The sequence below is a fragment of the Curcuma longa genome, unplaced genomic scaffold (assembly GCF_044706935.1).
Source record: "Curcuma longa cultivar G26 ecotype Majalengka, Jawa Barat unplaced genomic scaffold, ITB_CL_G26_1.1 contig_24661, whole genome shotgun sequence".
In the NCBI taxonomy this organism is placed as follows: domain Eukaryota; kingdom Viridiplantae; phylum Streptophyta; class Magnoliopsida; order Zingiberales; family Zingiberaceae; genus Curcuma; species Curcuma longa.
Window position 1 is genome coordinate 1 of NW_027432496.1, and position 107,839 is coordinate 107,839.

Here is a 107,839-nt window from a genome sequence, read left to right on the forward strand (position 1 = left end):
CCGATGAGACATTCCTTAATGATGACGTGACAGGTATACACGTTCATCTCTCCTTATAACGACCACTCCCTCCTCAACAGGTAACTTCTTCTCCTTTTTGAACGCTCAAGCTCGTTACTATTCTTCTTCCTCTCGTCGTTATTGACTTGAGCGTCGGAGTGGTCGTGTCAGGGCACCCCCTGGCCTTCCTACTCACGCTTGTTGTGTTTTCAGGTGCCTGGAGCTAGCAGCACGCTAGACCCCCTTCCTATGCCACGCCGTTTTCCTCGGAGGTCCGGTGACTTGTCCAGGAGCCCGTCTCAACCGGAACATATTTTGGCGCCGTCTGTGGGAACATCAACGTCCGGACTTGAGATGCCGACGGATGATTCTCATCGACCTCACCTACTCACCATGACGCAGGAAGAATTTGATAGGGTGGTGGCCGCCGCCGTCCTAGCGATCTCCAGACAGCAACCCCAAGCTTTGACTGCTCCCTCACGACCTCCCTCCCTTTCCGCTAAAGCTCCACCGGCGTCGGTCCGCAGACTCTTTGAACCTACGGAGGCCCGTCAGGCCCAAGTCCACCAAGCCCACTAGGCCCAGGGCCAAGCCTGGCCCTACGGCGACGAGGATTACTGCGGAATGCCCGCGGAATCCGCGTTAGCACCGACTCCACCCCGCCATCCAGCTCGTGGCAAAGCGCCGTGCTCCGGCGAGGGCAGCAGTTCCCAGCAATCTCCCTTCGCCCCTTGGATTCTAGACGAGGAGCTCCCCCGCCGCTTTAGAGCTCCCCAGCTCTCTGACTATACTGGAACCACGGATCCGGAGGATCATCTGAGTCGCTTCGAGAATGCAGCCCTGCTGCACCAATACACTGACGCCATCAAGTGTCGGGTCTTCCTCACTACTTTGGCCAGCTCTGCGCTCCGTTGGGTCAACAGGCTCCCTCCGGAGTCCATCTGCTCCTTCAACGACTTCAGAAGCGCCTTTCTAAGGCACTTCGCCACCAGTCGGACGTATCAGAAGACCCCCATGGACCTCTTCTCCACCAAGAGAAGTCCAAAGAATCGCTTAAGGAGTATGTGTGCCGATTCAATCAGGTGGCACGAGAGGTCCCAACCGCTACATCAGAGGTCCTTGTCAGCGCCTTCTCTCAAGGACTAATCGAGGACGACTTCTTCCGATCCCTCATCAAGAAGCCTCCAGAAAACTTCGATATGCTGCTCACTCGAGCGGTTAAGTATATACACGTGGAGGAAGCTCAAGCGGCTCGGCGCATAAATTCTGACTCCCAGTCTCACGGAGGCCCAAGTCGGCAACCTGCTCTAGCCAGTCGAAGTGACAACCACCCTTTACCTCAACTGCTCCGGAGGCCGGAGCCGGAGCATCTGACGGTACCAAAAGCCGGCCCTCATGCCATACAGGCAGTGAACTCCCTACCCACTCATCCTTCGGGGCCTTCACGGTGGGTGCCCCGGTTCTGTGCCTATCACCGGATTCGGAGTCACGACACTCGGGACTGCCATCAGTATGCCCGAGTCCTCCGAGAAGCAGAGGAACAACGCACCAGAAAAGCTGCCCCTGCCCCCCCCCCCAACCTCGAATGAAGATCACCAACCAGGCAGCTCCATCATCTCCTCCGCCTTCTCCTCAAGCCGCCTACAAACGCCACCGCTTTCCGAGGGAACTGACTCCCCCGCTTGGAGTGAAGGGGACCACAGTCATGGGGTCGGCCCTTGCGACCCCCGAGCTGGCAATCAAGACAACGCCCCTCGCGGCAGCATCAAGTAAGCGCTTGCCGCCTGCCTTCTCTGCAATCAAGATGTCTTCGCCTGGACTCCGACTGACCTCACAGGAATCTCTCCTGCTGTTGCTGACCACCGCCTTAATACCCTTCCGGGAGCTCGCCCCATCAAGCAGAAGTGACGCACTTAGCGTCCCGGAGCACCAATGTCACGGTACGTCCTGTGTATTTCTTATACTTGAATAACAATGACACTGTCGCAGGGCCTCCTCCGGGTGTCAAGGCTTCTCAGCCATCCTCCAACACTCTCCTAACTCGGACATAGTCGCGGATTGAGCCAACTTAGGTCTCGGACCTACGCCATCAATAATATTTAGGTCTCGGACCTACGTCATCGACAATATTTAGGTCTTGGACCTACGCCATCGACAATATTTAGGTCTCGGACCTACACCATCGACAATACTCTCCCGATTCGGATATAGTCGAGATCGAGCTCAAATTCAGATCTCGGACCTGCTCCATCAGCAATTGCCCTTTTCAGGGTTCAACCGCCCTTGTGCTCCTACAACCGGGGTCGAGCTCCCTTCGGCAACCGAGCCTTACTACAGGTATGGACTCAACTCCCATCTCCAGCTATTGCCCTTTTTAGGTTTCAACCTTCCCCGCGCTCCCACAGCCGAGGTTGAGCTCCCTTCAACGACTTTGCCTTATGACAGGCCAGGAACACCGAGCCCTGAGCTCGCGACTTCGCCTTACGACATGCCAGGAGCACCGAGCTCTAAGCTCGCGACTTCGCCTTATGACAAGCCAACAACACTCTCACTGACTCACTCTACTCAGTCAGCAAGCTCTCGATTATAATTAATTTTATTATTTAAATTTAAATTTTTAATTTTTAAATTTCATTTAGTATTTTTAAGATTAAAAGGTTTATTGTATGATTTTTTTTCATTTAATTTTAAATTTTTAGTGATTAAAATATTAAATTTAAAATTTATCTGGCTGAATTTTAATTTATCTCATTTGAGTTAATTAAATTATTTTAAGATTATCTTGATTATTTAATTTTAAATTATTTAAATTGATTAAATTTAAATTATTGAATTTATCTTGAAAATTACTTACATTAATTTTATCTTGATTGGTTGAATTAATAATGAATTTTGAATTAATTAAATTAATTAAATTTTTAATTTTTAATTTATAGTTATCTTGGTTGAATAAATTAAAGATTTGATCTAAATTTTTATTAATTTAATTTATATCTAGATTAATTTTATTATCAGAATTTATTAAATTTAAATAATTAGTAATTGAAATTTTTAAGTTTGAATAGTTGAATTGTTTTTTAATTTATATTTATTATTTAAATAATTCCTACTAGATTTATTTTTATTATTGATGGGATGTCGATTTAAATTATTCAAATTAATATTAATTAATTTGTTTTTTAATTCTAAATTATTTAAATTAGATTTTATCAAATTTATATTATTGTTAATTAAATTATTTTAAATTTTAAATTTCTTAAATTATCCAAGTTATCAAAAGAAATCAATCTATCATACAAAATTCTAGGAGAATTTCATATTAAGAAATTTATCGGAAGCACAACTCCTAATTCTATTGTTGACTGGTTCTTTGTCTTATTCTCCGAACATTGGTTCTTATAATATTTGGATCTTTGGCACTTGAAGCATATAATGCACTCTTTATTTCTCCAGACTACTCACATCAGTTGCTCCTTAACCACCAATGGTGTCGTTCAAATCTTATGAATAGGACACTGATTTTTATAGTGTCCTCTCTACCTACAATTGAAACAAATAATATGTAATTTAAAATAAACTTTTAAATTGTTACCTTGCTCCCACTCGATCTTTGTCTTCTTGCTCCCATAGCGGCTAGTCTTATCGAGAGTGGGTCAACTCTGATACCAACTGTAGGATTGTCGCATGCAAGAGAGGAGGGTGAATCTCGATCATACTTTTTGTGCTTGTTTCATCGTGTTCGTTCTTTCTATCAAAGTATTTGTAGCAGGGAAATAATAAATAAAAATTAAACAAGATGACATGTTATACCTTCTTAATGTTGAGAAATCTCAACACAAGTCTATTCAATCCTTAAGAAATATGAATAAAGTTTCAAAAGTGTACCGGAATCCATCGCTAGCAGCCGATGTTGAGATTGATCTTCTAAAAGTGCAGAGTTCCTTACGGTTTCCTTAGTTTCTCTGACGATGGGGATTCAGCGAATGATTTCTCTCCTCTGTCTTTTGGGGACCATAACCCCTTTTAAAGATTGACATATTTCTAATTTGGCCCCTCATCAAATTAGAAATACGGAATAGTATCCACAATTATTATTCATGACGATTATGCCCTTAAGTCAAATCCCGAATAAAATTTAGATAACATAATATTGACTTAATATATTTGATGACTATATATATTCATTTAATTATACAGATGTCCTATTAGATGCTAACAATCTCCCACTGGACATATATATAATTAAATGAATGATATATCCTTAGTGTGCACAATATTGTCATTAAATCCGAGGACATTCCTAACAATCTCGTCCATTAGTCATATTAACATAGGATCAAAGCAGTATTCGTTGTATCAATCACAACTAAACCTATCAATGGTCACATACATCAACATAACTAAATGACATAGATCAATCATGAATTAGTGGCATGAAAATTACATGCAAGGTGATCTGTTCATGTCAATTTTCAACTGGTCCAACTTTAACTTTAGTGAGATCAAACTTTAACTTAATTTTACAAAGTGTAATGAACTGAATGATGCTTTATTACTGATCAGAATAACAAAAAAAATATCTATAAAACAAACTGAAAGACAATCAAAATTACAAACTCTCACTCAACTTGGAGATCATCCATCTCTAAAACTCCCATACGAGCAGTATGCTCAAGAAAGACATTAGGTGGCAAACCCTTTGTCAGGGGGTCATCTACCATGGAGCTTGTACCCAAGTGTTCTATAGAAATCTGACCACTTTGTACCCTTTCCTTCACAACTAGGAACTTGATGTCGATATGCTTCGACTTCGTTGAGCTCCTATTGTTGTTAGAATATAATACAGCTGATTTGTTATCACAAAATAATCTAAGGGGTGGTCTTTCAATCCCTTCCAGAATGCGCAGCTCCGTGACAAAACTCTTCAGTCATATTGCATGATTTGATGCCTCATAACACGCTACAAATTCTGCTTCCATGGTGGAGGAAGTTGTGAGTCCCTGTTTGAACTCCTCCAAGAAATGGCTCCACCAGCCAACAAGAATACATAGTCCGAAGTGGATCTCAAACTATCTTGGCATCCTCCAAAATCAGAGTCAGAATACCCAATAATCTCAAGACTATCTGACCTCTAATACGTGAACATGTAACCTTTAGTTCTCTTCAGATATCTCATAACCCTTTTAGCTGCCTTCCAGTGATCCAAACGTGGGTTGCTTAAATATCTGCCAAATACGCCAACTATGTACGCAATATCCAAACGCGTACAAACCTGAGCATACATAAGACTTCCAACTGCCAAAGCATATGGAATCTTTTGCATCTCCTGAATTTCAAGATTTCCTTTAGGCTATTGTTTGAGACTAAATTTGTCTCCCTTAGCGACCGGGATGTTTCCTGATTTACAATCTTGCATGTCATATCTTTTAAGTACTTTATCGATATAGCTCATTTGTGACAATCTAAGAATACCTCGAGAACGATCCCGATGTATCTGAATTTCTAATACAAATGAGGCCTTACCAAGATCTTTCATCTCGAAATTTCTTGACAAAAAATTCTTGGTTTGGTGCAATAAGTCTATATCATTTGTGGTAAGCAAAATGTCATCCACATATAAAACCAAATATATGTGTTTACTCCCACTGAATTTGTGATACACACAATCATCAATTAAATTCACTCCAAAACCAAATGAGAGAATTACCTCATGAAATTATGGTACCACTGACGAGACGCTTACTTAAGCCCATAGATGGATTTCTTTAATTTGCAAACCATATTCTTTGGATCTCCTGGCACAAAATTTTCTGGTTGCAACATATAGATTGTTTCATCAATGTCTCCATTGAGAAACGCTGTCTTTACATCCATCTGATGTACCTCCATATCAAAATGTGCAACAAGTGTCATGATTGTCCTAAAAGAGTCCTTAGTTGAATCCGGAGAAAAAGTCTCTTTATAGTCAATCCCATATTTTTGAATAAAGTTTTTTGCCACAAGACGAGCTTTATACTTTTCCACATTACCTTTTGAATCCTTTTTGATTTTAAAAATCCATTTACAACCTACAGGTTTCATACCTTCTAGTAATGGGACAAGTTCCCAAATTTTATTGTCTTGCATAGACTTATACTCTTCATTCATAGCATCAATCCACTTTGCTGAAATGGAACTATCTATGGCTTGACGAAAGTTGATGGGATCATCTTCCATCATACCAAGATCATCCTCATGTTCCTAAAAAAATACATAGTCATCCGACATAGTGCTTCTCCTTTCTCTTGTAGATCGCCGCAATGACACTTGTTCCTCAATAGCTTATTCTTGAGGTTGTTGAGTTTGTACCTCTGGAAGATTAACATTGTCTTGATTTTATGGAATTATTTCGATATTTTCAATGACCAGATAAGAATCCTGATCATTGTCCAAAGAAACTGGAATAGGAATCAACTCCTCGTTAACCGAAGTAGAAGTTGATTCTTCCTCAAAGACAAACCCTTTATTTTATTCTTCCTCCCAAACTCAATATCCTCAAAAAATACAGCTGTACCCGTCTTGAAAATCGACTTTAAGTTGGTATCATAAAATTTATAGCCCCTTGATCGCTCAGAGTAGCCAATAAAATAGCTGCTAACTGTTTTGGGGTCCAATTTATCCGTATGAGGCTTATAAGACCTTGCTTCAGCTGGACATCCCCAAACATGGAAATGTTTTAGGCTAGGTTTTCCCCCAACCAAAGCTCATAAGGTGTTTTGGCAGCTGCTTTTGTTGGTACTCTATTCAGAATATATGCTGCAGTTTTTAATGTCTCACCCCAGAGTGACTTTTGTAAGGAAGAATGACTAACCATACTCCTCACCATATCCTGTAGAGTGCGATTTTGTCTTTCCGCTACACCATTCATGCTTAGAGAGCTCGGCATGGTGTATTGTGGGACGATACCACACTCCTCTAGGTATTTGGCAAAAGACCCTGGACGTTGTTCACCTGAACCGTCGTACCGATCGTAGTATTCACCACCACGATCGGACTTTACTTTCTTTATCTTTCTGTCGAGTTGATTTTCAACTTCAGCCTTAAATGACTTGAACACGTCCAATGTTTGAGTCTTTTCCTGAATAAGAAAAAAATGTATGCATATCTAGAGAAATCGCCTATGAATGATACGAAATAGCGTTGACCATTCCAAGAAGGAATTGGAAATGTACATCCGTATGTATCAATTCAAGGACTTCCGTAGCTCTATATGCATTCAATTTTTTGCCTTTGGTTTGTTTTCCTTTAATGCATTCAACACAGACATTAAAGTCCGTAAAATCAATGGAATTTAGGATCTCATCTGATACAAGACGTTCAACTCTATTTCTAGAGATGTGACCTAAACGTTTGTGCCATAATGCACCCGAAATATTATCATTTAGTTTTCGTTTAGTACCTCTTGATTCAATGTTTAGGGTTTCATTATATGAAGCATTTGTATCAAGTAAATATATATTTTCATATTGCATTAATGAACCGGTTCCAACAACTGAAGTACCAATAGATAACTGAAACTGATTGTTTCCAAATAAACAAGAGTAACCAGATTTGTCCAAATAACAAACAGAAATTAAATTCCGTCTAAAAGATGGTACAATAAAAGTATCTATTAAGTCCAAATAGTAACCAGTACTAAGCAACAATCTAAAGTGCCCTATTGCTTCAACTTCTACCGATTTTTCATCGCCCACAAAAATGTGTCTCTCAGCATCACTTGGCTTTCGGTAGTTAAGGCAACCCTGCATTGAAATATTGATGTTAGTAGTAGCACCGGAGTCTAACCACCAAGTATTTCTAGGTACTGAAGCTAAATTTACTTCAGAACAAACCAAATTAAGAAACATACCATTTTTCTCGCGCCATGCACGATATTTGGCACATTCCTTCTTCATGTGTCCAGCCTTATTGCAAAAGAAACAATCTCCTGTGTTCTGTTTCTTTGCATTTGGACCTGCAGCATCCGCATTCTTCCTTTTCTTGTCCTTATCCTTAGAGGTGCTTGCTAGATGAGCACTTTCAGTCCTTTCTTGCTTCAATCTCTTCCTCTTGAACACAATGAGAAATCAGTTCATTCAAATTCCACGTTTCCTTCTGACAGTTATAACTGATCTTAAAGTGGTTGAATTGAACTGGAAGAGAAATCAGAATGAGATGCACAAGTAACTCCTCATGCAAATCAAGCTTTAATGCCTTAAGTTTGGAAGCAAGATTAGACATCTCCATGATGTACTCCCTTATGTTACCATTGCCCTTATACTTCATTGAAATCAAGCTCTTAAGAATAGTGCTTGTTTCAGCCTTATCGCTTTTGGCAAAGCGCTTTTCAAGTTCTGCAAGGTAATCTTTAACATTGGTGGTGTCCTTAGACACTGCACTCCTGAACACCTCCGGAATTACACGTTTAATGATCAGTAGACTCATGCGATTAGAGCGTTCCCATTTCTCAAATTTAGCTTTCTCTTCAAGAGAGCTAGCTGCCGTAGGAATAGGGGGTTGCTCCGTCCGTATCGCAAGGTCCATGTCCATGCATCCGAGAACTATCTGAATGTTCTCCTTCCAATCCTTAAAGTTGGAATCATTAAGGACCGGTATTGAACTTAAGTTGGCAGAGATATTTGCAACATTAGCTGAAAAGAAAACAGAAAATAAACTGTAAATAACATGCACACTACTTTAATTTTCAATCTAGTTCAAAATAATTAGCAAACTCATCCAAAATATCTAGTGCACCATTAATTTCAAGTCTTTGGACAGTAAAATTAACTGCTAGTAATACTTTTGTTGTAATAATCAAACACTGACAATAATGCACGACAAATAACAAATCCCTTTTTGGATTGATTTGCTAATCTCATGTGAAATCCTTATAATCGTTACGTGTTTACTATCACATGTAATTTATGTACTCCGGTCAACCATTGACCTTCCTTTGGGCCGATCAAATGATCACATGGAAATACACAATTACATACATTCAAAAATTCAAAATTAAATAAACCAAATTAGAGAGGTCACTTTGGCAACATCATAATTCAACTTATTTAATTTGAATAAAGAACTAAATGCTAGTTAAATAACCAAATCAAACTCAGTCGATTGATTTTGGTCGTAGTCGACTGTCCGTCACTCCAGTCGACTGATTGGAAGCTCCAGTTGAGTCGCTAAACCTTCTGTTCACCATCAACTAATGTTCATCACTCCAGTCGACTGATGTAAAGCTCCAGTCGAGTCGCTAGACCTTCTGTTCACCATCAGTCGACTGATGTTCATCACTCCAATCGACTGATGTGAAGCTCCAGTCGAGTCGCTAGACCTTCTGTTCACAATCCGTCGACTGATTTTCATCACTCCAGTCAACTAATTTAAAAAAAACTGCATGAAGCGTTCGGTTGCCAAAAAAAACCGATGTCTCTGCCCTAATCCAGCGAGCGTTCTCTTGCCGCCCGCCGCCTGCACCGGCCTTGCCGGCGTAAACTAATTAATGTCAAGGAAATGAGGCCGCCCGTTTCTTGCCAACTCGCCGGCATCACGGGGATATCTCGATGGATGCGGATAGCACCTGTGCGCTGCCGTGTTCGTCGTCGGCCAAAAAACAGATTCGGGCAGAGAAATCACGGAAGAAACAGAACAACATAGTAGGAATTTCTTAAGAACTGAAATAACCTGGCTCTGATACCAATTGTTATACCTTCTTAATGTTGAGAAATCTCAACACAAGTCTATTCAATCCTTAAGAAATATGAATAAAGTTTTGAAAGTGTACCGGAATTCATCGCTAGCAGCCGATGTTGAGATTGATCTTCTAAAAGTGCAGAGTTCCTTAGAGTTTCCTTAGTTTCTCTGACGATGAGGATTCAGCGAATGATTTCTCTCCTCTGCCTTTTGGGGACCATAACCCCTTTTAAAGATTGACATATTTCTAATTTGGCCCCTCATCAAATTAGAAATACAAAATGGTATCCACAATTATTATTCATGATGATTATGCCCTTAAGTCAAATTCTGAATAAAATTTAGATCACATAATATTGACTTAATATATTTGATGACTATATATATTCATTTAATTATACAAATGTCCTATTAGATGCTAACATGTCATACATATTTACTTGGTTTTCAACCCCCATGGTCAGTACATCCAAGATCAAAGTACGGAAGGCGTCCATTCACTAGTGGTCTCATTTTCAAAAAAAAATTGGAGATAGAGAAACTTATCTTACAGTCTAGGAACAAGGACAAATATGAAGAGTATTGAATAAAGAAAATTGAAACGCAAACACTCGTAGCCAAGCTGATCTGGAAGTCCTGAGCACAATGCACCCCTCTTGGAACTTCTCCGATCCGATTGCACTCATGAGCATGGCAGAATATTAGAGTAGTGAATTGATTATTCTTTCATGTTGTTTGTTGAATACTTATAAAGACCCTTCTGAGCGTTCAAATCCCTTTCCGGGCATCCTAGACCGATTCAATCCAATCCGACTCCGTCGGTCTTTATCTAGTCGAATCTCATCCTGGTCTAGGCGCCTAGAATATGATCCGGGCGCCTGAATTTGTTTCTACCAAGTTTGACCCGAGTTTACTATGGGCATAGTTTGGCTGTGTCTATTTGCTTCTATCATGTTTCTTTAGTTTTGCTTCCAGCTCCTAGTTTTTATAAGATATGTATACAAACAAGCAACTTAAACCTTAAGGGTGCGTTTGGTTCAAGTTATGATATATAACCTTGGTTATGTAATTACCTGGTAATCACATAACCAAGGTTATGAGACATAAAATATAACCTAATGTTGTTTGGTTTACTTTATTTATTTGGAGGGAATAAAACATAACCAATTTTATATTTACTATATTACCCTTCATTCAATTATATTTAAATATAATTAATTAAATTAATAAGTATAAATTTGTTAATTTTTTTAATAAAATAATTTATTAAAAATAATTATTTTAATAAAAAAATCATTAAAATAATAAATATAATTTGTTAATTTTATTTTTTAAATTTTAAAATAAATTTATATATATATTAATAAAATAATTTATTAAAATAATTATTTTAATAAAATAATTCATTAAATTAATAAATATAGTTCCTTAATTTTATATTTTTAAATTTAAAATAAATTTATATTTCTTTCAATAAAATAATTTATTAAAATAATTATTTTAATAAAATAATTTATTAAATTAATAAAGATAATATGATAATTTTATTTTAATAAAATAATTTATTAAATTAATAAATATAATTTGTTAATTTTATTTTTTTAAATTTAAAAAATATATTTTTAATAAAATAATTTATTAAAATAATTATTTTAATAAAATAATTCATTAAATTAATAAATATAATTCATTAATTTTATTTTTTAATTTTAAAATAAATTATTTTTTAATTTATAAATATTTAAATTAAAATTTATTGAATTAAATAATTTAATTTTAATTAGATTTCATAGTACCTTTTAATTGACTTAGTTTTAAAATTAGAGGGTAATCATGGAAAAAATTTCGTTAACCTCAGGAATCGTAGAAAACCTTAGGCTACCAAGGTAATCACATTACCGGGTTATAACCCATTTGCTGATGTGGCGGTGATGTTGTATTACTTGGGAATCAATCATAACCTGAACCAAACAAGGTTATCAATGATAACCTTGGACAAATAACCAAGGTTATCAATGATAACCCCCAACCAAACACCCCCTAATTGTAATCTGTCTAACCTACTAGGCTTACCTAAGCCTTACCTTGTAGGTCTAACCTCTAAGTTTACTTAAGAGTTACTTTCCCAGGAATTCCTTTTGCCAAATATTCAGTCACGCTTGACCTGCTTGGACTTACCCTTGCTTAACCTGCAGTTAGAACCAATCACTCGGTAGACTTCCCACCTGCCAAACATTCGATCTTCTAGACCTGCTTGGACTTTTCCTTATCTAACCTCTAGTTAGGACTAGTCATTCGGTACACTTCTCACTGCTAAACATCCAGTCACCCTTGATTTGTTTGGACTTCCTACTAAGCATCCGATCCTCTAACCCCAGGACTTTCCTTTCGATGTTCGATCCTCGCTGACTCATCGACTTGCTAGACGTCAGATCCATTGACCCGCTTAGACTCTCCTAAACTCTCCGTCTGGTGCCCTCAATTTGTCAAGTCTTCCTTGCTCAGTCGCACTCACCAAGACTTCCTGACCTAACCTCCAACTAGAACTTTCCTTGTTAGTCATCTGGTCAAGTTTGACCTGACTAGACTTCACCCACCTTCAACTATTAGGTCTTGTTTGAATTAACTCTTGATCAAACTGACCAAACCTAGGTACATTATCAAACATTGAAACTCTAGAGGCAGACTACACCAACAAATTGTTCAGTATACTTGCTGTCGTATGAACCATTTTTTCTTAAATATGAATTGGATATTCTATTGGTCTTTATAGCTATATGATCTTTGTGGTTATATAGTTTTTGTGACTTTGCTTGGACGAGTGGGAGAAGTTGGTAATGGGGGCGTGGATAGTTACCAAAACTATCCACTTCTCTCATTTACCTAATATATCATGATCCCTTATATCTATGTAGGTCCAAGTCAAAGAAAGTGTTGAGCTGAGATTTTTTTTTTCTTGCAACGTGAGAACATACAAAGTACGAAGAAATTTAGTTCGTGGAATCTGGAGAGTTGTTCGACTTTGTAATGTCCTTCAGACGATAAGCACGAGGATCATCTGCTAGATAAGAACACGTTTGTAAGGCATCAATCAAAGTGTTTAATTGCTTTTATAATATAGTATACAAATATTTGTTCATGTATATCGATCTATCAATAATTACATGTTTATTTACTTAAAATTTCTATTAAATTGTGGGTAAAAAATCAAATGGCGTCGATCATTTGTAAAATTATTAAATGGGCATCTCATTTTCAATTAAAGTCAAATGAGATCTATCAATTATTTTCAATTAAATGTTCATCAATTATTTTATCTTGAAAATACCTCTTGATCCAATGTTGTAATATCTATTAGTAATTGTTATACTGTGTAGAAACTATCAAATAGGTGCTATCATATGTAGAAGCTACCCAATAGCTACTATGACATATAGAAGCTATCCAATAGCTACTATGATATGTTTATGGTAAGTTAAGAATATAGAATCAAGGGTTATAATATGTAAAAGTTATCGAGTAGTTGTTATAATATGTAAAAACTTTCCAATAACTATTACAATGTGTTTAGAGTGAATTTAAAATTTAAAATTTACACAATCTAAAAGTTACTCAATAGTTATTATAACATATTTAGAGTGAATTTAAAATTTATAATTTAATATTTAGAGTCTTTAAACAATATTATATCAAAATATCTTTTACTAATTAGTTAAAATTATTTAAACTTTATTAAAAATCACTTTAAAATAAATGTAGAAACTAGGATATAAATGCTACAATCCTAAACTCTAAACTTGTTATAAATATGTTTAGTAACTACTAAGTAGTTTTTATACATTTTAAATCATAAATACTAAATCTTAAACTCAACCTGAATATGTTATAACAGTTACTGAAAACTTCTACAATAATAGATTGGATCAAGGGATATTCTCAAGAAAAAATTACTAATGAGGCAGCCATATGATTTTTTTTTTTTTTTTTTTTTTTTTTTTTTTTTTGTTGAAAGGATGCCCTTTTGATTTTTACTCTTAATTTATTTTTTTTATTTTTTACATATTATTATGAATACTTAAAAAGAACATTAAAAAATTTAAATAATATATTATTTTTAGTAATTAAATTTATTGATAAATTATTCTCAAATATCGTTCATAAATATTATTCACTAACAACATTAACTATTCAAACTTATTTAATTATATATCATTTTATGATTAAATAAATACAAACAAATTTTATCAAATAGAATCCTTTGTTCATGAATATTTGATTCGATGAAATAATTAGTTGAGTTTAAAGTGACATTTAATTTAAATCTATTTTAATTTTTCTCATCCCAAATGGCAGTTTTCATAGACTCAATATTATTTTGTGAATTTCTTCTTCATAGAAAGATGAATAAAAGCAAATTAACCGACTATTAAATGATCATAAACAAGAAACTTATTGAGAAAATGATTTGATTAAATGTAACCTATTGAACATGAACACTCACTGATTATTAACGAACTCATTGTCATCCTCAGATTTAGGATGAAAAGGGGCTCCAAATTGGGACGACGACAACTCCACGAGCAGGGAGATCTCTCTTGTATCTAAAATATGTCAGTCGATCAGTGGCAAGTTTACCACCTTTGAAATACAATGATGAAGTTTCCATGTTCGAAGGGGAAAATAATAATGAAATAACAATAAACAACGAGATTTGCTAATTTGGAAGCATACAGATTGCACGTAAGAAACCAACTTGGCTGATTAGCCTTGAAATACTTAAAAGAGTAACTCAATTGGTCCTGCGATACAAAAGATACAATAAGGATGTCACTCAATCATTAACCACATACCGACACAATTTAACGTAGCAATTTGAGAACAAGGTGGGTCTCATGTTCATCCACAAAGTGTGTATCAAACTAATAAATAGTCGAAGAAACTTTAAACAATAAAATAAACTCAAACTGAAAACTTAATATTATTTAAACAAATCAAGCTCATAAAAAAGAAACCAAGTCAAATTTGAACAAATATTTCACAAGATTCAGCTTGACTAATTACATTGTCAAACAAGTTTGAACAGGACAAAACTTAGCTCGGTTGGCTCATTTACAATCCATGTACACACCAATTGTTAATATTCTTCAAATTTCAAATGCAGACTAGCATCTAATTTTTGTGGATATACAACATGTAATGTTTTTCTACAAATGAACTAAAATCATCTATAGTAATTAAGTTTACAGTAGGAGTGAGTGAAGACTACATCTTATAAGAGGCGTATCGATAAATAACTAAAAATCAACAAAGAGAACTGATAGCTTGCAGCATTAGTTAAAGAACTAAGTCAGATGAACTTTTTAGCATGTTTAATGTATGCCGTAGGCAATGGGGTGGGTCCCAGCTGATACATACCAATGGCAAACCATTAAACAAATACATAAATAAATAAATAGCAGCTACATTGATTTTAGCAATTACATTTACGGATGCAACTGGTGGATGTCATATTATACGTAACAAAAATCAAAAGAGTGTCCCACGTTTAATGAATAATTAAATAGACACTCCTGGTAAAAAAATCATTAAATGGGCATCCCACCATATATTTTATCCCAAGAATATCATTATTTTCAGTATTGGTGTAGCTGCTATGATTAGCAGTGCAGTTACTTAGTAGTTGCTACAATGCTATAATAGCAAATACAACACTGTTACAGTGTTAGCGACTATTTAGACAACTGTTATAACCGTGTAGCAACTACCTAAGTAACTACTACAACTGTTGTAACAATTAATACAACGTTATAACAATTATTAAGTAGCTACTACAAAAAAATAATTTTGATGGAGTTTAAACATTTTTGACCAAGTTGATAAAAATTATTTTAATATAATAATATTCTATGTATAATAATTTTGATTAAAGTGAAACGTTATATTTTATCACGTTGTAGTAGCTATGAGGCAATTGCTACACATTGTAACAACTATCCCATTGTAAGAGTTAATCGTAGCTACTACAATAATGCTAAAAGTAAGGATATTCTAAGGATAAAATATATGGGGGGCATCCTACATAAGGGACATTCATTTGACGATTCATTAAATATGGGGTGCCCTTTTAATTTTTACACTACATACAAACATATTACCTCACATAGACCGACAAGATTTATCAAAGATTTTATCTATCAACATGCATGAGTTGGATGCTACATTGACCATAGTTATCAGAATTAATCATGTGATTCACAATTTGTATCTTATAATATAATTCACACATAGAACCGTTCACAAAAAACGATTCAGCTCTTACATATGAATCGGAAATGAACGAAACTGTGATGATTTGTTTCAATTCAAATATGGTTCAATACAAACCTTAGTTTAGACAATTCTAAAATAAGGACAAAGACTCATTAAAAGTTAAATTAACAAACTAAAACTCAATCTAAGCCATAAAACTAATGCATGATACATAATAAAATCTCGAAAAAAAATGTACACACTCAACATAGTACACTAATTACCCTAAGCAATTTATTACATTAAGTATCAACATATAGACATACATATTTACCAATCTTAAGCAATTGATATAAATGAAACTTACTGCATTGGACCAAGCAATTCATAGAATAATTTATCTTTGGTTTATATAGATTTACTTTAATCAGAGCAGTATTGAGTTGGATTTTAAGAAACTAGGGAATAATTTGAACTGCTTAATCTTTATGCCATCAAAAAACGAATGCAGTGTGGTCTTCCACTATAAATGCCTATGCAACCTAACAAGCAGCGAGGCCACATCTTAACGCAACGAAAGTAGATATAAGAATATTACCTTAAGCGCATTGGGTAAGCTGTTGCAAGCGCAGTTTGCATTTATCTGTGAGCATGCATTTGTTGTATGTCATATTGACTAAGAGGAGCAGCTGTAGGTCCAAACTGGGAGTTGCCATCAGCAGTTGGCTAAGCAACAAATGACACATGTTAGTCTTACATTATGATAAATGACAACTGAAAAATAAACTTGTTAAAGCTATCATATGATATTAAAATTAGATTACAGTTTCACAGGATTAAAATACAAACTTTTGATGACAAAAGATATTATAGATCATAAGGTTAAACATAAATATTACGATATACATCTACATGACACAAGTTAAACAACCTAAAAGATAAACCTGATGGAAAGAATAAGCTGCTGCATATGAAGTTGTTTGGTACGCAATCTGAGGAGTTTCATAAGCTCCAGCGTATCCAAGACCTGAAAAACATCACATGAATACCAGCTAAAGTCCCTACAATTTGACTTACTAATATAAACTGAAGACCAATTTCAAGCATAAAAAATTAGAAGCAAGAGCCAGAAGAGTAGAAGAAATGGAAGAAGGATATTGATGGATGAAAAGAATACGAAATTTAAGCAAAATGTCCACTGCAACAGGTTAACCAGGTAAAAAATACCTGAGTTAGCTGCAGCTGCATCCGCCCGTGCTCTCTTCTCTATGTTTGCAAGTTCAGCGCGTAATTTTTCAACTTCACGAGTCATTAAAAGCATATTGTTCTCCATTATCTGACTCTGTTCAAGGTTATCAGCATGTGCCTTCTTCTCAAACTCTACTGCAGCCCTATGCAGAATCAAAAGCTAGATAAGAGAATCAGCAAATCTAAATTTAAAATGATACTGATACAAAAATGACATATTGGCTATTGTTAAATATTGTCTTGAAGTCTGGTTGGGTTAGCCTCCCATGCATCCACATAAGCCTATGCAGTAGGGATTGCATTGTGGGCAAGACCAATCACTAGTTTGTTAAAGTTCTTGTAATGTCCAAGTTATATTGATTTAAACAAGCCATATTTAGCTATATAAACAAATAAGAAGCGTATATTGTAAGTTGCTGCTTGGGCCAATCTGATATTATACATTACTGTTACTATAGTTGATGTTATTTTGGAAAAAAAATATTGTATATACACTCATATTTGCACCCCATATGAACATTTGCATTATGGATATTCAGATGCATACCTGTTGCGTATGCTTTTCAACATGTCACAAAAAAATGTTATAAGGGGTAAAAAAAACAAAGGAAAATAGCAAATTGGGACAAGTGCACAATCCTAGCCCTACTATAAACTAAAATGGTAGAAAGGAGGAAAAAGTGAAAAATTAAGATAGTAAATTTGGATGAGTAGGCAATCCTAGCCCAAGAAATGTAGTAGCACAATAAGCTATACTATGGCATCACAAAAGGATCTTGGTCTCAGTCTCCAAGATATATTTTGACTAATTATAATGATTTTCTCCATGCATTATACAGGCCACATGTTGCTTCTTGCCATCTGTCTGTTCTGATGGTTAATATTACCGCTCAATCTATGATAGACGATGTTGTTACTAAATCATAAAAAATAAAGTATGTACCATTTCAAATTTTGATGCATATCAAGCAAACAACACTACCTGAAAACGTCATCTCATTTAACAGGAATTAAACAGTTTATCTTCTGGCAATGACCACATCATATTGTCTTTGTAGGAATTTGAGACAGAATCTGAGACATCAGTCTTCCAAATAGTAAAATCTAGCAGAGACCAAAGTCAAATGCTAGTATTCTTTTCTGAAAAAATATATTTTACAATCATGGTTTTAATTTTAAAAGCCTCGTTTTGGACTGTATGCAGCCACCTAAATGAATTTTGAAGGGTACTGTATATGGCATAAGTGATAAGTATACAGTTTTTTTTTTAAAAAAAGGGCAAAAATCAAAAGGGCACCCTTTTTTTCCAAATCGTCAAAAGGGTGCCCTTTTTTGTTATTATCTATAATAAATAATAATTAAATCAGCAATTATATAATTAATGATATTATTTTGAATTCATATTATTTATAAGTATTTATGATATCATTATTTAAAATATTCTAATTTATTAATTATTACTATTAATCAATTTTATGTTATTATCTATATCATCAAATTTATTAATAATTAATGTTAAATTTCTTGTGCATTAGTAATCTAGTTAAAAATAATCTACTACATATTAATTAATTAATAAAATGTATGATATACCTAATATAATTAATATAAAAGTAACTAGCCTTACTAATGTTATCATCTTATCAATTGTTGTCTAATACCTTACATAATTATCCGTGCATATCGATTAACCTAATCTTATGACAGCAATATGGTATTTACCAATTAACCATTAATGATTACTACTTTACTTGCTAACGACATGCAGTGTCTATCATTATGAGTGATTCCTTCCCTTCCAAAAGAAACCTCTGTTCTCCCTTTTCACTTCCTCTTCTCCAAAAGCAAATCTCATTTTCTTGCTCTCCAACAAAAGAAGTGAAGTCAGCAGCATCTCTCAAGCAGCCTATCAGCTTGCTGACCATAGCCAGGAGTATAATAGAGGCCATCTATCACGGAATTGCTATTTACAGTTTATTTTCCAAGTTCTCTTCCCAAGACCTCACAAATTTAGATATAGGCTAGGTTTTAAGAGAAATTGACCGACTCGAAGAAGAAAATTCTCAGATTCTTCCTGATCCTCAATTTGTTTTATGTATGCTATACATTATTATCAATCTAAATATATTTAGAAAGCCAGCCACATGGGCCTCTATATACTTCATAGTCAACCACATACATCCTGCATATCCTTTTTAAAAGCTTCTTTATAACATAGACAAACAACTTTATCTCTATGAATAGTGTAACAGATGAACAAATTGTTAATATAGATTGTAATCAATGTCAAATTTTGCATTGTGTTTGGCCTAAAAAATAGTAGGAATTTATATTGATACCTGGTATTTTTGATAGAGAAGTTCATAGGCCAAGAAGAAAAATGTTCCTATTAAGTATGTCATATTTTTACAAGGTTTCGAAAAGCATATGCAGGCAGTATGTGGTCAATTTACTACATTTTGTATATGTGGTAGCGACCAGCGGGGACATATGTGAAGGCACATGAGATTACTAATATTTCTATCAATGCGTAAAATATTTAGCACTTGCAAAACAACCACTTAAGTTAACACTTACAAGTTACAATCCAGTAAATGGGGCAGCTTAGAGTTTTAAATCAATTTGTTTAAGTTTAAATTAGTTTAAAACAATAAAATAATTTACATGTAACAGAATTGAGTTAGCTGCAGTAATATCTTAGAGAAAACAAATGAAGCTGTCAGAATTAACGGACCTTCCCTTCTGGATTTCCTTGCGCATGACCTGGACCTCAGCTTCGATGGTCGCAGCTTCTTTATGGTCCGATTGAGCCTTAGCCAGCTCTCCCTTGAGCGATTGCAGCTTCTGGGCGAGCTCTTCCTTCTCTGCACTGAATGTTAGGACATCGGACTCAACCTGAGCCATATCGGCGCGCATCCTCTCGATCAACCGCACCTCCGACTCCGCCTTGCACGAGCGCTCGAATATTTCACGGGCCTCGGCATCCGCCTTGCCCTTGGACTCCGCAGCAGAAGCCGCGGCGACGCGGAGCTCGTGTTGGGACACGTCGAGGTCCCGTTTCAGCGCGACGTGGGAGGCCGCGAGCTCCTCGTTGTCATTAAGGAGAATATGGATCTCCCGGAGCTGCGCCACGAGCCGCTCCTCGAGGGCGATCACGGCGTGGCGACGGGCGACGAGGGCGTCTTCGGCGGCTCGAAAGAGCGGAGCAGGCGGCGGGACGCGTGCCAGAAGAGGCGGAGGAGGGTCATGGAGCGGCAGGATGTGGGCGGGGCGGCCCCTTCCGGCCATTGCACGACGGAGTGAGAAGGATCCCGCTAGGGTTCCGCGGGAGGTACGGGAAGAGGTTGAGGCGATGGCGGTCGAAGGCGACGCGAGATTAAATTAACATTTAATAATATAAAAAATATAGCATTTAATTATTTAAAAAATTTATGGTGATTAATTTAAAAAATTTATTAAATTATATTAAATGACTGGTTTAAAAGCTAAAAATAAAGCAAAAAATCCTAAAATTTCACCTCTAAATCAAACAAAAATAATCAAAAAATTATAGGTATCAAATTAAATTCTTTTAGTTAATTATTATTTTAACATTATCAAAAATAATAAGCGATTTTATAATAGGATAATTGTCAATGATGGTCTAAAAATACTTTCCTGTTAAAGATATTTTGATAATCTTTAATATTAAATGATGCTTATATTATAAAACTACTTCAATATTATTTGATTAGTTTTAATCAAATCGTTTTAATTAAATTGAACTGTTTTAATAATATTTGAGTAATTTTAATTAATATTAAATCATTATAACACTAGTTACTCAGTAATTTTGAATAATGGAGTAGCTAGTTTTAACTTAAAATGTGTTAAAACAAACTGTTTAATAGTTAAAAATATTGTACACAGAATATTTTAAAAAAATTTATCAACTTGTCAAAATTAAATTATATAAAAGTTTACATATAATATTATTTTGGTAAATAAAAGATAAATGTTACTCAAATTTTGATTAAAAAAATATTAACAATAAAAGATTTAGGCTCTATAGAATAAAAATAAAATATATAAAATTTAAATTTAGTAATATTAGACATAGTAACATATTGCTAATATAGGAGATGAAGAGTTACTTATAATTAAATATTTTAAGCTTTATGGAATGAAAGTAAATCATAGTACGCCTCCTAAGTGGGAGGAACTAATTTTCCAAAGGCATGCATCTATGGGGATTCAAACTTTGCTCCATTGTTGTAAATTGACCACCCAAGTACCAACTTGACTACACTTATGGAGGTAGAAAAATATGGATACGACTCAAATAAAGAAGAAAGTCGTAGAAATGAAGATGTTAAGATGGATGTGCGAGATAATGGATAAGATAAAAAATAAAAATATTAGAAATAAAATTGAAGTTGTACCTACTAAGGGAAAACTTTAAAAGTGAGTTTTAAATTATATGAATATATACTTAGATAATTAATAAATACTCTATTTAGATAATATAAAATTAATTATAACAAATACACATTAATTGAAGAAGAGAAAGATAAAAAAAAATAATAATAATAAAATAGAATAAATTTTATTTAAATATAAATAATAATATAATAGAGGATATAACTCAATGTCTAAGATGATTCATATAACTGACTCATTTAATAAGATAAAATGATTGTTGTTGTTATATGTTGCAATGAAATTTTAAATTTTCATTGTAAAAATTAGTGACTACTTTATAATAACGAGAAAGATTCATCGCAAATATGCAAGTTTAAAAAAAAATTATAATGTAATTATTTTTTTAATTCGTCATAAAATTCATCTTAAAGCATTTTTTATTTTTGTAATGGTAGTTGTTATATGTTGTTTAAAATAAAAATATATATATAATAGGGGGTTATTTTTTTCCTAACGAAAGTATAGGATAAAAATCAAAATGACATCCTTAATTACAAGAATCATAAAAAAGGACGCCTTTTATTTTTTTTAAAAAAAGTCAAAATAATATTCCATTGATTTTTCATATGATAATACTCTTATTCCAATACTTTAGCAGTTATGACATAACTACAATGTATAAAAATAAACTGATTCAATTTAATCAAAAATTGATACATATAACACTTAAATTTTTATTAATTTAATTAAAATTATTTAAATTTAATCAAAATCATTTACCTATACAAATGATATTATAATAATTAATTAATAATTGCTACAACATTATAGAAAATCATTTAATTAACTGCTAAGCTATTATAAGCAATGTTTATGATAATTTTAATCATATTAAAGTGATTTTAATTTAATTAAAATAATTTTAGTTAAGTCGATATAAAATAATATAAAATTTTTTAAATATAAATGTTGATCAAATTACATTAATTTATTTTTATATATTGTAGCCACTATACAATATAAGAGTATTTTCAATTAAAAAAGCCGCACTGTTAACTTTTTTTTTAATACTCTTTTAACCATTTTAATAATTAAAGATGATCATATGTTTAGTATTCGATTTAATAAGAATTTATTTATATTTATTTATTATTTATAAAATTAATTAAATAAATAAATTTAAATAATTTATTAAATTAAATAAAAATTTTTAATATATATATATTCAATTTGTTAATATTCATAAATAAAAATTTTATGAATAATAAATAAAATTTATAAATTATTTCATCGATAATATTTTCATAATATGATAATAAATAAAAAAAATTTTAAAATAAATAAATAAACTTTTTTATCAATCTAATAATCAATCAAATAAATTTAAAACTATAAAAAAATTACACAATCAAATAGATTTGCATTAAAAGCTTATTAGCATGATAGCATCTAAATGAATCAAGTTCCTATTTATAAAAAAATTAAATTAAACTTAAATAATTATTTTAATAATTTAATTTATTTTAAATTTGATTTAATTTAATTTCGATAAATTTAAACATTATAAAATTTAACTCTTTTGCAAAATTATCTTTATCACAATCCCACGAATCTATGAGGAGGTAAATCGAGAAACTCAGTTATCACGACGAAAGAAAATATTGCTCAATCAAAATTCGAACCCTTGCCTTCTTTTACAAATTTGCTACTAACCAACTTAACTATACACGCATATCTTCCAAATATAGAGTCCATATTCGATACAACCGTTACATCTCTCTGATTATGTTGGAGGAAGCCATGCCCTTCCACCCTTGTTCGGTGCACCAACTGATTTGGTCCACCAACAATAATTTTTTTAAACAAAAAAAAAACAATTTTTTTTTCTTCTTACAACATATAAATTAAATTAATAGAAGCATGCAATTTTTTAATATGAATTAATTCCCCACTGCCTCGCAATCTCCCATCCCCCTCTTCTTCCTATTTATCGTGTACAAAATCTGGGACAAAGATCCGAATCTCGATCGAATCCAACGTAGATTCCATGGGCATCCGCAGATTCAGTCTCTCTGATTGGCTCAACAAGCTCAAACACATCGTCCACGGCGCGAGGAAGAAGACGGCCTCCTCGCCGGAGGCTTCATTGAGCCGCAACGCCGGCGAGAAGCTCCCGAGGAAGGCCGAGAGGGCGGTCGTCGCCTCCCCCGTCGACGTCGGGTGCAGCCGAAGGGTTCGCCGGAGGTGCAAGCCCGCTCCGGTGCGGCTGAGCAAGAAGGCGGCGCAGTGGCAGGGGAAGGGAGTGCTGGCGGGGAGCTCGGCGGTGGTGAAGGCGTCGGCGGACCCGCAGAGGGACTTCCGGGAGTCCATGGTCGAGATGATCGTGGAGAACGGCATAACCGGCTCCGGTGACTTGGCGGAGCTCCTCGCCCTCTACTTGTCGCTCAACTCCGGCGAGTTCCACGGCCTCATCGTCAAGGTGTTCCAGCAAATTCTGTTCGATCTCAAATTTATTTTTTCCCAAAAACAAAAATTAGAAATTTGAGAAAAAAATTTCAATTTACTCCGCAACACTTTACCTTCCTTTACGAGAGGCCCCTCGTAATTTTGTTATTATCATTTTACTCCCACTTATTTTTTTCGCAAAGTGTTGTCGTAGAACTTGTGAAAGTGCGAGGATAAAACAATGCGAATTTAGTAATTGATATTAAATGATAAGTTTACTTTAAATTTGAAGTTTGAAATTGAGAACATAATGTCAATAAAAGGTAGAATCCGTCACCCCGTAGTTCCACATAATCGGTCTCAAATTCTATCTTGAGAAGGTTTGAAAGCTTGGTCGAGTCCCACGATATCTATCTAAAGGAGATAAATCGAGAAGCTATCCACAACTATCTATATGAGGTAAATCAAGAAGTTGTTCACAACCATTTGTGAGGAGGTAAATCAGAAAATAGCGAAATTGATGACTCACTTCAACAAGCCTATCCCATTAACTAATTCGGCTATATCCCGGGAAAAAATTTCGAGCATAGCATTCCCTAAGAAAGTGGTATATGTTTAACTCAAATAAAACGATATTATGTTTTTCACATTATTATTCCTTTAGGCTTTTGGTATAGGTGGCAATTGGATTGGATCGCCCGTGACCCAGACTTATTCGACCTAGTTTGGGTCAAGCTAAAAAAACAATCCAATGAGAATAGGATTGTGTCGAGTCAAAGTTAGTATGGTTTGCGAGTCAAGCTAAGCAAGGGTGATTAGACCTATGAGCCAAGTAGGGTGGGCTTGATCTCGTGCAATCCTAAGATCAACATGGACCAAGCATGACTAAGGATGACAATGGATTGGATTTAGATCCGATTTCATATTCTCCTGTCTCCTTCCCTATTTATTATATTCAAATTACACACCCTCAAATCATTTAAAACAGTGTCAATAATTGAAAGTAAAATAACTGTATTTTTTAAACTAAAAAAAAAAACTTTAAGACTTTCAATGCCACAGTGCCAAGCAATCAATCAAAGAAAACAACATTATTTATGTAATTATGATCCACTGTTCAAATTTACAATCCAAGAATACATCGTGAAGCAGTGTCAATCCAAATTTATAAATGAACAAAACAATAAACAAGTTCTGGAGAAGGAACCATCCTCCAGATTACCATTTCCCATATGGCAAAAACAAGGGGGTAAAATTAAAAAAAAAAAGGAAAAAAAAAAAACACTTGATCCAACATTCCCTTAAATTCTTCTCCAGGATCACATAAACATGTAAATTATGGCCTGCGGCACACTTGAAGGCCATTCAAACCCACAATAAATCATGATCAACCAATCCGAGGTTGCGAAAACAAGAGAGCTGTAGAGGCTCAAACATGCATACCTTTCCTGCTTGTTGATATGAACACAACTGCAGGCCATCTCTGAGCATCATAAGAGGAAGAAGCATCAGCTTTCTTCTTCAGAACAGTCTGCAAGAACGATGCGGTCTAGGAGGAAAAACAGAAACAGAGATTGTATAACAAAACAAGGAAAAGGACCGCCAGCCACTGATCGGTTAAAGAGATTGTTTTTGTTTCATGATCAGGTCCATGAGACAAAACTAGAGGAGAGCACATGTATTCGAGTGAGAATGAGGTAAATGAATCATCTACTGGCTGGTAAAGTGCTTCGGCTGAGACACTCTTTAGCTTGCCATTGCACCATTCCTGCCTCACACCAGAAAGCCAAATTCAATAAGCAGTTCATGGTTCACTAATGAGAAATTATATTGCTTATCAAAGAATTACCTGGAGAGTTTTACCGATTGTAACTAGAATGTCCCCCGCTCGCAGCATGGTAATCATAGAGCCTTCTGGATGACGAATGCAGAATTCATGATGATCCCCACAAATGTGGAGACTCAAAGCATCAGGGTACAGTGATCTGGCATCAATGGAATCCATTGTGATATTTCTGCTGTAAGGGGAATCTTGCTTCCTCAGATGAAGGGTTGACTGAGCCTTGCCGAGTCTTTTGGAGGGTGTTTGATTTGTCACATATTTAGAAAGAATTTTGGCAATGCACTCTGCAACAGTATCCAGCCTTGAAGCAACAGACTCCATTTTGTCCCTGAAAAGAAAAATATAACTACAATGTAAAAAATAAAATAAAATTTTGGATTCACTTCAAGGAGGAATGAGATTGTTGGTATTTCTTTTCTCAGTGATATTTACTTTCATTATGTGTTCCGAGTTTTTTTTTCTTTGCAAAATGAATTGGTTCCCAGGGGACAAGCAAAGAAAGCAGGACCAAGTTCTACAATACTTCCAAAGAAATGTTAGGACAAATGTGCTATTGGAAACTGAGAGCACTGAATCATATTCATTGAAGCTTGAACCATTATAGCTTTGTTTATTCGATAGTTATGTTGCCATGGGTATGTGAAATGATTCAAATCAATTCAACTCATGAATGGGAATGTGCGGACATAAAATTTACATGTTAATGCTAAATAGAAAAAAGGGTAGGGCAGAGACATGATTCAAGTAATAATTTATCATTAGTTGGCTTACAAATTATGTTCGGGCAAGTTCTTGGGACAATATGGAAATCTCCATCTCATACATGTTAGCATTTTCTTGCTAAACATAAATCTCAGTAAGTGAGGCCGGGAGTGAACACAATGCAAAATGCCATATGGTTGTTTAAAAGATGAGGCAAAGAACAGGACTTCACTCACAAACTTAGTGAGGAATGAGGACAATGCAAAATTGCTACAACAAAGAGCCTGGTTTAAAACCATTGCAAATGCAATGAAATATCATACTTAGCAAGAAACAACAACCAAGAAAGATTGATACTAAATACTGCAGGATAGAAGCCACAAACACTAAATCTGTTCAAATATCCAATTTAAAGAGCTACCTGGCATGACCGGATATGCCTACAATGCTGATGACTAGAATTGGACAACAGAAGTTATTCGAGTATCTGATTCTCCAGGAACAACTTGTCATTTGAAGAGTATTAATAGAGCTATCGTTTGTAATTAAAGATGATGTATATATAGGACATGAACATGATCTCAATTGTTTGATGCATCATCAAATAGTCATTGTATTATTCTACGATGATGCTTCTAGTACTGAATACTAGTTTCAAACCACTCACATCATACGACACAAACTTACCCCAATCCTTCAGTTATTCAACTCCAATTTAGCACTGACCAATAGGAATTTTGGAAATCAAATTTGCAGCCACAAACAAACAATGATGAGTTGATTTCAAAAGTGACAACATTTTTTATGATAAAAGGGCACATAACACAACATAGAATACAGGATAGCATGAAGAAGTAATCGCTAAAAGAAAATTTGTGAAATTCGTGTTGAAACTCGTATTAAAGAAGGCCTTTGGGTTCGTTATTAGTCAATCGAACGACAAGGCAAACATTTCTATGTTGATAATCGCAAAAAGGAAGAAAAAGGTAAGCATTTTGAGATAAGGGGGAGGTAAAAGTTTCTTTGATCGGAACGTACCTAAGGGCAGGATACGATTCAGGCCAGGTCCGCTGGAGAAGCCGCTCTGTCTCCGGGCTCCGCAATCGATACCAAACGAACTCCTGAACGATTCCATCCCTCCGTGCGAACCACCGTTTCTCAATGTCTGCATTTGGCCTCTCCCCCTCCGGCTTCAAGATCCGCTTGCCCACATCAATCGCGGCCCTGAATTCCTCCGCCAATGCCTTGCCTCCGCCGACCACGCGCATCGCCCCGACCTCCGCGGCCGCGTAAAGCACACAACGCGCCGCGGACTCATCGCCAGATACCATCGAACACAGATCGACCTCCGGGAGAACCTTGATCGTCGACTTCACGGAGAAGAAGGACTGCGGGAGCGAAAGATCGGGGACGCGGAGCGAGCCGTCGAGGTACTCGGAGAGCACGCGATCGTCGATGGCAGCCGATCGTCGGCCCTTTCCGGTCGCGATCGGGGAGGGAGGCGGCGCGCGGAATCGCTGGCTTCGCACGCGCGCAATCGCCGAGGTCGTCGCCGTCGCCATCGCCATCGCCATCGGCGAGCTCCAGAGAGGGAGCGAGAGGCGACCAAATTCGAAACGGTCCATTATAACGCATCAAATCGCAGCATTCTGATTTTGTGATGGACGGCGGAGATGGATTTGACCTAAAGGCTTCAAAATATTACACAAAATTATTGCTAATAATAAATGCAAATGAAAGGCAATTAGAATAATTAATACTTTTAATTTAAGGACAAATTATGCAATTATCAAACTATTAAAATTGCAAAAAAATGTTTATACGTAACTATTAATATAAACATCTACTAAATGAAAATCTTAGTGGTGCATTAATTGACACTAATAAAAAAAAAATTTTTTTAAAAAAAAACTTTAAAATATTTTTAAAAATTGCTATAGACAAAATGCCAAAGGCAATATTGATAAGAATTGAACTCCGAGGCTTATTGTGGGACCAATCTTATGGAACTATTAGGATGACATATTCTATCTTTTAAATAGAAGAATTCTAAAGCTTCATTTAGTTTTAGAAATAATCTCAAACCGACAAGATAATTTCTAAATAGCATAATAAGACATTCATAAAGAGTTTAATGTTATGTAAAAGTATAGTTTAATGTTATGTAAAAGTATCGTAACAATCGTAAGTGGTTTTAGATTTTTTTTAAAGGCATTTTGATAAAATAGGTGAGTTTTGGGGGTTAAATTGAAATTGTCTGCATTAATAAATAAAGCAATAACTGCAAGCAGCGAAGCTTCTCCCATCTCACCACCTCCGCTCCACTCGACTAATTCTCACATCACATCAACATTCCTTTTCCTTTTCACTTCCCTCCATTGGAGACCATGGCTCGCTTCTCCCTCCTCCACCATGACGGCTTCGCTCCGTCGCCCACCTCCCGCTCCATCTGCCACGAAGAAGAGGACAACGAGGAAGTAGAGGCGGAGTCCCCGAGCTCTTCGCCCCTAATCTTGTCGGGATCAGATCGGGAGAAGGGGGAAACCGGCACCAACATCATCACCATTCATCGGCTACGTCCGCGCTGGTGGCAGCGTTGAGGAAGTCCTTGGTGATCTGTAGCGTCGGCGTCGACGAGGGCTACGGTGTCGTAACGGGGACGTCAGTGTAAACGCCGTTAGACAGCGTAGCTCCGAATCACTACCAATCAAACTGAACGAAAAATCAAATCTAAAAAACTCCGAATCACCAATTCACTAGTTGAATCGATAGGTCAATTGGTCAAATTGCATATAAATAAATATCTAATTTTAAAAATTAAAAGAATAGATAGTACAAAAAGTAAAATTTTCAAAACTAATTTATGATAAATCATTAAATAGAAATTTTAAAATTTTAAAATAAATTAATTTACTTATAATCAAAATTAATAGGGATCCATTTTGATTAAAGCCTGAGTATCTAATTTTTCATTTTAAACATTATAGAGCAATTTTACTACAATTAAAAAATGCTTAAAACAGCTTTAATAAAATTTAAAATAATTTCAACAATTTCTCAAAAGACGCATATAAAATTTTAAAATTCTAAAAAGACAAATCAAGATTTTAAATTTTTTAAAAGACATATCTAATTTTAATTTTACCCTTGTTGATTATTTAATCTCTTCTCTTTCATTTATATATATGTATAATATTTTTTTTCTCTTTTCTCTTTCCTCTTAAATTAAATTAAACTAATTAAACACCATATAAATTTTAATAAATAATCCTCTAAATTTATTTATTTTTAATTCTAAAATTTTAAAACAAAAAGTTAATAAAAATTACAAATATTTTCCTATTTTTTAATATCTAATTATAAAAAATAAAATTAATAACAAAAATTAATTTTATTAATAAAAATAATAAAATAATAAATGACTTTGGTATTGATCTTCAGAAATCAACACCTCAGTGTTGATTCTTATCACCACTAGACTGTGGTTCAGTCTTCAAAAATCAAACATTATAATATTTTAAAAGTTTCAAATCATTTTAAGCATTGTTGTAAGAGCCTTAAAATAGTAAACGAGAGTTTATTTGGACTAAGTTCACCTAATATACCCATAGAATTTGGAATAGATTCAATTGGAGCTCTCTAGGTTTATTAATAGATTTTGATCAAAACTCATTGATGAACCTAGATGACTTGAATTTTTAAAATTTTATAATGAAATAGAAGTGTGAAGTGTGTAGAAAGTAAATATAGTGAGAAATTCTAATATTGAGTCTCCTATATGAAATTATAGGCATGTGTCAATTGGCATAAAGTCTAAAACTTTTCTAAATCGTTTGAACAATATTAGAAATCCTTAACGATGATAACGAAGACACCCTTGGACTTCCGGACACTGCAGAAACCTACATGAGTTGAAATGAGCCCGATCAAAGCTTTTAAGTTCATCAATAAATTTTGATTGAAATCCATTAATGGACCTAGGAGACTTAGATTTATGAAAACTTGCAATGAGATGAGTAGCAACCCTAGATCTGCTATGCAATGTCACGAGTAGGGTTGCAAATTAGAATTTATAATTTCGAAAACCCACGATAAGTACAAACAAGCAAGTATAGGGGCCTCGAGTCATGTTTTTCCAAGGTTAGTAGAAAATCGATTATCTTGAGCTTTCGAGTCGTATTTTTGGGGTTTTCTATAAAAATGGGAGTTTTGATATTTTTTGAAATGAAATGCAAATTAAAATCGGTAAATAAATGGCTTAACGAAATTAGAATGCTATTGGAATGAATTTAACTCCTAATCTAGCAATGCAATTCAATTCAAAGTATCAAACATATGAATCTAACCATTAAACATGCCATATCTAATTGTGAAGTGTAAATTGGATTTTTTTCAAATGGCTATCCAAATTTGCTTAAGAAACAGCTAAAACCTAGCTTAGACCTATCAAACACAAAATCTGATAATTGGGATTCACTTTGGCACGAAGCTGAAAAATGGCACGAACAGTAGCCAAGTTATCAGAAACCGATTTCAAGCAAGGAATTTAAGCTAAGAAAACTCGATTACCCAAACTGATGAATCAATCTAACTATTTGAATTCAAACATAGCTAACCACAAATCACAAGGTTGCTAAGAGTTCAATTCTAATTGAAACATTCAGAAATCGGAAAGAACAGGAACTATCGGAAGCTGCAAAATCAGAAACTAAACATCCAAACCATCCCTTTTCCTTTGTTTCCTCAATTTGGCGTCAACAAACCGTCGAATCTAGCAATATATGTAGCTTCAACAATCCCTTTGGAGACTTCAATTTAGCCGCTGGTGTTGTTTCCTCGCGTGCCCGAACCCAGTAAAACCGAAGAAACCCTCTCCTGTTATAAACAGAGTTCGGCAGAGGCTATTTTCAGCTGGCAAAACCAGAGTTCTCTCCTCCTCCTTGTGCCGGCGAACGTACTGAAGCCTTGGATGTGTTCCGCACCCTTCAGAGAACCCCTCTTCAAGTTGCGGCTTCGGATTTCTCAACAGCTCGCCGGATTTGGACGAAACAGAGTTCGACGCCGCCGGAAGAATCCCCGCCGTCGCGCGCCGTCCGGTCGCCGATTTATACCCAATCAACCGGATTGAAGCTTCTCAGGGATGGAGGATTGCAACGGAAATGGAGGAATTGGACGGGAGCTCGCCGTTTGGTACGCTTCTCAACAGAGCAGTTCCGAGGGAGAGACGATGAACAGTGACGGCGAGTCACTGTTCATCGATTAATCACTTGACTTATATACGGCTGATTAATCAAGCAATCTAGGCCGTCCATTTTTAATCCTGTGATGGAGCTTTGATCTGGGCTTTAGGGCAGCTTAGGGTTTGTGAAAATTTCAGGGATTTTGATCAGGCTCGATCTAGATCATGTCCTCCATGTTGGCTTGATCAATTTGGCAAATTTGACTTGATTTGACCGCGGTTGAGCTCGAGTCGGGTTCGATTTAGCCCTAAAATCAATTAAAATCCAATTAATGCCAAAAATTCACCATTAAATCACAAAAATTATATCAAGCCTTAAATCATGCAATATAGGACAATTAAAGTCAAATCGATTCAATAAATAATTATTTTCATGCAAAAATCCAAAATTTGAATCGATTAAAAAGTAATAAAACTCTAACTCATCAATGAGAGAAGTCAATATGTAGAATGTATATATGATGTCAAATCCTAGTTCTAAAATACATAAGCAAAATTATAATCGTGTGCCAACTAGCACAAATTGTACGTGTTGTTGATTTTTGAAGATCAACACCATAGTATTGGATCTTTTCATACACTGTAACATTGATTTTCAAAGATAAACATCACTGTGGTGTTGGTTTCTGATTTCTGAAGACCAATACTACAATGGTGTTAGTCTTCTGAAACCAGCATCATAGTGTTGGTTCTTCTCACACACTGTGGCATTATTTTCGAAGATCAATACCATTGTGGTGCTGGCCTTCAGAAACCAACATCATATTATTCTAAAAGTTTCAAATCGTTTTGAACACTGCTGGGAGGGCCTTAAAATAGTAAATGATGACTTATTTATGTTAGGTTCAGCCCTATGCATTGCGCGTGTTTACACATTTCACAAACATGCGCAGTGGAAGAAAAGATAATAATTAAAATTAATTATTACAATACTCGCAACACATGCATGCAGGATATAACATGTACATGACATAACTGAAAATTAAAATTTTTTAGAATAATAATTTATTCTAGGTACGTATATCAGACGGATGTCGTGGAATAGAGATTGACATCAATCGAGCGGCTCTATCAAAACTCCGCATCTACTGGTGATTCACACCAAGCTCTCATCTAGACAGCTTCCCAAGCCATGAATTACGTCACCGTCTTCGGTACTAGCCGACGATCAGCTACGATCAATATGAGAGAAAACCCTAATATCGAAAACACGCAATAACATTTGTCGCAATCATTTTTCGAGGTCTTTCTAACTATCAGCAAGTGGCAATCATATTTCTACATAGATTTCAGTGGTCAACTCTTGACCGCCAATGAAGGACAAACAACTAAAATTTTTTTAACAAAGATGAAATAACCTCCGACAACTTCACAAGCTTCCGATAACGAACCCGACCACAACACAGGATAGCATCTACAGCAGCAAGCTCCATTACTACGGCAACATGTCCGGCGTTCCAGTAGCTTCACAAGCTGCCGGCGATGAACAGTGAACACTAATGGTGGCTGGACTGCTCCTCATCGGTGGCCAGCGGCTACTCTTCACAAGAGCTCCGCACGTAATTGGCAACACTCGAGAGAGGAGGAGATAGTTAAACAAGCTCTTCGCCAAGAGCTTCGGTCGGCGATTGGAATTTCCATCAGCTGGGGCGATCGGAGAAGAGGCAGCAACCGGACAAGCTCTTCACTAAGAGCTCCGATAGGCGGCCAGGATCTCCATCAGCTAGGGTGATTGGAGAAGAGGAGGCATCTGTGATCTTTCCTCTCCTGCGGCGGTCAGCGATCATCGCTCGAGGTAGCCACCAAATTGCGATTTTCTAGTTAGGAAAAACGCAAACAGAGAAGAAGGAAAAAAGGGTGGCGCTCAAGGGAAGACGCGATCAACAATGAAAATTGCGATTTCCTTTGCTCTTCTTCTCACATGGCACTCAATCAGGAGAGATCGCGATCTGTGAAGGCTGCTGTCCACGCGATCGGGAAGCAAGGTCGGTGGCGCTTGCATGATCATGAAGCAAGGTCCGCGACCGGGAGAAGAACAGCCGCGACGCCTGATTAGGGATTCCGATCTCCTCCTCTGTTGCAAGCAACGAGCTCCTTAAGAAAGAAGCTCGCGATTTTCACTCGAGCAAAACCCAAAAGAGCCAGCCGATTTAGGGTTAGGTTTTAATTATTGTAGCGAACCAAATCGGGTAACTGTAGCAAATCGGATTGGATTGAATGTAGGGTTTGAATGGTTGTAATTAATCCTAACCATTAAGATTTAATCCAACTGTTCATTCCTCTTTTAATGTTATATCTTATACAATTTCTTATTGAGTTTGGATCTAATCCAAAACCTCATCCATTAGCTCAATACCTAAAACTCATATTCCGATTAACTTAAGTTTAGTTCAAAACCAAACCATTTGATTCTATAATCAAAACATCTTCGATTTGAACCAAACCAATTTAGTTTATTTCGTCTTCACAAGACGAAAACCCATCATCGCTTCCGATCTACCAAAATCTCTTCCATTAGAACCAAATTAATTTGGTTCATTTCATCTTCATAAGACGAAGTCCATTATCTTTACCCTTCGTGTAGTCAAACCAGACTTTATTTCTCTCGATTTGAGAATCTAATTTTCAAACTCGTTTTAAGTTATTTAGAGAAACTTATAGTGCGTATGATCCAATAGGTTCCCGACTATGTTGGATCATCAGTAATTAACTATTAATTACGGAACGATCATGAGTGACACCTAGTAGTACATCATGACCTCCAATTGATTGAAAAATCAACGATTAATTCCAGAACTATTTTCTAAACCTTCAGCAGCTACAATGAAACGTGTCTCGTTCCTTTCACCGTCTTATACTCACTTAGTTTAGGAAGATCTATGGTCAGTCCCCACTAGGCTGACTATCTAGCCCAAGTTTTCTTATCTTATGGATTCAAGTTACTTATATATGTGTCTAAGAGTATCATACTCTTGACATGCAATGCTTTGGCCAAAGACTTCAAGTAACAATCCTGACAAACGGTCGCAAGGTATACATCTCCTTTTTCAAGTGAGCTATGAATCCTCTGTAAGCTATCCAAACACTTTTGGGCACTTCGACTTACACTCAATCATCCCGGGTCCACACCTCCTTAGAGATGTTTGCTTAAGATGTCAAAGTATAAGTCTCCATGACCAAGATGACTTGAATACCACAAGTCAAAAGAAACTCACACTTAAACTGCATTGAGATCTTTATTGACATATCTCTATATGCATAAAATCATATGAAGTCTCATGACAGGTCATTCCAATGAACTAGTTACCTTTAACTAGCATCCACGTTTAATTCTCAACATTCAATATCTTCCAGCTAGTAAGAACAACTATTTAGTAAACCAAGGAGTTTAAAACATGCTAGTCTCAACAGAATCGATAACGTTCATACTCATCAATTTATCGACTAGGGATAATTTCAATACATTCATAATTGCACATGTAGAGATGTTCACTAGTTGTGATCCAATTATAAATTCTCTTATATTATGAATCGTATTGTGGGCATTCAATAAATGAATTTAAGATCCAATCAAATACATAAGGATGTACACTCAAATAGTGAATTACTATTTATCCAATAATTTTGAGTCTTCTACACAAAGTTATAAGTCTATGTCAATTGATATAGTCTAAAATTTTCTAAACCTTTTGAGCAATATTGAGAATCCTTTATAATGACAACAGAGAGCACCCTTGGACTCTCGAGCACTGCAAAAACCTGCATGAGTTGGAATGAGTCCAATCAGAACTTTGTAAGTGCATAAATGGATTTTGATTGAAACCTATTGATAAACCTAGGAGACTTAAATTTTTGAAAACTTACAATGAGATGGGAGAAGTTAATGTGTAGAATGTATATATGATGTCCATGTGACATTCTATGATAAATTATGTTTATGTGCAAATGTCTATTTTTGGAGGTCATAACTTTTAATTCAGATATCAAAATGAAATATTCTACATGTCAAATCAAAGCTCGTTTAAAAATCTACATTTATCACTGGATGAAACCCACAACAACCCATGCTTCGAGCCAAAACATATCATTTAAAGCCTTTTTGAAAGTTTCAAATATTTTTATTATTATTTTAACATTTAACACATACACATAATTTATCATAGGATTGTCAAAATCAACCATGGATATCATAAATACTTTAACTGTACTACCTTCTTACAATATATGCCTACTTTTCAAAAATTCAAATCTCATAAATCTATCAAAAAAGGTCTCGATTAAATTTAATTGATTGACCTAGAAAATTCCAATTGAACTCATTCTAATTCATGTAGATTTTACCGTGCTTCAAATATACCTTTCTTTATTATTTTTAAAATTTTAATAAAAAATTTTGATCAAACTCATTCTAACTCATGTGAATTTCTATATTACTTTAAAGTCTAAATATACCATGCTTTACTTTTTTTTAAAATCTCAACAATACTATTGTTTAAAAAGATGTAAACATTAACAATAATGTTAATGCTGATGTTTAAGCTAGGTGTTGATATTTAAAAGTCACTTATTTTTCACACATCAACATTACTATTGTCTTAATTTTTAAATACCAACGCTGTTGATATTTAAATTATGATATTGATTTTTAAAATTCAACATCAAAATATTTTTTATTAATAAAATCAACTCTCATTATTAATTTTATTTTTTATTCTTTTATAATTAAATATTTAAAAATAAAAAATTAATTTTTATTAAAATTTTAAAATAAAAAATAAAAATAATAAATTTAAAAAATCATTTATTACAATTTAAATAATATTTAATTTAATTTAATTTAAGAGGAATGAAAAAAATATTGCATGCACGCATGCAAAGGAGATTTTTAAAAAAAAGAACAAAAAATCAATCGGTACAAAATTGAAATTCAATGTATCTTTTGAGAATTTTAAAATTTGATACGTCTTTTAAAAATTCTAAAACTTTACATGCCCCTTTTGAAAAAATTACCAAAATAATTTAAAATATATATAAAATACCCTTTTTAATATTTTTTTAAAAAAATAGAAGCCAAAAGCACTATTTCAATTTTTACCCTGAAAATAATAATTATATCATACACACTAAATGAAATGATAATTTACTAAAATTAAATCTGTAATAGAAAATCTAACCTTGTCAAGATCCACCATTGGTTCCATTGTTCAAATGGAAAATATTATTGAAGATTTCTTGAAAAGTCACTAGTTCCGGCAGCTGGGGGAAAAAATGTCCTACAATGGCAGACACTGACCTAACAATGAAACAGGACCAAAGAAACGCAGCCTGCCAGTGAGATCAGTAGTCCATTCCGGCCATGCCACCGGCGCCGGCCATGGCAGAAACATCCTTCTCATCCTTGGGGAGCTCCACAACAACAGCCTCAGTGGTTGTCATCAAGGAGGAAACACTGCCATAAGCAAAAACAATTTTGGGGTTTCGATTAGTTACTATGTGATTCTATGTCCCAGACCACAAATAATGACATTTCGAGTAGCAAATCGATTGAATTCATCCCTAAGAGCAAAGAAAATGATTCAGGGAAGTATCATAGCGGGCAGAAGCACAAGAAAATGAACAAAAATGAAAATTAAGAGCAATTGTTACCTCGAAGATAAAGATGAATGAACCCTTAGCAAAGCTGCTAGGCGCCTTTTTAATTTTCTACCAATTGACTTTTGATGATAAACAAGAGTTAAATATAATTTATATCTGATTTTGGGTTGATATTTGAATTTATTAATTTAAATAGTCATCTTCCCTCTTTCTTTATCAAAGAAATAGAGAAAGAGGAGTCAGCTCTCAATCCATCTTTCAACTTAGTATCCATGTCAAAGATAAGTTGAAGGATGGATTAGAAATGGAATAAAAAATGAAAAATAATAAAACAAAAACATCTAATATATTCTCTTATTTCCAACCCCTATAAGTAAACACTAAACTAATGAAAAATGAACCAACTGGACTTTTCTTTGACATTGCAAAAAAATTCCTGAGTAAAAAAGGTTATTTTCTTACCTTGCAGCATCTACCAAGGCAGTTCTGATGACCTTCAGCGGGTCGATGATACCTGATTTTACCATGTCTATATATTCACCTTAACAACACAAGAAAAGATCAATTTTAGAAACGGTTGTTAAACAAATTCAGAAAATAAACAGTTAAGAAACTCTTGAATGGAATGTGAACAGGCCTTTGGCTGCATCGTAGCCAAGGTCGGGGTTATCTTGTTCCAAGAGTTTGCCAACAACGACAGCACCCTCCACCCCTGCATTGGAAGCAATTGTATGCGCTGGAGCCTGGAAATTTCACAACAGAAAGGATTGAAACCGAACGTCCAATTAGAGAACACTTGAATCATGGCTTTTAGCTTCTAGGAGATGGTCAGCAAACCTTTAAAGCGTTCTGAATTATTTGGACACCGATCTTTTGATCGAAATTCGCAGTCTGCAACTTTGCCAACTCTCTAGATGCATAGAGAAGTGCAACTCCACCGCCTGAAAGAGCAGACTATTACTTCCACAAGTATTGTGAAGACTTAGTATATGCCCAAGAGACAGGAACCATCAGAAATGAAATGTTTTACGTGATGGCACCCTTCGTAATAGATTTGTCCTGAAAGATGGACGAATGAGTTACCTGGTACGATGCCCTCTTCAACGGCAGCCTTAGTCGCATTCAAAGCATCTGTAACTCTGTCCTTTTTCTCTCCAACTTCAATTTCACTGGCTCCTCCAATCTGTACAGATAAGTTCAATAGATTGCCAACTTAGATATGCAACCGTTGATAGTTCCCCTGTTACAAATGTTTTTTATACAGAGAAAACTCAATTGGCGATGTTTCTATGCAAAACTTACCATTCTGGAACCCAACTGATGATGAAACCTAATTCATTTTATTTTCCAGAGGCTAAAATGAGAGAAAATATATAAAGACTTTCGACAAGTTCCAACAGGATGAACTTCTATGTTAGAGAAGTTGAATCAATTAGAATATGTGATAGCTTGAGCAAGTTTGAGAAAATATTCTACTTAACCTAATCAAAGAAATTTGAGAGTGTCAGACTGTTATTAATGTTACTAGTGATGGAACCTTCATAAAGTTGACTTAGAATTCAATGGCCCCTAAGTTGATACTGAATAATTTGTCTGCTCACTCTGAAGGAAAGTACTAACAGTACAACATGAAGAAAAGTCAATGAAGAAATATACCTTAAGTACAGCTACTCCACCGGAGAGTTTTGCCAATCGCTCTTGCAATTTTTCTTTGTCATAGTCTGATGTGCTCAATTCAATGCCAGAACGTATCTGTCACAAAATAAATAAATAAATAAAATAAGGCTTCATAAAATTCTCATTGGAAAAGGCAGAAAGAACCAACCTGCTCGCATCTCTCTTCTATAGCTTTTTTGTCACCAGATCCATCAAGAATCACTGTGTCATCTTTTGAGATTGTCACCTGACAATACCATTTATTTGTTTTAACATTTTGTTCAAAATTAAGTTAATAATAATCACTCGGATCAAGTACATCTATATAAACAAATAAAAAGGTTGATTTTGATGTGGTTAATAGCAGCTGGCTAATGTGACATTAAAATATGCAACGAATGTTTGCTAGAAAAAACAATGCGTAAACAAACCAATAGGGATGGGAAGTACATGAATCCCAGATGCTCTGGAATTAAATTTATCTACCAATCACGATTCACGTGGTCTATTATTAGTTCTGGAAAAAGGTTAAGTGACAGACACTTTTAGAAAAAAATAATAAAATAAAAAGGTCACTCACCTTTTTGCATGTACCAAGCATGTCAAGTTCTACTTTCTCAAGGTTCATCCCAAGTTCTTCTGTTATGACCTAAAATATACAAGTAATGACTTAAATCAAACATAAATCATTTAAAAAAACATATTAACAAGCAGAGGCCTATGCAAAGAGTGATACTCACAGAACCTCCAGTGAGAGTGGCAAGATCTTGCAGACTAGCTTTCCTGTTCTCACCAAAACCAGGGGCCTTAACAGCACACACCTGCATAATCACAACCTGGTCAGTGCTAGGACAATAACAAGATAGGCTGACCTGGTTCCCAATAATCAGGATAAAACATGGATTTAAAATGCTAAATTGACCTTGATTCCAACTCGAAGCTTATTAAGAATCAATGTTGCTAGTGCGTCACTTTCCACATCCTCAGCAACAATTAGTAAAGGTCTCTGTCTCTGAGCACATTGAGAAAAGCATGTGAATAGATATAGTATAAACTGTAAATGCAATTTGAATCAAGATACTTTACCTTCAACGCCAACTCTAACACCTTGACAACTGCATTTATGCTTGAAATTTTCTTCTCATGTATCAAAATAAGAGGATCTTCAAGCTCCTGCAAACTAGAAAAATGAGACTCACAGAACAATAAAGGATATGTTATCTAGATGAAAGGTAATTGATCAGGATAGGCTTCCTACACATTTTTGATTCTTCTGGTCAGTGATGAAGTATGGTGATATGTAGCCTCGGTCAAGTTTCATTCCTTCGACAACTTCCAGTTCGTTGTACAGAGTTTTCCCATCCTAACAGAGCACAATGAGATATCAGATGATTTCAAATTATAGCTGGCGCATAGGTTAAACTAGAAGAGCAAAAAAAAACACAACTTGTTAAAAAAAGATAAAGTTTAACAAGATTTGTTAAGCAGACAGATATCTAAGTATATGCACGAGATAATAATTTAATTTCCTTGTGAACAAAAATTATAACACTTCCATGCCTTAAGGTTAGACATTTTTCTTCATCAAGTCAACTATTCGTGTGCAAAAATAGTAAGACAATAGGCGTATATGCATAACTGTTATTCATCTTCAACATCCAATGCTATATTGATCAAAGAATTTAGTGTTATTGATCAGTAACTTAATTTTATTTTGAACCATAAGTTAAACACATCACACATGTTTATACTTTTCCAATGCCGTCAATAAGAATCTGCCAAAAATCATACCAGAGAATAATTCTTAGGCTATGTCGGATACACTCACAAATTATTTGATCTCATCATCACATCATCAAGATCTGTCTCTCCTGACTATTTGAGGTCCATTATACAGATCTTATCCTTCTATTGAGTTCTATATGAGGCTATATGGTTTTCAATTTTTAAAATAATGAAATTATTCCTTCTTAAGTAGTGTTTTAGCTGTTACAATTTCCACTCTAATTGATTCATCTCATCTAACTATCGAGTCTATTGACCATCTATAAAACATGCTTGCACAATCACAATTTATTCTCTCATATTATTGTCTATTAAAGCTACACCTTTATCATGCCAATATGATTGTACCAAGACAATATCTTCATTGTATATGCAACTATCCACATTCTACATTTGACATTGCATCTGTAAGCACATCCACCATATTCATGTCCTGCGTCCTTACATTCATACTTCAAAACAAGTATCCAGAAATGGATTGGCAACAGCTATAGAATTAATCAAACATAGTTTGAATAGAATGTGAGTATTACCCAATATCACATCACCGTTCGATGCTATAAATCCAAAGATGCATTGGCAGTTGTAGGTGATAGGACATTTGAAAGGAAAAAAAAAAGACAACTGACACTTACTCAAAAAGTGAATATAAACTGTAAATGTATGTTGATAAATAGCAAGTCATCACACAAGAAAACATTAAACCATGTTGAATGTTGAGACTATATATTTTATTGTAGACCGGTAAATTCAAGAGGCTAGTCCAGGTAGGACTCAGTTTGACAATCATTTTTTGCAACAAGAAATGAGTTAATTGCAAAATGGATGATGATGCATCTATCAAAACCAAGGTGGAAAATAATTACTATAAATATTTGATCAGGCTGCAGCCCCAGTGACTAAAATCAACAAGTCGATAAGATGATAGCCACGTAAGCATCTATTTTATGCATCTTATGTGGATATAGAGCAATTCAGACAAATGTATTTATTTCATAAGTACTAAATATGACACTCATATTGATGCTATTACTTATTAATTGTTTACTGAAATCGTATTATTTAAGTGTAGCCTTATGTAGAGCTCAATAGCAGTATGAAATTCACACAGCCAAATCCATATAGTTAAGACAGCTTATCATTGTTTGCATATTACCACCATGAGCTGTATGCATCTCTCTCTCACACACACGCTCAAAAGGTAAGTGTCTCAATATAAAGAGTTTTTTCGTATTATTTACTTAGATGAAGAGAAAATGAGAAGAAACACACAGAACAAAGAGGTTCAGAGGGAGATGATTGTGACAAAGGTGCAGAGACACATAAATAATGATCTGAGGAGGAAATGTTCATTAGGCCATAGCATAAGGGTTATTAGTGAGCATGAGACGATTCTAAGCTCAATTTGAGAACAATTTCTTTCCCTCTCAACTTGCAGAATTTTTTATTCCCCTCTTTGCTTTCCAGTTTTATCTCTACCTACTCTTTCTCTTCTTGGAAACACAACTAAAAGCAAAAATTGTAAATGAAGACAAGGGGGTTATTGAGAGAAGAGGGAGACAAAAAATATATATAATTGTCATCTAAGTAGGAGTTTATTGAGAGAAGAGGGAGATAAAAATATAGCTAAGCGTATGTAAAAGGTATATTTCCATTTAGGAAATTGGTAATATTCTAAATCATAGCGGGAATGATGGTTAAGTATTTCTGTAATGCAAAAATTATACCCTAGCAGCTTCTACATTAACCCAAGGAGCTGATGCAAAAATAACATAAAATATAATCACCAAGATATCTGACTTACTGAGACTGTGATGACTCCCTCCTTACCAACTTTCTCCATTGCTTTTGCGATTAGTTCACCAATCTCTCTTTCTCCGTTGGCTGATATTGTACCAACCTTTGAAAGGGAAGAAAACTCAAATCTTTATATTGTTAAGGAAAAAAAAGCAAAGAAACAAGAACAGAATGATCTCTGAAGCAACAATTTTCCAAAGTAATGAGGTTGTATCTCTTTAGTGGCTCTTCAATAATATGATATTCAAGATGCCACAGAACCAAATACCTGAGCTATCTCCTCTGAGGTACTGATCATTCTTGCTCTGCTCTTCAAGTTGGTCACAACAGTATCAACTGCCAATGTGATGCCACGTCTCAAATCCATTGCATTCATTCCAGCTGCTACTGACTTGCATCCTTCAGCAAATATTGCTCTAGTAAGGATGGTAGCACAAGTTGTCCCTGCAAACATTCAAATAGAAGGCATATTATAACAAATAAATGCAGCCAAATCTCATAAAGCACAAGACTGTGTTCAATGAATATGTGACAGTTAACTCACACTGTAAAGAGTTGCTCTTAGGCAAAGACATTAACAGAAATATGTATTAACTATACTTCAGAAACAATGACAAGACTAAGCTACTAGTAGGCTGTAACCCAACGAACAAAATCATAACTAGGAAAGTCATGTTGATATCCATAACAGTACAAAACCAGACACAAAACTCCACTTCACCATGGAGGAATGACTTACCATCACCAGCAACGTCATTGGTAGCATTGGCTACCTGTTTCACAAGGCTAGCACCCACATTCTTTATTTTATCCTTGAACTCAATACTCTTAGCGACAGTGACGCCGTCCTTTGTCACTTTGGGCACACCGTAGCTTTGCTCGATAACAACATTACGACCCTTCAAGCCAAGATGCAGAGGCACACGCCAAATATTAGATCACCGAATCTCAAAACAACAAAGTGTGATCTTTCTCAACAGCAGCCAAGAAAATATATATATACATACCTTTGGGCCCATAGTCACCTTCACTGCATCCGCAAGATCTTCCACACCCTTGAGCATCAAAGCGCGAGCCTCAACTCCGAACCTAATATCCTTCGCAGCATAGTTCCTGCTCCAACCAAGCCTACTTCCAATCTACAGCCACGAACATAACCTCATTACATTCAAAAATCAAAACTTTATCGAATCTAAAAAAAAAACCTCAGTCTCCAAGCACAGCAGAAATCATGACTGCGGAAAATCTACACTCCCCTACCTGTCTGCTGCTGCTGCTGCTGCCTCTGGCAACCCTATTGAATCAAAAGGCCCAGTAAGTAGGAGATCACCTTAGAAGAGAGAACTTTCTGGTCGATGAAACTTACCGAGCTTTGGAGGCGAGGGAAGACAAGGCGCGATACATGGTGCGATGGGGGAGTGATCGGGAGGGAGGAGCTGTGCGGGCTTTAGCAAAAGGGTAGGCGAAGGGAATGGCGGTGGGCGAGGCAGCGAGTCTTGGTGAGTCCCTAGAACTCTTTGGAAGCTTCTTTCTCTAGGGTTTAAGGAGTCCGCACCTATTGATCGAAGCCGTTAAACTAAAATCAATTCAAATTCAACAAATCTTTTTTTTTTATTGATTTATCAAATTGATTCAAAAGAAGTATTCATATTATCAAAATTATACCTCTCTTTAAAAAATTATTCAAATAATATTAATTCTATAATTTAATATTAAAAAAATCCTATTTTATGTTTTATTTTGAAATAGCTTTGATGCAAATTGTTTTAAGATAATACAACTTTGGTAAAAAAAAAAATACTCTAAAATTATATTGTCTTTATCAAAATTGTTACTTCTAGGTAATGCTTAAAATATGAAAGAGTAGTCAATCATTTGTCCAAGCATTCAGAGTTGAAATTCTAACTACAAGCAGGATATTTTCTTCTAGTAGGATAAAAAAATTAAGACGTTGACTGTTGGTCGTTTTTAGATGAGCTTCCGGAACAACGATACATTACATGAAAAATGTAGCATGAAATTTAATATGACATACTTCATACATTGGGGTCCACATCTATGCAGTTGAGTGTGTTATGTTGAGTTTCATGCTATATTTTTCATATAGCATATCATTTTTCTTTTCAGATTTACTTTGTGATCGATAAACAATTTTTTATGGGATCGAATCACATTCCTTTTGAGTCTTGAATTAGTCCTATTATAAAAATTAGATATCTAGATTATAAAAAAATATTATGGTTATTAAATTATGGAGTGATGTTATTTTAATAATGTTTAAAAGAAGATGTTTCTTTAATGATAATTAATTAGGAGTGTGTTATTATCTATTGAGTTTTTTTTAAAAAAAAACGCAAATGAAAATTTAAATGACATTTTTTTATTATCTTCAAATAGAAATAGAGTTATATGTTAAAAATATTAATTAAAATAATATTTTATTTTATAAAAAAATTTATACTAACATTTTTACATTTTAATAGTAATTTTTACTAAAACGAAGTATATTGTAATTTTATTAATAAAGTTAGAGTAAAATTGATCGATTTAAAATAATTTTAATTAAGTTTAAGTAATATTAATCTTAAATAAATTTGGTAAATTCTCAAACGGCGCATTTCAAGCTTGATTTTGTCTAAAAGGTACACTCAAGTTTAAGAATTTAAACTCTCATCAAGCTGTGGTGTTAGTTTTCAAAAATCTACACCATATTGGTGCTAATTTTCGAAGACCAGCACCATATGGTGCTAGTTTTCGGAAACCAACACCAATTTGATATTGGTATTCAAAAATCAACATCATAGTCTGTGTCATTTGGCACATGATTATAACTTCACCTACATATATCAGGATTCCATGTATACCTTCTACATACTAACATGCATCTCTCTTCTATTTTTTTTTTCAGGGATGATTATATTTATGATGAACTTTGAATCATGCATAGGTTCCATTAATTCATATTTAGCGAAGAGACAATAAGCTACTCAACAGTCCATATATGTAGCCCCAAGTAATATTCCATCTTATGAAAATAATAATATGCTGAATAGTAATAGAAATATAAATAATTTGACACTTTATCTAAATCAAGAAGCAAATTTGACCTTTGGAGATGATCAAGATCAAGAGGTTGATGGACCTTCTAGCGCCACGCCACTGTGAAACAGGAGTACAGTTTACAATATGAGAGGAGGGAGATGAGCAACATTAGCATCAACAAATAAGATGATAAGGCAAAACTAAATGCTAAATTTGAATGGGAGAGGGAAAGTTTATCAGTATGTGAGCTTCGATGAAAACCCTAACTCACTTGCGCGAGTTAAGAGTTTATAGGGTTTCGGCTTCTACAGTTTCAAGCAATAAGAGAGATGGATTGTTTTGACCGAGTAGAGAGACAAGATATTGTTTTCCCCGCACAGAGAGATGTGAAGGTTATGTGAATCCGAACTAATGAACGAATTTTTAATTAAAATATAACTCAAATATATTGGGAAACCATGAATGAAGTAAGCGGTTAGGGGAGGGATAAAATCGAAATCAAGTGCACTTCCTACTTATTCTTGAGGCTAATAACATAATGCTCGAGAAAGATATTAAGGATACAGAGAAGTTTGAGAAGAGAGTACCTTTCACTTCTTTCCGGATATTATGGATTTCAAAAAATATATTCTTCCTTATATTTAACACGGCGGATTGGTGTACCAATTTTGCCTGTGGAATGAAAACATCACCAGTTAAATGATCAGCGATGTCCAAAAATCTCCAGGAGGAAAAACTAAGTTTAGCAGAGGGCAGGTTAAAATATATGTACCTCTTAATTGTCTAAACGTTTTTAATATCACTACACTATCAGTCTTAACGAGATCTTCATTGACGACATGGGTCATGTTCATCTCTCTCATTGCACTCTTCCACCATACCACATCTAGGAATAATCCTAAGAACAACTGTTGCTCAATGGCTTAATTACTGGTTTTTTTCCTCCAAATGGGGATCGCAATCAACTGCGTGCGCTTCCCGATTTACCCTGATGGCCGATGGGAAACTTCCATGGGACCGGACCGGTCACCCTGCAGATGCACGCTCACAGAAGCAATGGTAGTGCTTCTGATGAACTTTGAGTAGATAGTGATTTTTCAGATAATGATAGTGCTTCAGTTTGACTAACAGCATCTGCTGGAGAAATATTGCACGTCTCAGCAGAGATCTTGGGTATGTTCCAATGGATCAAGGACTGAGGCAATTGAGCATTTTGATTCTTTGCAGTAGAAGCAGAATCTCCTTCCTCGGTCGAATTAAAAGAGGATCTCTCCATCAGTGCCTGTGAATTTGTAGGATTTAGCCCATCCTGTGAGTAACATGTTGTCAGCAATCAAAGGAATGGAACTCTTTCTCTGCTAAAACAGGCACATGGCTTAGAAGAAAACAGGCGCAAGTCTTGATATTCTCACTAGATGATTTATAAAAACAAATAAAATAAAAAATATATATGATAAATAGACATAAAGCTCAAGATATACTTTTACCACTAAGACTTCATGTTGTTTACTTAGCTCGGCTTCAGTGCTTGATGGATTGTACTCTTGTGTGATTGCTTTCAAAAGCTTAATCTTCAGCTCTGCAGGTGGAGTTTTCACTGAAAGCTTCTTGATTATCTGCAGAAGTTACAGAGGAAAGTTAACTATAAGATTCAAAAGAAGCAAATAGCATATGGACTATGTTTCTTACAGTGCGATTGGCATTGCTTTCTGGCCGTAATTCAGACAGTTGCAACAAACTCCTTTCCATATTTTGAACTCTGGCAAATCAGAAAGCCTTGGTGAAGCAAAGATGATACTGGCCACAACCTCCAGCAATTCTATTGGGCAACCCCTGTTACATGTCATGCAAAATATCAAGCAATGTTATTGATTAAGCATAGAACAATGCAATAACCATTAGGTTAATAAATGAGTTTGGACAAGTTCAAATTGGTGTTCATCGAAGATTCAGTTGCCTTGTGCCTCTCGTCATTTTCAACCTGCTCTTCTTACAATTTAGGTTTGGAATATAGAAATGGTTTCCCTATATCTCCTTATGCAAGTGGATGAAGTTATAAAACAGTAAGTCATGCTGTGATGTTATGCAATAAGAAAGTGAGGATAATTTCTATAAAAGAAACAGAGAAACCTAACATGCAAGATTTGTGTCTCAATTCTTTCTAAATAGTCGTTACATTTCTTTAGCTCGATGCAAATTGCAACCTAAGCTGTGAGCTGAAACAATAGAAATCTACCAAAGGTCCAATTATGCTAGTAATTTAGTTTCTCTTAAATAGGATCCAGGCTTCAGTAAGGTTCTACATAAAATTGAGTAAGAAAAAGATCCTTATCAGCAGTAAGGCCACCAAGTTCACCATCAGTCAAAAAGTTCTCATCAGTCAGTCTTAATGTGCTAGCACCAACTCACTAGGTTGATAGCCTTTGCCGGAAAATCCATTACACATACGTGCAAAAAGGTTTCATTTGTACCATAAGCTATGTGTCTTTTTGGCTTCCATAATAATAACATGGGTTGCACATTGTACACAACCATTAGAACATACTTTGAAATAATGAAATACAATTTAGCAAGTGAACTATTTTATGCCATTCCTGGATATTATTATGTAACAGGAAGTTTGGACAATAGTAAATTTATATTTTAGATTGAAAATGATGATTTCTCAAGATATGTATAATCACAATATGAGGACTCATATCTGATAGCTATGCCTACTGAAATGAACAGCACTAGAATCATAGAAAGAAGAGAGAGTAAAGTGTAAAAAGTGGTTGGTCTCAATTTAAACACAACAGAACTACACACCTTTGTGCATCGAGAATTGGAACACGTGCAAGGATGAATTCACAAAATAGTTCTATGATCTCATAAGAAGCCAGTATATTCTGTGCCCTGATAAGATACTCCACCTAAGAATATCTATTAATCAACAGATGAAGAAAGACAGATTTTCCAACAAAATGGGGGAAAAAAATCAACAAAGTGATTTAGCTTGTGTCAAATTATGCACGTACTCTAATTCGAGCTATGGCTTCCTGAGCTGTCTGAATATATTGCGAGATTTCTTTATGCATTTGTTTGAGCTGCAACTCTCTCTTAATACGGAGAAGTGATATAGCCAGATTCGAGCAAGTCTTGCTGCACCCAAGTTGCACACACCAATGTTAAAGAGGAATGCCTAATAATGTTAATTGTTAAAGAACATGGTGGCGCATTTATTAGCAAAGAAAATTCCACAAAACATACAATCTTGTTGACACTACTGCCTGTTGATCCATAAGTTAACACAATTTATTCTAAACTCTAAACTCTAAGGTCCTACATGGTGTAGTCGTGTAGATGGCCATGGCCATGGTAATATGGATTTCTTTGAAGTCTTCTAAGCTACTATGGGCCAGTACTGAGTATGATATGAGATCCAAAGTGACATGTTTGATTAGGTTTGACATTTTACTTGAGCTGGAGGATTACAGTACATTATTCGCATTTCAGTCTCTCTAATTCAACTTGCCCAATCAATGAAGCCCCAAAAATCTCAGCAAAATTGGATTTTCGAAACAATTTTTCTTAAAGGATTCATAATGGTAGCCAACTACTCGTAACTAGATAAATCTTCCCAACTAATTCATAAATATGGACCAGAAAATTCATCACAATAAAACAAGATCAACACTCGGACATTTTCCGAAGTGATGCAAAATAGAAACAAAATACTCGATTTTCCGGAGACAACAGCGCAATCAGAACATAGAATCCGTGTTTTCCCGGTCCTAAACACATAGAAACACCAATAAAGCAGAACATAAGATTCAGATAACACGAACCATCTCGTGCCGAAGGAGGCTCTACTGAAGAGCGAACTCAGGCTCGACATCAAAACGAGGAAGGTCTTCAAATCTCTGAACCCTAGCAATCGCTCGGATCGAGCGTACATAAAGGAAGAAGTCGAAGTCGCAGTCGCCTTCCAATTCCCCCTCGCAGGGAACAGGCGTTACTTGTTCGTCGGTACCGGTTTGCGACTCGGGCGGTGTTACGAGATAATAAAACCGTTATATGTATATACGACTATATATAATATAATTCCTTTCAAATGATAAATAAATTATTAACTTTATATAAAGTAAAATTATTATATTAAAATATTTTTTACAAAATTATTTAATCTTAATAAAATTATTTTAATATAATAATTATAGTCACATCCATTATAATATTTTAACAGTTATAAACATATATAATTATTACAGTATATAACAAATATAATTGTAACAATGGTTATTTAATTTTAATTAAATTAGAATGATTTTAATCAAATTTAATTTTTTTAATCAAATTAATATATAATATTTTAATATTATAATACTCTACATAATTAAAGATTATCTTTCATATATTTTATCTCAAAAATATTTTAATTCCAATTTTATTATCATAGCTACAACTAATTACTATAATATTATAACTTATTTTTAATATTATTGTAGTAGTTAATTATAGTTGTTATACTCATATTGTTACAATATTAGTAGTTATTTAGCTACTACTAATTACTACAAGGTTGTAATTTACTTTCAATATTATTATAAAAAATGATGATAAATCTCAGTCAATCTTATGGACTCAATCCCTGGGGTGGTCGGCTCGGTCTCACGGAAGTTTCCCACCCACCAGGGTAAATTAGGAAACGCATACGGCGGCCAATCCAGATGTCCAACATCCTTTGATTGCGTTCCCCATTTGAAAGAAAATTTTTACAAATACGTCGTAACTAGGGATCGAACTGCGGGTTCCTGGGTTACAATCCGGATGTCCTACCGTTGCACCATTGCCCAGGGACACTTTTAATATTATTATAGTAGCTAGTTAGAGTAGTTACTTTGTAATTAATTTAACATGTAACAACTAATATAATATTATAATAATTATATAGCAATTATTTACTGTAAATGTTTTTAAAATGATTTTAAATAATTTATAATAATTTTGATAAAGAGTATTTTAATATAATAAAATTTAATATTTAGAATTTAAAATTTGAGGATTTAAGGTTAAATTCTAATTGTGTGCAGGTGTAGTTGTTATAATTATTTTAAAATGATTTTAGAAACTTTAAGTATTTTTAATTAAATTGATAAAGAATATTTTATATATAATAATATTTTATATATAATAATTTTAATTAAAATAAAATAATTAATTTTCAGTTACTCCAAATTAAATAGCTACTATAATAATATTAAGAAGGAGATATTTCTCTTTTATTATTATTATTTTTTTTATTTTTATCCTGAAACAAACAATAATAATAAAATTATTATTATGGATAAGCACGAGGCACGCAAATCCTTCACCGGAGTTTGACCGCCGCCTCAGCGCTCACAGAATTACGCCACGTGTAGTCGCCCGCCAACAAAGACCTCCAGAAAACCAGGAACGCCATTTCCTTTGTTTTCTTTCCGATTTTTCCAATAATCACAGGAATAAGTAATAAATTATTAAAATTAAATTAAATATATCACCTCTAATCCCTGGTATATATAACTTTTCCTCCAAAACAGACTTTAAAATTAAGTTTAATTTTCATTCTAAAAATAAATTTATTTTATTGTCATATCTTTCATATACTCATAGTCAATATAATAACATTAAAGTAATTTTAATTAAATGTAAATTAATAAAGAATATTTTAATATAATAATATTTGATTTTTTTTTATTTTAGACGTTTTTGGAAAATGCTTCTCTCTTTTTTTTTACCAGCTACGTGGCGACAACAGAATAGACCGCCGCAATACTATTCCCGATTCCTAATTCATTTCACGTGGACGCCACGCGCAGTGCTGCCTCTCCGCAATCTATCGACCACAATCTATCAATCATGGAGACTCTTGGAGGTTTCCTTTCGTCCCGGGGCAATGATGCAACGGTAAGACATTCGGATTGTGATTTAGGGATTCATGGTTCGATCCCTAACTATGATGTATTTATAGGAATTTTCCTCTAAATGGGGTACACAATCAAAGGATGCTAGACATCTGGATTGGCCACCGTATGCGTTTCCCGATTTATCTTGGTGGTCGGTGAGAAATTTTCGTGGGATCAGACAAAATCAGTAAAACAATCAAACACTCCCAAGGATTGAGTCCATCAGACTGAGGTTTACTTTCCGATGGACGCGGAGAGAGACAAAAGAGGAAACGACTAGATTCTTTATGTAGTTAGATTGTCGTAGTAGCGCCGAGTCAAACAACAGAGGCGGCTCCTCTCGGAAACCACGGCGAATCTTCTCCATCATTCCATTTCCTTGTTTCCATTCACATTCTCCAGTCTCCTCCCCTAGTCCCCTTCCGCCCGCCTATATACGCCCCCCACTTCCTCCTCCTCTGCTCGCATCCCCTGCTTCTTCCTCTGCTTAATTTGGTAGATTTGCTGACGGCGGCGGCGGCCACTGCCCATGAGGATGAGCTGCAATGGCTGCCGAGTGCTGCGCAAAGGATGCAGCGAGGACTGCTCCATCCGCCCCTGCTTGCAGTGGATCAAGAGCCCCGAGTCGCAGGCCAATGCCACCGTCTTCCTCGCCAAGTTCTACGGCCGCTCCGGCCTCGTGAAGCTCGTCGACGCCGGCCCCGCCCACCTCCGCCCTGGTCTAGCTACTCTGTTCTTTCTCTGCACGGTTAATGGTGTATTGAGGTTTGGAGAATTGAAATGGGTTCTTGATTGGTCGCAGCGATCTTCCGGTCTCTGCTGTACGAGGCCTGCGGGCGAATCGTGGACCCGATCTACGGCTCCGTGGGGTTGCTCTGGTCGGGCGGCTGGCCGCTGTGCCAGGCGGCGGTGGAGGCGGTGCTCGACGGCGCGCCGGTGGTGCCGATTTCCTCCGATGCAGCGGCCTCCACCCCGCCGCCGCCGCTCCTCAAGGCCTATGACATCCGCCACGTCTTCAAGGACGCGGCGGCCGCCGAGCTCCACAGGGTTATCAAGCCTCGCCACTGGTTCAAGCGTTGCGGCGCCAAGCACCCGACTCATCCAGAAGCACCGCCGCCCCCCACAGCAGCGGACAACGAGAGCACGTCGTCGGCGGACACCTTGGAGGCGGCGTCGCACGTGAGCCTGGCCGGCAAACCTGGCCGCGACAAGGCCAAGGAGGACAGCGACGAGGTCGGCCTCGAGCAGCTTCGGGCCGAGCTCAACCCTCAGCTTCACTCTGGCGCTGCCGGCGGTCGCCGTTTAATCCACAATCCCCACTACATCACACCAAAAGAAGCCGGCCGGCGGGATGATCGATCAAGAGTATTTTTTTCTCTCTCTCTCTCAGTAATTCACTTAGCCGCCTCTCGATCCTCTCCTTCAACCGATCATCTGTAGATTACACTAGTTTTTTCATGTTTGTAATATCTTCTTCGATATGGCTTGTTCATATATTCTGTAATCTATCTGTAGGATTTAACTAATAATGTAAATTAAATTTAAACGAGTTCAAAGTTTCTTCTTCTTTTCTGTTCATGCTTCATAACTTTTTAGCAAAACAAAAAGGCCAGACATGATCAGAGAGAGAGAGAGAGAGAGAGACAGAAGGTTCCTATGGAAATGGTGGGCCCTTCTTGGCTTCAGTGGTCATGATTAGGCATGCAGCAGCTGCTGTCCGTATGTCCTCATCAAGTGACAGATTCAAAAAGTAGAGGATAAAAATTATCGACTCCTGTCCATTATAACCATCATATCATCGAAGTACTATTTTGATTCCATCGTTAGAGATAAATATAATTGAGCCCGTTGTAACAATTATAGTAATCGCAACAACTATCGTTAACTGTCATACGTATTATAATAGACACATTTAATATTTAAAAATAGTTATATTATAATAGTTAAGATTTCAGAGCATCCATAATAGTTGCTCTAACAGAGTGTTATAACATCCAATTGGTATTAAACATCATCGTGGAAGGGTATTATAACACCCCTCTAGTTGAACGCGTTCAAATAATTGAGCGCGTTTAATTAAAAGTGAGGTGGGTTAACCTCCCCACATGTATTTTTTTATTTTTAATATTTAAAATTTTTTATATTAAATACATTTAAAAATTTTTTAATATTATTTTTTAAAAATAGTAAAATTATTATTTTAAAAATAAAATTAATAATAATAATTTTAATTTTAATATTTAAAATAAATTTATTTAATATGATATAATTTTAAAATTATTGAGTGGACAGTGGGATCCATAAACAATGAATGTTAATATTAAAAAAAATATGAGTGAAAGAGATATGTTGTTATAATGAGTATGTGGCAATGGACTCTATGCTTTTTAATGAGGTGGACGGTGTTATAATAGGAGTAGATTGTGGATGCTCTCATAACTAGTACAACGTGAATATTAGATGAACATGTTAAATTCGTATTATAATAATTATGAAATCATAACAGTTACAATGTAAATATTTTTTAATATTAAGTATGTCGAATGCGTTGTAACGATTACGAAATCGTAATTGTTATAACACTTTCAATCGATTCAGAAATTAAGATTTAAAGAAGATGACAGTATTAAATAGCATAAAATGATATTTAAATAAATATACATAGCGAGCAGTAAGATAAGGTACTTGTGATAATTTAGACATAAAGGAGGCTCTTTTCAATTTTGCCCTTAATTATATGTTTATTAAATTTAATTTTAAAATAAAAATTCCTAATTATTATTATTATTATTATTTCAGCAAAATTATACCTTTTACTTAAAAAAAGTTAAAACATCTTAATATATTTTTCATCTTGAAACTATCTTTTATTTTAATATTATTCTCATAGCTTATGCTAGTTCAATTTGTTGAAAGATATTATATATAAAACATTTTTATATAAAAATTCATTTAAAATTTCTTAAACTTAATCAAAATCTTTTTTAAAGTGATTCTGACTAAGTTGAACTCATTTTGATAATTTTAAATAATATGGACTAAATTGATATAAACAATTAGAAAAGTATTATTACTATTGAATTTTTAATCCCTTTACGATTCGTGCGGGAATCTCCTCCAACGGCTCAGATTCTCCTCGGATGGACTTCACCCGACGAGCCTCTCCGTCGGATTCTTCGAATCGATTTCATCGCGATGCTCATCAGCAGCAGAACCCTCGCTCTCCATCGTCGTCGGCGGCAGCAGCCATGGTGGAGATGGTCGCCGCAGAGGTGTCTCGTGAAGGTTCGCCTCAAGTGGGTGAAGAATCGCGGCCTCGACCACATCATCGATCGCGACACCAACGTCAAGGCCGCTTGCCTCCTCAAGGACGCCATCGCCGCCGCCCCCTCCGGCCTCCTCTCCGCTCGCTCCCTCGCACCCTTACAGAAAAACCTCGGCCTCACCGTCCCCTTACTCCGCTTCCTCCGCCGCTACCCCACCCTCTTCCACGAGCAGCCCCACCCCCGCTTTCCCTCCCTCCCCGCATTCTCCCTCGCCCCCGCTTCCCTCCTCCTCCACCGCCGCGAGCAGGACGCCTTCGTCTCCACTCTCCCCGACGACTCTGCCCACCGCCTCGCCCGCCTCCTGATGATGGCCCGCTCCCGCGCCCTCCCCGTCGCATCCATCTCTCCCCTCCGCTACGACCTCGGCCTTCCCTCGAACTTCTCCTCCGCCCTCCCTGCCGCTCGCCCCGACCTCTTCACGCTCTCTCGCCGACGCTCCGACGGTGCCCCGGTACTCTCCCTCACAGCCTGGCCAGAACACCTCGCCGTCTCTGCTCTCCAGATCCGTCACCGCGACGCCCTCGCCCAGCCTTCCACCGCGCCGCTCGTCTTTCCCATGAAATTTCCCCGAGACTACGGCTCCATGAACAAGGTCAAGGCCTGGATGGAGGACTTCCATCGCCTTCCGTACGTGTCCCCCTACGAGGACACTTCTGGAATCGATCCCCAGAGCGATCTCATGGAGAAGCATGTGGTCGGCGTCCTCCATGAGTTCCTCAGCCTCACCATCCACAAGAAGACCAAACGTACCTACCTGCGCAGCCTCCGGGAGGAGCTCGGCCTGCCTCACAAGTTCACTAGGATCTTCAACCGCTACTCGGGCATCTTCTACCTGTCCCTCAAGTGCAAGACCATCACCGTGGTCCTCCGGGAAGGCTATGAGAGGGGCAAGCTGGTGGAGCAGCACCCTCTTGCACTTCTCAGGGACAAATTCTACTATGTCATGAGAACAGGGATTCTGTATCGAGGGAAGGGTTGTTCCAAGCTCGCATTCGAGGAGGATGATTTATTTGGCGAACAGGTGGGTGTTGATAATGAGCAGCAGCACAATGATTTCGATGAAGCCGACGACAGCAGTGATGAAGAAGAATACTATGAATTGGATGATTCAGATGCTGAGGGATGAACTTTTTAGGCCAAATTTGGTTTCTTGCTCCTTGAGACATCTGCAACCTGGACAAGTTAAGGTGAGTTCTGATTTGATTCAAAAGAGCAACTAAATAACGACCAAATTGTGTTGCATTGGAACTGTGATCTAGCAATTAATTTATGGCAAGTTTTTGAAGGTTCAACTTTGTGGTTTGAGCTCATTTTGCTGGTTTTGTACTTGTTGTCGAGGCCACCTGGTGCTTGTTTAGGTTGAGATTTCTCGGAGTCCCATTGAACTGCAACAATACAAGGTTCAGTGCATACGAAAATTATGAAATTAGATAAAACATTCCAAGTAATCAACGATTCTTGCAAGTTTCAGATTAAAACAAATGCCAATACCAATAATCAACTGCGAGTTTCTTGCTTTCAGTTATCGAATTCATATTACATCAATCGATAGGTTGCAGCAATGGGAGAGCATTAGCTGATCTAGGGTTCCTAAAACTCAAGGAATCTGTGCGGGTACCTGAGCTAAAGCAACTCAAGACAAGATATTGTGCTACGCTGCTTAAGCTAGCCCCTGCTATGGTGTGGTCTCTCCTTATTCCCGTGGCACAGATCCCTAACGTTCCAACTTCAGATCGAGAGCAATCTGAGCTCTCGATTCCAGTTTCGGCGACAGTAAACAAGATCACTTGAGATAAAAACTCATAATAATAATAAACTTTTCATTTTAGGGATCAGAGGAAGAGAAGGAACCTTCAAAGGATGAAGACCGTCTTTGATCCCCTGGTATGGTCTGTCCTTATTCCCGTGGCACAGATCCCTAACGTTCCAACTTCAGATCGATAGCAATCTGAGCTCTCGATTCCAGTTTCGGCGACAGTGAACAAGATCGCTTGAGATAAAAACTCATAATAATAATAAACTTTTCATTTTAGGGATAAGAGGAAGAGAAGGAACCTTCAACGGATGAAGACCGTCTTGGATCTCGCGAGAATAGCGTTCCTGTTCAACCGCATTACCCTCGGTCTCCGCTTCCTCTGTCGGCTCCATTGTGCCTGTCTCGATAACACCTTCCTCTCAGCAGTAGATATGGCTGCCGGAAGGCGGAAGCGAAGCGAAGTTCGACGGAAAAGAAGGTTCTCTGGGAGTGCAGCGGCCGGCGACAAGGGATATTTATAGCAATGGGCTAATTTCACAATGGCCCCTGCACTTACATCAGTTCCCCTAATTGGCCCTGATGCTGTTAAATATATATCAGGGTAAAAATCGACCACTCAATTTTTAAAAATATTAAAATACTCCATCCCATTATTCATTTGCAATTTTGCAAAGTTAAAGGACTCATTTGATAAACGACACAGCCCCAAATCAATCCGAGTGCTCCGTCGGTTTAGATCCGTCGTTCCTCGACGCTACTTCGTGACCTCGGCCCTTTGCATCGCCGACGCCGTCCGTCTCGTCGCCGTAGGAGGTAGCACTCGGCGCCGCCTCCCCTCTTCCTGCTTCCTGGATGGCCGACCGTTCCTCCACTTCTTAGTCCCTGCTGACGGCTGACCGGACCCGACGCTGACTCCTGACTTCTCTCCGCTATTTTCTCAACGCTAGCTAGGTATTTCCTCTAACTTATGTTCGTTCTTCGCTCATACTTCCGTTTATGCTTTGTGAGATTATTCAAATAGGCTTTTGATCGTCTAGCCTATGATTTTCATTACTTGGAATGAAGAACAAGTTTGTAAAGTGGTTTTGGATACAGACCTGAACGCGTGTCTTGTAAATAAGATTTCTTCTTGTAGTTGCAGCTTTTCAATTTTCATTAGGGCGAGCGATTTAAATCTGATCTTATAATCACTGCGACAGCGTGTATGAATGCAATTTTTACCGTGAAACTTTATAATGTAGTGTCATAATATCATGTGCATCTTTGATTTGTTTATTTTTGTGCAATTTTAGATTGTCGCACACTTTTTTTTTTAGCTTAATCAATGTCTTTTTTCTTGTATTTTGATGAAATTTACTATCTCAAGTTTTCCTGCCGATGTAATGATTCTTGATAGCAGTTAATTTGTAGCAGGAACATTCTTTTAATGCTTTAAGCATGAGCCTAGCGGCAGAATCTCCATTGCAATCTTCGAGTAGCGGGGAAGACTTTGCGGCTTTTCTTGATTCAGAGTTGGAATTAGCTTCCTCCGAGAGTTCTCCTAATGAAGAGAATGTGAAAAATGGCAAGGAAATTGATTTGCAAGAGCACAGGTATAAATTAGGATTGCTAAGCATACATAAATTTTTATTGTGAATTTCTTTTGCAACCCTTTTAGGTTTATGCTTAAATTTTGATAACATATAAAATGTAACATATACTTTGTTTGTTCGTGAATAACCCACTATGAAAAGATGTAGTTTGATATTATTTTGTAACTTAAATCTATAGGTGCATGTTCTATACCTATCACATTATTTTACCACATTTGTATGATAAATAATGCATGGACATATGAGGATAGATAGGATAAGAAATGAGAATATTAGAGAGAAAGTCGAAGTTATGCCTGTTGAAGGAAAACTCCGAGAGACCTATTTAATTTGTAGCAGGGCCATTCTTTTAATGCTTTAAGCATGAGCCTAGTGGCAGAATCTCCATTGCAATCAAGTAGGGGGGAAGACATTGCAACTTTTCTTGATTCAAAGTTGGAATTAGCTTCCTCCGAAAGTTCTCCTAATGAAGAGAATGTGAAAAATGACGAGGAAATTGATTTGCAAGAGCAAAGGTATAAATTAGGATTGCTAAGCATACATAAATTTTTATTGTGAATTTCTTTTGCAGCCCTTTTAGGTTTATGCTTAATTTTTGATAACATATAAAATGTAACATATACTTTGTTTGTTCGTGAATAACCCAGTATGAAAAGATGTAGTTTGATATCATTTTGTAACTTAAATCTATAGGTGCATGTTCTATAGTTATCACATTATTTTACCACATTTGTATGATAAATGATGCATGGACATACGAGGATGGATAGGATAAGAAATGAGAATATTAAAGAGAAAGTCGGGATTATGTCTATTAAGGGAAAACTCTGAGAGACCCACCCATTTAACACGGTACCGACATGTACTTGGAGGACCAATTTATAGTCAAATTAGGTGATATGAAATTATGACAAATATGCATATTAAATGAGGAAGAGGAAGACTAAAGAAAACTTAGCTAGCAATGATAAAATAAGATAAAATTTATTTAAATATAGATAATATAATAGAATAGAGTCCAATGGCATAGGGGGATCCATGTAGCCAACCTCACATCGTAGGACAAAGTTTGGTTGTTGTTATTGTATTTGTATGATAATTAATTACCCATCTCCACATGGTGTGATGGCTTCATCTTGCCTCGTTTACCCCCTCATCTTGAATGTATAATGTTAACTAGGTAAGTGTTTCTTTTCTATTGTTGCTAGATTAATAATGGCTATTATATGCTTTTATGTGGAATGAGTGGTAGTCATCCTTCTCTACTCAAATCACATAGTTCATATATCACAAGTATACTAATACTTTATATATTTTATAATCTTATATTTTTTCGCAGCATGTGATAGCTAGTTTTATCTTTTACATGCTTTTTGCAGGAGTAAAAGACAAAAATTGGAGCGGCTTTGAGACTTTAGAAGATCTTGAAACTGAAACATTGATTGAGCCAATTGAAGAACATATTGGTATCACTAATTAGTTTGATGAGTAAGATAATGTTGTCATTCCCTTACTGATTCTGCTCTATTAAGATAAAAGGTGCAACCACTATCATATATGCTCAACTGAAAAGAAATTTGGGATTGATAAGTCTTCTGGATTTTCATATATTAAGAAACATGAAATGCAACAAAAGAAAACATTCAATTATCTATCATTTCACTGAAACGTTATAGCAAATGGCCTATCCTGCAGGATATCTAACTATCATACAGTCATCGGTAGCTTTGACATTATATTGTTTGCTTGGTACATTGAAAGTTTCAAGTTCAGAAAGAGCAGTCTCACGCTGAAGTTTATTATAGTGTGTGTTGGAAATATCAAGCTATAAGCGTGAGGTCTCATAATGTGTAGATTTAATTTGTAAGGGCACAAGATGGTCTTTGAAATTTGTTGCTGGTGCATTTGCCACTTGAAAGACACAACATCCTTTGATAATTTTGGATTGACTGATTAGCTGTGTACAATGAGATTATGTTGATTAGCCACTTTCATTTTGCAATGACATGTGTGACATATTTCCAATTAACCAAAATTTTCTTTCATTTCGTAACCTTCTGTATTTATTTTATTATTGGCTGATAGATTATTTTTAAAGCTTGTAATAGCTAACTAAGGTTGCATGATCATCTTTTGTATCTGTTGCACTTGCAGGGACATCTACACCTGGAAAGTATGTAATCTGCCCTCCACATCCTGGTTTCTTCAAAGGATTATGCATCAGATGTGGACAGGTAGAGGAAGATGGATCAGGTGTTGCATTTGGTTATATCCATAAGGTAATTTTAGTCCATGATGAGAGGGAACAACTTTTGTGCTTATGCATGCATTGACATCTATTCAACTAAAGAGAACTATGAGGAATATAATTGAAACTTGTTACTAACTACTACCATGAGACAATGTTGCTGACAAGTGTATTAATGGTGTAACAGAGAAATAGGCATGCTATTTAAAGGGTTGAATATGCTACTTGTGTAGATGATGAGATAGTTTCCCCAATGCAAAGCATTTTCTTTCAAACTAATTTCATTATGTGGTCATTTCAGTTTTGAAACATAGTTGTCATATTTTTGCATATTTCAATTCTGAAACAAAAAAATGCTGTCAAGATAAAAATAAATGCCCTGATTTCCAAGTGAACAATCATGAAAAAGAATCTTGAGATGTACATTTTCCCAATCTCTTGAATCTTTCTTATGGTCTTGAATTGTGTTACTATAAAGAAAATGTTTATAGGGCACTGCTGAAAAGCACATTTCAGTTTTGTTCTTTCAAATATAATTTTATATTAGATTTTGATTAGTTTATCTTATGTCGTGTTGAATTCTTTTGCTTGGCTTTTTCAGTAGTTTTTACTGTTAGAATTTTAATATTGTACTACCATATGGCATGTTCCATTTGCAGGATTTAAGGCTAGGTAATGTGGAAATTGAGAGGCTTCGTGGTGCAGATCTAAAAAATTTGTTGCATAAGAAAAAATTGATATTGATCTTAGATTTGGACCATACTTTACTCAACTCTACACGCTTTGCTGATATCACTTCTGATGAAGAATATTTATTTAGACAGATTGATGGCATGAAAGGTAATATCTCTTGCCAAATCTCTCTTTCTCACCAAGCTTGTTTTATTATCTATCAACTTGAAAATTAGAGGTGCAACAAAAAGGATGGGTTGAGCTTTATTATTATTTTCTTACCTTCAACTAATTTGTGATCTCATGTGTATTCTCATTTTTAACTTAATTCTTGTGACACAAGTTTCTGTTCTTAATGATTACCCAATTTCTAATGCCTTCTGGTAATGATTATGTAGTCTCTGAAATATACAAGAACAACAAACAAACAGAGAGTCGTAATTATTTGAATTCTCTATCTGAATCTTATATCACCATTTTAACTCTATTATTACTATATCACTAGTTGATGACTTAGACTTATCACAGCTGCAGTTAAGATCCATATTCATAGGGTTGACATTCTTTTACAATGGGCATTAGGGCCAAGTTGATGTTGGTTTTATAATCATGAAATATGGACCTGTTAAATGTAGTGGTAACTAGAATCTCTAGAATATATCCTTGAAGTTTGCTCTTCAAATTCTTATTATAGCAAGTGTTTCACTGTGTCACCTTCAGTTTTATTAGATGCTTTATTTTACCTTCTTTTTTTTTTTTTTGTATGTGTGCACTATGTAGATGATCCTGACAGAAGCTTATTCAGATTGGATACTATGCATATGTTGACAAAGTTGAGGCCCTTTGTTCATAATTTTCTGAAAGAAGCAAGTTCTTTCTTTGAGATGTACATTTATACTATGGCAGAGCGTTCTTATGCTATGGAAATAGCTAAGCTTCTTGACCCTGATAAAGTGTACTTTGACTCAAAGGTTATCACTCAAGCTGATTGCACCCAGAGACATCAAAAAGGCCTGGATGTGATACTTGGTGCTGAAAGTCTTGTGGTGATTCTTGATGACACAGAAGCTGTAAGTTCTGTGTAGGTCTCTTTTTTCAGTTGAAAGTAACAAATAATCCTATCGTACCCACACATCCTAATTTATTACACCCACACATGACACAAATAATTTCATATTTATGATCAGCAATTGTGTAATGTTGCATGTGTATGATGCTTCCCTTAAGTTGAATCATAGATGTTAGTTGATGTTCAATTTATTATGAAAGAAATAGAAAAATAGTCTTACAAAAAAAATGAAACAGGGTTCCACCAAAAAAGAAAGAGAGTGGAGCCTTGGTTGAGAGCTTTGATGTTTTAATCTTATAAGAGAAGATACAGAGAACCTAGTGTAGCTCTCATCTTAATCTTTCATAAGATTTCACTTCACCTTTGCATGCATATTTCATATGTACATCATTTTTAGTTTGAGATTAAACAGAGGTGAGGAAAAATATTCTTTTGAAGCAAAATAAACTGTTAAATTCAGCATCGAACTACCAAAATTCTCAACCGTCTTCGAAGTACTCACCTAGAAGGAGGTCATGGCCTCCTCTTAAGGGGATTAAAGGATATGAAATTTTATGGGACCAAGGTGGGCTCTATCCTCTTAAGGGGATTGAAGGATATGAAATTTTATGGGACCAAGGTGGGCTCTATCCTCTTAAGGGGTCGCCGCCTCCGCCGACCGGCAGCTGGGTATAATACAACCATATATGTCATCATAATATGATAACTAGTAGAAATATCTCATGTGAGGCTAAACTATATATTCTAACATCTTTTGTAAGTTTTACATGTGATGCAGATTGAATCTTTGACATGGTTCTAGAACTTTACTATATTGTTTAGCTGGGAATATTTTATCTGTTGGCTGTTTGTCTTAGTTCTTTATTTATTTATTTATTTATTGGATTACTGAATATCTTACTTGTAGTTGGTTATTAACCATGAACCAGCAGTTTAAGGTATGCAATAAAGGAGAATTGATAAATACTAAAGATTAAAAAAAACCGTAAGAAAATGAAAGGAAGATTAATTATTTTCGAAACAGATTGGATGCAAAACATAAATTTGTTGTTTCCAGTGTTGCTGGCTTTCTCTAATAGCAGGATGCATTGGTTGTTTGATGAATTTGGAAGTACAATAAATGATTGAATATGCAAGAAAACACTGCAGCATTTTTACAGGAGATATTGTGCAACTACCTATCACCACATGATCTTGTGCTTAGGCAAATCTGATGTGATATCAAGGGATGAAAAAAGGTTTAACAAATGATTCATGCGTCTTTATAATGTTTTCTCACAGACTAGTTGTCAAGTGCTGGAACTGTAACATGCTCTTTTACTTTTTCCATTTTTATTTTGGATAGAAGCCCTTGTGATTTATGAGTATGGAGGTATTCCATGTACTTGCTACTGTTTTTTTTCTAAAGCAATACTTAGTCCATAATTTGACTTATTTAATCAATTTTAACACGAGTTAATATGCATATTATGTTATCTGATATAATATATCTTATGCTAAATGGGCATTTTAAGAAAAAAATGGAGGATACATGTAACCCAGCAGAGGGTGTGTACATATAATTTACCTTTTTATTTGTCTTGGATTTGGCTTATGGTTAAATTGTTTACTGCAGGTCTGGCATAGGCACAAAGACAATCTGATTCAGATGGAGAGATACCACTTCTTTGCTTCTAGTTGTCGTCAATTTGGTTTTAATGCTAAGTCATTGTCTCAACTGATGAAAGATGAAAGAGAATCTGATGGCGCGCTTGCGACTGTTCTCGAGATTCTAAAGCGGACTCACCGGATGTTTTTCGATCCAGTGAGTTACACTACCTTCAATTTTAGCTGTGTTATGATTTCCCCTTCCCTTTGTCACCTATTGGTAGCGTATTTCAGGACATTGCTTCGGAGGTGTCAACAAGAGATGTAAGGCCGGTGAGTGTGCAACCTTAAAGAATTCATTTAGTTTCTATTGTGGTTGCCTTTTCCGCTCATATATGAGTTTTCTCCCGTTGAATTACATGTCAATTGTTATTTTTAACTTAATGCCATTAATGATTGAGTGTTTGATGCTCTTTGCATTTCTAAGTTTTAACCAATCTTGCTAATCTTCCAGCTATGTTCGATACTGTTCTATGTCATCCTACCTGTTGCATCATATGCCCATTGTTTGAAATTGCTCCTTTTAACTGAATCATGGCATCATATTTGTTTTTCCTTTTCTGTAGTTGCTAAAAGGTATACGGCAAGAGATATTACAAGGGTGCAGAATAGTTTTTAGTCGAGTATTTCCATCGAAGTCGCCGGCCCAGGATCATCCGATCTGGAAGATGGCGGAAAGATTAGGAGCTACATGCTACACGGAAGTCGACCCATCGGTGACGCACGTCGTCTCGACGGATACAGGCACCCAAAAGGCACATTGGGCAACACAAAACAAGAAGTTCTTGGTTAGTCCACACTGGATCGAAGCATCAAACTTCCTATGGCATCGTCAGAAGGAAGAAGATTTCCTGATTAGCAATCCGCGAAGCCGCAATGGTTGATTTCGCCGCAAATGCTTCGGAAACTGTTCGATGAAGGATCTGTTCTGTTTGTCTGCTTGGATCATTTTTACCCATCCATATTTGTTGTGGATACTTCAACTACTACTACTACTATGAGCATTTTAGGTTGCCAAACCATTTATATCAATGGTAGCACATAGAGCTGTTTTATATCTGTTCCTTTAGTATTATATTTTTTTGATAATCTAGGTATTTAAATTCTTACATGGGCGGTTTTTGCTCTTATTCGTGGCAATTCTCTCAGCAATTAATTTCCACAGTAGAAAATTCATTATAAAGTTGTTTTTGTTTTAGTTGAATTTTTAACCGTGATACTTTAGGAATCCATCAAATGCATCGTTGCACAATAGCTGGTGATGAAAGAAATACATTTCTTGTTTGTTAATAAGTTTGATATTCAATTCAATAAAAATTTAATAAATAAATTTGAATATTAATGAGTTTGGTTCAATTGTTACTGAATAATGTTAATGAATATGAATATCTTCGAAATATAGTTGAGTTTGTTACAATGAATCTCGACGAAGTTAAAGCAATGTCCTCTTCCGTCGTGGTCAATTGTAATTCTCCAATTTAGTTTCTCATAGATGATCATGAAATCATTTAGTTCCTCATAGATGATCATAAAATCGATCGTGTAGGATTGTTGGAACAGTGGATTTCACCTTTGCTGAAATGAATATAAATAATTTATGAATATATTTATCTATTAATTTATATTCCTTTTAAATTTAGCATTCATAATTAAAAATAAAAATATATAAATAGATGAAAAAATTTTAAATAAATTATAAGAATAACCATGATCGGCTTGAGTTCGTTAAAAAATTTAATAAATAAATTTGAATCCAAACGTTTGGATTATCAAAAGCTGCAGTTTTTAACTTTATTGCAACGCTAGAAAAATCAAACTGCGGCATTGAAGCTTTTCTTTCTGAATCAAATCGCCTCAAATCCCAAGCTCCCACCTTTTTCCTTCCTCGATCAAACAAAATCAATATATATAATCACAAACGGAGTAGAAAGAGCTAGAATCGACGACGAACAGATTAGAAGAACATATTACTACAACTAAAGGCTCCTAATTTATACGCGCACACAAATTAATCAAACCAATCGAGCTGTTCTTTTGTCGTAATGGATGATGATGATGATCACTTGGAAGGCGGAGGAGGAGGAGGAGGAGGAGGGAGGCCGAGGCAACTGCTGCACTTGCGCTCCACCCAGCCCTCGACGTCGCGATCACTGCGCCCGGCGCACGCCCGGGCGAACACCCCGGCGATCACCGCCGCCATCGTGATCAGCGCCAGCACCACCGCCAGCGTCTCCAAGGAGTGCCACGTCGACGGCGATCTCGTCACGCATGGCGGCGGAGGCGGCGGCGGAGGCAGAGCCTGACCGTCCTGCAAACTGCCCGACACCGCCCACACCCACACCATGGCGCACTGCTCCAATTTCGGCGAAGGAGAAGCAATGAGAAAGGAAAAGAAGAGGCTCTGTTCTTGGCCAGTGAAGAAGAAGCAGCAGTGGATATCGTAATCTGAAATTTTCAGGTGACCGTTGTCGCTTTAATCTGACAATTTTTTTCTTTAAATTAAATTTTTTTTCTTTAAAAAAAAAAATCATTCGATCGATCGGTTGGATTCGGAAGTGGAGGCTTTATTTATGTTTCTTGTTGTCGTCTTGCATGGAAGCAGAGCACGGTCCTGCGTTAGAAACAGAGCTGTCGAAGAAAGTAAAGCCCAGTCGTCGTCTCCTCGATCGATGCCGTCTTGTGAGCGGATGGACGGAGTGGGGCCCTCTTGCGCCGTCCTATCTATCGTGTTTGTGATGATGGAGGAGAGTATTACCGCAACTTCATCGTGATTCGATCCTTTTCCATTTTAACAATCCTATTTCGTCGTAGTCAACTCAACTATGTTCAAAGATTTCTTTCTCCATCTTTAAAAATAGAAATAAAATATCGACTACATCTGTTATGTTCTATAATATAAAACTAAATATTAGATTATATCTTCTGCAAAAGGTGGAATCCGTCACCTTAGCGGCCTCACACGATCGGCTCCACGATCATTTGTGAGGAGGTAAATCAGGAAAGTACATCAGGAGGGTATTGCCTGACTTCGCTAGGATTCAAATTATTGCTCTCTTCTGTAACTTTGTTGCGTCGTTTTATTTAATGATCTGGTTCAAGGGTTGACCGAGTTCAATCAGTAGTTGTGGATGCGGACTTTGACTGACTTTTTGTTGGCTTAGCTTTTGTGGGCTTTCAAGAGGTCGACTTCTAGTGAGTTAGCCTCCAACAAGGTCGGTCTTAATAAGGTTGTCTTTCAGCGAGGCCGATTATTGATAGCACGTTGAGAGAAATGCACACACTACCACGTAGTAGTTGACCATATGGTCAACCACCACGTCGACCACACGTAACAGGCGTTATAACGCCTTGGCGTTGCGGATGCTAAGAGCATCTGCAACGGTATGTGTTATTAACGCGTTCAAATTTAAAAAAAAAATAAAAAAAAATGTGTGGGACCCATCTCTGCCCCCATTAACGCGTTCAAGCTTTTGAACGCATTCAACCCTTTACTCCCTTATCACTCCTCCACGTCAACACTCTCTCCTCCATGTCATCTGGAAAGAGAATAAAAGAAGCGTTATTAACGCCCTTTTAACGCTCCATTGCAGATGCCCTAACTGATATCCTTTCATACGTAATCCTTTAGCCAAGTTGATTTGAGTTGACCCAAGCAGTCAAGTTGTCTTAGACCGCGCTCAAGTTAAGGTTGCCACGTGGAGCCTATATGAGGATAGAATTTATTAGCATATATGAGAATCTATATAGACTACGATCCCACCTCATAAGACTAAATCGTCGATAAGCAAACAATAACTTGAAAGATTGATGAAAACATAGATCAATTAGGAACATCATTCTTGAACCTCTCAAACAATAGTACATTAAACCCTACTAACAGATGGAATTTTCACATCGATTTCAAAGTTAATCCCATTCTAAACCTTTTTATTACACTGCAGTTTACCAAGGAAAAAGGGAAATAGACTCCAAAGGAATCAGAAATGTCAAGCCAAGAATGAATTGCCTTGAACATCATAGCTCACTCATCGACCTCTATGCTTATGCAAGTGGTCCTCTTGCCTGATCAAATAGTCGACTAAACGATCTACCAACTTCAAGTTCAGATCATTTACATTGGATCATCCATGTGTCGATAGATCTCCTCTGCTGAGATGTCTAAGATGTTGGGTTTTCGATTGTCAGTTACATTCCTTCCTCTACTCTTTCACCTGGTTTTAGATGAAAGGATGAAATTTTCAAATCAGACTGCTTGACATCCATGCTTTTTCACCTGAATAGATTCGTATTACCTGCGCAATCAGTCGAAACTCCATAATTCAGACCTTCCTGGGCATCGCCTTTGGCACTGTCGTCGGCATTCTTGGTGTTTAGGAAACGACCTCCACAACCCCTAGCCCTTCTCATTGCATGTTGGTGACGAGATTCATGCAGATAAGGCTGCAGGTGGAAAAATATCGACAAAGATTTATATGGCTGAATCTAGAACACTAATGAGATTTTTTCTTTTGGTAACATAAAGCAGTCTCAGTCCGCCTGTGAAGGCAACTGAGAATTTGAAACAAGAACAATGGTGGGCATGCATGACTCCTTCCTTACGAAAGAGCAAATGTTCTGTTTTATGAAGATAAAGAAACAAAGATGAGTTTCTTTCCATGGATGAACATGACTGAGTTCATAATATAGTTCAAGATTTCTACTGCGATACAGAGTTAATGTAACATGACTTGGCCTTTATGGGAAATAAATAAAAGAAACCATCCTACAAATAATAGAAGTGAGGAGTATATAATTGCTTGTTTCCTACCATGAATAGCTTATCGTTGAGAACCGACATACCTTTCTAGCTTTTACTGCTTTTTTCTCAAGTTCAGCCTTCGCACGAGTCTGTCTTCGCCTGAGAATTCCATGATACTGCTTGGCATTAACATAAATGGGTTCTTCTGCCATTTCTAGTGGTAAAGGCATGCGAGAGTGAGACATGCCGGCGATCTGAGGATGAATCTGTAGAAAATACCCTCAAGCGATTAAATTTGAGCTATATACTGTCCCCTAGAGGAATGCTATATAACTACCGAGATCAAAAACATGTGAGCTACTACATACTGTCCTCTGGAAGAGTGTTAAAACTGCCGAAAACAAAAATTGTTCACATTCAATAGTTGGCTGACGTTGTCTAATTGAAGTTCAGGTCTTGAATAGTTGATGAATTTTTACTTCCTTCAAAATAATTTTGGCATCTCAAATTGATGTCAACTCATGATAAAATATAATTTAATTCATATTTGAAACTGATGTATAAATTATTGTTGATTTCATTGTCAATTGCTTTCGACATACAAAAAATATTGTTGGCTCCACCATCACTGTTTACTCTAAGTCTTGATAACGTTAAGATAATCGAAAAGAAAAACGCCATGTTACATGAGGAGAGAAATGAAAGACAATTCTTCCATAGCATGACATTCAAGTCTCGATGTTTTTCGCCCTCATCAGAAATATGTTTTTATCAATCACTACTAAGAGTTATTATGCCCATCTTTTCTACCATCAATTTTATGTCTCCATGCGATTGAATGTTTATTTCATTGATGATGACTTTGAGATTTCACTCCCTTCAATCTTTATACTATTCTTAAGGTTTAATTTCTATATTGAATTTAATATAATACCTCATGGGTTAGAATTACTTTCAATTGGTTGGATATCAATTCAATATAGTTTCCTTTCTGTTTTTGAAATTGTATAAAATAAGATTACTAGTAAATCAAATCATCAACATCCTTTTAAATTCCATTGTATATATAAGATCTACATCATTTTACATGTGAATCATAGCATACGATATGACACAAATCGTGAATCTAACTATTCTAACAACTATGGGTCTAACTCCCTGAATATAGAAGAGAGAAATGATCGAACCAATTTCAACAAATATAAATGCAAACCGAAAACACAAATGTCTACTATTGAGATGTTAAATCTAGTGAAGAGCCACATGCATAATATCAGTTAACAATAGAAAAATAGTGTAAAAATTGATACAGAAATTCATGGCAATATAAGAGTACATGAGAAGAACAAAAAGAGACTCACAAAGGATTGCGGCTGATTGAAACAAGATTCGTGTTTCTAAATAAGCAAAATCATTATATTTGCATTCATATTCATTTGCCCAATATCCATTTTATACGCAATCACAAAGACTTTGCATTTTATGCAACTAATCAACTATGATACAACAAAATCCAAAAAGAATTAAGTGTAAATGAGCATCCTCCAATTGCAAAGGTACATACCATTGTTTGAGTTCCATAAGGAACAACTAGGCCGGCGAAATAGGGATCAGTAAATGGGTACATAGCATAGGCCTGTTGTATGAGTAAATGAAGTGACAAAAAATGTTAGCATGCAAGGATTCAACAGAGTAATGAAATTAAGACAAGGAACAGTTAGAACAAGAAAAGAGATAAAACTGGCGAACAGTAGAACATTATAAGGAACCCACAGTTGAATGACCAAATTCGAGTTGTGTGTGTGGTGCAAGATACTCGCCCACCATTGATGGAGCACCATGAAGATTCTGGTTTCCCCCTCCTAAGTTCTCACCTGGTAATTATGCGAGAAAATTTTAAGCAGTAAAGAATACTATTTGAATATTACTATCAAGGCATCTTGGGTTATTCAGTTAGTTTTTTCAGACACTGTATCATACAATGGTACAATTTAAACGTGATGCAGATGAAGAAACATTAAGATTGTCAAGTTTTGAAATATTGGACTCCAACTCAAGCACAATGACGACAGAAGCATAAAATCCAACATGTTATACAATTAAAATACATGATTGCTCAAATAGGAACAGAAGAAATCAAATGGAATTATGAACTTAATTTCATAATCTTACCACCTGATGTGGTCATACTACTTCTCTCAGCCATCTTCCCAATTTCTATAAGGAAATAAATGATATTTAGTCTGACCAAACAACAGCCTATCCAAGCATTAATTTGTTAAACTCTACAAGAAAACGTACTGAAACAGTATTCAAATCCCAGTCTTGTTTTCTTCAAGCAAGGAACAATTTTGCCCAAATGGCAGAGCAACAATGAGTAAGCTTGACGGAGGAAACAAAAAGAAATAACCTGGTCGAAGACTAACTGCAGCCAACAGATCCTGTTCCATGCTCGAACCTACTGTACTTGGAACACCAGGATGCGATTCCATTATCCGTCTGAACCTTCAAAGAAACTATTCTTACAAATTTTTTTTTAATGACCACACGAAAGAAAAGCAACAAAACGCAAGATGTTCAAACTAGAACAAAACGCTACCAACAGGTGACGTATGCGTACAGTTTCCATAGTATAAACTATAATTATTTCATGGTACAAAAGGTGTAGCAGACTAAGAATTTGTTTCCAGAAACAGGAAACCAGAAATCTCGATTGCAACAATTAAGGACATGTCCGTGCATCCTACACAAAATTCCATAAATTCTGCTAGTGAGAAACTGCAAGATTTCCAGAAGTGAACAAGAGAATTGAGCCAAGAACAAAAGAACTACGAGACTGGTTATCCCTTCAAACTCAGCCATATTCCAAAAAACCTCATCCCAAATTCGCAATGAACAAAACAAAAAATCGCAATTCCATCTTACAGTATACAAATCAACGGCTCATTAGAAAACACCGTAAGCTAGCAAACACCAAGATCCACTTCAAAGTCAAAGCAAAACATACGAGTAACAATCGCCAGTACAAAAACCACAAAGATATCGATCATGCATATATCAATAGTCCTCACCTTCTCTGTCCACTCCGATCGAATTGCGCTGATTCCTTGGAGTCGTCGAACGAACCAATCCGACAGAACAAGACCTACTTCCAATAACAGCAGGAAAAAAACCCTAATCCACAGATAACGCAACTCCTGCAACCGATTGCTCTCGCGCGAAACGATCGAAAGCAACGGCGAGAAAACAGAGGCAGAATTCGGAGAAAATAAAAAGATGATTTTTATTTCTCTCCGTATTTTTCCAGAAATATCCAAATCCATGATGCAAGGACTAATCGTGCGTTTTATCCTCCAAGCTTATCCAGGGACGCGTGGGCTGTTTCGGACCGTCCGATTCCGATTTCGGATGATGTGATATCAGGATAAGGATAAATTGGTCATTACACAACGACTTGGGAATCAAAACGATAAAATAATATTTAAATAATTAAATAATAAATATTTTGAATTATCGAAAAGGAAAATTTATTGAACTCTGAAGGTTTTCTTCAGACAGCGATGACCGCGTCAAAGGGTGTTTTGGTCATTTAGGAACGACGAAGTGTGAGTTAAGTTAACCGAAGGACAGTTACTGACCAACCACTCCCCCGAGCGACGTCTCGCGGCACGTGTCGCGAGGGCGGAATGGCCGTCGTGGTCCCGGACGACGCGTGGCCCGGACAACGACGAGAGAGGTGCGGCTGTCGGTCCACGTGGCGCCTCTTCAACCGTCAGGAGCTTTGGGTTCCTGTCGCGGGTCGCGGTGGCAGCCCCTCGCAGGGGAGCACAACGAAAAGGACCCCGGCGCCGTGGCCACGTGTCTCGTCTACGACGGCGTAGCCTGTCGAAGTCAACGAACGGAGGCGCAATAATTTTCGACTGTGGGGACCACTGCTAACGTGTCCGTTTGTAAGTGAGTTGCTTGGTTCTGTCGCGCAGGGCACAAATCTTTTGTGTGATGTGTAAAATAGACCACGAGAAATCTGGCCCGGTCCGTGCCGGCCCGGCCCGGCCCGGATGGTTGCCTCTATTTTTTTTCTAAAAAACTCTTCTAAAATTTAAATTTTATATGAAAAGAATCAAGGAAAAATTAGAGTTTCTTTATGCATTATTTATTTTCTAACGAACTCTTACGCATTAGATTTAATTATAAGAATTATTAATATTCGTACTAATTTATATATAGATAGTTTAGGTCATCTGTAACGCGCGTTCATCGCGCGTTCAATGGCATCTCTTAGATGACATGAAGAAGAAAGCCACATGAACACGTTTAATATTTTGAACGCGTTCATATGGCAGTGGGACCATCATATATATATTTTTTTATTTTTTTAGTGTTATTAACGCGTTAACGTTGTAGATGCCCTTAGACCATCTGCAACGCACGTTCAACGGCATCTCTTAGGTGACGTGAAGGAGAGAGTCACATGAACGCGTTCAATATTTTAAACGCGTTTATGTGACAATAGAACCACTATATATATATTTTTTATTTTTTTAATATTATTAACGCGCTAACGTTATGCTTTTATAATTAGGATAAACTCCAGGTCAACCATTAATGTATACGTGGCAGCATTCAGCCAACTTCAAAGGTTCCAAATGGAGATGGGCAATCCCAAGTCGCCGTGGCCGTACTCGTCCAGCTGCTGCGGCCCGCCGTCCTCCACCTCGTCCACCGGGTGGCCCTCAAAAGCCCGCATCTCCATCAGCGTGTCCCAGTTGAAGTCGCCGCCCTCCGTTGATATTGTTCCAGTACTGCTAACCACCGACGGAGAGTCGCTAGTACCCTTCTCCGGCGGCAACTTCAGCACCCCGATCCACTGCAGGAACTCCTTCAGATCAGTCTGTGGTTTCTCCAGTACTCTCGCCGGGGCCGAATCCGACGAATCCTCAAGCGACGACACTCGATCGATGTCACGGTGACCTCCCCCGAGCGATCTCTCCAGCTGTGTCTCTATCGGCATCAACGGCGGCCGGGGAGCGGCTCTGGGATTACTGTAGGAAGCGGAGGAAGAGGGTGGTGGCTTCGTTTTGTTTTTGGAATGATTCTTGAGCTCTTGGAGGCGCTGGTGAATGGCGTGGACGTTGTGCTGGGCACTGAGGTTGAGGACGGAGGCGCCGGTGGCGGAGATCACGGCGGCCTTCGAGGCGGGCAACCAGTACTTAAATGGCCACTGGCCGTGACAAAGCGACGACGAAGAGGCACCTGCAGGCTTGAGTAGGTGGGAGGAAGCAGAGGCGGCCCGCAGATGCGGCAGGTTGACGTACGCGTCGGGACCGTAAAGCCGGCGGGCGGCCTCGTCGTAGGCCAGCGCGGCCTCTTCGGCGGTGGCGAAAGACCCGAGCCAGAGGCGAGTGCGCTTCTTGGGCTCGCGTATCTCCGCCACCCACTTGCCCCACGTCCGCTGCCGGACGCCGCGGTACTCGCAGGAGGCGTTCTGAGGGCCGCCCTTCCCCCGCGCCGGCCCCTTCTTCCACGGCCGCAGCGGCGCCGCCTTCCGGCCGACGTTCTCCATCAATGGAACTCAACGCAAATCTTCCTTCCTTCCTTCCTTTAGAGAGCGCGTGAGACAGGCGCGGGACACAAATCACAGTGCGCAGCGTCGAAGATCATGCGGGGCGTGCATGGCTTAAATAAATGCTGTCACGGTTGAAGGCGTATATTTCTGAAACCGTTATAGCAGTTTGAAGTCCTACATTTGAAAACATAAATAGATTTTTAAATATATATATATATATATACACGAAAATGATATCATCTGCGACGTATTCGTGCGCGCCTGTGTGCGACATCGCCAACCCACTGCCACTGTTGCCGCCCTCACCGCACCGTCTGGCCACTGTCGGTCGTCGGTCGTCGGTCGAATCGCGATTGACACGCGGCTCGTCGGCGCTTCATTCGACGTCGAATTCCGGTCGAATAGTGACGGGAATCCGACGTAATTTGATCGGAAACAGTCAAATCACGCGGCTCCCCACTATGCTCCCATTGTCGACGTCGATCAGGTCGGATTCTAACTGAATCACAGTCGGAGATCGACCGAGGAAGGACCGACGTCTGCACCACGGCAGTGGCACATCGGATCGGATTCCGACTGAATCGCGGTCGGAGACCGATCGAAGAAGGACCAACATGCAATGCCGGCTCTTCCTCGGCCGATCTCCGATCACAATATGATCAGAATCTAGCCCGATCGCGATCGACAGTGACTGCGCAATGGGGAGTCACGTGATTTGGCTGTTTCCGATCAAATTACATCGGATTCCGACTACTATCCGATCGGACTCCGACGTCGGACGGCGACGGTGAGCTGCGCGTCGATTCGTGCCCGGGGGAGAGGCTGGTGGTGGTCGGACCGCACGGCGAGGGCGGCGGCAGTGGCTGTGAATCGGCAATGTCGCTCACGGGCACGCAGAAATTTGTCGCGTAGGATACCATATATATATATATATATATATTATTATTATTATTATTATTATTATTATTATTATTATTATTATTATTCGGAGGGTATATTTTATAAAATTAAATTTTAAATACTATCTAATTAAAAAAAGGAAATATTATAATAATGAAATATGAAACCGTGGGCGCTGCCGCCGTACGGTATCAGGGCGTCGTGCTATAAATTAGCACGACGCTACTCGCTTTGCCACTCAGATCCAGATACAGTTAGAAATCATGAAACCCTTTTCCCCCTTTCTTCTTCTTCTTCCTCTCCTCCTCCTCATCTGCAATGCCGGCGCTATCACCGGAGGTTGGACGCCGATCGGGGACCTCCACGACCCCCACATCCTCGACATCGTCGAGTTCGCCATCTCCGAGCACAACAAGCAGGCCCACACGAAACTCACTCTGACCCAGGTCGTCAAGGGCGAGTCCCAGGTGGTGGCCGGCATCAATTACCGCCTCCTGCTCCAGGTTAAGAACCTCCTTGGCGGAGGCTTCGCCGAGTACGAGGCCGTGGTTTGGGAGAAGCCGTCGGACAGCTCCCGCCAGCTCCTCTCCTTCACCCGGCAGGTAATAAACCGATTCCGTTCGATTGATTAATTAGCTGATCGCCCGATTGATTTTTGGGGTCGATTGGTGGATCCAGCCGGGGGTTTTGGTGGGCGAGTGGGAGCCGATCAGGAACGCGAGCGGAGATCCGGAGGTGCGGGGGATCGCGGAGTTCGCGGTGGCGGAGCACAACAGGGAGGCGAAGAGGCAGCTGAGGTTCGTGAGCGTGGTCGAGGGGGAGGAACAGGTGGTGGCGGGCATGAAGTACCGGCTAGTGCTGAGGGCGAGAGACGGCGGCGGGAAGGAGGCGGAGTACGAGGCCGTGGTTTGGGAGAAGGCGTTGAAGAAGTTCCGGCAGCTAATCTCCTTCACTCTGCTTCCGAACCAAAATTAGGGCACCTCGAGATGTTGCTTTTGATTTCTGTGAGCAGTCTTGGTTGTTGGCGCTGGATATCTGGTGATGAATAAACGGTGACAATTCAAATTTTATGTTTAAACATATTTCTTTTTAAAAAAAATAAAATTTGTCACGGTTACGATCGATCGATTCTATGATCATCTATAAAGAGATCCCATATTTTTGAACTGTAGTTAAGTGACATTGGGAACGGTTCTAAAGTTTTAAGTTAAAACGATAGCTTTTCCATATATCGTGATCAATTGAAATTTTTTAATTTATTTCTTCATAAATGATCATGGTAGAACTGATCATGTAAAATTTTACTGAGTAGCAGATTTTACATTTTTACTAAGTAGGTTAAAATGATAACTTTATACACTAACTAAACTATCAAACATGCAGGATTCAACATGCAAGATTATAAATGAATCAAATGTTCACGAATAAATTTGATACTTAATTTGATTAAATTAAATAAATAAATTCAATAAAAAATTTAAACATGTGTTCAACTTAATTGGATAATAATTAAATAATTCATTAAATTAAACAAATAAATTTAAAATTTAATATATATATATATATTCAATTTATTAATATTTATGAATAATTAATATTCAAGAATTATCTTAAGTTTGAACCATCATTTCAATGATTTTTTTACATATGTGATGAAAAATATTTGAGAGAACAAATAAAAAGATAAGAATTTGAAATAGACCAACCTCTAAGTGTACATAAATTATATTTTTTTTACTCGATAGATAAATTAGAAAAAAAATCATCTACGTACCATCGATATTAGTAGGATGAAATTTGGATAGTTGGATAAATAAATAAATAAATTATAGAAATAATATGTGTTTCTTTTATTGTTTCTAAACATGTGTGGTAATCAAAAAAGAAATATTAGAAAAAATAATTTTATACTAGTAATTATGTCCTTTACAACTGAGAATAATCAAAAGATATCCTTATATATATGTTTTGTATTAACTATAAGTTTTAAAGTAATTTACAAACACATTTGTAAATTATCAAATATTATTTTAAAGATAATAATATTAATATTTTATTGAAAATATTAGAAGGTAATAATGATACGAATTTTTAATTTGAGGATAGAAACTAATTTTACTTTACATATAAATCTTTAATTTTAAAAATTGTCCAATTAATTAGTTTACATATATATAAGATTATCAAAACTATTTTATGGCCTCGCAATGATTTTGACGCTCTAAACATAACGTATTATATATTTTTTATGAGTAATTAAGAGCAAATTTGTAATTATGTTTTTTTATAATTAAAATATACAGCTCTTCAAATCGATTAATCAGATGACTAACTTGATTCGACGGAAGTTTTCCACCAGTTAGAATTAATATTTTATTAAAAATTTAGAAGGTAATAATTAATGATACAAAATTATCAAAACTATATGCCCTCCCAATAATTTTGACTCTCTAAACATAACGTATTATAGTTTTATGAGTAATCAAGAGTTAATCAATAGTTAATTTGTAATTAATTTTTTAATAATTAAGATATTTAATTCTTTAAATATATTAATTTTGAAGGTCATGGATTTCATAAAAAATTACACTTTAAGATTTTATTAAGAATTTTAAAAGGTAATAATGACACAAATTTTTAATTTTGATGATAGAAGCTAATTTCACTTTATATTTAAAATTTTAATTTTAAATCAGTTTACATATATAAAATTATCAAAACTATTTTATACACTCGTAATTATTTTGACACTCTAAACCTAACATATCATATTTTAATGAGTAATTAATAGTTAATTTGTAATTAAATTTTTTAATCGAGATATCTAATTTTTTGGAATGATAAATTTAGGAGGTGACACTGATTAATTTTGAAGATGATCAATTTAACTATATAAAAAAAATTTATCAATCATCAAAAATAATCTTGAAAGAGACCAATCAGAAAGCCTAGGGCCCCAATAACTTGGAGTCCTGATTTTTTTAATATTTTAATATTATTTATATTTATTTAAAAATCATTCATTTTTAAGTTTAGATTAATTTAAATAAACATCCATTTTTTAGTTTTAGATTATTTTATTTTTTTTAATTGTATACCTTATTTTTTTAAAACTTAATCAACTCTTCTTATGAGATTCGATCATGATTTAGAACCGATAATTCGACAATCTAGAACCATTGATTTGACAGTATTATTATCTTAAAATATATTTTAAAATTATAAATTTATTTAAAAATATATATATATTATACATATTTAAATTATTTACGTATCTCTCACTATTTCAAAATAGTATCTCGTATTACCATTAATATTTTCTTTATCTCTTGGATCTCGAAATTTATCAAGTTTATCATTAATAAATTAAATATCATGATTTTTATAGAAATTTATTATTTTTTTATTGAGATGATGAATGTTCTCTTTTATTATAATTGAAAATTTGAAATCCATAATAATTTAGATTTTGAAATTGAGAGATAGAATAGAAAAAATATACGAAAATGATAAAATAAATTATTTATTTATAAAGTTTAAAGAATAATAAATATTAAAATTTAATTATCGATAAAAAAATATCAAATAATCTCACGTGTTAAAAAAAATTAAATCCTTCCTCTTTAGACAATCAAAATTTTTTTTATTTTTTCTCCCTAACTTTTAAATCATATTAATATGATCTAAGTATTATAGAATTAAAATAATTATTTTCTATATTCCTGTTCTGTCAATTATTAAAAATAATAATATAATAAAAAAGTATTAAATAATTAATTAACACGTAAACATATCAATAGTTCGAGTATACTATTGCAGAATGCCTTCAGTACATAGTTGAGTTGGTTACGATGAAACAGAATTATATTGATGAAGTGGATAAGAGTTCATCGAGATAATGCCCTCCTCTGTTATAGTCAACTACAGCTTCTCAATTTATTTTCTCACATATGATCGTGAGATTGATCATGTAGGACCGTTAGAATAACGGATTCTATCTTTTATTGGAGAATATACTATTGCAGAAGAATATTATACCCGAACTTTGCTTTTATTTGAGAGATCCGGATTGAGTCATGCTAATAATTTTTTAAAATAAATTTTCATCTATATAAATTAAAATCTATGAAATTGATGGTTAACAATCGATTAGTTGATTAAATGATCCCTGAATCCTAGCATTGATCTGATACGGACTCAGTTTTTTTAATAAATTTTTATTTGTATAGAAAAAAAATCTATCAAAAATTGATGGTTAACAATCAATTCGTTGATTAAATGGTCTGGTAACATTGATCTGATTACGGACTCGAATCCAATCCGATTAATATTAATTTTTTAAAATATATATATTAAAATTCTAAAAAAATTTTACCTGAGCCTCGTCTATCTCCTTTTCTCCTGCAAAAATGAAATCTGTCCCCCGAACGATCTCACATAGTCGGATCCATAACTACCTATAAAGAGATAAATTGAGAAATTATAGTTGATTACGACAAAAGAGGATATTGCTCGGCTTCATCAAAATTTGAATCTTTGTCTTCTTCTGTAAGTCTGTTACATTGTAACTATCAACTATGTTCCGAGGATAGGAAAAAAAAATCATTTTAGCCCTGAAATACAATGGAGACGCCTTGCGACCAACGCGTTGATTCTCATATAATATTATAAAATCAAGTTTGATATTTTGCGCGACTCTCTCGTGCGCGCCACGTTGATCCACCATCTATCTCGCGATCGCGTGCAGATCTGACTGTCCAAATGTGGGAATGCACAGTGTTTCGCCCCCCCCCCCCCCCCGACCCTCACCGCTGCCCTCGCCGCTATCGCCGCACCGTCCGGCCACCATCGGCCCAGGCCCGATCGATGCGCCACTCGCCAGTGCATCGGTCGGCTTCGGATTCCGACCGGATTGTGGTCGGAATCAGGCGCAATTTGGCCAGAACGCGCTCGACAATGGCACGCGTCAATTTCCGACCAAATCATGGTCGGATTCCTACCAAATCGCGGCCGGAGACCGGCCGAGGAAGGATCGCCATCGCACGCCGATCCTTCCCCGATCAGTATCCGATAGCGATTTGGATTGAAATGGCACGTGTCACTGGCGGGCGCGTTCCTGTCAAATTGCATAGGATACTGGTCACAATCCAGTCGGAATCCAACATCGACCGAAGCGCCGGCGAGTGGCACGTCGATCGAGCCCGGGCTGACGGTCGGCAGCGGTCGGACGACGCAGCGAGGGTGCCAGCAACGGCGATGGATCAACTGTGTCGCGCACGAGATCGCACAACGCGAGTCGCGCAGCGCGAGTCGCGCAGAATATCACATGTCATTATAAAATTATCCTTTTATAGAAAATTAATTTACAGTATATCACAGTGAGAATTAATTCATAAATATTTTTTAATTAAATACGAAAGTATTTTACCGTTGCAGTGCAGTCCAATCGGCGGCTTGTGGTGCTGTACAGGTCGATCTAACCCAAACTGGCACCTGTACTCGCACCGCAGCGGGCGGAACCCACGGCGCTGCCGCCGCCGCAGCACCGCACCCCGCGGCGCGATCCCAACGCTCCATTCCTCCGCCGCACGTCGCTCATCCACCCACCCGCCACAACCACCCACCTCACCACAACTCGACAAAATCCCCGCCTCCCTTCCCTTCCCTTCCATGCCTTCCTCATCTTCCCATCCAGCGCTCCCTCACTCTCCGTTCCTTGTCCGTTTCGCTTCGCCCACCGACGCCACGCCCCACTGCTTCCCTCTTCCTTCGCCATGGTCTTCCTCGCCGCCTCGTCCTCGAGCACCTCCTCGTCCAGAATCCAGCGCTCCTTCGGCCGCTCCGTGCGCACCCTCCGTTCCAACTTATTCCGCCACGATCCGCCCTCCGCCGCTGTCTCCGAGAATTTGACGGACTCGCTCGTCGACTTCCAGCTGCAGCAGCTCGCCGTCGGGCCTCCTCGCGGTTCCGATGCCAAGTCTGCTGCCTCCGACGCCGAATCTGTGTCCGAGATCCTCGAGCTATCGCGGGATTTCTCCGAGTGTTCCAGCTTCAGCTCGGATATCTCCGGCGAGCTCCAGCGGCTCGCGTCTGCGCCGCCCGCGGAGGCGCAGCCGAGCCCTACGGCGTCCGGGCCCGCCGATTCCGAGGCGTTCGAGTTCGTGTTTGCCTTGTCGTCGTCGTCGTTGGAGGTCCTCGAGAGCGCTTCGGTCGAGAGCATCTGGCCGGCGGTTGGCGCGTGCGTGGAGGCGCTTGGGGCGTCGTCCCCGGAGTTGAAACGGGCTGCGGCGGCGGGGATACGGCTCTTGGCGAAGCACCGGTCGGACTTCCGTGCGCTGATGGGGGCATCGGGGGCGATTCCGGCGCTGGTGCCTCTGCTGAAGAGCATCGACCCTGCGACGCAGGAGAGCGCGGTGACTGCGCTTCTGAATCTCTCGCTGGAGGAGGAGAACAAGAAGCCCATCACTACCGCGGGGGCTATCAAGCCGATGGTATACGCGCTGCGGACGGGGACAGCAGTGGCTAAGCAGAATGCTGCCTGCGCACTGCTTAGCCTGTCGATGATCGAGGAGAACCGGGGGACGATCGGTGCCTGCGGGGCGATTCCGCCGCTGGTGTCTCTGCTCGTGAGCGGTTCGAGCCGCGGAAAAAAGGATTCCCTAACCACGCTGTACAAGCTGTGCTCGGTCCGGCGGAACAAAGAAAGGGCTATCAGTGCCGGGGCGGTGCCTCCACTGGTGGAGCTGGTGGGGGAACGCGGCGGCGGCACGGCCGAGAAGGCCCTGGTAGTGCTTGGAAGCCTGGCTGCGGTGGCGGAGGGTAAGGATGCGGTGGCGGAAGCGGGAGGGATCCCGGTGCTGGTCGAGGCAATGGAAACCGGACCAATAACGGAGAGAGAGTTCGCCGTGCACGCGCTGCTGCAGCTCGCCGCCGAAAGTCCCCATATCCAAAGGCTTCTCTTGGGCGAAGGCGCAATCCCACCATTGGTTGAGCTTTCGCAGGCTGGTTCATCGCGAGCTAAGCGAAAGGTGTGTCCTAGGCTTCCTTTTTGTCCTTCTTTTCTCAATCTTCTACTGAGCACACAACCACGGCCTTGTTTCTTCCTGCAATTCCTTCGCAGGCAGCAATGCTGCTGGGCTATTTGCGGGAGCTACGGCGCTAGAACTCGTCGGCGCCGGCCATGGCAGCCTAAAGATCACTTGGTAACGTTAAACCCTGTACAAATTTATCATTTTGTATACATTTTAATCACTCGTCATTAGCATGACTCTTGATAGAAGTAATGGGTTGTGGACTGGACAAGGCTGGTGGTCAGTGGTGGGACTGTTGATAGTTCTACGCGTATAGTTTGTAGGATCGTGATTCATACTCTCGGGGCATAGTTGAGTTGGTTATCGCGGGTCAGATTTGCTGTAGTGAGCAAGGGTCGAATCTGACGAAGTCGAGGCAATGTCCTCTTCCGTAGTGGCCAATTGTAGTTTTCTGATTGACCTCCTCACAGATGGTCATGAAGCCGACTGTGTGGAGTCGTTAGATAGCGGATTCCACCTTTATGTTGTAGTAGGATCATGATCCACTGGATTGATTTGGGGTCACAGGATTAAGATCCTACTAAAAATCTTTGAAATTTTATGGTTAAATATTATTTTAATTATACATGATTAGTAATTTTAAAAAATGATTAAAAAAGTTATTTGCGTATAAATAGATTAATAATTTTATATATACGTAGTCTATATTAGACACCATAGATGACATTATTACCTATATAAGTTTCATTTATATTTTCATAAAATAAAATGAAAAACTATAAAATTTCTATTAACACAATAACAATAATCGCATTCAACTCCTTTGGTTCACAAAATCAAATATCATAAACTTGTTAACAATTAATTAGTAGGTCCAGTCCTAGCCAACCATTCAACACAAAAATAATCCATATAAGTACAATTCAATCAATAGATAAAAAATAATCCATATAAATACATATTCAATCAACATGACCCAATTTAAAGGCCAACAAAATAGCCCTAAAAAATACATAGAATCATTTGTAACATAAGATCGTACCGATTCTAAGCGATCCCAACGATTCTATTCCGATTCCACTGCAAAAGATGATTCCAAACAATTCATGAGCGATTTGGTACTTCCGGATATGATCTGGATCGCGATTTTGTAAACCATGGTTGCATGTGTATGTATATATCTATATAATATTGTTTTTTAGTTATTAACAGACAAACAGTGTTCTTTAGATGTAAGTGGGGATTCTTACTGCTAATTGCTGATGTTTAATGGTAATTATGGTTTGTATGACTGAACTAGTTTTGGGGAAATTTTGATTGGTGTCTAGGATAGAAATTCTTGTAACAACCAATATTAGTTGCATCTTTTGATCTAAAGGAGTGTTCGATACGACCGAAGGATGTGTTGGTCCGTTCAACCGATTCACTTGGGAACCAATAGCCGAGCGAACTTGTCTCTTTGAACCCAAATTTGGCCTAGTACATTAGAACAATCTGGGTATCCTATACTAAAGTTCCAGTGAACTTTGCTTCTCATCTTTTGTTGTCTTTGTCAATGATGCATTAAGTGGTTGCAGGAGCTGAACTAACTACATAGTAAACCAAATTAGGCATCTGAAAGCTACTCCTGAGCCAATGCTTGGAAAACACACTGTTTAAACAAGATGCTATCTCTGTTTTTTGTGATTCTTAAATAGAACCGATGACCGTCATGCTATTAACAATTAGTAAAGTTGTTTCGACCTATTTGTAATGACTTATAATCTTCTAGATATTCATCAAGCTGCTGAGAACTTCATCCAGATATGATTGATGAAGAGTAACAATATTTGTCTGCTACTTTGTGACATTGCCAGGGCTAAAATCATACTGATCCTCTTATATTCAAAGATCATAATATGCTTATCGCACCCTTTCTTCACCTTAAAATTTTGAACTGTTTCAGTGAATGTTTAGGATAATAAGGGATATCCTTTTGATGACTTTAAAATAACTCTTTCTTTTCTTACTGAAATTCTGCATTAGTGCATAGGAATTGACTCTTCCTCTCACAGCACCTTCAAACTGCAGTGACGGCCACTGCTATGCATTTTCTTTTGCAAGTTGTCTTATATGAAATAATTTATCAATTTCAGTAGTCATTTTCTTATGGTAAGCAATTACAGTAATATCTGTGGCCAAGCATCCTTTTTAGCAGATTTTTGTTGATGAGTGAGGGCTGTGCCTGATCAATACAAACGTGTATTGGGATTCTGTTGGCTTTGAATTTGAAATCATATGAACCAACAACAGCTGTGAGCCACCATAAACAACTAATTGAAACAGGTAGTTTACATCCTTGTCTGATGTGATTATGGGGATGGCTTATCCACTGCTGATAGAAACATTGAAGATTCTTTCGAAATAGCAAGAGATTTCTTAAGAATAGTGAGGCCATCAATCATCGTCGCCGTCATCATCATCCACCTCTTGGTTGTGTGTAGTAAGCCAAAGTTGAATGTAAATTTTAATTTGTTCATTGAAGTGTCTTTGATGTATTTTTGTAGCTTCAAATATCTGGAATTAAAATTCTGGTTCAAATTGTTTCAAGTTGATTTGTGAACTTTATTCCACCTTGAACACTTTTGACAGCTCTCTTTGATAGGAGGGGTGTGAAGAGTTTTTTTTTTTTTTGGTAATTCAGATTTTCAATTCTTCCAATCAATTAATTTTAGAGGTGATCAATTTTATCTCATATAAATTTTTCATAAATAAATTTAAAAAGTATTCATATTGAGATTATTAACAGTAACTTTTATGATTCATGTAGTAGTCTGATCCATGATCCATTCAAGTAATCTGTATATTTTTTTCATCAAATAGTGTAAAAGAAAATGTTGACATGTGCATGAAATGGAAAATGACCACTAGTTAAGTCACATCGAATTTATTAAACCACAACCAATTGTTTGAAAAAAGACGCGATAATTTAGGTCAATGAAAACGATGACGAAGAAAACAAAGTCCGGAAGAAATAATATTTAATTAGATTGATGGGGATTTTTCTCCTTCCATGAATAACGAGATTTTTATTTTTATTTTCAAATATCTAAATATTCAAATTATAATTCAACAATCAAGGTTCAGAATTATACTTTACTTTAATAAAAAAATAAAAGTTGTCACCTCAACAATTTTATATGATCGGTGTCATTACTTCATCGATATTCAATTTTTGTCCACTTTAACAACTCTGCTTTGGATCAAATGACTCACAGTGTGTGAAGTGGAAGAATTTGGGAGAGAGCCATAAAATGAAGCTTTGAAAAGATGCCAAGAGGGATAGCAATGACCCCACGTCATATGTGAAGAGGTAAATTAAGAAGCTTTATAGTTGGTAATAACGGAAGAGAGTATTGTTTCAGCTTCGTCAAGATTCGAACCCTTGTCCACTTCTGCAATTTTACTCCGTTGTAACCAACTCAATTATGTCTCCAAGACAACATAAAAAGTTATCAAAAGAGCATAAGGAGGATTTGAATGTCATAAAGATCGCTATTAGGGCATTCGTAGTGGTAGAGAATATTTTAATCAAATATTTATGGTATCCATATCTACATCACCAATTAAATATTCCATTTCTCAAATATCTCAATATTTTAATTTTTTTATTAAAAAAATTAAAAATCACTTGATACAAATTTATGTTCAGTGTGAAATATCTTTTTTAACCATCTTATTGAAAATAAGTCATAATGAAAACACAGTGTAAGCTTTATTTTATTTTATTTTCTATTCTCTATTTCACTTAAGTATCGAATGAGTTTTGTCGAGACAAGATCGACATCCTTTGATTACGTGTTGACTTTAGATAGGAAATCATTCAATTTGATACGGAGAACATAAGGAACACTTAACTATCAACATCTAAAAAATACACTACGGACCTTCAAATTCTATCGTATCAACTAGTTTCGCTATTACACAATAATCAACTTAACTATCTAGTTGATCGACCTATTCAAGTAACTATCAATTCACTTAACTGAGGTGGTTGGTATTTGAAAATTTTAAATGGATAACTTAATAAATTATCTTGGTATATTAAAATAAATATTTCAATTTAATTTTTTTACACGTTTAAAATTATTAGAAATGAATAATAGGCTATAAATATATTTTTTTAAAAATCTGATTAAAAATAGTTTTAGTTAAAATAAACTCAAATTTGACTCCTTTACGTGTGGTAGAAAATTGATATGCTCATCTCAAATATTCCTCCGCGACCTGCCTCAAGATTTGTGAAAGGGAAGGGTGATAAATCATGATATCAAACGATCTGTTAGACACATAAGAGATTCTTCTCTAAAACAAGATGAAATTTGTTGTCTTAGTGGTTCTATATAGTTGACTTTTTACAATTCTATCATGTCATAATCAACTTAGTTATGCCTCAGAAAATTCTGTAAATTTATTTTTTTACAGAAGAAAAAGAAAAAGTGGAAGCAAATTTAATTCCCTTTATAGACATTAAACAAGGGACAGTTTCCATGATTTCAAAAATTAGAGGGGGCTACTAAAACTTTTATATTTATATGATTAAATAATTTCTGCTATTTTAAAAAGGATAAAAATAAAAAAAATTAACCCATCTTTTATATCTAGGACTGAGTATTCGATTAAATTTTTCATCGTGATTAATTGTAGTTTCTCAATTTACCTCTTTACAGATGATCATGGAACCGACCGTGTGAGGCCGCTGGGGTGGCAGATTCCATTTTTTTTTTTGTAGAAAAAGAGTATTCGATTAAAATCAATTTGAATTGAACTGAATTAACCAAAATTGAACTGAACTGAATTTTTTTAAACTAACCGAATTTTCAAATAAAAATTGAACAAATCGAAATAATAAAATATCAAATAATTTGATTTTTGATCGAATTAATCGAAATAATCAAAATTTTTAAGTATTATGAAAAAATTAATTGAAATAACTGAATTTATATAAATTTACCTATTTAAGAATTTATAAATTATTTTTTATTTTGATTAATTTAGTTTATTCGATTTATTTGATTTAATTGAATAAAAAATTTTAAAATCGAAATCGAACCGAATTAATTAATTTTTTTAAAAATATAAATAAAATTTTAAAATAACTAAATCAAAATTTTAAATTTGATGAACTTAATCGTTTTATTCGATTTAATGGAATTTTGGCTCATCTTTATTTATACCCACCCATTCCCTCCCTCCAAAAAAGGCGAAAGCTCTAATTTCAAATTCCAAATTACATTTCCCGCCCAAATCAGTTCAGAATCAAATCAAGAAATGCATTCGCGCGCTTATTCCCACAAATTGTATATTTAACAGGCCGTGAATCCCGCCGTCTCCCCCATTCCGCTTCCTTCCTACGCCGTAAATCCTCTCCACTTTCCCACGATCGAGGTTCGATTCGCCGCCGATGGCTTCGCGATTGCCTTCAGGAGAGATCCACGTTATCCTGGGCCCGATGTTCGCCGGGAAGACCACCGCCCTCCTCCGTCGGATCCAGGCCGAGAAGGACTGCGGAAGGTCTGTTCTTGCTATGCTTTCTTTACCATAATTCGTTCAGAACTTGATCTTTTCCTTCTGCTCGGGCAGATCGGTGGCGGTGATTAAACCTGAGAGGGATACGCGGTACGGATTCGATTCGGTGGTCACGCATGATGGCGTCAGGATGCCTTGCTTTTCTCTCTTGGAGCTTTCTGCTCTACGAGATAAAATGGGAGACGCAGCCTATCAAAAGGTATATCAAAATTGCGCTTTATTTTGTTTCATCCGTTAATCGCTTGTAAATTGATACGCATGCAGACATCGCCTGTAAACGATGCGTTGTTTATTTGAATGATTATCGTAATCGTTTAATTGTCTGCAAGGTGATCTTCTGAAGTTCAATTGGATACGATTATTTTCATCTTCTCCTTCCCGATGATATGATGCCAATATCTAATTGTTCTGATTTGATAATAACTGAAACGAGGTGATGGAAATTAGGATGAATAGATGGTAGTACAAGAAGAACGAATATGTACAAAGGATGAATTTTTATTGTTTTTTTCGCATCTTGATTTTTTTACTTGGCGACGGAAAATAGTAGGATGAAAGTTTACAGCAAGCTTAAACAATTTCTATACTATTTGGGTGATGTGGCTGTGAGAAACTTGATTGTAGGTCAATTTTCATGGGCGATTCTTTAAATTAAGTATTTTTAGAGATGAAGATCGGTATGACAATGCTGTTGTGACATGTTTTTTGTTTGCATTGGGTAGGATTTGATGAATGTTGGGGATGAGTTTACACAATTCCAAGCCATTTTGACCTCCTGTGCTTTAAACAACATGGCTATGGAAGCCGTGGGGCAGTTTGCTCTTCTTTCTGACATTGTTTGATAAATTTGGATGCAGTGCTCATGCCTCCCTTTGAGGTTGCAAATGTGGAGGGAGTGATTAGTGGTCATGTGATAATAATATTATTGGATTTTTATACACTTTGAATCTTGCATTTTTGTTGGATATGGGAATTGCTAGCATTAGTTGGGGAAAGAGAATGCTAGGGATAGAGATTTTTGGAATTCCTAAGGTGAATTAGACTACTTGCATCTTCTTCATCATTTGTATTGAAGAATGTTGCTGTGATCTAGCTTCAAATGGTGTCTCCTTTAAAATGAAGACTACCTCTGAAGATTGGCAAGTCTCCTCTCATCACTATCCTAAAGCAAAGAATTCAAGAGTAAACTGAATGACTAAAGTGATATTTTGTACACATGGACATAAATGTTACACTGTGCTGTCTCTCTAAATTGAGGATTTAGTAAACAATTGAGTAATCATGTGTTTTCAACTTTTAAATTTTAGTAAAGCAATTTGAGCAATTTTATCACTGAAATATTAACTTTATTATAAAATCATACTCCTAGAATTGTTAACCTTTTCCTTTTATTTATACCACTTCATGTTGTGATGCAAATAAAATTTCAGGTGCTACCACTTTGTTACTCAGCCCTCCAGAGCTCCTACTTCTAATTGGCCACGAATACGGCTTTTGTCACTTTGTGCCCTTATGTTATCTATGTTCATTCTCCATAGTTGTTTGCTCTGACATTTTTCAGAAATCATTTTCTTGAATATGCCATTCATTCTTGTCTCTTTATTCTTGTAAATAGTGATACATTGTTTATTGAAAGAGTATCTTAACCTGGATTATATTGTTCATGGGCCTGCTTGAAATGTCTGAATGAGCTTTTTATTACAGTTCATAAATTCCCAAAATTTTCTGCTGACATTGCATCATAATAGTTGAATGTAATAGGTATCGATGAAGCCCAATTCTTCGAAGATCTCTACGATTTCTGCTGCAATGCTGCTGATCTTGAGGGAAAAATTATTGTTGTTGCAGGCCTTGATGGTGACTACTTAAGGTGAGTCATCATCCACTTTAGTTTGAAACTAGTTTGTGTGTGCTGAACAAATCGAGCTATGTGAATTTCCATCTATTTGTGCTAATCTAAACTTAAAGTCCTAAAGTATTCTGTGATCCTACCTCCACCTAACGAAGGTAAATAAACTACCTTGACAGGAAGAGATTTGGCTCTGTGCTTGATGTTGTTCCACTGGCTGATTCAGTCACTAAGCTTACAGCCCGATGCGAGATTTGTGGTCGGCGTGCTTTCTTTACACTGAGGAAGACGAACGATACGCAGACTGAGCTCATTGCTGGGGCTGATGTATACATGCCTGTCTGCAGGCAACACTATGTGAATGGAAAAGCTACCAAGTCCATGTTAGCTCTCCAAGTTTCCTCCACTGCTCAAAGTCTGAAGTGATCATCACTGTCCTGCTCTGTGTGCCTTGATTTTGATCTTTGTTTCTTTTCCAATCATATTTGATGTCTAGAACTTGATATCAATGTGTGAGCTCTCCTCCTATACATTCCATTACCTTCAGTGTTCTTATTTATGTTGATGACAATATGTAATGTGGTTTTAAACAATATAGAAAGATGCGTTTCATTTATTTGCTTGATTCACTTTTGCTTACCTTGAACTATGTCTTTATAAGTGTGGTGTAGTTTATTTAGAAGAATAAATAAGACGATTAGAATTTGAATTTTAAATAGGATGAATATTTTAGATGCTTGTCTTTGAGTATATATAAATTATGTTTTGAATTTATTTGATAAGTGACTTGTGGTTGCATCGCGACCTTAGATCTAAACTTGTGTTATGAGTGATGCTTCAAACTTGATGGAGGTATTGTCCCTTGCTTTTCGTGTTCATGTTCGTATGTTCATTAGATTGGTACGACTTATTCGATCGTGGCTCGAGTTGGCCAAGCCTATGGTTGTGCCAAGTTAAGGTTAGGATCTATTTGTGTCATGCTTAGCCCGACAAGGATCGAATTAGATTGCTTTGAACATGACTTATGTCTAAATTTGGACTCTTACTATTTGTAGAAATTTCTGATTTTTTTTTTCAAAAAAAAAAGCATAAAAACTCATAAAAATGAGATATCGAAGCAGGAATTTAGAAGGCAATTTAGGAAATTATTTTCTTTTTTTTCTTGCAATAATTAAATATGGAGGAGAAATTAATGAGGAAGCGAGATCCTCTAGTTCCTCCAATCCAACGGAGGAGAATTCTCCGAGGTGGAAGACCGGCGGGGATCAAGACACGTCGACGGGCTGGCCCAGGAAGAGCAGCGACGTCGGGCGCGGCTGCTGCTGCTGCTGCTGCTGCTGCCTCCCGCCACCGCCGCCCAGCCGCTCGTAGCAGTCGATGGAGAAGAGCGAGAGCGCCAGGGAGAGGGACACGTGGCGGGCCGCCGACGCCGCCGGCCCCTGCCTCCGCCGGACCCCGGCCAGCCGGTCCAGCGCCGGCCCGATGCAGAGCCGGTACAGCCGGCGGTACCCGCCGAGGGCCGCCACCACGGAGCGTGTCCCGCCGGAGGCGGCGGACGCCCCGGCGACCGCCACTTGCCGGTAGCAGACGGCCTCCCACACGGCCTCCCGGCGGCCGAGTGCGCTCCAGAGGCGGCAGACGCACCCCGCCACGGCCAGCGAGCGCCCGTCGAGGCGGCCGAGTATCTCGGCCAGCAGGTCGGCGTTGTCATTGATGGGGATGCGCCGCCACCCCGGCGAGCTTCTCTCTTCCTCCTCCTCCTCCTCCTCCTCTTCTTCTTCTTCTTCTTCAGGCCGTCGCATTATGTCACGCGTCAATTCTCCTTTCCTTTTCTTTCCTTTCCTTTTCGACGGAGAAGTGAAACGGCGGGGCTTTATAAGTAGGAAAAGGAAAGATTTAGTGATTAATTTTTTTTTAAAAAAATTAATTTTAATGAGAAAAAAATAAATTAGGAAAATGACCTTTTTGGTGGTTTTTGATTAATTAATTAATAAAAAATAAATGATCAACGGTCAACAATAAATTCTAATTGAATTGAAAAATTAGAAGTTTCTAAATTTGATTTGCAATAGTGCATTTTGTAATTTAGAATAAGAAATGTGGAATTATTTAATAATTAATTTTATGGGAATTGATTATTTGGAAGGTATCTTTGGGGAGGAGGGAAGGGTCCGGATGGGGCCAACTAGGAAGGGCCAAAGAGCTTGGAGATGCGTAAAAGACAAGTCCAAGTGTAGGTGACCTTTGTATTGGATTGTTAATTAGTTTTTTAATTTCTCTTTTAATTGTATTTAAGAATCTTGAAAAATATATTTTAAGATTGATATCTTTACTAATCATTTTACCCAATTGAATTGACACACATATATATTTTTGATAATTCAAGATAAATTCAAAAAGTACTCATGTCAAGTTCATAAACATTCATAATTTGTCGTCCACTTTAAGCAAAAATACTTTCTGGATGAAATTTTGAACCTTGATATGTTCCAACTTTCTCCACTGTGCACTTTCTGCTGTACTATGCCTCGGGGGACAAAGTAAAACTCTCACATTTAAGGATTGACACATCGACATTTCTAGAGGTCGATAGATAAATACTATCAACTACTTTGAGCTTAGTTCTTTGAATTTTTCACTATGAGTACTTTGAACTTTTTGAGCTCTCTATTTTGAGCACCTCGAACTTTCTCTTTCGAGTTCATTATTATCGATAAAGTAAACATAATTTGTAATCATATAAAAATTTATTCAAAAATTTTAAAGTGTAATTTAAAAAGATAATGAAAAAAAGTCTTTTTGGAGGATTAAATGAAATAGAATGAGAATGTTTTATTTTTTTCTATGAAAAAAATTTATTTGATTTTTATTTAGTTATCCTTCTCATTTGACTCAATTTCATGTCATCCAAGCAAAAGCTGGCTAAATTAAAAATGGATTATATATATAGAATAAACGATCTTTCTGAAGTCTATATAATTCAAATATCCAAACTAAGATTAATTTTAGAAATAAAGGATGATTTATCCATATATATATATATATATATATATTTGTGACAGAAGTGTTCGGACATCCAAAATAGAAACAATACTATTTTATTATTATTATTTATTTTTTTATTTACGATTAAATTATTAAGATTTAAGAATTGAGTTATAGACTTATAGTATAAAGACTAAAGTAAAAAGATTTTCAAAATTTAAAAGAATTAATTACTCATGGAATATGGTAAAGATAATAGAATAACAATTCGACACATCCTATCATCTGAACATTTAAATTTTATTATTTTAATTTTTTTACATTTAATATAATAAATCAATCTCTAAATCATAAAGATAAAATTTTAAATGACTTAATTATAAATAAAATAATATTATTTTTAGTTCAGATATTTCTATCATATTGTACACGGTACATAAAAAAATAATATATATATATATATATATATATATATATATATATATATATAAAATACTTTTAATAAATCAAATTAAAAATATTAAATAAACTCACATCATGTTTATTATAATATTATCAGAATAAAAATATTTTAGAATAAAAAATATACTGAGATATTATATTATTTTATTAAAAATAAATTATAAATTAAAGAATTATTAAAAGAAAAAGGGTGCGCGAGGCGTGGTCTGGGTGGCATGATGATGTTGGTTATGAAATCAAAAGAAAAGGGCTACCTACCACATCATATCACACAGCCTCCCTCCCTATCTATATGCCTTTGCCCGCCCATACTCAGGTATTTATGATTTAAATTATAATTATGATATATTACAGAATATTTTTTTTCTAATAAAATAAAATTTGAAAACATTCACAGTTGAATATGAAATTACATGCATTTTTAAATATCTTGAAAAACTTCTATAAAAACAGATAACCTCCAAAATTTATCTGATCTTACAAATTGAATACTTAAATTATATCCATTTAATTACTTACTTATAGATATAAAAACAAAATATTGGATAGCATCTTCTCCTAATTTAAATATTAAATAAATTTATAATAAAACTTATTACATCTAAAAATCGACAAATATTTATCCCTTCAAATTCCTCTAAAATATTTATTCCCAATGAGATTCCAATTTTATGTAAAACAACTCGAAGTTAAAATAATAATAATATTTTATGTAAAACACTTTCAAAATGGGAATAAGAAAAATAGCTCAATTGAATAAGATAATTCAATAAAAAAATAACAAATAAGAAAATGGTTCAGAGACAAAGGATCCTATTAACTAGGCAATAGGATTATCTATCGATTAAACTAAGCAATAGATAGGGAATGCGACATTCATCGGATTCCTATATGATCATGCCATGCATTGGAATGCCTAGTCAACAAGGAAATGATGATCATGATTGATGATGCGAGATGATGTAAGTTCAACCTGTTCAAAATTATATAATAAATACAAGAAAAAAAATGAAGTTTGATAGGATTCAAACTAGGGAATGGGAGAATTCCCATCACTACACGAGAGATTTTGCACTCAATTTTATCAATTACCAAATCAGTTGCGTATTTCCAATCGAGCCGATCGAACCGACTAAAAACATATCGGCACTGGACTCGGTATGATTTAGATTCGATTCCAACCGCATAAGATGCGAGTGCGAGGACTAGTTTTATTTTTATTTTGCCTTTTTTGGCCCCTAATCAATAGCTTACCTCCTCCTTTTGTCCAGTTCATAGTGCAGCCTCTCTTGTCACCGTCCCTACACCTCTCTTTTCTTCGATGAAACAATGTCCTTCCTGTTGAAAACCAAACAAAACAAGTTCAGATCGCAAACGACACGCTTTATTTCTCATTCAAATGATGCGAGAAGAACCAAAGAGAGTACTGAAATTTGCTAGCTCCCTTATCTCATTCATGAATGATTTCGTTCATATTCCTTCACTTCAATTATGTATCTTTACCTGACCAAATTAAGGACAAAGACATTCTTTTATGCAAAGGTGCCTTCATGATTTTATTCAGAGGAGTAAGGATGTTCAGGGTTTATGGAGGTCAGAATCGTTCACGTAGATGAGGAGAAATGGAGTGCCTCCAAAAGCAAACCCAATTCCCCCTCTCGTGACAGTCTCCGTACCTCTGCAATCACTGGCAAAGTATTGATTAATATCACATGATAGGTCAACAATGCAGAAGCTTAAATAAAGTATACTGCAAAGAGTTAAACCAAATGGGAGCACACATCCCACAGTCAAATAAACAAATAACCAAAGGGGCAGTTGCTGCATTAATTGGCATTATTAATGCATCTCTAAGACATTCCAAAACATGATCGAAGAGTAGAGTGCATAGCAATAATGAGTACAGGTAAAAGAACAAATAATAATAGTCTCCTGTTTTTTCTCTTAAACAAACAAATTGCATGGGGGCAGAAATCCATCTATACTCATCTGTGTTAAGTGTTGAATCCAGGTTCCAATCATGAATTGTTTTAGTGATTTTGCAAATGGCAAATTGTATTAAATTGTAAGGTTCTTATAAAAAAGATAAAAAAAAGTCAAAAAAATTTAACCTCCTATTCAAATTGCATTCTACTACAAGGGAGAAAACCCCCAATATCCCATTTAACATGTTTTGGGTGTGGGAATTGAATCAAATCGTGCGATTTAAATTTGAAATTATGATTATGATAACCATTGAAAACTAAGCAGTTAATAGTGTACAAATATGCTCCCATGTGTATGAAGTATTTAGTGTCACAGGTTGAGAGGTTAATGACCTCAGGAATGCCTCTGAGTGTAGGACAACGGCACCAGTGGAGAATTTGGATCGACCAAGGGGACAAAATGCTCGGATCACCATGGATTCACTTGCTGGATCCCATGCCACATGTTGATGATGCGGATGCAGAAGCACCTGCTGCTAAAAGGAGAGGGGTGAATAACGTACTTGCAATTAATAGATTTTTCTATCTCTCACTATTAATTCCCAGTGTGGTTCGTGTGATCTCAAGCTCCTAATCTTCGTTTATAGTCTCTATCTCGATCTAGTTAAAGTGTTGATGTGGCACATTCGGTTGATTAGAAAACCCTATCTAGTCTATTAGAAACAACGAACTCAGCTTCCAGCCTCATCCATGAACATGTCGTCTCTCATCTCTTCTGTTAACATAGCGGCTTTTCCAATCAATTGAACCTTTTTCTGATCGCCTAATCCCGGTCAAATCGAATCTCCACGCTAAATCACATTCCACGTGGCTTTCCAATCGCTTGATTCTGATTTTTGATCGCCTAATCTCGATCAAATCTGATCTCCACACAAGATCACATCCTAAGTGGCTTTTCGGTCGCATGATCTAAAGAGGTCGACTGATCCCGCGATTAATCTGTTCAAATAACAAAAAGGATAAAACACTGTGTATCGAACGATCAAACCTATTTTTCGATCAACCGAAACCTTATTCCGATCGTCCGAACCTCTCGACTCAACTCGACTCTGACCGAGTCCGCCTAGGTTGAGTCTCTAACTCATCTTAGCTCACCACAACTAATGTGACGTGATGAATATGATGCAATGATGCAAAAAAATCTAACAATGCCTTTACCTGTGCCCTCTCATATATTGGCACCTATATGGTTATTGGTTAGTCTATAACATCACCGGTCAGTAACTCCTATGAGAGGCATTCCAACCTACTTCTATGGAAAGAGACTGATGAAATTAGAAGGGGTGGGGGAAAGTTTACGTCCATTGTTTACTTGGAGAGAGCATAAAAAGAGAAAATGCAAGTAAAATAATTATGTTGTCTTTCCTTTTGGGCAAATGATATTATCCACCGACTCTATAATTACAATGACACCATCTTTTCCTCCAACGACACCTTAGTTTGTTTCATCATTTGAGCAAATTTATATTTTCTCTCTTCGTATCTTTCAAGTAAACAATGCAAAAAGGAGAACAAAGTTGAATTAAAACCATGCTTACTACTCTCTATGCTACTCTTAGAACCTTTCCAGTAAACAAATCCTAAAGCATCCAAAGAAGATAATAAGGTACCTTCGGAACAAATTTGACACCCATGATGCTGGTCTACTTCCTGTCGTATGCAATTCTTCTGTCCAAAACCTGGTTGTCTCTGATCAAAAGGAGACAACGCGATGAGCATTCATTGGGAGTGGTGTGCATTCATTGAGAAAACCCCTTGTCCTCTACTGGGTGAAAAACAAGTTAAGAAATCAGGGACAAATTTTGAGGACAGAGTTGTCTGACAGTATCCACTATCAGCAGGTCAATAAGCACAAGAAAGAAATATTACCACTTTCAATTCTAGTGAATCCTGTGATCAATGGCACTGATGGAAGCCAGCAAAGCCAACATGCAGCCAAATAATTCGCAGACTGAGGCACTGAGCAATAGAATGGCCATGAGTGGCAGTGGTAAAAATGATCAGAAGACAAAGACATGGCTCATACTTACAGCTGGCGTCTATTCAAGAACCGTATCAGGACAAGATATCAAAAATGTCGAAGAAGAAAACCAAATGAACTTGGCTTCAAGTAATAGCTTGAGCTCCAGGCCTAAACCTGCTGGATGTCAGGCTGCATCAGCTTGTTGATCATCTGGGCAGTAGATGATTGCAGCGGTGCATCCCCACCCCGCCTAATATTAACAACAAACAATTGCACATGGCTTTTATGGACAAGAAAACACGTTAGCAAGGAACACAAATAAAGAGGAACATGATTTGAACATTTTGAACTCACGGAGTCACAGCAACAAAATCAACCTCAAATCAACAGCAACCTGGTCTTCAGTTCCAAATTGTTCTCATTCCTAATCAATCAGTGCACAAAGTTTACTGTTGTCCTGTACATCAAAACTGCCCTTCTTCATATTTTCTGCTTAAGATGACAGAAGTTTTATTTGGATGATCAGATGCCTATTTATGTTAGTCTGTCAGTTCTAACAGAACAAAAAAGGCCATGAAATTTAAAAAACATGAAGCATTAAAGATGGACATGAGAAACCAAATGCTGCAGCCATTCTGACATTGGAAAAAGAAAGGACCAGCATCAATAGGGGACGACCTAGCTTCTGTGTGAATTCAAGAGAAACTTGCTGGTTTTGCTACAAGTTTCAACTAGTACCATTAGATAAAGGTTTTGGAAACTGCAAAAGGGCCATGGAAACATTTTGCTTCAAGATCATTTTACAGCAATTTAGTGCTTCAAGGACAAGCCAAAGAAAATTACAACTCAAGAGTTAAAATAGGCTTGTCGAGAAGGGAATCACTGAAGTATACTACATTTCATTATAAGTATAGCAAAAGTCACATTAAATTGCAAGACAAGCAATGAAAATTACAAAAGAGTTAAGATTTCCAGGATGAATGAAAACTTAAAGGCACTGGCACTTCAAATACCATAAACTCCAAAAGGGACATTGAAGTATACTACATCACACAATAAATCTAGCACCAACCCTATTCCAGATATCTTCAGTTCCTTTCCAGCATAAAAGTACACAAGTCACCAGATCATTGTACAATAGATGACACCTGTTGTCATAACTTTCTGAGCAACAGGTTGAATGAGATACCATTACTAATTAGAGTAAACAATTAGCGTTTCTTGAATGACAATATGTTCAGTTCCCTCACAATTTATAGAAAATGGAAGCTTGAAAATTTATTCAAATCAATGGACGCTTCTTGTCCCAGTGCACCATTCTCCTGACTTTATCTGATGAAGTCCAATAACACTCTAGCTAAATAATTCTGATGTGAAATGAATCTGTGGTCGGCACCTTCTATGATCTGTAACTTATGGTTAATAATTAACTTATCGAATTCAAAAGCATCTTCATGTGGTACAACATCATCCTCTGAACCATGAACTGTCAAGACCCTACAATTTTTATCAATTGAAGGACATGCATCATGCATGTCTGTGCTCAGACGATCAATCAAGCTTTCCCTGGTCACACAATAAATAAATCTTCCCGTCTTGTCCATAACATCAATGAACCCATCCTTTTTTATTCTTTCCATAAAATCCTTTCCAAGACGATCCTCAATGCCTTTTTTCAAGTCAAAACGACCTGAAATATTAACAACTCTATGAATATCATGAAATTTGGAAGCATATAGGAGGACCACATTTCCCCCCTTGCTATGCCCAACAATAGCATGCACTTCACGATTCTGCCCAGAGAAGAACTGAGTTACAGCCCGCAAGTCTTCTACCTCTTTCCAATAGTTACCATAATGAAATGTACCATCGCTCTCTCCATTCCCAGAAAAATCAAACCTAAATACACTGATGTTCTCAGACACTAGAGCATTGGCAAGGTTAAGAAGTGTTTTGCTTTCTTTCGAGGATCTAAAACCACGGCATAAAATTACAAGCTCTGAAGAACCAGCTTCTTGTATAACTCCCACAAGATTCTCTCCATTAGTGTTTCTTATCACCAACTTCTCTTGCAACACAGCGGAAGCTTCAATTTGAGAAGAAGGAAATTGTGTTATGGGCCCTTTCACATTGTTGGATGATCCATCAGTATAGATGAACTGCATTCAAGATGCGGAAGGTAAGTATAACTCAAACGTAAGTAAATCTTATCCCTATAACTCACTAGAAATATCTATGTAATATGTAATATACCAAAATCTTCACCAAAAAAACATACATTAGCATTAGATAATATAAGTGCCCCCCCCAAAAATGACACAAATAATGCCCAAGGCAATTGGTATTTTGACTAGAACATATTTCTTTGCACACAAAACGAAAGAAAAAAAACAAAGTTACAGGAGTTACTAGAGCATCCTAGAAACTTTCATATTCTAGAGGATAGACCTGATATAATTTGGAAGCAAAACCAATATAGAAAAAGGGTTGTTTTCATCCTTGGATGATATCATATAATCAAGAATTATAAAGAAAAAAATTACTAGGATGTTGGTGGTTTGCCTTGTGGTGATAACTAATGATAATAATAGCCACTGGTGGCTGTTAATTTTTTCTGGTTTTATGCTATAAAACCAAAGATTGATAGCATTAAAATTCAAAAATTGTTGCCAGCAAAAAGTCTCAAGCATGGCCAAAGATGTGTGTTGGTTTCTAGTAGAAGCATATTATGAGTAAATAGAAAGTAAATTGCTCATCAGTATTGTTTTCCCAAACCACTATCTACCTGATGCCAACGCCATTGCCACAACTAGAAAAAACTAAAGTCGGGGATGTGATGATGCATTAGCAATCTTGAACACCAAGGATGGATTACCATGTGCGAGGATAGGCAATGCTCTTAGCCATGAGAGGAGAAGATAAATAAGAGGAAGTTTGATTGCATTATTGATGTAAAAAACACAACTACACGCATACAATGTGCATATATATATATATATATACATAAAAATTCCAACACCTGCAAGGTTATGACAATATTCATCTAACCACTCAACAACACGACATGGTGTGAGATAGCAAGTATGCCTCCTTGCATGACCATGAGACGAGACAAGAGCCTGCCTTGAAGCTTGAGGAGGCCCAATATCCCTACATTCTGAACTGACCTTGCACCTGATTTTCATGGTAATCAAGCAAGGGCATATTGACTACTGCACAACCATCAACTAGGAATCAAAACGACTGCATCTTAGAGACTCTGCACGATCATAAATGACATAAAAAATCCAATGTCCTGCATGTTAAGAGTTTGTTCAACTGAGCATAACATAAGAGGTTTCTTGTTGCCATTTTTCAGATATAAGAAGCTAAGAAACAGATTGCATATGCAATATACATGAGAAACTTCAAAATAGGGGATATTCTACCAATCATAATCTGATGAAAATACACTAAATTTAAATATGGCCATCTCTAAATACCATGTAAAGGATTTAATATAAATATTAAATTGATTGAAAAACATAATTTTGGTAGTTGTCTTGGTGTCAAAAATCTATGGTAGATCTTTATATAATTCTTCCTACATATGACAGGTCTTTATGGGGTAAGATTGTATTTTGAGATTGAAAGGATCTAGCATATCTATCTATGAATGACATTCTTGAATGTGATGTCCATGACTTCAGAGAAATATCAGATAGAGTCGACGAATGAAGCAAGTTCATTAAAAATTCAAATTCAATTCATAGATCAAAATGAAAAAAAAGAAGAAAGCATTGGTCTCCCTTCCCTATCTTGCATCTATGGTATTTTTGTCCTGGTGGGTCTCTTTCTCTTTTAACAAATGTATGGAAGCTTGGGTTACTTATTGGTTGAATAGCAGACAATCCGAAACTTTTTAAAATCATATTCAAGAGAAAAACGTTCTATAAAGATTCATAGAATTAGAAGAACTATTCCTAGGGGATGAAATGATACAGGAGTACCTGGAAACACATATACAAAAATTTCATATAGGAATACACAAGGAAACAATACAATTGGTCAAAGCATGCAATGAATATGATCTCCATACCATTTTACATTCCTCGACAAATAATCTGTTTCACAAGATGATCTCGTCATCAAAACATGTAGGGATGACCACCTGCAGAAGATCTTTGATGACTCTGGAAACATCAACTCTTTATGATAGATGCACAGGTCAAGTGAATAGAGAAAGATATGCTATATATCCGTCTGCTCAACTTAAATTATCCTTAAGGTAAATTGTGTTTAAAATTTAGGTATACACTTGTCACCCATCACATCATAACTTTGAGTTAGGGTTGTAGTTCTATACCCAATTTATAATTTTAAACTTTCAAAAAATATCAATTAGTATTGGACTGAAAATTCCAACATTACTTCATTCAAATGCATGAATAATCGTCTGAATTGTTGACTACTTGTTCCTCTCGTGCACTTAGTCGCAGACAAACCAGATATAAAAAAACAAGAAGCAAAAATGAACTAAAGAAACAGAAGCATCGACATCTAGCGCCTAAGAGAAATAGGCTAACAGTCGAGTAACTTATCGGCATTTGCTTCCACATCGAGAGGAGAAGGGGCACCAGAATCCTCTCCGACCTTAAACATAAGATTAGAAACATATCGAATGCCATATCAACCAGCCGAGCGCAGGGAAGAATGAGGTGAGGAAGGTCGAAGTACCTCAGTTGTGTCCAGGGATTGAGCTGACCGGTGTGAGAGGGAAGCGGTGCGTGCGTTCATGGGGATCGGATGGCTCGAGCGTCGGAACGACGAGGAGAAGAATCGGGCCTCGCCGGAGACGGAGGCGTGATTGGAGAGAGGAAGGGAGACCGTCGCGAATGGCAGGGAAGAAGCAGCGGCCATAGCGAACGCAGAGGAAACGGGTAGCAGAACAAAATTGCGCTTAAGCCCCCGAATTATGATATTTGCAAAGACGAAACTATGATCAAGAAAGATATCGAGGGCAAATTCAAAATTTTCATAAATTCTGTGTATCATAGACAAAATTGGTCACGAAATTATCAAATTTGTTGAAAATATCATCGTTTTCTTAAACCCTTTTAATAATTTAATAATAAATTATAAAAATTAATAAATTAGACAATTTTAAATAAAAAAGGAAAAATTGAACTACAGAGATTATCTTTACCATTGTAACCAACTGTAGATAATTCTAAATAAAATTAAATTCTTAATTATATTATTCTTCAAACTCTACATCTTACAATTAAAAAGATAAATCAAAAAACTATAATTAATCACAATCAAAGAAAATATTACCTACCCACTTCAACAACTCTACTCTATCGTAATCAACTCAACTATACTCCAAAACTATATTATTTTTCTCAATTGAAACTAACTTGACTCACTTCAACTGGAAAAGTGAAACAATTGTGAAATAATTCTTTTGACCTAATTAAACAATTGCTGATTTGTTTCTTCAATTCTTTTTGTTTATGTTATTAGAGTCTAGAGTAGGAAAGACAATGAATTATGTGAAAAAATCACTCATATATTTAATTACAAACATCTTATTGAATCATAAGCAAAAATGTGAAACTCAACAAGAGGGCCAGCTCATGTCAAAGTTGCCCTCATCAAGCAGAGTATCAATATCTGCAAAGCACAAGTTACTTTGACAAGGTTCCTTTGGTATCTAAGACACAATTCCGCAGGAGAATTGTCAAGTAATCAGGGTAGAAGAGCAACACAGTAGCTAGCTGAGCCCTGACCAATTGCTGTCCTATAGGTCAGCATCATGCTTGAACCTCAGCATGGATTGAATGGTTGTTCTTCTGAGGTATGGAAGTTTATTGCCTTTGGGGGATTTCAGTTTGCTACTAATCGGCCTGCTCGTGTAAGGTGAATGAGGGTGGTGGCTGCTGCTCGAAAATTTTGACTTGGCAGAGCTTGCCACCAACTTCGTCAGCAAATGTTATTCTCCTCTTCTTATGAGTCCCGTTGGCTGGAAAAGTTGATTTGTTGTCTGTTGACCTCTGCAGTTGACATAAAATGGCAGCAAATCTCAAGTTTGAGGTACTTTCGGACTGTTGCTATGATAAGGAGAAAAATAGAAAACTTACCATTATTTTACAGAAACGAATGCAGTCCTTTTTCATTATAGACAACCATTTCTTAGTGGTATTTTCAAGTTCAGAAGCATCTTCAGTAGCTGCCTTTATCTGTAAAATCAAGAAATGAGTGCATGAAAATATTGAGTGCACCTCGTGGAAGAATGAAAGGATAGCAATGATCGTAAGTGAATAAAAGTGAAGTACTTCAAAAAGTTGAAAATAGCCTGGATGTTTCAACACAGAGTTCAAGCTGTTCATTTACAACCTAAAATAGTTCTACTTCAAGAAATAATGGCAGGAAAAGAAGAGTTGACCATAATAGGTTGAGTGAGATGGGGAGAATTCCAGTAAGCAAATCTAAGCATCTAGACCTTCTCCGCTTGATTTGGATTTATGTTTCCTTTGTTAGGAAACGTTTCTTATCCCTCCTTGTTCTTTCTCCAATTTATGTCTGAACTCTTCCATTTCCTCCACATACATGGAATTTTATCCTCTCCCCTCTCCTTTACTATCCAAGTATCTTATCATACAGTTCACTTGCCTTCCCTTTACTTGATAATTACCAAACATGCTCCAGTGGCGTAAATGATGTGAAAAGTGTAAAAACAGATTGAATCTTATAAATGGAATGCAGCTGAATTGATTGTACCTCCTCAGTAGTAAATGATGCATTTAGGAAAGATTGTGCTTGTGAAGTGACAGTTGTTTCTGCAATGGTCTTCATGGTATTCAATTTCTTCAAGAGCTGTGTAGCAATTCTTTCTATGTCGTGCATCTGCTGCTGTGAAAATTCAATGATTTTCTCCATATCCATGTCAGTTGTTGAAGCCATCTTTCCAGAAATTTCCTGGAACTTGAGAGTTGTTTTCCTAACTGGAGTGCCATTTGAATGATACCAATGCTTCTTATTCGTATGATCATGGTGCATAAGCAATTCAGGTTCCTTTTTACTTGGAATGCATGAGGGCTTCTTTACATTGACCAATTTGTCGAATAACGGACTCTTCCTTTTTTTAGGGGAATCTTTAATCAAAATGAATAGTGGTCAGCAAAATAAGAAATAAACTTAAATATACACAAAAATGATGCCTACCAGTTAATTGACTGACATCTTGCAATCCAATATCACTCAACGCTTGACAAAGCTTTTCCTGAGAGGTGGGAGAAATTGTCTGCTACACAGCAAATGATAAAATGTGACCTTCTTATGTATAGATTATGAGCAATATACAAGTGCAAAAAGAAATAACCAAACCTTCCTATATGATAGTAGCTTTATTGGACTATGATCTTCCAACATCTCTTCATCACATTCAGGTTGTTCATGCTTTGTTTCAACCGCAATAGATATTGAACTCATAGTTTGCTGATTTGAAGTGGCATCCAACTTTTCTCCCACTGCATAATTTAAGTTTTCTGTATCCTTCACTGAATTATCATTGGTGTATTGCGGAATTCTGCTTTCATTAGCAAACAGAGGAACCACTGTAGAAGGTTGTGCATTAGGTTCAGCCAACCCATCTGAATTAGTTGAATTACAGATTAGAGATGAGGAATCAGTTCCTTTATCTGCTTGCTCTGTCAAATTGTTTCCCACTTTACAGAAAGATTCCACCTTATTTGAACTTTCAACAGTAGTACATAACTCACTCATTGCACTGAAACACATCTGCGAGAATGGTACAGATTCAAGTGAATTTGCAGTTGATGCATCATTAATTAACTCACATGGATTTTCTTTCCCCTGCAAAAATATTTCTGCCAACCCATATACTTCCTTGCACTGTAGGTTATGATTGTTGGTTACATCTTTCACCTGAATGCATATCGGTATACTAGGATGATTACTCTCTTCCACTTCAATCCCATGAGTAACTTCATCCAGTAAAAATGTCCTTTGAGTCTCAGTTTTGCTTCTGTTACTAAGATTAGTCTCCATCGGAGTAGAGACAACCTCCCCATTGCAACTATCAGGAGAAGCTCTCATCTCTTCTGAAATTGATGGAATATTGGTCTGGTTTGACAGTGAACTATCGTCTCTCTCCGGACTAATATGTTCTTTGACAATATCATGAATATTCATACTATTTTCAGGTTCAATATCTTCTCTGGATTCTCCATCAGCTTGATATATTTCAGATTTACTAGGAATTGGAGGAATCTGCTTATCTTCAAAAACGTCTTCATCAGCTCTAACAAGAGGACTATTAAAACATTCTTCATAAAGATCATGATTTTCAAAACAACTAACAGTCAGGTAATTGCTACAGCCACTGCCAATATGTGTCAAGGTTGGAGAGTGCTGGGCCTTGGAAGCTAATTCTCCCAACTCATCATTAACAATATTGTAGATAGGAGAGTCCCCATGAATGTTAGAAGAGGTTTCATGACGTTCATGCATAGAGAGGATAGTTGAACTAACTTGATTGTCTTTCTGAAGCAAACCAATTCTTGAGGTAGCAAAGACAACGTGATTAGCTTCAGTTTGATAATTCAATGAATTGTCCACAATGTCAATTTTAGCATGACAAAATGTTTTATGAAGGTCAGTGCAAATGGGATCTCCATTTGAAACAAGGGTTGGGCCATCTTCCAAAAAGTGTGTTCCTGCAGTAGCCCAAAGTTTTCTTGATAAAAATTTGAAAAGGAACTAATTCATAATGTCATGCATAGAATTTGTCATCTACGTTGAAATGATAGGGTTTACAATATTGCAAAAGTTTTTTTTTTTCAAAAAAAAGTTATTGAGAGAATTACAGATGAAAGTAAAACCTAAAAAAATGAGATCTCACCTCCTGTAGTTTTCAAATCTAGATATGTGGTGTCCTCTGATACTTTCATTTCGGTTGATGTGTTTCCTTTTATTGCAAGTAAAAAACCTTGGTCAGTATCTGCGAATTGACATGATGAAGATGTAGAAACCAAAGGATCTAAAGATACAAATGCAGATTTTCTTTGCTTATTGTGGGCAATAGATCCTTTCAAATTCCTTCGCTTCAAATTAATAATAGGTTCCTCAAGATCAGGTTCTTCTTGCTTTACTTTAACATGGTTATGAACCTTGATCTCGGATTGGTCGCTATTCAAGGGACCACCACATACATCTTTTAGAGGAGAAGCAGATTTCAGAGAATTCTTTGTCTTCTTTCTGCACATTTTGCGTAGATCCTTCAGAGGAATGTCAATTTGATCATCAGAGGTAACTGAAGTATAGAATTCAACTTGTTCACGTGGTTTGCATAAAAAAGTTTCATCTTTTGTTTCCATCATCTCAATCTTTGTCGGCTTAGTAAGATCAGAATCAGCCTTGTTATCGTATTTCTGGATTTCTGAAGATCCATCCACTATTTTAACATCTGATTCATATACTTTTAAGGATTTGAGTCTGGCAGATCGCCTTGTGGGCTGCACTACATGAAGTCTAGACACTGAGTCCTTCATCTTTCAACCAACACAAGTGAATATTAGCAAGTTGCAACAAAAAATCCTTTAAGAAGTATGCAGCACAGGTCGATTTCTTCTTCACCTCCAGATCCACTTAGTTTTTGCCAAGATTAATCCTGTAGTTCATTATGAAGATATTAGATGATGCAGCGAACATACTTAACATTGTGGAATTCTTTATGTATTTGATATGTAAACAGAAAAAAGAAAGTAATTTCTGAATCTAAATTGCAATAATGCAAACATTAAGAAACGAGCAAGCAAATCATTTTCAAAACCAGTTGTCCAGCAAGAATAGGAAGAAAAAAAAAACACTTATACGAATCATGGAAAATAAACTGTTCACAGAACATAAAGAACATGCAAATGGGAAGTTCCGTCGTGATCACGTATACAAATCGAGAAGTATGAAAATGTATCCCTGAGAAGTGACATTGTAATAAACTAATCGAGTGCGTAATTTTTTACTCAATGCCCTAAAACCATCACAACGAGCGCTGAGACCTAAAAACGATAAATTTGGATCTCTACTAGAGAGTGAAAAAGGCGAAATTTGGATCTCTACTCGAGAGAAACCAAGCCCTGATCCCAAAAAATAAGAAATTTGGATCTCTACTCGAGAAAGAACTAAACTCTGATCCCCCAAAGGATCACAATTTAGGAACTTTTACCTCGATTTTTATCAAACGGAACTTCGAAATCTACCTAAAGATGAACCTCACGGAAGACCTTAGAAACAAAAGGGAGATCTAACCTCGGGAGAAGCGATCCTTTTCGATGACAAGGAGGACGGTGGAAGAGATGAAGAGGGAACCCTAGCCATGCACGATGGATCTTCGATCGCAGCGAAACGGGGAGTATAGAGAGAGAGAGCGAGAGAGAAAGGAAAGGAGGCGGGACTTGAACCAGCGGGGAACAGTTTGGCGCCATCGTTTGGCGCCATCGTTCCGCTCCGGGCGGCCGATTAAAATAGTAATTGCTTTTTTATATTTATGTTTTTTAAAAAATAATTGTAAAATCAAAAGTAATTTAGTGAGACTCCTCTGATATCTAAATCATATCATGAGATCGAGAAAAAATAAATCATATCATGAGATAGAGAGAATATAAAAGATAAAAAGAATTAAAAATTTATTGAGAAATAATTTATTTTGTTTTGTATTATCAAATCTTAATGGATTAACGGATTGTGAGTACTAGCAATGAGAGAGCCAGTTAGCTTCGATAACAATAAGTAAGGAGAGACGATATGGTTCAATTGACTCTTCGATTGATATTTCAC

The 107,839-nt window shown here is 36.6% G+C and overlaps 16 protein-coding genes and 1 pseudogene across 21 annotated transcripts; 8 read left to right on the forward strand and 9 right to left on the reverse strand.

Annotated features, from left to right (window-relative positions):
* The first annotated feature begins 624 nt into the window (after nucleotides 1-624).
* Nucleotides 625-1,589, forward strand: LOC141818381 (uncharacterized). Its single transcript, XM_074705888.1, has 2 exons — nucleotides 625-876; nucleotides 924-1,589. Exons 1-2 carry the CDS (start codon nucleotides 625-627, stop codon nucleotides 1,587-1,589), a joined length of 918 nt encoding a protein of 305 aa, XP_074561989.1.
* A 12,556-nt stretch (nucleotides 1,590-14,145) lies between these two features.
* LOC141818389 (protein FLX-like 1) lies at nucleotides 14,146-20,568 on the reverse strand. 2 transcript variants are annotated; one of them, XM_074705898.1, is made up of 5 exons: nucleotides 19,946-20,568; nucleotides 17,191-17,354; nucleotides 16,908-16,990; nucleotides 16,562-16,689; nucleotides 14,146-14,315 (listed from the first exon to the last, which is right to left on the reverse strand). In XM_074705898.1, the coding sequence occupies exons 1-4, from the start codon at nucleotides 20,497-20,499 to the stop codon at nucleotides 16,603-16,605; spliced, it is 888 nt and encodes a 295-aa protein (XP_074561999.1). In that variant the 5' UTR covers nucleotides 20,500-20,568; the 3' UTR covers nucleotides 14,146-14,315; nucleotides 16,562-16,602. The 2 variants fall into 2 exon arrangements, with proteins under 2 accessions (XP_074561999.1, XP_074562000.1); XM_074705899.1 differs by having other exon boundaries at nucleotides 14,310-14,513.
* A 3,091-nt stretch (nucleotides 20,569-23,659) lies between these two features.
* LOC141818390 (uncharacterized) lies at nucleotides 23,660-24,157 on the forward strand. Its single transcript, XM_074705900.1, has one exon. The coding sequence runs from the start codon at nucleotides 23,660-23,662 to the stop codon at nucleotides 24,155-24,157; it is 498 nt and encodes a 165-aa protein (XP_074562001.1).
* Nucleotides 24,158-25,172: 1,015 nt separating this feature from the next.
* Nucleotides 25,173-28,184, reverse strand: LOC141818394 (uncharacterized). Its single transcript, XM_074705907.1, has 3 exons — nucleotides 27,641-28,184; nucleotides 25,907-26,228; nucleotides 25,173-25,825 (listed from the first exon to the last, which is right to left on the reverse strand). Exons 1-3 carry the CDS (start codon nucleotides 28,174-28,176, stop codon nucleotides 25,607-25,609), a joined length of 1,077 nt encoding a protein of 358 aa, XP_074562008.1. The 5' UTR covers nucleotides 28,177-28,184; the 3' UTR covers nucleotides 25,173-25,606.
* An 8,825-nt stretch (nucleotides 28,185-37,009) lies between these two features.
* On the reverse strand, nucleotides 37,010-44,224 carry LOC141818380 (chaperonin CPN60-2, mitochondrial). Of its 2 annotated transcripts, XM_074705886.1 has the most exons (18): nucleotides 44,041-44,224; nucleotides 43,935-43,968; nucleotides 43,682-43,813; nucleotides 43,414-43,573; nucleotides 42,943-43,118; nucleotides 42,682-42,777; nucleotides 40,351-40,455; nucleotides 40,179-40,265; nucleotides 40,015-40,104; nucleotides 39,833-39,913; nucleotides 39,673-39,741; nucleotides 39,262-39,339; nucleotides 39,093-39,188; nucleotides 38,520-38,619; nucleotides 38,274-38,377; nucleotides 38,074-38,179; nucleotides 37,899-37,977; nucleotides 37,010-37,290 (listed from the first exon to the last, which is right to left on the reverse strand). In XM_074705886.1, the coding sequence occupies exons 1-18, from the start codon at nucleotides 44,076-44,078 to the stop codon at nucleotides 37,179-37,181; spliced, it is 1,743 nt and encodes a 580-aa protein (XP_074561987.1). In that variant the 5' UTR covers nucleotides 44,079-44,224; the 3' UTR covers nucleotides 37,010-37,178. The 2 variants fall into 2 exon arrangements, with proteins under 2 accessions (XP_074561987.1, XP_074561988.1); XM_074705887.1 differs by lacking the exons at nucleotides 43,935-43,968; nucleotides 44,041-44,224 and adding an exon at nucleotides 43,880-43,896.
* A 2,527-nt stretch (nucleotides 44,225-46,751) lies between these two features.
* On the reverse strand, nucleotides 46,752-49,600 carry LOC141818379 (uncharacterized; annotated as a pseudogene).
* Nucleotides 49,601-52,169: 2,569 nt separating this feature from the next.
* LOC141818383 (LOB domain-containing protein 41-like) lies at nucleotides 52,170-53,083 on the forward strand. Its single transcript, XM_074705889.1, has 2 exons — nucleotides 52,170-52,362; nucleotides 52,446-53,083. The coding sequence occupies exons 1-2, from the start codon at nucleotides 52,173-52,175 to the stop codon at nucleotides 53,081-53,083; spliced, it is 828 nt and encodes a 275-aa protein (XP_074561990.1). The 5' UTR covers nucleotides 52,170-52,172.
* A 1,755-nt stretch (nucleotides 53,084-54,838) lies between these two features.
* LOC141818395 (protein WHAT'S THIS FACTOR 9, mitochondrial-like) lies at nucleotides 54,839-56,261 on the forward strand. Its single transcript, XM_074705908.1, has one exon. It carries the CDS (start codon nucleotides 54,839-54,841, stop codon nucleotides 56,093-56,095), a length of 1,257 nt encoding a protein of 418 aa, XP_074562009.1. The 3' UTR covers nucleotides 56,096-56,261.
* Nucleotides 56,262-57,491: 1,230 nt separating this feature from the next.
* Nucleotides 57,492-65,012, forward strand: LOC141818391 (RNA polymerase II C-terminal domain phosphatase-like 4). Its single transcript, XM_074705901.1, is given in 10 exon segments — nucleotides 57,492-57,676; nucleotides 58,139-58,317; nucleotides 59,697-59,718; nucleotides 59,720-59,783; nucleotides 60,472-60,596; nucleotides 61,225-61,405; nucleotides 62,018-62,307; nucleotides 63,922-64,110; nucleotides 64,188-64,226; nucleotides 64,520-65,012. Coding segments are annotated over 9 exon segments (1,383 nt in total). The 5' UTR covers nucleotides 57,492-57,676; nucleotides 58,139-58,162; the 3' UTR covers nucleotides 64,838-65,012.
* A 2,745-nt stretch (nucleotides 65,013-67,757) lies between these two features.
* LOC141818393 (nuclear transcription factor Y subunit A-9-like) lies at nucleotides 67,758-71,981 on the reverse strand. Of its 3 annotated transcripts, none has more exons than XM_074705905.1 (8): nucleotides 71,763-71,981; nucleotides 71,102-71,190; nucleotides 70,864-70,908; nucleotides 70,465-70,565; nucleotides 70,256-70,327; nucleotides 68,793-68,957; nucleotides 68,246-68,393; nucleotides 67,758-68,164 (listed from the first exon to the last, which is right to left on the reverse strand). In XM_074705905.1, the coding sequence occupies exons 2-8, from the start codon at nucleotides 71,181-71,183 to the stop codon at nucleotides 68,139-68,141; spliced, it is 639 nt and encodes a 212-aa protein (XP_074562006.1). In that variant the 5' UTR covers nucleotides 71,184-71,190; nucleotides 71,763-71,981; the 3' UTR covers nucleotides 67,758-68,138. The 3 variants fall into 3 exon arrangements, with proteins under 3 accessions (XP_074562006.1, XP_074562005.1, XP_074562007.1); XM_074705904.1 differs by having other exon boundaries at nucleotides 71,102-71,207; XM_074705906.1 differs by lacking the exon at nucleotides 70,864-70,908 and having other exon boundaries at nucleotides 71,102-71,207.
* A 1,342-nt stretch (nucleotides 71,982-73,323) lies between these two features.
* LOC141818392 (dehydration-responsive element-binding protein 2E-like) lies at nucleotides 73,324-74,303 on the reverse strand. The gene has a single exon (XM_074705903.1). It carries the CDS (start codon nucleotides 74,252-74,254, stop codon nucleotides 73,325-73,327), a length of 930 nt encoding a protein of 309 aa, XP_074562004.1. The 5' UTR covers nucleotides 74,255-74,303; the 3' UTR covers nucleotide 73,324.
* A 1,117-nt stretch (nucleotides 74,304-75,420) lies between these two features.
* LOC141818384 (putative cysteine proteinase inhibitor 7) lies at nucleotides 75,421-76,132 on the forward strand. Its single transcript, XM_074705890.1, has 2 exons — nucleotides 75,421-75,759; nucleotides 75,836-76,132. The coding sequence occupies exons 1-2, from the start codon at nucleotides 75,421-75,423 to the stop codon at nucleotides 76,130-76,132; spliced, it is 636 nt and encodes a 211-aa protein (XP_074561991.1).
* Nucleotides 76,133-80,843: 4,711 nt separating this feature from the next.
* Nucleotides 80,844-84,741, forward strand: LOC141818385 (uncharacterized). 2 transcript variants are annotated; one of them, XM_074705892.1, is made up of 3 exons: nucleotides 80,844-82,185; nucleotides 82,278-82,359; nucleotides 84,386-84,741. In XM_074705892.1, the coding sequence occupies exons 1-2, from the start codon at nucleotides 80,932-80,934 to the stop codon at nucleotides 82,317-82,319; spliced, it is 1,296 nt and encodes a 431-aa protein (XP_074561993.1). In that variant the 5' UTR covers nucleotides 80,844-80,931; the 3' UTR covers nucleotides 82,320-82,359; nucleotides 84,386-84,741. The 2 variants fall into 2 exon arrangements, with proteins under 2 accessions (XP_074561993.1, XP_074561992.1); XM_074705891.1 differs by lacking the exon at nucleotides 84,386-84,741 and having other exon boundaries at nucleotides 82,278-82,489.
* A 2,855-nt stretch (nucleotides 84,742-87,596) lies between these two features.
* Nucleotides 87,597-90,134, forward strand: LOC141818386 (thymidine kinase-like). The gene is made up of 4 exons (XM_074705894.1): nucleotides 87,597-87,741; nucleotides 87,811-87,955; nucleotides 89,505-89,626; nucleotides 89,785-90,134. Exons 1-4 carry the CDS (start codon nucleotides 87,632-87,634, stop codon nucleotides 90,029-90,031), a joined length of 624 nt encoding a protein of 207 aa, XP_074561995.1. The 5' UTR covers nucleotides 87,597-87,631; the 3' UTR covers nucleotides 90,032-90,134.
* A 641-nt stretch (nucleotides 90,135-90,775) lies between these two features.
* On the reverse strand, nucleotides 90,776-91,407 carry LOC141818396 (F-box protein SNE-like). The gene has a single exon (XM_074705909.1). It carries the CDS (start codon nucleotides 91,405-91,407, stop codon nucleotides 90,871-90,873), a length of 537 nt encoding a protein of 178 aa, XP_074562010.1. The 3' UTR covers nucleotides 90,776-90,870.
* A 6,467-nt stretch (nucleotides 91,408-97,874) lies between these two features.
* Nucleotides 97,875-101,917, reverse strand: LOC141818388 (uncharacterized). The gene is made up of 4 exons (XM_074705896.1): nucleotides 101,717-101,917; nucleotides 101,577-101,632; nucleotide 101,187; nucleotides 97,875-99,159 (listed from the first exon to the last, which is right to left on the reverse strand). The coding sequence occupies exons 1-4, from the start codon at nucleotides 101,897-101,899 to the stop codon at nucleotides 98,329-98,331; spliced, it is 1,071 nt and encodes a 356-aa protein (XP_074561997.1). The 5' UTR covers nucleotides 101,900-101,917; the 3' UTR covers nucleotides 97,875-98,328.
* Nucleotides 101,918-102,879: 962 nt separating this feature from the next.
* On the reverse strand, nucleotides 102,880-106,554 carry LOC141818387 (uncharacterized). The gene is made up of 8 exons (XM_074705895.1): nucleotides 106,209-106,554; nucleotides 105,906-106,154; nucleotides 105,444-105,720; nucleotides 104,369-105,359; nucleotides 104,207-104,288; nucleotides 103,763-104,136; nucleotides 103,123-103,221; nucleotides 102,880-103,035 (listed from the first exon to the last, which is right to left on the reverse strand). The coding sequence occupies exons 1-8, from the start codon at nucleotides 106,552-106,554 to the stop codon at nucleotides 102,880-102,882; spliced, it is 2,574 nt and encodes an 857-aa protein (XP_074561996.1).
* Between the last annotated feature and the right edge of the window lie 1,285 nt (nucleotides 106,555-107,839).

Bases quoted from the DNA above. Each gene is read 5' to 3' on its own strand.
- LOC141818388 (XM_074705896.1), bottom strand. From the start codon at position 101,899: ATGGCCGCTGCTTCTTCCCTGCCATTCGCGACGGTCTCCCTTCCTCTC. The intron at 101,633-101,716 runs GTACTTCGACCT...CTTATGTTTAAG, and splicing joins AATCCCTGGACACAACTGAG to GTCGGAGAGGATTCTGGTGC.
- LOC141818385 (XM_074705892.1), top strand. From the start codon at position 80,932: ATGGTCTTCCTCGCCGCCTCGTCCTCGAGCACCTCCTCGTCCAGAATC. The intron at 82,186-82,277 runs GTGTGTCCTAGG...ATTCCTTCGCAG, and splicing joins CATCGCGAGCTAAGCGAAAG to GCAGCAATGCTGCTGGGCTA.
- LOC141818389 (XM_074705898.1), bottom strand. From the start codon at position 20,499: ATGGCCGGAAGGGGCCGCCCCGCCCACATCCTGCCGCTCCATGACCCT. The intron at 17,355-19,945 runs GTCCGTTAATTC...GATTCTGCATAG, and splicing joins AAGGAAATCCAGAAGGGAAG to GGCTGCAGTAGAGTTTGAGA. The intron at 16,690-16,907 runs GTTTATCTTTTA...TTTGTTGCTTAG, and splicing joins CAGCTTATTCTTTCCATCAG to CCAACTGCTGATGGCAACTC.
- LOC141818380 (XM_074705886.1), bottom strand. From the start codon at position 44,078: ATGTATCGCGCCTTGTCTTCCCTCGCCTCCAAAGCTCG. The intron at 43,574-43,681 runs GTATGTATATAT...CTTGGCTTGAAG, and splicing joins AGGTGACTATGGGCCCAAAG to GGTCGTAATGTTGTTATCGA. The intron at 39,189-39,261 runs GTTGGTTCTTTC...ATTTTGTGACAG, and splicing joins TAGAAGAGAGATGCGAGCAG to ATACGTTCTGGCATTGAATT.
- LOC141818394 (XM_074705907.1), bottom strand. From the start codon at position 28,176: ATGGCGATGGCGATGGCGACGGCGACGACCTCGGCGATTGCGCGCGTG. The intron at 26,229-27,640 runs GTACGTTCCGAT...TTTTCTTTTCAG, and splicing joins GAATCGTATCCTGCCCTTAG to GGACAAAATGGAGTCTGTTG. The intron at 25,826-25,906 runs GTAATTCTTTGA...GGTGTGAGGCAG, and splicing joins CAATCGGTAAAACTCTCCAG to GAATGGTGCAATGGCAAGCT.
- LOC141818386 (XM_074705894.1), top strand. From the start codon at position 87,632: ATGGCTTCGCGATTGCCTTCAGGAGAGATCCACGTTATCCTGGGCCCG. The intron at 87,742-87,810 runs GTCTGTTCTTGC...CTGCTCGGGCAG, and splicing joins GCCGAGAAGGACTGCGGAAG to ATCGGTGGCGGTGATTAAAC. The intron at 87,956-89,504 runs GTATATCAAAAT...GCATCATAATAG, and splicing joins GAGACGCAGCCTATCAAAAG to TTGAATGTAATAGGTATCGA.
- LOC141818384 (XM_074705890.1), top strand. From the start codon at position 75,421: ATGAAACCCTTTTCCCCCTTTCTTCTTCTTCTTCCTCTCCTCCTCCTC. The intron at 75,760-75,835 runs GTAATAAACCGA...TGGTGGATCCAG, and splicing joins TCCTCTCCTTCACCCGGCAG to CCGGGGGTTTTGGTGGGCGA.
- LOC141818395 (XM_074705908.1), top strand. From the start codon at position 54,839: ATGCTCATCAGCAGCAGAACCCTCGCTCTCCATCGTCGTCGGCGGCAG.
- LOC141818393 (XM_074705905.1), bottom strand. From the start codon at position 71,183: ATGGAATCGCATCCTGGTGTTCCAAGTACAGTAGGTTCGAGCATGGAA. The intron at 68,394-68,792 runs GTATGTCGGTTC...TTCCACCTGCAG, and splicing joins AAGCAGTAAAAGCTAGAAAG to CCTTATCTGCATGAATCTCG. The intron at 68,165-68,245 runs GTAATACGAATC...ATCTAAAACCAG, and splicing joins AGTTTCGACTGATTGCGCAG to GTGAAAGAGTAGAGGAAGGA.
- LOC141818383 (XM_074705889.1), top strand. From the start codon at position 52,173: ATGAGGATGAGCTGCAATGGCTGCCGAGTGCTGCGCAAAGGATGCAGC. The intron at 52,363-52,445 runs GTCTAGCTACTC...GATTGGTCGCAG, and splicing joins CCCCGCCCACCTCCGCCCTG to CGATCTTCCGGTCTCTGCTG.
- LOC141818387 (XM_074705895.1), bottom strand. From the start codon at position 106,554: ATGAAGGACTCAGTGTCTAGACTTCATGTAGTGCAGCCCACAAGGCGA. The intron at 106,155-106,208 runs GTGGTCCCTTGA...ACCATGTTAAAG, and splicing joins TCCTCTAAAAGATGTATGTG to TAAAGCAAGAAGAACCTGAT. The intron at 105,721-105,905 runs GTGAGATCTCAT...GGGCTACTGCAG, and splicing joins AGATTTGAAAACTACAGGAG to GAACACACTTTTTGGAAGAT.
- LOC141818390 (XM_074705900.1), top strand. From the start codon at position 23,660: ATGGGCATCCGCAGATTCAGTCTCTCTGATTGGCTCAACAAGCTCAAA.
- LOC141818396 (XM_074705909.1), bottom strand. From the start codon at position 91,407: ATGCGACGGCCTGAAGAAGAAGAAGAAGAAGAGGAGGAGGAGGAGGAG.
- LOC141818392 (XM_074705903.1), bottom strand. From the start codon at position 74,254: ATGGAGAACGTCGGCCGGAAGGCGGCGCCGCTGCGGCCGTGGAAGAAG.
- LOC141818381 (XM_074705888.1), top strand. From the start codon at position 625: ATGCCCGCGGAATCCGCGTTAGCACCGACTCCACCCCGCCATCCAGCT. The intron at 877-923 runs GTCTTCCTCACT...TTGGGTCAACAG, and splicing joins CTGACGCCATCAAGTGTCGG to GCTCCCTCCGGAGTCCATCT.